The sequence below is a fragment of the Balaenoptera musculus genome, chromosome 2 (assembly GCF_009873245.2).
Source record: "Balaenoptera musculus isolate JJ_BM4_2016_0621 chromosome 2, mBalMus1.pri.v3, whole genome shotgun sequence".
Classification (NCBI taxonomy): domain Eukaryota; kingdom Metazoa; phylum Chordata; class Mammalia; order Artiodactyla; family Balaenopteridae; genus Balaenoptera; species Balaenoptera musculus.
In genome coordinates this window covers 171,117,685-171,219,284 of record NC_045786.1, presented here as the reverse complement: position 1 = coordinate 171,219,284, position 101,600 = coordinate 171,117,685, and the positions used below count along the sequence as shown (strand labels likewise).

The following is a 101,600-nucleotide window of genomic DNA, read 5'->3' as shown; positions in this document are numbered from 1 at the left end:
ACCTGTCAGACCCCACGCTGGGGGCTTCACACGCGTGGCCTCACCACGCCTCTTACAGATGAAGAGACAGAAGCTCAGAGAGGCTCCCTAGCCTGCCCTCAGTTACCGAGTCAGCTGTGTCCTCAGCCACAGTCCCCCAGGCTCCATCCAGCCTCTCCCCACCCCTGCGGTCCCGGGACCCCGTCACCCCGCCCCACTCACGCGGACAAGGCCGGAGGCGAATCCCGAGAGCGTGATGTCGGTCTTGGCGGGCTTGGCGTCGGCGCTGCCATACCGGAACCGGCAGATGTGCGTGAGGCAGTGGCGATAGGTGCCGAAAGACACGGACGAGACCAGGGACACAGTGCACACGGGCAGCGAGAGGCCCCTGTAGAAGCCCCACACCTGGCGGCAGGTGGAGGGGACCTGAGGGCTTGAGTCAGGCCAGAGGCCCAGCTGGGAGGAGTGGCTGCCCGAGGGGGTCCTGAGCCCCTGCCCCGCCCTCCCTCAGGCAAGTCACGTAGGCTGCCTCGGGCCTCAGTTTCCTCGGCTGTAAAATGGGGATTGTAACCCCCGACTCGTGAGGTTGTGCTGAGGGATTGAAGGGCCGGGGGCCAGGCCTGACCTAGGGCAGCTGTTTGATGACGATGATGTTGAACTAGCAGCTTGGTCGTTGCTGTTTCTCTTTTGCTCACCCCTGGTCGGCACTGATTCCCAAGTTCACTTTAGTAAGTGTCCCTGAGACCCTCCTCTGGACGGGGCTCCCAGCTGGACCCTGGGACCCCTGATGACTCCACCCAGCGTTCTTTCAAGGGGTGCCCAGGCTGGAGGGGACAGAAATGCAAACAGGTTCCTCCCCAGACCTTCCAAGTCCCCAGATGTCCCCTCTAGACCCTCTTCTGGAGGCAGGACCTCATTCTGAGCACCTCCTGTGTGCCACACACCCCGGCTCTTGTTCTCAGAGGAATCCAGGAGGTTGGTACAGCTTTTCCCATTTGGAAGGTGAGCGAACAGGCTCAGAGAGAAGCTCAGTATTGCCAGGCTGGTTGGTGAGTGGCAGCCCTGGGGTCCGAGGCCCCAACATCCCGCTGCCCGTGACCCTCTCCCCAGGCCTACCCGCTCTCGGCGATACGTGTCCCGGATGCAGTGCCAGATGCCTGTGTACTTGGGCTCTGTCTGGATCCTGACCTGTGGGAGAAGTGGGCTTCAGGAAGGGGTGGCTCCAGGCCAGGGGCAAGGTCGGCAGGCCCTGGGGGAGGGAGAGCCAACACCTGATTGTCGCAGCCTTGCTGACTGTGGGCAGAGCAGGACAGTGAGCCCCTTCTAAGATGAGAAATTTGAGGCACGGAGGGAGAAAGGGGCACTACGGTCCCGAGGACCATGGGGCGACTGGCTCTGAATAGCAGGCTAGAAAGGTCTTCTGGCCATGAATGGGGGGCTGAAGCCCAGGCAGGGGCCTTGGGGTGGGTGGCAGGGGCCTGGTGATGACCGCACCTTCACCGTGTCCAGGGGGTAGCCCACAGCAACACCGCAGATGCCTGGAAGGAAACCAGAGGAACCGGTGAGAAGAGCAGGAGCCTGCGCCGTCTCGGGGAGAGGTGGAGGGTGGACCCTGATGGTGCTCCCGCTGAGAAAGAGCACACCTGGCTCTTCTCTTCCACACCGTGTCTCATAGTGAGGGAGAGTGACCCCCATTTTACAGATGAGGAAACTGAGGCTCAGAGAGGTAAAGTGACGTCTGCCAGGCTGCTAGTGCTTTCTCCTTCCCGAGTCTTAGCCCACTGGATCCTCATTCTGAAAGCCAAGGACACTCCTTGGCCTTCCCTCTGGTGTCATGTTTTGGGAGACTTGGTCCAAAATTTGCTGGGCCCTGTCTCCAAGCCAGGCCGAGCTCGCCCTCAAGCCTCAGTCTGTAAAGGGTTTGTCTGCAAGCCAGGAGGCAGCTGCACCTCACAGCTCTGGGGGTGATGGCGGGGAGACACAGCCCAAGCAGAGGCTAGGGGCTGGGAAAGCCCGGGTCACCCCAGGCCTCCGTGAGGGACAGCCTGGAAGCACAAGTTTGCATGGGACAGAGTAGGACTCAAGGCTTCCTGGACCAGGGCCCTCTGCCTCCTGAAAAGAGGGCCAGGTGCCACCCGCCTGTCTCTTTCTCCTTTCCTGACACCAGGGTCTCAACGTCCAAGCCCCCAGCACTGCCGTGAGAAAGACAGAGAGCGAGTGGGCAGGTCCCTGGGATTTCATCCCTGGGGGGTGGGGGGCCATTTGAGGACAATAAGGCATGTGGGGGCTGTGCCCTATTTACTGTGTATCCCAGGACTCGCTAAATATGCATGAATGAAAGAATAAAGTGAATGAATGAATGAGTGAAGGAACAAAGAGAGTGAAGCAAAAGACTGACTGACTTGCGTAGAATTACCCCTCCTTGACCCTTACATATACCTCACCGAACTCCTACTTATCCATCAAAGCCCTGCCATAGCATCACCTCCTCTCAGGAGCCCTCCCTGACCCCTATACTCTGGGGCTGCCTCTGTGCCAGAAAACACGTTAGTCACAGCCCCTGTCATATGGCTTTGCTGCTGTCCCACCGCCTGCCATCTCTGACTCCAGAACTAGAGTTTCTCAAGGAAAAGGCCCAGGTCTGATCCCCGTGACCCTGAGCCAGGCACAGAGCAGGAGCCCTTGCCACCCAGGCCTTCCCTGGGCTCTGGAGAAAAGATGCAGGACTCGGGAGCCCTTCCTGCCGTGTGATCTTGGGCAAGTCAAGCCCCTTCTCTGAGCCTCCTCCTCAGGGGCCTAATGTCCAGGGAAGCAGCTGGCCTCAGGCCCGGCCCACAGTGGGACCTCAGGAAACCCACTGATGAGGCCAGAGCCCTGGTCCTTCCTGGCTCGGCACTGCCCTCCCCTCCTGAAGAGAACCCCACACCATTCCCAGCAGTACTGACGGGCAGCCGCTGCTGTTTCACAAGAGGAGCAAGGCCAAGGGTGCCTCACCCAAAATAGCCTGTGTGCGTGATCGATGCTGGGAGGGGCCCGTCCCCGGTGGGCCGGCTCTCTCTGGGTCGGGCTTTCACAATAGCCCTTTCCCCAAAAGTGAAAACAGCCTGGGGGTCAGCAAGGCCGGGATTGGCCGTGTGTGTGCACACAGCCAGCGGAGGGGGGTGCCGGGCTCGGCTGGGACCCTCCCTTTCCGCGCCCACCCTTGCAGTCAGTGTGGCAGGACCCAGGCCCCGTCTGTCCTCACTCTCCACCCTCTCCTGGAGCCCCCCCTCCCCTCCCATGACTCGGCCACCCCGCTCCATGCTTACAGCTCCCAGGCTCCCCCTGGCCAGGCAGAGACCACCCTCTGCTCCCACCCAGCAGCCCCTCGGCCTCCCAGGCTGAGCCCCCCAGGCCAGTGCAGACTCCCCCCACCCCTGGCCCCCCAAAATCTCCTCCTGGGCCCTGTGTCACCTGGCCCGAGCCTCCGGGAAAACTGCTCTCTCCTCCCAGCACCTGTGGCCCACACCAGGTGCCGGCCACTTCCGGGGGGGCTTCAAACCCCACTGCTGCCCGGGCAGAGCACCCCGTCCAGCCCCTCCTGCTGGCCCCAGGAGCAGCGGTCACCCCCGAGACCCCTCTGTCCCCACTGTCACCTCCGATGGCTCCAGCAGCAAACTCCATGGACGGCGTGGCTGGTGGGGAAGGCCCTGGGGTCAGCGTGCCTGAGAGAGGTCCGGTGCCACCACCAGGGTGGCCTCAACAGCTCCCGCTGGCTCCTCTTAGACCTTAAATACCTGCGGTGCGGGGCGGAGCCTGCTGACCAGTGGCCCCGAAGGCAGAGGCCGTGCTGGGCAGCAGGCGGGTCAGTGCCCACCTGGACTCCCTCCCGCCCTACCCCAAAGGACCCGTGTTCCAGTGTGCTCAGGACCCAGGTGTCGGGAAGTGTGTGAGAGGCCACGGGAGGCGTCAAGCTCAGGAAGCAGGATCACTGCCTGCACCGCCTGCAGGCCTGGCCCCAGGCCACGTCCAGACAGCTCCTGGGGAGGCCCCCATCCCTTCCAGCCCAAGCTCAGACTCCATCCGCGTCCTGGGGCCTCCTCGACTCCCCTGGAATTGCTCCTGCCCGGGGAACCCTCAAAGCTCCCTCGCTGATTCATTCAACAAACACTATCTGAGTTGAGGCTGCACCGAGGCAAATAAGACCCCGGCCGTGTCCCCAAGGATCTCCAGTTAGCAGGGAGGGAGTTGGGGGCGACAGGCCACTGATGACTAAGCGTCCAGGAGGCTGGCCAGAGCCCTTCTGTGAGCAGCCCCAACAGAGGTCACGGGCGGCCCACCCTCTGCTCCACGCCCTTCACACCACCCTGGGCCCACACTCCCCCCGCCGCTTCCACACCTCTCTCCCTGCACCCAGGGCCCCTGCCAGGTCTACCTCTGTTCTGAGTCCCCAGCGCCCAACACAGACCCAGCTCTGAGCAGGGCTCACTGAACCAAAGGACGGGGGCAGGGGCTGCTGATTTGGCCTCTAACCAAACCGGGGCACTCCTGGAGGGGAAGCCGCTCCAATAAGAGGCCACAGAAGTGGCCTGCTGGGCACTGGAAACCACTGTAAAGAACAGTGACCCCCATCCCCGGCAGTTACATCCCGCTTTAGTTAACCAAGCACTCCTCCTTCACCAGCTCAGGGGGTCCTCGTCACAGCCCCGGGAGGGAGGCAGGGCTGATGGTCCCATTTTACAGATGGAGCCACTGAGGCCCGGAAAAGGGACTTGTCCAGGGCCATGCAAGCAGCAAGGCCAGAGTTGATTGCTGGATACTTGCACAACCAGCCCCTCTCTGATGCCGAGGGCCAGGCCCTGATGCCCGTGAGCCCTGCGCTCATGGCCATCAACCCAGTGGTGTGCTCAACACGCCCCCATGTGACCCCACACAGCCCTTTGAGGACACTGAGTCTCAGGGAGGCTGTGCACTTGCCAAGGGTCACAGCCGGTGGGGAGAGGTGTTGACATGGCAGTGTCTGTCCAGGCGGCCCTGGGGCAGGGGCCATGTGTCCGCCCATTTCCTGTCCTCTGACAGAAGGACCTGCAGGCTGGCCTTGAACTGACTGGTGCTGACAGAGGGGGAGCCCCGCCTCCACCTGCCCAGCTGTTTGTGGAGCAAGGGGGGGGGACACAGGTTGGCAGTGGCCGCTGCCACGACAGAGGACAAAGGGCAAAAGGCAGCCTTTCCAAGGCCAGTCCTGATGTCCATCCTGGCCTTTAGAGAGGCGCAGGTTAGCATCTGGCTAGGAGCCAGGCTGTCTGCCTTCAAATCCCAGCTCTGAGACCTTGGGCAAGCCCTTGACCTCTCTGTACCTCCGCTTCTGCATCCATGAAATGAGGACAGTACCTGCCTCTCGTCTGTGAGCACTCAGGGCAAACCCCGGGTGTGTCTCTGTGGGAGTGGCCAGCCAAACGCTAAGGCTGCATTAGTAGGAGCATAGGTTCTAGAAGGAGGGAGGTGACGACAGGACCGTTCTGAGCAGGGCAAATCCAGTTGGGACATGGGTTCAACTGCAGATGTTACACTTGAGAGGCCAGTACCTTGGATGATGAGGGAGCTTGAGGCATGTTGTCTAACTGAAAGAACAGGGAACTGTCTAGTCTCATGTTTCCTGCAGCGCCTAATGTAGTAAGTGCCACCCAGCCCCAGGCACCTGAGCCAGAGCCCAGGAATTGCCCTGGCCACCTTTCCCCCTGCACCCCACATCCTGTGAGGCACCCAGTCCTGAGGTCAACCCTCTGAAGTTCACGTTCGGATCCACTCCCGCTACCCATGTGCACAGCCCCCAGCTGCATGGTCTCCCCCCGGACAACAGCCCACCCCGCCCATGCCCCCCACCCGGGCAACAAACACTGCATGCCTACTACATGCCACATTCTAGGCACTGGGCCACTGCAATCAACACAGGCAAAGGTCCTTTCCTGGATCTTATGTTCCAGGGGAGGAGACAGAAAACCAACACAATAAATAACCAAAATAAAGAGTCTGCCAGAGGGCGTTAAGTGCCAGTGAGAGTCAGAGTAGGGAGGGGACAGGGGGTGTTGGGGGGGGCGGGGACAGTGTTAGAAAGGGCAACCCAAGAGGTGGCATTTGAGACAGGCGTGTTTTCTTGGTTACTGCAGCCAAGTTTCACCTGCCCTTTGTCTCCTGAACAAACATGCCCAACCTTTAGCCTTCTCCACAGCAGAAACAGAAAACATGCCACCTCACTGTTTAGGCTGCTTTGTGCAGGTCTAAACGTTTCCCCAGCCAGCTGTGAGCTTCTGGCAGGCAGGGTCATACTGGATTTGTCCCTGAGCCCACAGCGCCCAGCCCAGGGTGAGCACCCTGGGGAGACTGGATGAGTGAATGCGTGAAAAAAATGAGTCAGTGAATGGATGGGTGGATAGATGGATAGATGGATGGATGGATAGACGGAAGAAGAGAAGGACTGATAGATGGAAGGACAGACAGAGAGATGGAAAGGTGGGTGATGGGTAGATAGATGAGGGATGGTTGGATGGATGGATAGTGGATGGACAGATGGATGAACCCAGGGCAGGGTCATGTGCTCACCCCCGACACAGGAGATGGCAAAGAGGCCGTCTGGTGGCAGGGTGGGCAGAGGTTTTGGCTCAGGAGAACCCCACATGGTTTGGGGGAGACCTCAGCCTAGACTCGGCTCCTGGCTCCACCTCTCCCAGCTGTGTGAACTCGGACAGTGGTGTGACCTCTCTGAGTCTTGCATGGATGGCAGGAGACAGAGCCCATGGGCAGCTGCTGAGGCCACGCCTCCCAGTGGGAAGGGTTACCATTACTAGCAGCAAGGTCGGCTGTAGGCCTCCTCCACCAACTGCAGAGCCCCACCACGTGCGGCCCTACAAAGCCCGAGTGAGGAGTTCCGAGCCACCCTCTAGGGGGAGACAGACATGGCACAAACAACCGTGGCCCCGCCAACGCAAAGGGCTCGGGGAAAGGGGGAGGCGCAGACCCCCCTGGGCATGGCGGGGCTGTTTGCTGGCCGAGGCGCCATGGAGGAGCTTGACACATCCTAAAATGCATTCTTACACTTCATAACGAAAGGAATGACTACAAGTTATTAACAAAAAATCCAAAGAGATGCAGCCAGCACAGAAGTGAAAGCCCCGCCACCCAGGCGTGGGTCCCGCCTCCCAGCAGGATGCAGGCAAATACAACTTCTTTTTTACTATCGTTTTGCGACTTGCTTCCTTTCCTTATCAGTACACCTGGGACGCCTTGCCACCGTGGCACCTGGGGACTCACTTCCTTCTCCTGCATGAACACAGTGCCCGTGGGGTGGCCGCGGGGACTGGGTGAACGGGAGGCCGAGCCAGGCTGCCCGGGCGTGGCCTTCACCCTGCACTTCTCACTGTGTGATCCGCGGGGGCCTCAGTGTCTTTGTAACAGAGCAGTTCTGTTGCTTCCCACCGTATGGCTCTGAGAGGGCTAAAGCGTCAGCAGCCAAAGGCTCCTGGAGCCATGCCTTCAGCCAGTAGATGCTCTAAATATCACCCTTATGATTCAACTTGCTAGTGATGTCCTTTGAGCTAGTGATGTCCTTTGGATTGTACTTGGACAGACAAGTGTAATACTCCGGTCTATTGCAGAAAGTGCTCCAATAATCACGCTTCGGAGTCTTTGGTGTTTCAGTGGGCACGTTCTCAGAGGGGAGTTTGTCGGGTCAAGGATACCTGAACTATTTTTATCTATCACGTACGTTGCCATTTTGGCAGGATTTAGAGGGGCGGGGGTGAGGGGGACAGTGGGATTTCCAGGCAATGAGTCCAGAATGGGCACTGGAGGACTGGGCTGGCTCCAGAGATTGGCATTTCCAGAAAATGGGGCTCCTTGGCAAGACTGGACGAGGTCAGGAGAGCCCGGGTGCTCTCCTGGCTCACTCTGTGACTCTCCGAGCCTCAGTTTCTTCATCTGTAAAATGGGACAGAAGACAAGTCTGTACACTCTGGCTTGGCCCCTGCCGTGCTCTGCCCAGATTGCACAATGCCCAGCTGGGTGCTGCAGACCACACAGCCACGGGCAGGAGGCGAGGCTGCACCCACCTTTGGTGTGTGTGTGGGGTATCTCTAGGGTGTGACTGGTTCGGGGGGAAGGGGGTGGAAGAGTCCCCCACCTCAGTTCTCCCAGACACCCTAGCCCCCCTCTGACATCCTGAGGGGTTAGGGCACTGGCTGCCAGGGCTGCAAAGCATATGACAGGACGTCCCCTGCTGTCTCCCGTGCCCCCACCTCCACCCTGGCAACGGGGTGAAGCGGAAGGGCTGCCCCCAGCTCCCACTCCTCCTAGCGGAGGTGCCAGATGATGCTGCCTTTGTCTGAGCTCAGCTCAGAGCTCCAGGCCCCCTGGAGCCACCCCTGTGTTACAGATAAGGACACCGTGGGCCAGGGAGAAACCACCAGTGACAATTAGGGGAAGACCTGGAATTTGAGCCCCGCTCTGCCACCGGTGACACCGATGAACTTGACCCCGTGACTCAGTTTCCCTATCTGCGAACAGGGACGACAGCTACCTGGGGCAGGGTTAATGCAGATAAGGACTTTTTAAATTCTTTTTATTTTTTTGGCCTCGCCACACGGCATGTAGGATCTTAGCTCCCCGACCAGGGGTCGAACCCGCACCCCCTGCAGTGGAAGGGCAGAGTCTTAACCACTGGACGGCCAGGGAAGTCCCAATGCAGGTAAGGACTTTGAAGGCTCCAGGCACCGGTTGTCAGACGGAGCAGAAGAGACCCTCGAAGGGCCAGCCAGCAGCCTCAGGCCCGGCTCCGCTGCTGGCTCGCTCCTGGGCCAGCGGTCAGGCTCCTCCCGTCCTGCCCGGCCTCCACCCACACGCCGGCCTTGTCTCTTCAGTTCCCCGGCACCCAGGCCACAGCCAAAACCCTCCGGTCACTTCTCGCAGCATCTCCTGTTTCCAGTCCCCTGTGACCCCTTCACGACCTGCACAGGAGGCGTCTTCAACCCTGGGGTCCACTGGCTGGAAGGGCTGAGAGGATCATACCCTCTGGGCCTCAGGCTTCTCGCCTGAACAAGATGACCTCTGACACCACCCAGATCTAAGACCCAGGGGGTTGGATTGAGGAATGAGGCTCTGTCCCAAGCAGGGCCTGAGGCCTATCATATCTGATGATGTGGGGAGAGCAAGCTATTGACGTCTGTCGATCATTCATTCATTCCAGCGCACACCTTCTTGTGCAGGCCTCACGTTGGGTGCTGGGATTCAAAAATGACTCAGGTGCTACCTGGCAGCCCCGGCCTGGCTGGGAAGTGTATTCATTATCTATTACTGCATGAGAAATTATCTCCAAATTCCTCAGAAGCTTGATACCAAAACTTTATTATCTCACAATTTCTGAGGATCAGGGATCTGGTAATAGCTTAGTTTCGTGGCTCTGGCTCACGGTCTCTCACGAGGCTGCAGTCAAGCTGTGAGCCAGGGATGTGCCATCTGACCCCTGCCGGGGGCCGGAGGACCCCGTTCCGGGCTGACTCGCTCACACGGCTGTCGGCTGGGGGCCTCAGTTCCTGGCCAAATGGACCTGTCCACAGGACCGCCTGAGCACGCTCAAAGCACGGTGCCTAGCTTCCCACACAGCCGGGGTCCGGCCACAATGCCTTTATGCAGTCGTGGCCCTCTTGAAGGGGGTGGGAACCCACGCACAGGCAACAACAGGGGGACCTGCCTGGTGGTCCAGCGGTTAAGATTCCACACTTCCACTGCAGGGTGCTTGGGTTTGATGCCCGGCCGGGGAAGTTCCGCAGGCCACGCGGTGCAGCCAAAAAAAAACAGACAGATTGCTCACAGGCAGCAATAGGAGCGCTTGCCTGGATGGGTGTCCTCAGCACGGATGAGACCTGGACGAGACCGGCAGGGAGCGCTGGGGGAAGGCTGAAGGCGGGCCAGGACTGGGAGGGGCTTGGACCACCCTGGCTGAAGCGTGTGGACACATCTCATTGGTTGTGGGCATGGCACATCCAGGGGAAGTGGCGGGCCTGGGGGGACGGTGGCCAGTGAAGGAGGGGAGGCTGGGACAAAGTGCCAGGGAGGAGGAGACGTCTGAGCCAGCTGGGAAGGAGAAAGGCACACTTTGACAGGAAGCCCCTGAGGGCAGGCTCACCTGGACCCGCTGGCACAACAGATGCTCAAAGGCGGATGACAGAAGCCGGCCTGCCACCCTCCATTTGGACAGCAAGGCCCCGAGAGGGGTTCACCTGGGAGGTGAGCCTGCCCCTGGCCGAGTGGCACAGGAGCCAAGCGTCAGGCACCCAAGGGGCCCAAGGACGGGCCTGTGGCAGGGGCTCCAGAGGGCAGAGCCCAAAGCAGCGGGGCAGGTGGCAGAGGGGGGATTCTGGCTCGGGCAGAGGGGACCGTTCTCCCTGCTCGGTTGCCCCAGTCGGGCGCTGGCTCATGTCTGGCTGGGTGACTGCCCCAGGCTGGGCAGGCAGGACAGAGGAAGCCACAGGAGGGAGGAGGGACACAGAGCTGACAAAGGCCCCTCCCACCCAGACAGGTTCTGGAAAAGGGGGGCTTGGACCCTGGGTCCAACAACCACAGCAGGGCTCCTGGGTTCCAGGGTGCCGAGGCCTTTCTCTCAGCCCCTTTCTCCGTGGTCTCCGGCGCTCGTGAGGAGCCCGCCTGCCACCCTGCCACCCGAACACGCCCCTGGGCTCAGTACCCAGTACCCCTGCCCGGGGCTCCACCCTGCCCACTCCTGCCCCACCCTCCCACCGACTCCACCTGGGTGGGGTCACACGGCCCTCCTCTGGCCACTGCGCTGGGTGCCTGCTCACACCTCCCGTCAGCCGGGGATGGTCCGCTCACCCAGCCATCCCCCACCATGACAGTGGAGCCCCCAGAGGGCACCGATCAGGCCTGGCCCCAGGAGGCCCGTGGGCAGCAAGCACACGCCGTGTCCACGCTTGGCCGCGCTCCCCCCAGCCCAGCCCCTCTGTCCTGACCAGTTAGCCCAACCCAAGCCGGGGTCCACCCCTTTGGTCTTCCGGGTCGGGGCGCCCCAGGCAGATCCCCTTAGCTCTATTTTTACACCAGAAGCACTTGCCGTGTCTATTTATATCACTCCCCAGCTTGAGTTTCTGGTCATCTCATAATCTGGCCAGAGCCTCCCTCGATCCTGCCTCTAGGTCCACTCGCTCCAAGGCCAAGTGGGTGCGGAGCATAGCGGAGGCCACAGCTCACTTGGAGAGGTAGCCCTGCGGAAAACTGTGACTGTTTGCAGCCGAAGGAAGATGCAAGAAACCCACACACACAGCGCGGTGGCTTTGGGGATGACTAAATTCAACTGAGAGATGTGAAGTCCGCAAAATCTACCCAACAGGAGAACTCTGGGCGCCGTGGACTCGGGAGGGGCCACCAGGACACTGGCTGACTGTCCCTAAGGGGTCCCAGGCCCCCCACCCTTTGAGGCCCAGAGCAGACACCCTCACTGGGGTGGCTGAGTCACTCCCAGTGCAGACGGGACCAGAGACCAGAGGGACACGCAGACGGCAGACGTTTATCCACCAGGAGAAAGACACCCCGTGGGCAGAGCCCGTTCATCGGCACCAAGTGCTGGGTCTCCAGGCCCCCAGCACAAAGCCACCCCGCCTGTTCACTGCAGCATCTTCAGCAGCCATTAGAGGGCCTTCCTGAGCCAGGGCCTGGAGCCCAGCCGTGGGGTCAGGGTTTAAGAAGACCTTAGGAAAAAAAAAAAAAAGAAGCCCTTAGGAAACCCTTCAGTACCTCAGCTGATTAATTAAATTAATTCTGATCTTCCATGTTTCCTGCAAAGCTGTCAATGGATAAAGGCAGAGAGCCGGGCATTTTGCTCTGGAGGAACGACAGCAAGGCCGGGTCTGCCACTGCTCTGTGCCCACTCTGCGTGAGCTCCTTCACTTGCTCTGGCCCCTAGAATCCTCCTGAACCCATCTCACAGATGACGAACCTGAGGCAAAGATGGCTCACAGGGCCACACAGCCAGGAGGGGGCCAAGCTGAGCCAGAAAAGCAAAAACTGAGCCAGAGCTTCCTGAACCTGTCCTTGGAGACGGTCTCAACCCCTGAAGAGGTCAGTTTCAATGCAGGTTTTGCCCCTGCCTGCTCCGAGGGCCCAGGTGGGGCCCTAGAATCTGCATTTTAGCTGTCTCTCTGGGAGACTCCGATCCCAGAGGTCTGGGGTGGGAGACCCGTGGCCACAGGGCAGGACAGCCCAGAGCCCAGACTCAGTCACCCAGGGCAGGCTCCTCAGCTGCCTGCTCACCCCCTGCTGCGTGCCAGGCCCCGTTTGGTGTTAGTAAAGAGGGGCAAAGTCCCGGCCCTGGTGGAGCTAACATGCCAGAGGAAGGGAGGTGATAAACACATAGAGGAACATACAATGTCACTCTAGGAACTGGGCGAAAGCAGGGCATGGGGATCGGGTGGGGGGCTCCCCAGCCAAGCCCCTTTTGAGGAGCTGAGAGTTGAGCAGGGACCTGGGTTCTGGAGATGACCTGTGCCAGGCTGGGAGGAGGAGCTCCCACCCGGCGGAAGCAGTCAGTGCAAAGGCCCTGAGGTGGGAATGAACTTGGAGTTGTGAGGGTGCAGCCAGGTCCCCTTGGGCTCTGAGGCACTGAGCTTGGGTTTTATTCCAAGTGAGAGGGGGGCCATTGACAGCCCTGTCCTCCCCACCAGTCTTTGCCCAGGAGCTTTGGAACCTGTTCCGGTGCTTCCGTCCTAGAACCACACCTGCCCTGGCCCCCAGCCTCGCCCCGCGCACCCTCCGGCACGGCCTAACACTCCAGAAGGTCTACACAGCAGGTGCCTCGGCCCACCCTCACCTCACTCACCCTGTGACACCGTGAGCTCCAGCCTTGCTCCCCACCCCACCTGGGGTCCAAATAGCCTCCCATCACTGAATTCATCAGATTCCAGGGTGAGAACATTTACGACCCTTTTTTTTTTTACCTGCTGGTGTTTCTAAATTTTCCAAACCCAACCTGTCTTGTGTAAGAACTTATAAAAGCTGTGCAAAATAAAAACTCTACCATGCACTTGCAGTAACCTGGCTTAATCACTGGTCCCCGGTCCCCTGTGGCACTTCTCCCCTCCTAGTTGGGCCCCTCCCACCTCTTAAAGGCTGGGGTCTGAGCCCGGCAAGGTGGCCTCCCCTGGGAGGGGGAATGGTCCTGGGGCCCCGTGGAACGTGAGAAGTTTGAAAAAGCACATTCTGTGCTGTAATTTTATCCTCAGGAAGTGAAGAAGAACAGACATGGACCCCAGTGGCTGATGTAATAATGCAGGCCTGTCAGTACGTACTCATTTACTTGGCCATGACTTCTTCGCTTCTGGGTCTCTCCCCAGCTGCCGTGGAAGGCCCGGGAGGTCAGGAAGGGTCTGCCCTGTCCCCGCTCCAGGCCCAGAGCACCACCCGAGGGAGTGATTCCCGGGCAGCAGGGACATGCATGATTCTCAGGGAGAGATGGCTTTCAGGAGCAATGTGGTCTTAGAGTTTAGTAAGCCAGCAGCACACCCGAGTGACCCCAGCCCCGCGCAGTGCTTGCTTTTACCCCTTCCTCACCACCTTGAAAATGCTGTTTCAAGCACACCCTGGGATGAATGGGACAGACCCTGGACTTGCCCTTGGGGTGCTCCCGGTTGGAGGTCACTGCCCAGCACCCGCAGCCTAGGCCTCTCTAACAGGCCACTGCGGGCAAACCTGCCCCAGAGCCCACCCCTCTACTGCTCACCTCATACTGGACCTTTGTCCCCAAACCCAACAAGCCTCAGCCTGAACACTGGCTCCCCCCCAGTCCAGCCCCACTTCCAAGCCCTCCCTGCAGGATGCACAGCTAGAGGCCTCACACCTCACACCTCCTCCCTGGCCTGCCGGATCCCACCCTACAGCTACCAGCTCTCCCACCTGGATCCCAGTAGGGTCGGCCCGAACAGGTCTTCCCTCCAAGGAGCTTTCTGAAGCTCAAGTATTGAGTGCCTACTGTGCACCAGGCTGCTGGGCCCCTTCCCAAGGACCCCCCCCCCCCAAGGAGTCAGGGCTCATGCCACCTGCCCCAGGCATGACATTAACTTAAAGGCACTTGTGTTCTCTTAAAAACAAAACAAAGCGGGTCCTTTTTGTCTCCTTATTAATTGGTCCATAATAATTTTCTGACTTACTGCCCTGTTAAGGCACTTGACTCTCCTCTCAAACCTCCAGAAACAGGGATGGATGCTGCAGGCATTTGTGCTTTACCTCCTGAGGCCTCAGTCACCCAGGGACCCCCTGTTCCTAGAGGTGAGTCACCTGGATGTAGGTTGTCCAGTTTAATCGCCATGGCGTCAGAGGCCTCCAGCCAACTCCTGCCCCTGTTTTGAGTCTGGGCTGCTCCTGGGGCCCACATGCTTTTCTGGCTCATGGGCCTTGTTGAGGCCTGAGCTGGGTCAGAGGCTGGCGATATTCAAACCCAGGCCTCCAGACCCCTAGCTCAGGGCCCACCAGCCATCACAAGCACTGGACTAGGAGTCAGCAGACCTGGGTTTGGGTCTCTGCTTACGGAATGTTCTATTTAGATTCTAAGAAGAATAAAAGGAAACCGCACATAATCGTTGGATTCCTAGTGGCCTCTGTATCACCAGGGCTCACTACTCATTGTACATACTCCTGACATATACCCCCTAGTACCAAGTATATATAATCTTTAAAACCTGTCCCTGAGATACATATCCATGGTAACCCCCGTGTCGATTTCAGAAACAGTAAAATGCAAATAAAAGAACTGTGTGATCTGCCACACCGCAAGGTGTGGTCCTGACCACAGGAGCACGAAGAAGGAAGTTGGCGCAGGCCTGAAAGCCTGAAGGTGTCATCTGACTCCCATTGTGAGGGAGAAAGCGTCCAGCCAAGCCCAGTCACAACCGGCCAATCAGGACTTCGTGAGGCGCTGGGGAAGGAGGGCAGGGGCAAGTCTCTGACCCGGACCCTCCCCAGGGAGCAGGGAGGAGGTCCCCTGCCACTGCCAATCTCGGGGACTGGGGGGGAGGGGCGGGGAGCGGCGTCGGATTCGGCTCCTACTTAACCCCCCCGACCCCCCGCCGCCCAGCCACCCGCGTAGACCGGAGCCCAGCGCCCTCCCACTTCGCCTTCGCACCCTCCCTCCCCTCCGCCTGGCTCTCCAGGCCCGCAGGCCTCCCAGAGCCGCGGCTCGAGGACCGTCCCCTCCGGCCACACAGCGCCTGGCCGCCGATATGGACGCGCCGCGATCTGGCCTCTCCCGCCTCGCGGCTCTCGGACCGGTCCAGGAACCTCCCCCGCCTCACAACCTTCCGCGGCTCCCGCAGCTCGCGCTCAGGTGCGGGCCCGCGAGGGCCTGACCGCGCCCCTTGCCCCTCCCGAGGGGAGCCAGGCGGCCGGAAGCCCCAGGCCCTCCGCCAGGGGGGCGCACAGACGGGAGGGGCGAACACTCCCCGAGGGGGTGTTTCGCCGCTCGAGGAGTGTGACAATTAGTGTCCGAGCCTGCAGGCCTTGGAGGGTCCTGACGCTTCCACGTTCGTTACCGCGGCGTGTCCCCATTACACAGGCGAGGACCCTGAGGCTGGGCGGCGGAGTCGGGATCTAAACCCAGGCCCCAGGATCCCAGGCCCAGTCCGGAGCGAGCGCACGCCACCTCCCGCCCCGCTGACCCGCATCGCGCACGCCGGGAAGCTCCCGGGCCACGCAGGCCGTTAGCTCCCCGGCCGGGCCGGGCCCCACCTTCCCGCAGCAGCACACACCCGGCTTCCTCTCCCGCCCGGGGCGGCGCGGGCGGGCGCACGAAGCACATTCTTTGTCTGCAGCGCCTCCGCACCTCCCCCGCCCGCCCGCCTGCGTGTTACGTGCCTCCCGCCCCGCCCGCCCCAGGTCCGCCCAGCCAATGAAGCGCGGCGGCGGCGCGCAGGGCCCGGGGTGTTGTCCGCGCCTCGCCCGCCCGTTGGCTGAGCTCTGCGCCCCGCCCGAGCCCGGCCGGCAGGTCCGAGGGGCGGGACACGCCGCCCGAGGTGAGGGACCACGGGCGGTGCGCGGACGACAGCAAGGGCGTGCGCCCGGCGAGGAGTCGCGCGCTGAGCCGCCGCCGCCGCCGCCGCCGCCGCCAGACCCCAGCCTGCGCGGTGCTCCGTGCCAGGAGGCGGCGGCCAGGCCGAGTCCCGGCCAAGCAGGGCAGGGGGAGCCCTCGACGGCGACCAGCCCGGCGAGGGGCCAGAGAAAGAGGACAAGGAGGAAGGGCGGCCTCACCGAGGACCCGGCAATGGCGCTCGACTTTCTGGCTGGATGCGCTGGGGGTAAGGAGGCGGGCGGGTCCTGCCTGGGCGCGTGCGGGAGCCGGGAACGCCGGGCCGCCGGGGCGACGCGTCCGGGCTGGGAGGCCAGCGCACCTGCGAGCTCTCGGCCCAGTGGCTTACCCTGGGGCTGGGGATTCCTCGTCTGTAAAATGCGTTAGCAGTGCTCTTGTCTCACGGGATTCTCGTGGGCGTGAATTGACGACAAGCCGGGAGGGCGCCTAGCGCGCTGTCCGCGAGGGCAGGTGTCTTTTAAGTCCTTCAGGGCACGTTCGGACGAGAGGTCTGGCGCTCCGGGACAGTACCGTGGCTGCCAGGGGACCGCCAGAAGGATGCCCCACCGCCCTCCTCGCCCGAGGCCAGCAGACGGCGAGGCCCCGAGCCCATTTCCCTCTCCCCCTCCCCCAGCCCGCGCCCACCTGGAGCAGGGTCCCCTCCCTCGACCCAGAAAGTTTGAAGCTGGCTCCACCCCCTCTCCCGTAGCCGTGTGGGTGGGGCCGGGGCCACTGGACGACGCCCTAGAGAGATGGCCTGAAAGGCGCCGGCACGACCCCAGGCACCGAGTCGCGCTTTGGCGCCCCGCCCCCTTCCTACGTGGTTCTGTTGGGGGTGAGACTCCACCCGGCTGGCAGAGTGGGCCTGACACGCCGCGCGAGCGAGGCCTTGGTCTCACGCGTGCGTGTCACCGGCGTGGGGCACCGTCACCGAAGCCGGGGCGCGGCGCTGGGGTCCTGTGTCCCCGGGAGGACCTGAGTCGATGTGCCGTACGGGCTCTGCTGTGGCCTGACCGTTGGGCGTCGGACTCTGCACTTGCCTCTTTGGCCTTTAGTTTCTCTGCTTTTACTTGTAGAGTTAATGTATTCAACAGGTATTCACTGGGAGTCAGGTTTAGCCCTCAGGAATTCAGCAGAGTGGACAGAAGTGGCAGGGCTCTGCCTCACGGGGAGAGGGCTGGCTGGGTGTCCCCAGGCCCCGTCCAGTCTCTGACATCAGGTGCTTCTCTTCTCCAGCACCTGCCCCTGTTGGCTTTAATAGAGCTCTCAGCTACCTGCCAGCCGTGGGCACCCTGGAGGAAGAGGAGCGTCTAGTATTTAAACCAGTGTGGTGCTAGCTTCCTGTGCTGCACGAGAGGAGGCTGGTGGAGAAGGGGGTGTGCCCAGGAAGTGTCCCAGACGGTTACCCAATCAGGCCTCCAGGCCCCAGAGCCTTCAGTAATTTGGGGAGCATTTCTCCCAAGCCCAGGGTGCCAGAGGAGACAGGAGGGGTTGGCCTCTGTGGACCCAGCTCTCAATTCCCCCCATCCCCATTCCACTCTCTGCTCTTCCCATCCCCCTCGAGGGACCTCCCCTAGTGTCCTGCCACCAGGCCGCCGGCTCCTCCTGGGACCCAGACCCTTCTCTACCCACCCCCAATGGTGGCTCAGTCCCAGGGCCAACACCGCTTTCCAGCCCCTTTCCGCTGGGCGGAGTGTGTGTTCTTTCCCCAGACGGGCAGGATTCCTTCTGTATTCACGCAGGCGTTCTGGGATCCACGGGGATTGGGGTGGGAACACTCATCCTAAGGCCAGGCCCATCCCCCCAGACACACTTGTTAAGTCACTCTGGGCTCTTGCTCACCCAGGACCCTGCCTGGAATGCCTTCTGCCCATCCTCACCACGCCCACCTGGGAGAGATCCTGTCCAGGCCCCAGGGTTGGGGCAAGGCCCGGGCCCAGCACCCTGGAGAGCTGTAGGTACTCCACGGCCCCCGAACCGACTGCCCTACCTGGATCCAGGTGGAAGCCTGGGGCTGGTGGTGCCCACCTACTCCCGGACTGTGTGAGCGGAGACGGGAGAGGGTAGAAGAGACCCTCTCCTGGTATACGTGACCCAGGAGAAACCTAGGCCCTCAGAAGTGGAGAGAGGCTGCCATGCTCCTCCCTTCCCCCAGCCTCACGGGCGCTAGGGGCCGGCCCACAGGACAGTGACCTGACTGTGTCCCAGGCCTGCCTTCCGGGCCCCTGGCACGGCCTGGCCGGAGCAGAGGGGCCGCCCAGGAACTTTGCGCAGGCGGCGCCCCTACCTCGGGGCCTGGCCCCCAGAGGTTGCCTGGCTCCCTGGGGTTTGAGCTCCTCAAGGCCTGGAGGTTCAGGGCAGATGAAGGCTGCCTTTCCGCAGCTGGGGTGCCTCTTGACTCAGATTCCCCGGAGGAAGGACAGTACATCATCTCTGATTGGCTGGGTGTGGGCCATGTGTTCAACTTCGCCTTCCGGGAGGTGCGGGTGGGACCTTGATTGACAGCTTCCCCGAAGTCTCCCGGGGTGGAAGGGTCCCAATGCCCACCTGCACTCCTCCACCGCGGGTCAGTTCCTGGTCTGACCTTGGGCTCTGAATGGGGGTCCCCTTGCCCCAGGCATGGATGGGAGGAGAGAAATTCAACCATAGGCAGTGGGACCCTGCATATGGGGGACAGGTCAGTCATCCTGTTGTCCCTTCCCACCACTTCTTCTGCCAGGCGCCTCCAGGACAGTGGTCCCGCCTCCTGCCCTTGAGGGTCATGGGATGGGGGTTGCCCCTAAAAGGCCAGCTTAACGTAAGGCAGTAGGCACCGGCTTTGGAGTTGGGAGGCACGGTCCACTTTGGCTGCTGTGATGTAGGCCCCTCTCAGGGAGATGGCCCTCAGGCTTCCTGGCTCTCAGGGTGACTGGGAGGTTAAAAGGATAAGGATTTGGGGGACTGGGGGCCCTGAGGGAGGCAGGCCCATAGCCAACTCTTGTTCCTGTGGACGGAGATGTTTGGGGTGAGGGGGGCCAGCCCCTCGCCTGAGGGCACTCAAATCAAGGGAGAAAATGGGAATGCAGCTGCCTGCTCTCGGAGCCCTTGGTGGGATGAGGGGCGCCTCTCCCACCCCAGAGGCTGAGGAAGGCTGTTGCTGGCACCTGGGCAAGTCTGGGACCAGAGGCGGCGGCATCCGCCCACAGGAAGGGGACCCCCCGCCCCAGCTGGGCCTGGCTGCAGGGGGCACGGCTGGAGAGAGAAGGAAGGCCAGGCAACACACCTCAGGTGGTGTTAGGTTTCCAGAGCCCGAGGAGATCCAGTTACAGCCCACGAAAGGAGGTTCTAGAACTAGGATTTTCAAATTCAGAAAATTCAAAACATGAAATGAAAAAGAAGGTAGATCTCAAGTGATAAAAACAAAGTGTGTCTCGAAGACCAGAAACACAGAGGTGGAAGTCTCGAGGGGAAAGACAGGCTTGGGGTGTCTTTTCACCCACCTGTGAATGTTAGGGGTCCCAGAGGGAGAAAAAGGTCTGGAGATGATGAATATGATGAATAGATAATAGTGGAAATTTTCTCTGATCAGGAAAAGGCTGGTCTGCGCTGGGGGAGCTCTAGGCTGGGTTCCTTTAAAGAAAAAAGACACACCCTTGGTGTCTCCTGGTGACATTCCCAAAATCTACAGATAAAAATCTCAGTGGCTTCTTCATAGAATAAATAAATTATTGACAAAGGAGAACAGACAAGCTGGCTTCTTCATAGAAGAAATAAATTATTGACAAAGGAGAACAGACACGCTGACAACAGATTTCTCATCTGCAGCACTGGAAACCAGAAGATTCTGGGACATTGCCGCCCTTAATGGCCTGGGCCCGGAATCCTCACCGGAGCACAGGACTGTTTTGCCCTAATGGCGTTAAAGAAACAGATTTTGCAGATGAGCAGGAGTTCAGAGGGCATGTCTCCCGTGTGTTACAACTGAGGGCCATAGTCAAGAAAGGCTCCAGCGATCGGAGTAGAGACCCAAGATGGCGGGAGAGGTGACGAGAAGGAATAGCCCTGAGTCTCGTGGGGTTTGTAGGTGAAAATCAGTGGAAGCTGGCAGGGTGGGAACCCTCTTGGGGGTAGGGTGGGGCAGTAGAGGGCAGAGAGAGCCTCCTACACTCACCCCATGGCGGGGACGGTTCTTACCCTGTTTCTACATAAGCGTTATGAGTGTTCAAAAGCAGAAGTAACTCTTAGCTGAACTTACAAATTAAGAAGCAGAAAGGGGATAAATAGTAGTTTGCCTGAACCAGCAAAAATGTGGAAAGGAAAGGAAGTACTTAGATCATGCCCATAAAATAAGACGGAATCATGTCAGATCTCTTGTCTTGGCAAAATCTGAGACTGCTGCAGGCCGGAGTAGAAACCAAAACCCAGCTGTAAATTGTTTGTGGAACAACTAAAACAAAGCAGTAAGACAAGGTTGAAAATTAGGAACTGGACAAAACTATACCAGACACACCTGACCAAAAACAAAGCAGGATTGGCGAAGCTAACATCAAACAAAGTGGATTTTAAGGTCCGAAGCATTAAACAAGATGAGGACATTATACAAGGATTAAAAATACAATTTATGGGGGAATTCCCTGGCAGTCCAGTGGTTAAGACTCCATGCTTCCGGTGCAGGGAGCACGGGTTCGATCCCTGGTCGGGGAACTAAGATCCCACATGCTGTGCGGTGCGGCCAAAAAGTAATAATAATAATAGTAATAAATAAATTTTTTAAAAAATACAATTTATGAAGAAGCGTAATAACTCCCGTTGATTTCTGGGCATCCACGAACATGGTAACCAGCTCTGACAGGGAGCTCTGAGTTATTAAGGAGGGCGGCTCCAGGGCCAGAAGGTTTGGGTCCAGATCTCGGCTCCACCACTTACCTAGCTGTGTGGCATGGACATATTACTTTTCTATGCCTCAGTTTCTTCATCTGTAAAACGGGCTAATGGTCCTTTCTTTACATATATAAGAAAGAGAGTTGGTACGCGGACAAAACTAAGAACGGTAACCAGAAGGTAGAAACGTTACTGTTTGTTACTCAACAAATGTTAGCCTGTTTAATTGCTATATTTAATTATACATTTAAATATAGCCAAAAAAAAGAAGAACTGTAAGATGTACACACGTGAAATTCTAGGGAGGAAAGCATGGGAGTCAGTGCAGCAGTTACCCGACTTCACTGAGCCTCACTTCTTCCATGAAGCAGAGTAACAAGACTGCCCGATTCACAGGGATGTTTGTAACCCACACAGCACGCAGGACTCTCTCAGGTGCTTGGGGGCCATTTGGAGGGGGAGCCTTTGTCCTCTGAGGGGGGCTGGATTCGGACAGGTCCTGGACTGGTACATAACCAAGCATGAACGCCTCAGGTCCTGGGTCAGCACTTCGGGGGCCAGGGGCGGCCCTGGGGCGGTTGGTCCTCACACCTGTACAGGCGAGGAGAGTGATTCCCAGACACCGAGTTCTTTGTGAGCTCGACCAGCTGGTGTAAATGGCAGAGGGAAAATTCACGTCTGGGCGAGGGGCCGGCCCCAAGTTCAGAGCCCCTGGAGCCCCCAACCGTGCCAGGTATTTGCAGTGATGTGAGCATCTTAGAAATGGCACGTGCAGCCTCCCAAGGGGGAACTTCTTTTGTCACCTGCGGTGAGCAGCAGGGCGGAGGGAGAGTCACCAGCTTTGAGCTGGACAGGTCCTGGCCTGACCTTGAGGCGGTCACCCTCACTTACCCTCACGCGGAGGATTAAGGGGCTCCTGGGATGTGCCAGGCACGTCCTTGCCAGAACCGTGCCCCACGCTGCGGTTTCCGAGGCACCTGGGTCACACGTCCTCCTTTCTCCCTCCAGGTGTGGCAGGTGTGCTGGTGGGACACCCCTTTGACACGGTCAAGGTGAGTCTCTCGTTGAGGTTTTATTCTGAGGCCCTCGTGGAGGCTCAGACATTGGAGGGAGGCCTGCAGCGTCCTGGTGGCTGGACCCCCCTTTCCGGGCACCACCTCAGGAGCCCTTCCAAGGTCCTCCCGCAGGTTCTAGAATGAAGGTAGAGTCAGGATTCTTCTCCCCGCTGCCCAGGTGAGAGGCACTTGTCCACCGGGCCGAGTCGGCCTTTCCTCCCAGGTTTGTCCCTACAGTCTCCCAGCTGGGGCTGAACTTGGAGGTCCATCCTGGGGCTTGGCCAGCTGGGACCGAGGGGCCAAAGGACAGGTTTCCTCCCACCCAGAGCAAGGGACACCCACCCTGTCTTTACGCAGAACTCCTCCAGACAGCTTCCTGAAAAAGTTCAGAGAGAAAATACAGAAATACAGAAAAATCAAACCTTGTCAGCCTTTCCCCGTGACCGTGATCTTCACAGAGCGGTGGTGATCAGGGCTGAGAAACTGAGCAGTCGTTTCCCGAGGGCTGGTGTGCACCTGTAGGGTGCTGGTGGCTCCAGAGCATGGCCCCGGGGCTGGCGCCCAGTTCCCCCTCCGCCAGCCCGCACCTTGGCACACCGTCGGGCCCCAGGTTCTCCGACGCCTCAGCGGAGACCAAGGAAGTCCGCATACCCAGTTGGAAATTCCCAAATAAGATTTCCCCCGTTTCTGGGGTTTCTTGGTCCTTCAGCTATAGGCGAGTCAGGACCCTTCCTTGCCGGCTTCGCCTGGGAGCCCGGTGAGCTGCCAGCAGCAGGCACTAGGCCCGACCTGGTGTCCCGCTGTGAACACTGAACCTGGCGTCTCTTCCCAGGGGGGCGAGGGCAGAGCACAGGCAAGGACGGCATCCCTAGGTGGGTTTGAGAGGACTCTCGGTCTCCTCTTTTTTCGGGAACCCAGGTGTTCCTGGGCTGAGAACAGGTCTTGTGAACTAGGGCAGGGATCTTCTCCAGCACAGGCGTGAGGGCCCTGCCTCATGCACTGGCTCTGACTTTAAAAAGGTCTGTCCCGGAAATTCCCTGGTGGTCCAGTGGTTAGGACTCCCCGCTTTCACTGCTGAGGGCCCAGGTTCAATCCCTGGTCGGGGAACTCAGATCCCGCAAGCCACTCAGCAAAGTCCCCCCCCCCCCTGCAAAAAAAAAATGTCTGTCCCTGGGCCTTGTGCAGCTCCGGGCCCTCTGCCGGCTGATCTGCCATGGGACTGTGGGCCAGTCACTTTACCTCTGGGCCAGCTGTTCTGACCTGCACAGTGAGGGGTTGGCAAGATTACTGAGGCCTTTGGGCCCGGTGCTCAACAGTGTAGTTTGTGCTGGATGAAATGCTAGTTCCGAAGGGCATGGAATTCCTTCCAAGCCACTCTGAGCGAATCTGGGGAGGAGTTAGAAAGGCCAGGCTTTCTGGCCACTCAGCAGCCCCTGAGCCCTCATACGGGCCTGTGGAGAGTGAGGCGCTGGGGGAGCCTGCCCAGCTGCCCCCCCCGCCCGGAGCCTGCCCACGGGCCAGAGCAGCCCAGGACAGCTAGGCGGGGTGCACGTCATGCTGTGTTTCTGTCGCGTGTTCATGTGTCGTGAATGCCTGTCAGAGCTGCATCCAGCCAGGAAGTGTCTCCGATTCACTTCTTCAGCCCAGCTTTGCAGAGGCCTCTTTGAGCTAGGACTCAGCCAGGCCTGGCCAGGCCTTCTGCAGCTCCCCGCCCCCGGCCCCTCAGTCAGGCCCCCCAGGCTGGGGGGCACTTTGCTCTGGCGTCTCGAGCTCCCTCGGATCTCCTAAGCCATGACCAGCTCCCCCGGCAGTAATTTGAGCACGGGAACCTCTGCCCCACTGGGTTCCTGCCCCCGGGACATCCCTGTCCCCCCACCTTACCTGGCACCAGGAGGGTGGGCTTTGAGGAGATCCATTTGGAACTGTGTTTTTGCCACCGTGGCCCAGCGGCATCACATCTGGGCAAAGCTGTCTTTAAAAAGCCAAGCTTTTGGTGTGTGGGATAGTGTGGCCTTTGTGAGCTTCCACCATGGCGTACCAGGGCCAGGGACAGAAGGTGCAGAAGGTGATGGTGCAGCCCATCGATCTCATCTTCAGATGCTTGCAAAATAGATCTCGGATTCAGGTGTGACTTTATGAGCAAGTGAATATGCGGATAGAGGGCTGTATCATCGGTTTTGATGAGTATATGAACCTCGTATTAGATGATGCAGAAGAGATTCGTTCTAAAACAAAGTCAAGAAAACAACTGAGTCGGATCACGCTAAAAGGAGATAACATTACTGTGCTTGAAAGTGTCTCCAACCAGAAATGATCAATGAAGTGAGAAATTGTAGAGAAGGCAATGCAGTTTTTTTAGGTGTCCTTTGTTAGAAGTGTAGTTCTAAAGCATTTATTCATATTGTTTTGCTCACCTTTATGTTACTACCAGATGACAATAAATGCTGTGGGATTGTTTTTATTAAAATATTTACATTGTTTCCTTCTAAAAAAAAAAAAAAGCCAAGCTTTTTATTCTGAAGGGGGAGAAAACCCACCCCCAGCAATCACCACTGACACTCTTGTCCCATCCATGGGCTCAGATACTATTAAATTGTGCTGATTCTAGAGACACTCATTTGGTTTGATTTAATGCTATATCACCAATGGCCTTTTTTTTTTTTTTTTTACTGACTGTTTTCCATTATAAAAGTTTAAGCATTCTCAGTCAAAGAAAATTGGGAAATGTGATTTTTTTTTTAATGTCTTTTAATCATCGGCTACATACACATTTTTTTGGTCGGCTTTCTATTACAAAAGTAATGTAGGTCATAAAAAATGTTCACCATAACAGAGATATATAAACTAAAAAGAAAACAAAAACAAAAACAAAAAACAACAGTCCTTAATGTAACCTTTCCCCCAAACCTTGTTAATGATTTCTACCAAAAAACAGACACGTACCCAGGCCCATATGTATTGCTTGCTTTTGGCAAAGGTGGGATTTACTTCATAGCTCTGCGGTGGTTATTTTAATTGCAGTTTCACACACGGAGAAATGTGCACACGCGCTCCGTGTACGAATCTATGAATCACCGTGAAGCACACACCTGGGAGAAGAAACGAGGCCGGTCCCCCCGAAGCCCCCCTCCTCTCCTAACACCTCCGCCCTCCCCTTTTCCAGGCGGCCACCATCCTAACTTCTCATCCGTGGTCTGTTTTACCTCTTCTTGAACCTCATGAACTTGGACCTGGGCTCCGGAACGCGTGCAGGGACGCCCGTGTTCCATGTCCGTCCACGCTGTCTTATGGCCGCGACATTGGCAGTTTGTGCCTCCAGGTCTTTGGATCTGAAATCTGAGTCCAAAGTTTGGTTTTCCTCTGTTGCACCCAGAACCGCAGCCGCTGTCCACAGACACACCACCTTCACACACGTTTCTGTGGGAAGGCCATTTTCTGTCCTGTGTCACTGGGTGTGACACTGACCAGGGACACCATGTCCGAGCCCTCTTTCACCAGGGAACAGCCGGCCCGGGCAGGGGAGGGGGTGGGGAGGCTGGGGGCTGGCCTCGGGGGTCCCTGCCTGGATGTGATGTTGAAATTTTGTGTTGCTTTAACCGCCTTTACTTTCTGAGCTAGGGGCTGTCTCCATCCATAGCAAAATGTAACTTTGTTGTAGATGAGCGTAAGCCTCACCCCGGAGAGCGCTAGTAAGTACAGACCAGGTGAACCCAACGCTTCTCTTCTCTGTCGTCCCCCCTCGCCCCCCCCCCCCAATCAGACCCTGGGCCTGGACACCCCACCCCACCACACCCCTCCCCACCCCCCATCCCCCAGAGTTCCCTCCCCAGCTAGGGACAGGGAGGGTGTGAGGTGAGCTTGGGCCCAGCCCAGATCCTGGGGTGGGAGCCCTGGGGGCTGGCTGAGAAAAATCAGGCCCCTCTGGATCAGGGAGTCTTCATGTGGGGTCTCCCAGCCCTGTCGGGGAGCTGGGAGCCTCTGGGGCTTGTGTGCGAATGACCACTTTTCCCGGGGTGGGCCCGTCAGTCCTCAAATGAGATCCTGTCAAGACTTAAAAGACTCCGCCGGGGTGTCTGAAAGTCCAACCCACGGAGGGAACAGCTCCGTTTCACATCATGTCTGCTGACACAGCCCTCTTGGTGCCAGTGTCGGGGGACCACAGGAGGAAGAGACAGTCCCCCAGAGACCCCAGAACATTGAAGGGAAAATGAAGAGCCTCCCATCACAGAAACAACTTGAGACAGAGCTCGTGGTGTTAATATGTTCTCCAAGTTTATCGAGTGGTTGTGCTTTTCTCCTCTGAGCTGGCAGCCAGGGCAGGGAGGGGTGCTGGGGTGAACGTCGCAGGGTGCCCTCGGTGGTCAGCTGCCTCTCAGAGCAGTGGCTGCCAGCTGTTGGTTGAGGTCCTCGTGTGCCGAGATGGTATTCTTTTTTTCCTTACAAAACATGTCCTGTAAGTGCATTCGCCAGCACCCCTACCCCACCCTGGCCCCGACCAACACAGCCACTCATGTCCCTGGAGTGGACAGCCTTGACCGAGTTGCAAAACATCTCTGAGCCTCAGTCTTCCCACCTTTGAAATGGGAGTGACCAAACCCACTTGGGCCAGTGATTATGCCTGTAATGGTGATAATCTCTGAGTCGGAGCTGGAGACCGGCTCCCGGAATGGGACCTAACCTAGCTCACCCCGACCCGCGTGACACGGATTGGGAGTTCAGGAAATGTGCTCCTGCTCCGCACTGTGGGGCCCGCGTATCAAGGACAGAGATAAGCTCTCGGTCAACAAAGAACGCTTTCACAGTGAGGTTCTGGCCCGCTGGGCTCCCAAGGGCAGCACAGCCTGATCCCCCAGGCCCCAGAGTTGCTGACACGGTTCCCAAGGAGGCTGTCAGCTGCTCTCCTGCCACCGCTTTACTAACTCATGACCACTGCCCTCACCGGGGGACACTGGCAGAAACCAAGCAGAAGGCCCACGAGGCCCGAGGCTCCTCACTTTTAGTGCCCGTTGCGCGCTGCCAGCCCCTGATGAAGGGAGCGTGTGGTGGGATGTTAGATCCTGAGCCCCTTTGGCATCGGCCATGATTTGCTACCGGGAGGGTGGGGAGGTCTCGAGAGATGTCTCCTGCCCCACTGTCAGTACATGGTGCAGAGATGGTGAAGCAGGGGTCTTGAGGACCCCTGCCCCTCTGCAGCTGGCTGTCTCCGTGACTGCCCACTTGATAGCCTTCCCTGAAGAGGCACAGACGCCCAGCCCTGCCCCACCCTGGAACTCCTAAAGCCACAGAAAGCTCCTTGGCTCCCTGCCTTCTGGGTCTGGCCTTGGGCCTCCTGGAGAGAGCCTCCCCGGGTGTCCTGAGTGCTGGCCCCGGGGAGCTGGGTGATCTGGCTCCACTAGCCCGCCTTTCACTGGGCCCCTCCTTCCAGGTGCGGCTCCAGGTCCAGAGCATGGAGAAGCCCCAGTACCGAGGGACCTTGCACTGCTTCCAGGCCATCATCAAGCAGGAAAGCGTGAGTGGCCTGGGGCCGGTGGGGGTGTGGCGGGGAACCAGCCTCTGGGATGCTGCCGTCCCCAGACCACAGAGCTGGAAAAAGAGGCTTCGGGGCAACTCTTGGGCAAATCCAGGCTTTGCGAATGGCAGGGTGCAAGTGCCCAGGCCTCTCAGATTGAGGGCTTCGGTTCTACTAAAATTCTGCTTGATCCTCGTGTACCGCTAGAGTGGGCCGGGGCAGCCGCCAGCTGCATGGAGGGTCCCTGGAGAGGTGGGCTTGGGCAACCCCGGACTCCAAGCGGGAGCGCCCCTGACGCGTCTCTGTGCGCCCCGCAGGTGCTGGGCCTGTACCGCGGCCTGGGCTCGCCCCTCCTGGGGCTCACCTTCATCAACGCGCTGGTGTTCGGCGTGCAGGGCAACACCCTCCGGGCCCTGGGCCGGGACTCGCCGCTGAACCAGTTCCTGGCGGGCGCGGCGGCGGGCGCCATCCAGTGCGTCATCTGCTGCCCCATGGAGCTGGCCAAGACGCGGCTGCAGCTGCAGGAGGCGGGGCCGGCCCGCACGTACCGTGGCCCCGTGGACTGCCTGGCGCAGGTCTACCGGCGGGAGGGCCTGCGCGGCGTCAACCGGGGCATGGTGTCCACGCTGCTGCGCGAGACCCCCAGCTTCGGCGTCTACTTCCTCACCTACGACGTGCTGACGCGCGCGCTGGGCTGCGAGCCGGGCGACCGCCTGCTGGTGCCCAAGCTGCTGCTGGCGGGCGGCACGTCGGGCATCGCGTCCTGGCTCTCCACCTACCCCTTGGACGTGGTCAAGTCGCGGCTGCAGGCTGACGGGCTGCGGGGCGCCCCACGCTACCGGGGCATCGTCGACTGCGTGCGCCAGAGCTACCGCGCCGAGGGCTGGCGCGTCTTCACGCGCGGGCTGGCCTCCACGCTGCTGCGCGCCTTCCCCGTCAACGCCGCCACCTTCGCCACCGTCACCGTGGTGCTCAGCTACGCGCGCGGCGAGGAGGCCCGGCCCGAGGGCGACGCCGTGCCCGCCGCTCCGGCGGGGCCCGCCTTGGCCCAGCCCTCCAGCCTGTGACGCCCGGGCCCCCGGCACCCGAGGGCCCGAGCTCTCCCGGGGCCGCTTTTCCAAAACGCAGCCTAGACATAAATTGGGCCACCGGCGCCGACCACCCTGCATCGGACGCCCAGACCCCGTGGGCTGTGACTCCATCAGACCTGGGTTGAATTCCACGCCTCAGCTGGGTGACCCTGGCCACAAATTTGACATCCTCGGCTTTCTCCTCTGTGAAATGGGGATCCTCATACCCGCGTTGTACAGTCCGGAAGCTCAGAAATGATGCCCCCGCGGCGCCCAGCCTGGCACTGTTACTTGGAGTCTTCCAGAAACCCAGCCAACACTCCAGCCCTTTCCTGGGATCCCAGCCACACCTCCATGGGGTCTCTGATGACCCACCCGTGAGCTTGCCAGCGACTCGCTAACGCTGCAAATCCTCCACCTGGCAGAGCTCTCGGGACACTTCTTCACCTGTCCAGTCTGTGTTAGGGACAGAGAGGCAGCTCAGGGGCTTCTGGTGTCATAGAACTGAATCCTCTGCAAGGCTGGGAATACTCCTACTCCTGACGCTCCCCCTGGAGGGTAATCTGGGGGACCACTAAGAAGCCATGAGACCTTCTGGAAGCTCCGTGTTGGCCTAGGGGCTGGGGTGGGGGAGCGGGCACAGGTCAGTGGGAGGGGCGATCTCAACAGTTAAATACAGCCATGGCAAGGAGAAGTCTTTGCACCCTCTGGGCTTCAGGCTGCCCATCTGTAAAATGGGGACGTGGGTCAGCGGATGTCTGGGGCTCTGGCCCACTACCAACGGCCAGGAACCAACACCAGGGTTCCCCAGGAAATGGTGTCTTTCCCAGGCAATCTCAATGCTTCGTGTCCCTGTGAATCCTCGCAGGGCCTGTGAGTGGCACAGGTACCGCCAGCTTGGGCCCCTCCAGGCCGAAGGGCATCTGAGCCCGCGCTCCCGGGGCTGTCACTAGAAGCAGGGCTGTGGTGTGAGCTCAGGGCAGCCGGGCGCATCCGGTACATCATGGCCGTGAGAATGGGCGGGGAGGAGGATTCTTTTGCACAAGCTGGAGGTGACTGTGGCCTCCTTTGCCCCGAGTGGCGCTCAGCCTCTTGGGCAAAGTGATCAGCTCTCCCAGGAGGCAGGCTGTGCTCAAGGAAGGACAGGACTCCCACCTTGTACACGTGGCATCATTGTACAGAAACCGCCAAGGGAATAAAGTGTTCTGTGTTTTTTTAAGACGATGGGGCTTTGTGTATCATAGAGGAAGAGGTCTCAGTCCCACCCCGACACTGGAGTCAGAGGGGCCAGCATGGTGGTGGTCTGCATGACCTGGGCCAGCTATGGGGTACCTCCAGACCCTCGGTTTCCTCATCTACAAAATGGGGCTAATGGAGGCGTGAGGATTAAGGGAGTATAGCTCACAAACATGCTGAGCACGGTCTCAGCCAGGAAGCAAGCGCTTCTCCGTGTCTCTTGTGACCCGGTGATGGGAGGCCTGGTCCCCGCCCATCCTCCAGCTGGGCAGGGCAGGCGACGTGTGCTAGGAGCTCTCTGGAAGTACTGAGGTGGGCGGGCTCAGGGGACACTAGGGGAGGTCTGAGTGGAGCTCTGAAGGGCGAATGGACCTGTCCCTCTGAGGTTAGACCTAGCCCAACCTAAGTGGTCCGAGAGGGCTTCCTGGAGGAAGCCTTGCTTGCCAAAGGAGTGTCTTCATGTCTGCCCACCCCCACTTCTGCCCAGCCTCCTGCAGTCAATCCTGGACACGCTGAGTCTCCACAGCTACCAGCCTGGACTCTCCTTCCAACTGCTGAGCCAGAAGCCCCCGCCCGCCTGCAGAGGAGGGCAGGAGAGAGGGCCCAGCTTCCGCTGCAGGAGGGGCTCAGCTCTCCTGTGCCTTCACACCCCGTTGAATCCCCAGCATCAGCCTGTGACGTCAGGCTTGTCTGCAGCTTCCGGGGACAGGAGGGTGGGAAGGGGCTGGCTGGTGACCCCGGGCAGGGTGTCCTCAGACACGTCACAGGCTCTGTTAACCCAGCGGTGTTCCCCCTGACCCCCAGGTCCCAGGCAGCAGCTCCTTCCCCAGTGAGGTTCCTCTGGCCTCTCTCTCACTTCTCTTTCCTCTGAAAGAAACCAGGCAATTGCTAAAGCCTAGGGTCCCCCACTCCTGCCCATGCTGCGTTGGTTAAACGTTACCAAAAACTCAGGCGGGAGGAGGGGTTGGGAGAGGTGTAGGGTTTGTATGGATTTTTTGACGTTTTATTTTCTCTCTGATTTGAATTTTTACTTGTTTTATTTGCAATGAATACTATATTAACATGGTACAAAGTAAAAAATGCAAACGGAACCCAGGCTATGCTGCGAAGAGAAAAACCGGGTCCCCGCCTCCTGGCAGCCGTGCACCCCTCCCGGCTCCTGGAGGACCTCCCGGCGCGTCCCAGGCGAGTCCCAGCACGCGGGAACATCCACACTCCCGCAAAGCACGGCCCAGGTACTGACCGTTCTGTTCTTTGCTTTTTTCAGTTGACAATTATCTTGGAGATTGTAGCAGTTTCCCAGGGCTGCCATAACAACGGCCCACAGATTGTGTGGCTAAAACAACAGACATTTATTCTCTTAAGTTCTGGAGGCCAGAAGTGTGAAATTCAGGTGTCAACAGTGTTGCTTCCTTCTGGAGGTTCTGAGGGAGAGTCTTTCCTGGCCTCTTCCAGCACCTGGTGGCTAGCAATCCTTGGCTTGTAAGCACATTGCTCCAGTGTCTGCCTCCACCTTCGTGTGCCCTTTTCCCCTGTGGGTCTCCGTCTTCTCTCCCCAGCCCCACCCCGGAACCGCGCAGCTTGCAGGATCTTAATTCCCCAACCAGGGATTGAATGCGGGCCCCCGGCAGTGAAAGCGGGCATCCTAACCACTGGACGGCCAGGGAATTCCCTGTCTTCTCTTTTTATAAGGACACCAGGCGTTGGCTTAAGGGCCCACCTAACTCCTGGATGACCTAACTAATAACACCTGCAAAGACCGTTTCCAAATAAGGTCACATTCACAGGCACCTGGGGTGAGGACCTCAACATGTCTGTTCAGGGGACTCAATTCAACGTTCCTTACTTTATTCTTTCAGCTACGCTTGGAACAGTAACTAGGCAGAGACAGCTGAACAGTCGGAGGAGGGGCAACAGCTGACCAGGCCACAGAGGGACAGTGGGGCTGGAGCTGCGGGGGCAGATTTGGCCAAGGCCTGGGAGGGTGGACGGGAAGGAAGGGCGGCATGGCAGACGCGGCCACGTGCCTAGAATCCCAGTTTGTTCTGTGCTTCAGTGTGTCCTGTCCAGAAAAAAACCACCTTTCCAGACTCCCTTGCAGCTAGAGGTGGCCATGGGTCCCAGATCCTGCCAGTGAGATGAAAGCTGTGGCTGGGGCTTCTGAGAAAGCTTTGTGAAAGGGACACACGCGGCTGTGACACATCCCTTGCCCTCTGACCCTGCCCCCTTTTACTGATGAAATGGGGACAGGATGCCTGCAGGTGCAGTGGGGATAGAGCTGGCCCCGTGGCCTTGGTGGGCCACCGAGCCAGCCTGGCCTGGGGAAGGCCAGTCACACACTCTTCCTTGGTTTCTCTGTCATTTGTAGCCAAATGCATCACGACCCGGTAAGGAGCTGGCAGGTTTTGCCTGGGGTGGGGGGTGATCTGGGTCATGCCTTAAAGACCCCCCAGGAGGCTGTGAGGTGAGTGGGCTACACTGGGCAAGAGGAGGCAAGCCTGGGTGGGGGCATCTGAGCCAAAGGGCAGTTCCAGGCTGGGAAGGGAGGGTGCCAGCGGCAGGTGGGCGGGGCCACAGGGGAATGAAGGGAGACAGGTGAAGCCCCCATGCAGTTTGAGGGAAACCCCAGGTCAACCCACCAAACCGTCTTCCCCGATTTCTGCAGCACGGGAGGCCAGCTGTGGGGAAGTGCAACCTCCTCCCCGTGCCCCCTCAACGCCGCTCTCCTTTTCCTTTTTTATCCCTTTGGGCCCCAGGCACAGGGAGTGGACAAAGCATGCCCCTCCTCCTGACATTGTCCTCACTGGCCTGACCTGGCCCGCCTTCGCTTATTTAATCATTTCTCCTGGTCAAAAGCCCCTCGCCCCACACAGAGCTGGGGCCTTCATGGCTCCCCCATGGGGGGCGGGTTCTTGTGACTGCAGGAACAACAGATCAGCCCTTTGCACACACACCCCCCCCCTTTAATGCTCCCAAGAGCCCAACAGAGGACACCAGCGGAGGGGGGTGGCCCTGTCCAGGGTCACAAGGCCAGAGCCGCAGGTCCTATGGGCCCACAGCCCTCACGGCAACCGGCCGTCCTCCACCCACCGGCGGGAGCTTCACAAGAGCCAGGATCGGCCTGGGCTCCCGCCCTACCCGCCCCACCGACTCCTGGTGGCCGACTCGTCAAGTTCTGCGGTTGGAGTGGCAGTTCAAGTAGCAGAGGAGCCTGGGACAGGCCAGCACCCACTCTGTGTGAGCCTTGGTCTCAACTCCCTTGCTGCGTTGGTGCCCAGACCCTGACCTCGTGGCACCCGCCCGGGCTCCCTGGGGGAGGCAGCGTCCACCGTGACCAGGGCACACTAGCTAAGGCTGCTGGGAGCTGAGCCTATGCAGACGGAGGGAAGGCAAGGACGCAGGAGAGAGTGAAGCCGGGACACGGGGTTGAGTGGCCGAATGGCGACAGCTGATCTGCTGGCAGCCTGCGGGCTGAGAGGCAGGAGTGGCAATCAGAGAGCAGGACGCCCAGGGACGGCCTGGAGGGGGCGGGTGTCAGTGAAGACAAGGCAATTTGGGGGCGGCCATGGCAGTGGCATTCAGGGGCGGGGTCATCAGGAGGAAGAAGCCAAGGAACAGACAGGCCAGACGGGGGTGGACCATCCTAGGACAGATGCTGAGGTCACCAGGGGTGGTGGGGAGCAGGTGACCTGGCACTAGAATGGGGTGACTGCAGCAGAGCGGGGCTCAGAGTCGGGGGGGGGAAAGGGACGATGAGGAGCCCAGCCCCCTGGCCCACGGAAGGAGGGTGAGGGAGACAAAGCAGCGCTGGTCTGGGGGGCTCCCACGCCCCCCTCACTGAAGCCTCAGCGTCTCCTGCCCTCCCGATACAGGTCCTGACTTCAGCCAAGGTGGCCAGGCCTCCTGGGGCCGCTGGTCCCCCTGCCCCACCCTCCACGGGCAGGCACCACCCTCTCCCTGGTCTGGGTGTGTGCCAGGAGCCCTCCCAGCCCCAAGCCTTGCTCAGATGACCCCCCAACGCCCCCCCCCGCCCTCCCGGCCTCTCCTGGGGGCCAGCCCAGCGCCCACTCCCCTCCTCCCTTTGGTCCCTGGTGGGCAGGCGCCTCCTCCTCCTGGACTCTCCGAGGCTGGCCCCTGGTCCCCCTGCCGCCCCCCTCACGGTGGAGCAGGCCTCCCATCTTCCGTCGAGGAAGACGAAGCTCCCGAGGCCCAAGGTCAACAGGCCCAAGGTCATGTGCCCTTCGTGTTGGTCGAATGCCAAGGCCTTTCCAACCACCGTGTCCCCTCCCCCTGGCCTGGGTTGGGGTCCACCTGCAGGCTGCACCGAGGGGGCGCTGGAGGGTGAGTGAGCCCCCTCACCCCCGGCAGGGTGTCCGCGGCGGGCACGGGGGGCCGTGGGGTGCCGAGGCGGAGGGCCCCTAAGCTCCTCACGGCGCTCGGGCTCCCGAAACAGCCAGGCATCTCCAGGGGAGCTGGCTTTCGGGGTCCTGGCACCTCGACGCCGCGCACGTGCGCACCTGTCCCCACCAGCCCAGACGCGACCCCCGCCCCACCCGCGGGGGTGGCCAGAGCCCGGGGCCCGGCCCCCCCACGGCTGGGCTGCTCCAAAGCCGGAGGCGCGAGCCAGCGTGGGACCTGGAACCAGAGCCTGAACTCGCCATGGCAGAGCCTGGGGTGCGGGGGAGTGGTGGGCAGAGCTGGAGAGGGGCTCTGGCCACCAGCTCCGGGGACACTCGGGGGATCCGGTACATAAGCAACACGTTGCAGAAGGCGATGGAAGGCGGCTTGGACCAGGTCGCTTGCGGCCAGGCAGGCACACCCTTCCTCGGGGGCCTCCTGCCCTGAGGCTGCCCTCCCTCCCCAGCCCCTTCCTCTCTTTTCTTTCACAGCACTCCCCATACTTATCTTTTATCATCTCCTGCCATCTCCTCTACTAGATGTAATCCTAGTGCGGTTCCGTCAGCACCTGAAACAGGGCGTGACACATCATTGGTGCTCAGCTGAGTGAATAAACCTGGCAATTCAAGGACAGGGAAGCTTTGGAAATGAGAAACTCCAAGAGGGAGGCGAGAGGCTGGAAAAGTAGGTCGGGGCTGGGGCTTAGGGTTTTACCGGGTACAAGCAGGGAGTCACTGGAGGTTCCGGTGCGGTGGCAACTCCCACGCTGGAGCCTGGCACGGCAGTGATGGCAGGCCGGAGAGGAGCAGCTGGGGCCAGATCTAGGAGCTGAAAAACTGCTGGCAGTGGGAGTGCCCGGAGAGCCGGATCCAAGACCAGGAGATGCTCTCTTCTAAGAGCCAGAGAGGCTGCCGAGCTGGGAGCCCAGAGGCCACGGCGTCCGCCACAGACAGGGACCAGGGCTTCTTTGAAAGGGGGTTGGAGATGAACTCAGGCTGAGGGTTCTGGGGCAAACAGAGTGCCGCTGGGAGCCAGGTAGCCTGGGTTTTGACTTGCGGCTGCCCGAACCTTCACCAGTGCCCCTCATCCATGGCATGGGGTGATCTGTGGAATTCCTCCAAGGGCAGTCTGGAGGAATAACTGAAATGGTGTTCACAATGCCAGGCACGGTCCTGGCCACAGCTCTCAACAAATGGTATTTTCGCCGGGTGGAGGTACGGGCACGTGCAAAGGAGGGACGCTGGTCTCACTGTTATCTGGGGGTGCCCACAGAAAGCAACGCCAAAGCCCTCAACAATCCGAGGTCCTTCCCATCTCAAATCTGAAGACGCGCGCACAGTTTTTCACCACGGCTGCTCCCCGGCTCAGCTCGACCTTGGCCCTTCACTCGGCAGTCTGGGCCTCACGCGGGCCTGGACGTGCCCCCTCAGCCACATTCTGTCAGCAGCCCTTCCATCATTAACAAGAGGAGGTAAAGTCACATGAATTAAGGGGTAATGATCAACCTCGATCTGCAGTACATCAGTCACAGGAGCCTAGCTGGGTGAGGGTGGGGAGTATTTCGTTCCCCAGCCCCTAAATCCTATCTAGCTCTCAATATATTTACCAAGTGTTAAAGAGTCTACCCCAGTTTTAGTAAGCTTTTCTTTTTGGCACAGAAGCTTCCAGAACTAACACTGAGTGAGGGTCATGGACCCAAGTGCATGAGAATTTCATTTGGCTGTGCTTTCTAAAAAGTGGGTGAAGGGACTTCCCTGGCGGTCCAGTGGTTAAGACTCCACACTTCCACTGCAGGGGGCACAGGTTCGATCCCTGGTCTGGGAACTAGGATCCCACATGCCACATGGCCCAAAAAAACCCAAAAAAAGAAAAACGACAAATTATAATAATGTTGCTGTTTACTAAGGCCTGAAACCATGCTCTGGGTCTTAAAGGTTCTGAATTCTTAAAAAAAAAAAAAAAAAAGAAAGTGGGTGAGGTTCTCATTTAAACTCCTTCTGGCCCATTAGTCCATCTTGGAGCTGAGGTTATGTTATGAAAGCATTTCTTAACACAAGAAAGATTGAATCCTAGGAGATCCCATTCCTGTGCCGGAGGAAACCCACAAGGATCTGCCCTGGGCAGCTGAGGCAGCCAGCAGACCCAGCGGGAGCTCACGGCCGGTTGTGCTGTGTAATGAAACTCAGGAAAAGAGGCGGCTTAGAGACTGAGGAACAAACAAGAACCACAGGCATTACAAAGCTTAACAATATTATGCGTTTATTATATTTTATAGAGCCATGTTACACATGCTTGGTGCTTCAAACTGAGTTATTGTTAAATGTTTTTCTGGATGCAAAGCCATTTGATGCTTGATGCGGATGCCTTAAATACTATAATATTTCTGCATCTATGACCTATGAGCTAAGGAAAAACCAAGGACAATTCCAGAAATGGCAAAGAACATTTAAGAAAAAGATGTACATGAGACGCAATGCTAACTCCTTGAACCAGGGCCTACAGAAGTTACCAGAAAGTGAATAAAAACAGAATTGTTCTATGAAAATAGTTTAACCAATCACCATCTGTAGATAACAGAGCCTCATACCAGTTTTGGATGTTGTAGAAAAAAGGTTATTGTTTGGTACTGATGCCCTTTCCCCCTCCATACTGTATGCAGACATCGTGCAGCGCCCAGATAAAGCAGCAAACAGAATACAGCACAGCAACTGGCCCCCTCCCTATGACATCCCAAGGCTGTTTCTTACGGCGTCTGAGCGCCTTTAACGAAAAGCAGTCAATTTGATCAAACCTGCCACTTTGTGGAAAACCAATCATCGCGCTTTAGATGAATGTGATGCCACCACACTCACCTTCCTCTGCAGACTCCCCGAATGCTGGCTGAAGACCTGGGGGCCCGGGTGACCAACCTGTGGGAATTTTGATTTGCCTGCTGACCTAACGCCAACGTTCTATTTCAACATTCCCTTCCGGTTTTTCTAATGGGAGCGCACGAAGTGTGCCAACCGCACGCCGCACGCCCCTCCCATCAGGTCTCCGTCCAGCCCCAGCTCCAGCAAACATCCTCTCCGGCCCTCCGGAGACCACTCGGGCACGAGCACAGACACCGGAAGCCCTTCGCAGGACACGCCCACTCGTGGAGGGCCCGCCCCTCCTGCCTGAGGCCGCGGCTCTGAAGGGCGCTTACAGGCCTTCAAGCAACCGGGGAACCCGAGCACAGTCCGCACAGTCCAGGCAGTGACAGTCAAGGCCCATAAAGGTCAGGAAGCTGGGGTGCAGGAGACCTGGCCAGCCACGCAGTCAAGTGCTTCTGCGCAGGCGCGAGGGACCCCGAGGGCACCCTCTGTAAAGTGGAAGAGCGGACTGTGGAGCGCGTGCCCTCGGCTGCAAGGGAGCACAGCTCGGGGGGCCGCGCCTCCTCCTCAACCTCTTGGGGTCAAAGTTAGGGTGGAACACACCTGCCTGGACCTGCCGCGTCTGAGCTCTGACGAGGTGCTGCGCTTGCACCGATGCCAACGGGAGCCAGGACAAGGGGCTCTGCAGTCAGACAGGTGCCCGGGAGGCCAGGGTCTAGGCCATCCAGTGGCAGGCACGGGGCAGCGGGGGGCAGGGGGAGGAAGCCTCGCGGCGCGGCCCCGGCGTCCCGCGGACGCCCACGAACCGCTTCAGCTCTCGCCACTGCTGACCTCTGGGGTCCTTGCTTTTGCTGGTGGTCAGATGTCAAGAATATAGAAGGAACTGAGTATTAATAACGTGGCCTTACTAAGCATGCTGATCCCAAATCAGAGGAATCAGACACAAGAAGTGATCCATGTTTTCTGCCTGTAGTTGTGCGGGTGGATTATCAGGGTTCCAACTCAAAAACGTAGAGAGGCCAGGGCTTCCTGCGCCACAGACACCGATCCTGAGGTTAAGTACAGTAGGTTAAGTCTGGCTAAGCAGCGCCGGCAGCAGTAAACCTCCTTAAAGCGCTTCAACAGCTGCTCAGGCAGAGCCGCGGGTCTCTCTAGGCGCCCTTCTGAATGAAGGGTCTCATAGATCGTGAAGAAACAAACCAGAACTCGGCAACACCATCAGGCGTCCAGGGTACTATCCAACGGGTCTCACTTTACTCAAATTTAGCAAAATAATCGACATTTAAAAGAATGTACATGAAAACCAAATTAAAAAAAAAAACCCACAAAAACAACTTTGATTTTCCTCAAATCCGCAGGCCTTGAATCTAGGCACACAGCACACAAACACCATATGAAACCAACAGACAGCTCAATGTCACCTTGGAAAATAAATGTCACTCTGGGGTGACAGTTCTTTATACAAATATTATGCTTCCCCCTAAACCCCTACCACCAAAAAAAGGGGAAAATAATAAGAAATCCAAAAATAGAAAACAACATCTTGTTAAATGTAAACTTATCCTCTGGAGTTTTTATATTACATATGCTAGAAACATGCATTTATTTCAGCTCAGATGTAAGAAAATATGTCTATCAGTATTACTTATAAATCAGATTAATCCTCAAGACAATTGACTCACTGTGAGAACATGATTTTAAATTTTAGTAAATTACATCTTTAGCAAAATTATAAATTCTAACCACGAGCAAAATGGGTACGTTATACCCAAGGAGAACTACCTCTACTCTGTAAGCTGTCGCTCATTTATCAGTTTCCTACACTACTGGTGTAAGCTGAGAGTGCTATGTCAGTGAGTAGCTTGGGCATTAAATTTTCCTCAAATGCCCAATGAAATGCCTTTCACAAATTAACTCTGCAGATTGAGAGCAAACACGTGAACAGAGAAAAGAGTCAAGGGGAGCGATGGCTATTCCACTCAGAGACAGAAAGGGACAGAAGAGATGACCAAAGGTATCCCCCAAGGGGTCAAGGCACAGAGGAAGAGGGACCTCCCTCCAACTCAGGAGCCTGGCTTCTGTAGGTCATGACATGGCTCTCGGGGCTGCCGGGGAGACTTCCCCACAGCCTAAGTCTGTCTTGCCGTGGGCCCTTGGGCAGGAGTCCTGAGGACGGTGCCAGGACCAGGCTCCAGTGTGGCACAATGCTGGGTGAGGGTGACGCAGCTCCAGACCCCTAACACAGCCACCCGGGGACCGCTCACCCGATGGCGGGGTGGGGAGGGAAGCACGGGCGCTGACACCACGGGCGGCGGTGGAGGCCTCTGCCCCAGGTCTAGTCAAAGAACCACAGGTTCGCACGGGGACGCTCAGCTTTGAAGGGGACCTCCGCCACAGGCTTACCTCTCTCCTGACTGCCAGATACAGCAAAGCCTGGCTTATCCAGAGAACAGCTGGGGTCTTCTGATTAACTCAGTTCCATCAAACTACTCAATGGATAACAGATTCTGAACAAATAGAAAAAAGTGTCTCAAGTTAAATTTTTCATCTATGATTCAGAAGGCACTTCAAAATTCCGGAGGGCCACAGGGTCACTGTCATTGGGTCACCAATCCTCCTGTATAGGACCAATGGAGAAGCTGTAAGAGACAGGGCTATGTTTTTGACCTGATGATGTCCTGGACGTCTTGTACCTGAATCTCTGGTATTAGCTAGTCCGTCAATTACTTTGCAGAGTCAAGCATACAGCACAAAGACACACAGTATGTTTGCATTTTGAATAAATGGGATTTTGCTGTATCATGGCAGTTTATAAAATAGTCTCATGAGTCTGATATTTGACTCTAAGTAAAATCCAAAAATTATAATCGTACATTTAAGAGGTCACAATGTGAGAGGTAAAGTACTCATTGAGTACAGTTTTCTTAATAACCGAATCACCTTGCCAATCTGCACTCAGTATCCATTTAGAAGCACAAAAGTAAGCTACTGGCGCTCAACTGCTACAATGTGCTAGCGTTTAAAGATTCCACTAGATGGAGGAACCAAGGCTCTCAAACCAAACAGCCAATAACCATAAGCGTTTCCTGTTAGACAAGCCAGGACCTGCGGGAGTTGCCCTGAAGGCGGCCTGAGCAATGGAAATGCCTGGTCTCCCCTCTGCTCGCGCCCCCTGCCAGGTAACACCTTACCTTGAGAACACACACAGGCCAGGGCACACACTGCTTCGGTCACACGTTTGCTGGGGGAGCTAAAACCAAAATCCTATTACCAACGGGCCTGGTGTGGGGTACTCTGAGGTAGTTCCTTAACTCGGGATGCCTGTTACCTACTCTCTCTTTCAGAATTCAGTACACATGGGAAGTATTAAAATATCCATGCATTGCTTTAATCACAAGTCACTGTAATTGAGTGCAAAATAAAGGAAACTTGAGTTGCTTTATTTAACTTCCAATTTCTGGGAGGCTCAAGAATTATAATTATTCTGGACAACAAAAGGAAATAAGACTGTGCTTACAGATCTTTTTCTGCCATATTCTTTCTGTAGGATTGCTATTTTATTGTTGCCCTTTCTGTTACACGGGATGTACACATCAGGTGTTAAAAGGTACAATACATTCTACGACTGAGCACCACTTTCTGTAACTGAACAGGCAAAGAAATTACACTGAACATCAGCATCTGGCAGTATTTTTCGGAAAAAAAAAGTGACTAAAATGGGTTTAAATTGATTAACACTATTAAATCACATCTAATATTTTGATACTACATGATTCAATACAGCTATACGATACAATTATACAAAATGTGTTAACATCAAAGAATACAACCAAAATTAAGATAGCAAACAAAACCTATATAACTTTTTTTTTTACAGGAAAATACTTTTGAAGTATGCATGTAACTGCCCATTCTTTTAAAGAAAATCTACTGCAAGCAAAGTTATCAACCTCCAGAAAAATCACACATAGCATTACTAAGCATATCCCCAAAAAGTGTACAATATGCACACTTGGAAAATACAAAATTAAAAAAATTGTAAGCAACAGGTGAGCTTCATATTTATAAGAGTGTGAAAAGAAGTCCCATTTTTAGCACTGTTGTATAAAGAATTGTCTTTTGATGCGAAGTTCATGAATTGTCCTCCTGTTGGGACCACACTTTACAAAAACACCGTGTTTTTGAAACGAGATTACAGAGCAAGATAGAGCATCTTAGCAATGTCATCTTATTAAAGTTTTTTTTTTTTAATTTTTACTACTTTATCAAAACATGTCCCTTGGGTATGTAGGATTCATTTTTAAAATTCTTTTCTAGAAACAATATACAAAGGAGAGGCATATTTATTCCCAATCACACTCCTGGAAGATGCTTCCCGAGGCTGAGAAGGGTCTTCTCTCTCTTCTTCTCACTGGTTGTTTTTGGCCTTAGCATGTGTTAAGATGTGAGATTTCAGGTTAGTCGACTGAGCAAACTTCTTATTACAACCGTCGAAGGGGCACACATAGGGCCTGTCTCCGGTATGGATTCGCACATGTGTGCGCAAATTGAAGTCCAGTGAAAAGCGTTTCCCGCAGCCTTCGAACGTGCACTGTCGAGGAGAGACCAGAGACAACCCACTCAGACTCCAACCAGGCCCGGGAGGGGGCAGCGCACTGCTGGGGGGAGAGCAGCCTACCTCTTCTACCTCACTCGGCTCCTCCCTGCCCCTCCTTGCCCCTCCCTGCCCTGGGGGGAAGCTTTTGAGATACAGTCTAAATTAGGGGGCAGGGAGCTGTAACTCTGCCCGGACAACTCCTAGGACCCATGCATAGCCCTCATGAATTTTTTAAACACAAAGTAAGAGAAACATTCAGCAAAACAGCAAGGATCTTCCTAAATCTCATGTTAGGGTCCTAACATTTGTGTAAATATTTCAAATAATAAGAGACAAATGGTTAGGAAGGTTTCTGGTGTCAAGTATCAAAAAGAACCATGTTAGATTTACCAGCTGCCCTGCTAATTCGTTCACTTGTTCATGGGCTTCTAAAAACAAGGCAAAATACTATTTTCACAGTTACTCTCCTACAGCAAAAATTTTAGAAGTTCCCTGTCAATTAGCAGTTCAATATACTATAAAAAATAAGTTAAGCACAGCAAGTAAACTGCTTTAATCCCACAGTGAACGCATGAGAACTTCTGTTTTAGGCTTGCTCTCGAGCAATCCCGTGTTTCTCCTGACGTCAAGTACACTCCAGGAACACCTCGACACATCCCGTCTCTGGTACCACACAGATCACACACGGCGGAGTCGAGAGCTGGGGCAGCCCCCCGAGTGAGTCACCAGGACCCCACTGTGGCCTCTCTGGGCGGCGTCTCTCCAGCACTGCTGCCGCCCTGCCTACACCTGCGGGGACAGTGGAGGGAGGAGGGGCTGGCTCTACCTGAAAGGGCTTCTCTCCAGTATGAACCAGTTGGTGTCGTTTTAGTTTTGAGCTCTCAACAAAAGCTTTGCCACACTCTGCACAGACGTGGACTCTGGGGCCGTGGGTGTGCAGATGTTTCCTCATGGCAGAGTTATCCCTGAACATCTTTGTGCAGCCCTTCGAACAGAGAGAGAAGCTTAGTGGTTCACACTGCAAACTGTTACAAACGATTCTACCGCTTAACAGCCTTCACTGACACAATAAAACGACCCTCCCAACCTCCCCACATACATTTTACTTCATGTTACAGTAGAAATATTGAATTATTTACGACAAAAAAAACCCCAAAAACAAAAAAACAGCTGAAAAAGGCCTTAACATGTAATGCAAACTTCTGTTTTACAGTGAGGAAACTGAGGCTTAGAGATGTCTTTAAGTAGACTTGCCCAAGGTCACGCTACTAGTAGGAGCCAGGCTGGGAGTAGAACCCGACACCCTGGCTGCCGGCTACGCCCCCAGATGAAGTAACAGAAGCCCTGAGAGAAACGGAGTTAAGATGACGGCCGTCCACCACTACCTTTGGTGGGCCCCGTATTCTGTGCTGCAAGAATGGGCTGTCATTCTCCATCGCCTACTGTTCCCTCTTCTCTCTTTGCCTCTTTCCCCTTCTTGACAGAGAAAGAAGCAAGAGGGTCTCCAAGGAATGGCAACTACAGAAGAAATTTATTTTGTGAGACACTAGGAAAAGAAGCAGGTAAACTGATACCAGAGCAGGGGGGGGAAGGCAGATGGGTAGGCAGTGCTCGGGAGAAGCATGTCCTGCACCATTTCTTCTGCAGTTGTTGCCCAATAATGGAGTGAATGGGGAAATGACCAGACAGCAGGACAGAAGGACAGCACGAGTCAACACTGCACAGCTTCACAGGCAAGGGGGGCGGGGGGGGGGGGGAAGGGGACGGGGCGCCACAGTTTTTTCACCTTGACCCCTAGGCTGAGTTTCCATTCAGAAAATGGAATTGGAAAAAAAAAAAAATCTTATTGGAAAAGAAGTACAGAGAGAAGCTAGAGAGAAGATGAGCACTTAAGGCCTAACTGTTTTCAAATGCTTATTAGTATTTGGCCTCAACAGAAATGCTTTTACATATCAAAATTTCCAGAGCAAGAACATTAAAAAAAGAGACAGAAAGAATTTGTGGGTGCACAGTCATCAGAGGTGAGACCACGAAAGTAAATTTATCCTTCTCCAACTGTTGTTGTTGTTTTTTTAAATTTTTTATTCCATTCAAAATCTCTCCCCTCCTGTTTTTCTGTACCACCTACTTGATACTTTATTTTCACCTCCAATTAAGTTTAAAACAGACCCAATCAATATCTCAAAGTACTTTTTAGGCTATCATTAAAGACTAATAAATAGCCACATTTGAAAACAATTAAGTACTCCCTAGGAACACACAATTAACAGGGTAAATTAAAATTGTGAAGGAAATGATGAAGTCTTATTAGGGTCACTTCAGCAACATCCCAAATGATTTCCAAATTTCCATAAGGAGCCCACAGTCCCATAAAAGTCCATGGGTGAGACACAACCCAATGCCTTAAGATTGACTTGTTAACAATCCAAAAAGAATAAAATCCTAACAGAGTATATTCAGTACACAGTGATAATAAAAACACTGGCACCCTACAGTAACCCCATTTAATAGTATTTAAATTTAAGTGGCCTTTATGGAACAACAAAACTTACATCACAAAATACAGTCTCTTGAATTTAGAAACCAGATTATAGCTCCTCACTGAATCTCAATTATGAAGATGGAAATAAAAAGTGCGATTTCTTATAAGCTCTCTAAAACTTCCTTCACAGTAATGAACACTTTCCCCCTAGCATTACTTACTTTATGAGGGCAAGCTATTGTTCTTGGAGCATCATCTTCTTTAATTTTTCTTGGCTTCATTCTTACCAAACGGGGGGGAAAAAAAGAGAGAGAGATTTGTAGGAATGGGTAGACTCATCTGGCATAAATCATATAGTCCCTAAAATGCTTTCCCTATAGGTACAAAAACTAAGATTACGACATGCTTCCGTGAAGGGGAAGGGATGAGAAAACTCACATTCTCCGAGGACCTGCGACTGCGAAGAAGCACTCTTCCACCTACAGGTACGTATGCTCAAGCACAAGCACGACCGAGTAGCTGCCTACGGCCTCGCAGCTAATAAGCTGGTGCAGCTTAGGATGGCACTGTGAGCTGTGTGATTTAAGTATCTGCTCTTTTTCCCAAACTCTTTAAAAAATAAAAAAGACCAACAGCCCCAAAATCATAGATGAAACTCCTAGTGGGAACAAAGTGAGGTAAGCAAAGTGAGGTATCCAAAAGCAGCTGCTGTGATAATAAGGGTGCTTTAGAAAAGGAAGATATGGGAGGGTCTTAAAACTATACATCCTATACAACTGCTTAAAAAAGGGGGGGTTGTCCATCTTATACTGACAGAAATGATCTTTAAAATAGACTATTTTTTAAAAAGGGTACAGAAAAGTCCTTTTAAAAAGAGAATTATTTATATACATATACGTATAATAGCTCAAGGAAACACAGCAAACTGTGAGCATTGGTTACTCTTGGGAGGAGCCCCTAGGGACTGGCGGGAACACCCCCCCAAACCTTTTCACACTGTTTAATTTTTATCATACTATTAGTTTTGGTGTTGGTGGTGATGGGAGGGAGATTATAGTTTGGACCACTTGGGCGGTCAGGGAGAGCCCTGCTTGTGGAGTTACTACCCAGAGCTTGCTTATTTGGTAACTTACCTACCTGCTATTTTCACTGAACCAACCTTTGGTCTTTTGTCAAAACTTTCTCTCCAAAACTACCTAAAGATCTGTGTGTGGTAGAGGGTGAGAAATTAAGAGTTCCTAGAAAAACTAGAAAAAAAGATTTAAAATCTCTGAAACCGATGTCCTTGTCCCTAGTTTTGCCATCTCACTCTCCTGTATGAGGACGCATATTTAATACACAACTAAGCCGATGCTCCCTGAGAGTAGGCTAATTCACCACCACTCTTTTACTGTGAAAGATCGCTGCTGTCATCTTTAAGGGAGCCAAGGCCCTAACAGTATCATCCTTCTTCACTCTTGGTCTGAGAAAAGGATTCCCTGACGCTCCTTACTTTATAAAACCTGAACTCATGAAATCACCTCCTTAAACTTTCCACGCCCTGGATGAGCAGACGTGAAACAATTCATCTGGTAGCTATAACTTATCTCTAAGGAGTTTGTTCAAGACAGTAGAAATTTCCTACTTGGAATTCTAAGAGAACGTTTTCAGTCTGGTATCCTCCCCAGTCCAACCCGGTAGATACTTGTTCTTTCTTGTACTTGGAAGATTACCACATCAGTTAGCAAACATTTTCTAAGTGCCTGCTGTGTACAGGGCTCTGAACTAGCCTATGTTACCTTAAATACAGTTTGGGTCTGAGTTCACAAAACCAGGTACAACAAAAATTTGGTGCCACTGCGCCACCTGGAGGTTATAATAACAGAGTCTGAAAAATAATAGTGATTCATACGACAGGGTTCTACTCCAATCAAATGTTAATAATAAGAACTGTATATTAAGAACCAAGCTTCAATCTTCCCAATTAAGATGTTTACTCTTTGATGATTCCACTCAAATGCTGTCTTGGCTGTGAAGATAACTACATGATTGTCTTTGTCCAAATTCATAGAATGGTACTAACCTAAAAGAGGGTGAATTTTACTGTATGCAAATTATCTCAAAAACAAAAAACTCTGACTTTAAAAACACATTCACTGGGTTGACAAATACGTCATACTGACAACCTTTCCCCTTTTCCACCCACCTTAGGGCTCGAACATGGGGACAATGGCAGTGAAATGCCTATGCCCGTAGGATAGGTGTGGCCCAGTTACCTACGAGGGTCCCCAGACCTCACAAATTTTCTTAAATTCATTCCTAGGAACTTAAATTTTTTTTATCATGGAAAATTTCAAATATACACAAAAGTAAAGAGAACAGTCCTATGTGCCATTCACCCAACTCTTGATTTATTTTTTGAATGTTATTAAGTGGTATTTCTTCTTAAAATGTCGTTTTTAAAATGTGTGCTAATATTTAGCAATATAATTAATTTTAGAATGAGAGTTTAAAACGCATCTGGGCAAACACCCTTGGACTCAAGGAGGAAGTGGAGGTATTTAATTGCAGCCACTCTTAAGCTCCTGAGCAAATCACTCTTCTTCACTTCAGAGTGGCAAGTGAGGCAGTATATGCAGGTACCTTTTACATTATATTCGAATGCAAACACTAAAAAGGTCATTTTCCAAACAAGCGTGCCTAGATTGAAAGTGTTCTGTTTTGTGAGTAAAGACTAAAAATCTTTGTGGCAACAATTGGTACATAAACCTACAAAATAAAAAATATATATATATTTGAAATCCTAAAAAAGAGAGTAATTTTTTAAAAAGACTAAAATTATATCCTACTACTTAGAATACCTTCTTGACCCACCCAAACTAGTCAGTCACAAGTAACCAAGATATGTTTCTCACTGACGGAGAAACGTACAAAGCTCCTGGACCTGGAGACGGTGACAAACAAGAGCATTAGCATCATGAACGAGGCGGAGTGGGATGTGTGACTGGGTGCTGGCTTCAACCAGCTGCACGACCTTGAGCAAATCACTTAACTTCTCAGCCTCAGTTTCTTATTCTGTAAAAAGGTATTAATGCTACCTATTTAGAGCTGTGAAAATTAAGAGATGATGTGCGTTAAGCTCTTGAGAAATGACGGCTATTATTACCGCCAACCTGTGCTAAATGCGCCTAGGCAAAAACTGAGTTCATTCCTTACAAAAATGCCAGTTGTATTTAACAACCCAGAAGGTACTGGTGGCTCCAAACCACCACTGTCAACTAAAGGACTGAGAGACTGAGAAAGAACAGCACAGGTAAAGTGGAAAGGCCCCCTCCATGTATTAGAAATTATATGGAGGGGCCAGGTAGGCAACAAAAGTTTCCTGTTCAATTAAAAATAGAGACTATGTGCCCTGTGACGTGACTGCTGATTTTACACTCTGCCATTCTGCATACATTGTAAAGGCTGGACACCAGTACCACAAGCTGCAGGAATTTCCTGGACAATTTTCAGCAGGGCATTATGTAAACCAGAAGTTCTGACTAAGTTAAATCTGTAAATGTCCCAGAAGCCAAGATGAAACATTTCTGAAGAAGTGATTCTTGAATGAAAATAAGCAGCTTAGCTGACTCCAGACTGGAACCAGCTGTGCTGACGGGACAGAAGGCCCTGTGTAACAGCGCTACCGTCTGCAAGCACCGTTCACCTCCCTTCTTTGTGTCGCCTAAGACAAACGCAAACGAGCCCAAGTTTGTTCAACGGGTTCTCTCTTAGTGTACGTTCACGTGGTGTTGAGGGGTTTTACGGCATTTCAGCTCCACCATCACACTTCATCTTTATATCAAACCAGTGAAAAAGTCTCAGGGTGGGTAGTGAACCACAACAAACCACCACCAACTTGGGACTGACCTAACCACTTGTTATTCTCATCTTCCTGCACAGAAGGTTTCCAAAGGGCTAAGTTTAGTTAATGAAAAATGCACACAATTTAATCAGGGAACAGAATTCTCCAGGTCCCACCCACTGACCAATTTTTGAAGTATTTACTAAAAAGACATTTCAAGAAAGAACAAAATCACCATAGTCCCACCTCCGCAATACCGTGACTTTCAAATAAGTCATCATTTCTTATACTTGTTCACACACACTAAGTGATTTACTAAGTGGTCTAGGCTCAGTACAGCAGGAACCTGAACATTCTTTGGTCAGTTCCAAGTCCAGTCCAGAATCCTACCACCCCAGTATATGGAGGGGCGGGGAAAGCAACTAACATGCCACCTTAAGCCGAGAACTGAGTCACAGGGTGGGGATGGATGAAAAGAGGAGGCCAGGAGAACAAGTTCTGTGCATTATTATAAGCCAAGAAGATAAGATATGGCCCCCAACAGTTTGAAACTTGGCGCTTCTTTGTCAACAGCTTTGAGACCCAGTCACCATTCTGGGGTCTCTGGAAAGTCCTATTCACAGCTGTTACATTGTCAGAATGTGAAGCCCTAACAGAATAGGGCATTCCGGGCTCAACTATTTCTCACCACCACTGCCCAATTAGAGAGATTTATTTGGTTTTACATCATCTTTTCAAGAGATACTATGGAAAATGGGGACGAGAATGAGCCCAACCTCACAACTGCCCAAATCCTGTACCTTTACTTTGTACATGTTGTCAAGGGGAGCAAGATTACATTCTATTCTGTATACAAAATGAAATCTTTAACAGGCTGATTATAAAAGAAAATAACACACACTATATTCAGGTAATTACATAAGTAATGCTTACTAAAGAATTTGACTGTGTGCTAGGATCATATTTCATGCTCTCCAAGTCCAATACAGTAGAGCTTCAGTTACCAAGGAGAGAATTTTCCTAGAGTCAAGTCAAATGAGTGTTCTCTCTTTAAATATTGTTAAAATTATGCCCCATTTTTAGGCCATGGTTTTCTTAACCCTGCCACCCTTGTCACGGAGTTTCTGACTATCTTCTCTTCTTTAGAAGACTCTTTCCCATACTACCAAGATCTTCTAGCTTCTTGCTCATTCTATCCACTACTGAATGAAATGGACTTTTCTTGAAGAAATTCTTACAACCCACTGACTTCCTATTCTAAACTGAACAAGTTTTCCAGCCTGTTGCACAGCAGTCTTCTTGATTTTCTGTTCACTGTATTCTTTAGGAAGTCTTCCCTTTGATGTTCATCCTCATTGTACTGGAGCACACCCTCAAGTAACCTCTTCAGAAAGGAGGCATGCAACATAAAATGAATCCTTAGGTGTCTAAAATTGCCATTGTTTTGCCCTTGTGTTGGACTGATAGCTTTGCTGGATCAAGAATTCTATGTTTACAATAATTTTCCTCAGAAATCTCAGAACATTGCTCCTTTGTCTTCTAACTATCTATTGCTGTTGAAGAAAATTCTCATTCAGGTTTAATTATCATCCTTTTGTAGACCTATCTTTTCTCTCCGGAAGCTTTTAGCAACATGTGCCTGAGTTTAGAGCTGAAACATCCTGGAGTTTCTGTTCAGAGAACTGGGGACAAGCTTTAAGATTGCTGACCCAATTCTCCAGCAAGGGGAACCACGCTAAGGGCCACCAACACCTCATCACTTCTACTGCCCACTACCCATGGGCCCCACCTCTCGGCAAAACCTTGCCTCAGCCCTCTGCTCCTCCACCAGAATTACTTCACAATATATTATTTAGAGAAATACTTATTCTTCCCTCTCTTGGCCCTTCTGGAAACTCTACTGGCTCTTGGAATGCTGTACTTACCTTTTTCTTTTCTCTTCTTTTCCTTTTTCGCCGCACCCCACGGCATGTGGGATCTTATTAGCTCCCTAACCAGGGAGGTGCAGTGGAACCCGTGCCCCCTGCGGTGCAAGCACGGAGTCTTAACCACTACACTGCCAGGGGAAGTCCCCTGTACTTACTTTCTTGAGTCTTCTACCTGTCTGAATGATCCTTTGGCTCTGTCACTGGTTCTGAATACAAGGGCCTTCCCAAGACTTTACTCTTTTCTCTCCAAAACCTCCTACTGCCCCCGCCAAGAGCTTATTTACAGAACACTCTCACGCTCTTAGCCACTCCCCATCAGATGGCTCTGGCCCTAACTTACTTCCTGAATCCACCTCAAGTCCAGCACGGATGTCTCTTCAGCATCTAAAACCAAACACTGCATACTCTGAACCCCAAACCAGCACCCTCTCCCAATTTCCCTGTCACCTATGGAGCAAAGCTTTTAATGTGCCTTTAAAAAAAATTAATGTGCATTTGCCCCTCCCTGTAGACATACAGCCAACCTGTCTCTGTCTTCCACTGTCTCCTGTCATCTCTGTCACATTTACTCACATTTACATAGTCTGACCGCCACCCGCCACAATTCTGGCTCAGGCCTTCATGAGCTCTTGTTCAACTGGTTTCTCCCACTTCCTGGGTGTCCCTGCACCCATCCAGCCTGGATACAGCTGAAAAGTAATTCTCTCAAATTAAATCTCTGATCATACAACCCCTTCTCTACTGCTCAAAAAAACCTTCACCAGCTGTCTACTACATACTAAAGAGCTCGTATCTTGGCCCAGTATTCACAGGCTCTAATGATCTGGTTTACGTTTACCTAAACCCAGTCATTTCCTTGTAAGCACCCTAATTCACAGCCAAACTTGACTACTTCTGTTTTCTGAATATATACTGGATAGTGAGTATGTATTCTGTGTTCATGTTGTTCTGGCATGGAGGCCCCACCATGAAAACCCCATCCACCGTCAGAACTCCATGTTCTTCAAGGCCCAAATCAAACGCTGCCCCCACCACAAAGCTCTCCTTGATTCCCGTGTTCCACCTCTCTATCCCTGGAATAGCAGCCCATACCCCAATACATCTGAGTACCATAAGGAAGATGTGACTAACTTTAGGAACACATGACAACATTAATAAACACAGGTATATTTGGCTCAATCTGTCCAAAAACTCTTGACCTCACTGCTAACTATGTATCCTACAGATTCCATTTTTATTTGTACTTTTGGTGGGGAGGGGAGCAGGGCAGTTAATATTTAATTCACATATCTGTATTTAAAATACAAACAGCAATAAAAGCTGGAACACGGTGTCATTAACAAAAGGATAGGGCCTTCAGTTTTTTAAAGCCATGATAAATCAGAAATAAATTAATGTTTATATTCCCTATAACTACAGTTTCACTGGAAAGGAGAAAAGGGTACAGATCCTTTTATCGAAGCACAATGGTATTCTTATACCCACATGACATGTGGAGAAACTGAGGTTCCAAATGGCCAGAGGCCGCCCAGCTTGTTTTTGGCGGGCTGGGAGAAACCAGGACACCCCAGGGTCTCCAGCTCTTCCCTACTCTGCTCTCAAGAGACGGGGTGGGGGGTGGGGGTGGGTGGGAAAGGTGCTCCACTCTGTCAGACAGGACAGGAGAGCACAAAGATTTCTTTCTTACTGATTCTGTCTTTGCCTCCATTTCCTGGGCTGTTCCAGGTTCCATTCAACCTCAAGTAGGGAAAAGGAGTATACTTCCTACTCTAGATTTTATTAGTTCATTTCATTTTATTTAAAATTTTACATCTGTGTGGGTTTTCTCACGTCCTTATAAAAACTGCCAAACTATACTAGAAAATAATGTAAAAAGGGGCCAAGGTTTCTATAGGAATCTGGCTGGTTTCAGGCAAAACAAATAAACAACCACTGGGTTCAGACCTTCCTTCCTGCTCCTCACCTTGGATAGTCGGGCACAGGGTCCTGGCCCTAAATATTTGATCTCTTCCTGTCATGCCAGCTTAAATCAACAAAACACCGGGAGCCTAACTGATGACATGCTGAAATCGGAACTGATGAAGCCCTTTCCAGCGGTCAGCTGTACAAATCCAGTACAGACCCAGGCCTCCAGCAGCTTCAGACCAGGACAATACACGCAAATTTAAAATGTATACAAAGAGGCCAGGAGGCAGTGTAAAGATCCATTTCCAAACAAATTATGTGCAATTTTATTTATTCACAGCAACATCAATTACAGAATGAAAGAGTAGGTATTTGCTTCATCTTATTCAAATCTAAAATGTTGCCACTTACATTCATAGCATAGTTACTACTGAAAATAAAAACCAACTGCTTTTGTTTTCAGAAGCTTCCCTAGAGCAAGAATACAAACCACTATTGTAACTTAGGCACCAAAAAACACAGCTGGCAACACTCAAGTACTTTCTTTAACTAAAAGAAAGGAAAAGTTCTTATAACTTACCTAGCAAATTCTGCTAGTTGTTTGGGATCTGAGAGATCAATGCCAGGTATCCCTCCAGGAGGAAGTTTCTTTCCTGTCATATACTCTGAATAATCGGGAGGTGAGTTCTCTCCAATGATCTGTTCTTCAACCACCGTCTCATGGTCAATATCTTTTTTTTCATCTGAAAAACATCATAAGATGGATCGTCTTAGCTGAGTAAAGAAGTATATGTAAGCAAACACATTTTTAAAACTATAAAAAACGCTTTCGGGCTTCCCTGGTGGCGCAGTGGTTGAGAATCTGCCTGCCAATGCAGGGGACACGGGTTCGAGCCCTGGTCTGGGAAGATCCCACATGCCACAGAGCAACTGGGCCCGTGTGAGCCACAATTACTGAGCCTGCACGTCTGGAGCCTGTGCTCCGCAACAGAGAGGCCGCGATGGTGAGAGGCCCGTGCACCGCGATGAAGAGTGGTCCCCACTTGCCGCAACTAGAGAAAGCCCTCGCACAGAAACGAAGACTCAACACGGTCATAAATAAATAAATAAATAAATAAAAGAACGTGAATTTCTTTAAAAAAAAAAAAAACGCTTTCCTTAGCAGCTTCTTAAACGGGGGATTTACAGCCGTTACCTCTTACCCAACCAGTCTTTCTCCTCAATCTCTTAAAACCCTGTTTCTGCTTGAAGGTCACCAAAATCCTCAATGCCAAAGTCAACAACCTTTCCCTCAGTGTTCCTTCTTAGCCTAGTGAGAAGCGTTGGCCATTACTGTCCTCAGCACCCACTTTTCCGGGTTCTACGCCCACTTCTCTAACCGGCGGCTTATCTTCGGCTTCCTTGCTTCTCCTCCTACCACTTCTCAGAGTTCTGCTTTCTGTCCGCCACACACACTTCCTGTTAACCACCAACTCTGCAACGCTGACTCAGGTCTGATTTTCTAGCCTTCACCTCTTAGCTAGCCTCTTGCCTACCGCTCCAGCCTCCTCATTCTTCACTCTTCTCCCCTCACTCTTAGCTCCAGCTATATTGGCCTTTTAAGTTCCTCCAATGTACCATGGCCCATCCACCCTAACCTCATGGCCTTTACCTGTGCAATTTTTATTGACTACAATGTGTACTCATAGCTGTGTGATTTCTGTCACCCACTCCCACTAGACTGTAAACTCCACGAGGACAGGGATATTTGTCCGTTTTCATCCCCATGTATCCCTAGAGCCTTGCTCTGAGCCGGCATGTAGGTTGGTCCTCAATAAATATGGGTTCAGGGACTTCCCTGGTGGTCCAGTGGTAAAGAATCCACTTTCCAATGCAGGGGACATGGGTTCAATCCCTGGTTGGGGAACTAAGATCCCACATGCCTCGGGGCAACTGAGCCCACGGACCTCTCAACTACTGACCTTGTGTGCCTCAATGAGAGAGCCCGTGTGCCACAACTAGAGAGAGAAAATCCGCACGCCACAACTAGAGAAGCCCCCGCGTGGCGGCAGAAGATCCCACATGCCTCAACAAAGACCCCGCGTGCCACAACTGAGACCCGACGCAGCCAAAGAAATAAAGAAAAATACATAAATAAATAAATTAAAAATGTATTCAAAGAATGTAGGAGAGCTCTACTTATATGTTCTAATACCATCACAAATCCAACAGGTTAAAAAAAAAAAAAAAAGAAAAAAAAAGGAATACTGACCCCCACAATGAGTCCCCTATATTCTAGACACCAAATCCTACTGACCATTCTGGGTCCTAATGCTGTCTGGTCTCATTTTACCATATCTAGTATTTTATTTCTCCTTTGTACATGCCCTCTATATTCCAACCAGCCTGTTTTTCACACAGGTTAATTCAGAAGTGCTTGGCAGGAAATATTCAGTAAGAATAAGGAGTTTCTCCCTTTCCTCTTTCTCATCACCTCTCTCCAAACCCAGCCTACCCTCTGGAGTCTAGCTCAAATTCTCTAAGGGCTGGCTGATTTCATCGCTCCAACCTCAGATTCTTACCTTTGAATTCCTGGATTATTTCTGAATAATAACATTGATGAACTCTAAATCATGCTGTTTTGAACTTCTGTTGGCCTTGTCTCTCAAACTAGAGTGAAGCGCCCAGAGACCAAAACCAACCAGTCTTCTACTACTTTGGTGACTAAAGCAGAAAATAGAATGCTTCAAAACTCTCAATAGAATGCTTCAAAACTCTCAATGCTAACTGAAAATTTCTGCTTCTCCATCAAATTGCTTCACAATGCAAAGCACAGACTACAACAGTTTTAAACTTTAAATGCTTCTCCTTTCCCACCGCTCTTCACTTTAGGGAACATTATAGGTCATTACAAGGAACCACAGAATATAATAGCAGCTGACATGTTATATTGAATGTTTCTGGGAAGGCACTATTTTAATCACTGCACATATTACCCTATGAAGTGGGCAAATTAGCAAGTTCATTTTACAGAAGAGAAAGCAGAGACACAGAGAGGTTAAGTAACTTGCTCAGGGTTAACCAGTTAGTGAGTAACAGGGGTGAACTCTAAGACCTGCGCGCTTTACTGTTAGGCTCAGCGGCCTCTTGTTTGGAACTAGAAAGAACCTGATAATATAACCCAGGTTACCCATTTACATATGAAGAAGCCTAAGAAAACCCAGCTGGATGCATTACTAAAAAAGAACAGGAAATGTGGTTATCGATCACAAGTTACAAAGCTGGGACTCCGCACTGTGACCAGGTTCTCTCATTTCTTTTCTCAGGGCTGTGATAATTCCTTTACCCTCTGATCGCTCCAGCCTAGGCACAACTACTACCACATCAACTTTCTAGTGGTATCGAAATAAACTGGTGGGTAGGGGGGCTATTTTTCTTCACTGAAACGATTTTTCTTCTCACAGTGAAGAGACATTCTTGTTTGTATCTTTCTAATAAATACAAGAATGATGGCAAGGTTGAGAATCACTGCTGCTCTGAGCAAGCCACTGATAAGGATGATGTCTCAAGTGTGCTGGGGCAGAAAGGAAGCTGAACTCTTGGCATAAAGGAATCACAGGCTCAACCATTCCTTGTATTAGTTCAACACGTAATACTGAGGGCCTCCTGTGAGCCTGGCACTGTTCTAGGCAGCAGAAACAAAACCAGGTCTCTGCCCTCATGGGACTTACATTCTGGCGAGGGAAGCTGTCTCAGTCGGTTCCGGCTGCTATAGCAAAAATACTCTAGACTGGGTGGCCTAAACAGAAATGGATTCCTTACAGTTCGGGAGATCAAGGTGCCAGCCCGTTGAATCCCTTCTTCCTGGCTCCCAGACATCAGATGTCTTCTTGTTGTATCCTTACATACACACCATTTCTCATCACATTACATAATTTCTGTCTCTTATTATAAGAGCACTAACCCCATCCATGAGGGCTTTATAACCTAATAACTTTCCAAAGGCCCCACCCTCCAAATACCATTGCATCAGGGATTAGGGCTTCAACATATGAATTTTGGGGTGACACAAACTGAAGTCGAATGAGGAAATACTTCTTGAGGATCAGTTCTTAGTTCCAACATTCAAGAATATAAAGTACCGGGCTTCCCTGGTGGCGCAGTGGTTAGGAATCCGCCTGCCAATGCAGGGGACACCGGTTCGAGCCCTGGTCTGGGAAGATCCCACATGCCGTGGAGCAACTAGGCCCGTGAGCCACAACTACTGAGCCTGCGCGTCTGGAGCCTGTGCTCCGCAACAGGAGAGACCGCGACAGTGAGAGGCCTGCGCACCGTGATGAAGAGTGGCCCCCGCTCGCCGCAACTAGAGAAAGCCCTCGCACAGAAACGAAGACCCAACACAGCCAAAAATAAATAAATAAATAAATAAATTTATATATATACAAAAAAAGAATATAAAGTACCCAGAAAACAATCAAATGATTAAGAATTAGAATACATGGGACTTCCCTGGTGGCACAGTGGTTAAGAACCCGCCTGCCAATGCAGGGGACAAGGGTTCAAAGCCCTGGTCCGGGAAGATCCCACATGCCATGGAGCAAATAAGCCCACGTGCCACAACTACAGAAGCCCGCGCGCCTAGAGCCCGTGCTCCGCAACAAGAGAAGCCACCGCAATAAGAAGCCCGTGCACCGCACTGAAGAGCAGCCCCCGCTCGCTGTAACTAGAGAAAGCCCACGTGCAGCAATGAATACCCAACGCAGCCAAGAATAAATAAATAAAATAAATAAATTTATTTAAAAAACAAAACAAAACAAAACAGGTTAGATTCAAGTTTTATTGTGGAGGAGGAATGAACATGGCTCGGTGATGAATCAGACCGGTGGGGGTGTGGAAGAGGGATGTCAAGTATGCCATCTCAGTTTCTTGTTTGTGTTTCGTGGAGGACAGTGGTGTCATTAGCTAAGATGGAAAATGGGGGAAGAGACAATCTGCAGGAGAGGATCTGGAATCCCACTTTGGTTTGGTTCCACTAGCTAACTGTGCGACACCTAGTGGGCAGACCTCAAGGAGGTAAAAAATAGCTACGTACTGGGGATAAGAAGAAATTAGCTTGGAGAGAAATATAATGGGAATCACTGGCATACAAACTGCATTTAAAGCTGCAGAAATATATCTTATCTATAAAAAAAATATAGAAAGAGAAAAGGCTCAGAACCAAAAGCTGTGTAATTCCAATATTGAGAATGAGGACTTTGCAAAGGAGACTGAAGAGATATGTTCAGATGGAGAGAGAAAACCACCTTTGTCTAATGAGAATCTTAATCAGTGACACACCAAGTGAAAGTGGCACACAGTGAAAGCAATCTGTCCTGAAGTACACACAGTAAGTGCATGATCTGTACATCGTTTTAAAAACCGTAATTAAACTGATTAAACGTCAGTCTGCTTTTGATTATCACTATATACTTGCACTTCAAAAACAATGTCAATGATATTCTTTCCTTAAAAAAAAAACAAAACAAAAAAAACTTCTGTTGGTCTAAGTTCTAAATAATTGCTGTGGTTACTGTATGCTTTCATAATATATACTTAAAACTTCATATTATCATCACATTTCTTACTTATTCCTTAACAAACACTGTATTTCATGGAAGTTAATTTGGAGAACTCCTTGAAGACCAGTGCACAGAAACTGTAAAACAGAGGGTTGTTAACTATTCAACAGCAAAATTTAAGAAAATAAACTATTTATATATATAGGGGAAAAAAATCACATTTCAAAGAAGACTACTAGAGAAATGACAAAAGATGCTAGGATCTATTGCCAGAAGAAATCAAAGATGTCTGCCTCATTTCCACCAAGAACTGGACACATATTAAAGCAACAGATCAAATTATGTCACTGTTTATAATTTGGCCATTTTATCTGATTTTTGCAAAGAAAATCTTCAGAAGTTTTTGCCAAATAGAAATTTATGATGCACTAAAAGACAAATACTGCATTTACAGACCATATGTACATAAGCTTCCCTCTTTGCTCAAAAAATGTAAGTGAGAAGTATTAATTCATTTTTTCTTTTTGTACAATTTTATTTTAAAATGTTTTACTATTATAATATGTATTCAAATACAGATTTTCACTGCCCGCGGCGGCCATTATTACGTCCCTTCCATTTCAGAACTGCTACTGAGATAGACTTCGCTGTATGGAGGAGGACGAAGGTGTTAACTGATCAGCTCTGATTACCAATCTTCTTATATGTGTTACTGAGTTCTAGTGACTGGCAATGGAGTAATTATCAAATACACATCAAGGGACTTCCCTGGTGGCGCAGTGGTTAAGAATCCGCCTGCCAACGCAGGGGACACGGGTTCGAGCCCTGGTCTGGGAAGATCCCACATGCTGCGTAGCAACTAAGCTCGTGCGCCACAACTACTGAGCCTGCGCTCTAGAGCCCTCGAGCCACAACTACTGAAGCCCGAGCGCCTAGAGCCCATGTTCCACAACAAAAGAAGCCACGGCAATGAGAAGCCCGCGCATGGCAACAAAGAGTAGCCCCCCGCTCACCGCAACTAGACAAAGCCCGCGGGCAGCAACGAAGACCCCAACGCAGCCAAAAATAAATAAAATAAAATAAATTAAAAACAAACAAACAAATACACATCAAAGTAAAGCATGTTCATGAAACAAAGTATCTAAATTTGCTTTAAAATCTGTTTTGTATATTCTCCTCTGGAGTTTTCCTTGAGGGTAGGACTTAATTATCTCATTGTTTCAAGGGGACAGGGTTAATCCACATTAGAAGTGTCACCAAAATCAGTTTCTATAGACCTGAAACTAACATAACATAGTAAATCCACTAAACTCCAAAACAAACAAAAAAATCGGTTTCTATAATCAACGTGACTTAAACTTATAATTGTGATTATACAACGCAACTGGGCAGAGCAAATGAAAATGAAATCTCAGAATTCCTGTTTGGAAAAAGCTGAGAAAACAAGTCATTGATTCAAAGAAGTAGGGTGGTAGGAAAAATGTAATATTGAGAAAACTTCTAGTCAAAAGTGTGGATTAGATGATTCCCATGCTCACTAACACTACGGCTAGAGGCAAATGACCTACAACAACCAGGCCTAAGATGGAAGGTGTTGGAAAAACAAACTCTAGCCAATATCATCCAGGAATGGGGTGGCACACTTTGAATTGTTTCCGCAGGGCAATCTATTCATTCACATTTTAAAAACATTCTTTTTTCTGTACATGGACCTATTCAAAAGGTTAAAAAGGTACATAAATAAGTTCCTGTCTCTTAGCTATTCAGTTTCTAAGTTACCAAAGCTATAGCCACTCTCAGTCGTTTGAGAGGCAAAGCAAAGAGACTCAAACCATTTACAGTCAAAAAGAAATGACTAAGGAACTAAATGTAAAGGCTGGGCGCACTCTACAGGCCTAGAAAACAGGTTCAAAAGTGGAGCTTCACGTGCCCTCCATGCTCCCACCAAACTGGTTTGCTTGCAGTGTTATTCAATGTCTGATAAAAGGTATGTGAACAAACACAACGCTCCTTCCCTTCTTGCCCACCTCTCATCCCCCATCTGGGCTTTCCAAAGCCCAGATCAAGATCTCTTTCCTTCAAGAGGCCTCTCATTGCTATCACTGAGCCTTCTTTGGTTTCCTTATTTATTAAAGGGTAGACCACCTATCATATATAAGGCTGAAACAAGGTAACACATTAAATGGGAACCATGGTGTCTGGAAAAGAGGTGTGCAAAAACACCTTTATTCCAAAAAACAAACAAACGAAAAACCTTTATTCCACTTTGCCCTCCCTCCTGGGCCTAAGGGGAAGAGTAGGTCCTATGCTTATGGTTTTTAAAGAATGTTAAACTTTTAAAAACTATAGTAAGCAAGTAAAGAATCACCTTCAATTAGGTTACATTTAAGTCTTTTGGCTGCTCCGAGACACTACATGAAATCTGACACTATACTAGCTGGAATCTGTGCATTGCTATCACTCAGTGGGCCCCTTCATATAGAAAACAGTTTATTTCAGAATTCAGTCCTAAGAAAAGTTTGATTCCCTCAGAAGTTTTTCTATCTTAGAATCAGCTAACAGTAGTATAGTTTCCTTATTTATCTTGATTGCCAGGAAGCTCATTAGGGTTGACCCTAATGCTTCCTTTTTTTCTGTGATCCTGATTTTCACCAATTTACATATTACTTTACCTACTTCCCTATTTATTTATTTATTTATTTGTGGGTTGGCTAGATTTTGTTTCTCCACACCTTCCATCTTAGGCCATTAACTTTGGTCTGACCATTCTAGGTAACTTTTGACCAAAATGACATTATCTACTCACCACCGCCATCAAGCCAAACCTTCACCGAAATGGGGGAGAGCTAATACTTGAGATTCATTGCTAAGCAACAAAAAATCAGACATAGGCTGTTTCCACTTTTCCCCACTAGCAGAGACCTTAGGCAGGGATACTATCATTTACTGAGTACCTGTTTCATGCCAGCAACTGTCACATTCCTCAATTCAAACAAAACCTTTATGGTATTAACCTCAAGTTTTTGGTTGAAGAAATCAAGCCTCAGAAATGCCAAGTAGTGGGACTTCCCTGGTGGTCCAGTGGTTAAGACTCCGCGCTTCCACTGCAGGGGGTGCGGGTTCGACCTCTGGTGGGGAAATAAGATCCCACATGCTGCATGGCGTGGCCGGGGCGGGGGAGAAATGCCAAGTAGTGTATCTAAAGAGGCACAGTAAGTGGTAGATCCAGGACTTGAATCTAGAACTGACTAAAGTCCATGCTTTTTCTAAAAAAGGAATGCTTCTCTACCCTCTCCTCACACTTACTACTCCTTTTCTGAAAGGAGTAATAGGTAAGAGTGGTATTTTGGACTCTAGGCTAGGATCTGCCTTATAGCACAATTCCATGTACTCATTCACTCAGTTATTTACTGAGAATCTTCTATGTGCCTTGTACCACCGTTAAGGCTGCAGGGTTACAGCCCAGGACTTACACTCTAGAGGAAGTAGACAAGCAGCAAGTTAAAAGATAAAAGCAAGACAATTTCAGGCGGTGCTACAAAGAAAATAAAACAGGGTTGAGAGAGAATGATGGCAAGGGGGGTGCTAATTTGAAAGGATGAAAGGGTAGGCCTCTGAGAGCTGAGACTTGAAAAACAGATGGCACTAAGAAGGTGAACATCTGGGGTCAGAGCACTGGAAGCAGAGGTAAGAGTAAGTGCAAAGCAACAAGTTCAAGAAACTGAAAGAAGGCTGGGAAGGTTGGAGCATAATGGGAGCATAGGGACAAGGAAGGAAGTCAGGAAGGAAAGCAGGGGCCAAATCATGTGTGGCCTGGCAGGTTACGAGAAGTTTGGATTTTACTGAATGCAATAGTATGTCTCTGGGATGATGATGATGGTGATGTGTGTGTGGAGATATAAAACATAAAATGTACCATTCTAATAACCATTTTTAAATTTACAGTTCAGTGGTTATCAAGTATATCCACACTGTTGTGCTTGAGGGATTTTTAGGCAAGGGAGTGAATTCACATAATTTAAGCCTTAGACTCTAATTCAGAAAGGAATAGTGTGTGTGTGATCCAGTCAGATCCCCAGAAGTAAAATCCAGCAGTCTGTATTCAGTCCTTGTCAAGAATCTATAAAAACGTAGTTAGTATAATAACCATATGTATTACTACAAATTACAAGTGAGTTATCAACAAAATAAAAAATTAAAAACCAACTCTCAATTTGGAGTCATGGCAGCAGCTTCTATTTTTTTTGGGTGCTTAAAATCTAGAAGACAAAAAGGGGAAAGAAGGGAGCAGAGTTGAGAACTGGAAAAGGAGAAAGACACTTCGGAGTGTTTTTAAGAGTGTGATACTCTGAGACGCTAGAAATTCTACCTGAAGTTTACGGCTCTCCTAGGAGAGGAGACAGGGTCCGGACACCACAGAACAGCCCCTAGCACAACAGTGCCTCTTTCCCTGCCCCTCAGCTCTTATATTTGAGGGGAATAACTTACGCAAGAAAGAAAAGAGCCCATCACAACCATTTACATTAGTTTAATGTTTATTCATATCTGAAACCACACTGTAAGATTAAAGTAACTGAATAGTTACTATGAATTTTACTCAAGAGAGTTCCTATTATCTCACCAGATCATGTTAAAATTGGGTAGTTTTCTTTAAGAAATTGAGTGTACTGCTTCCTTTTGTCACATAAGAATTCAGAAAGGAGTAGAATTTCTTTGCTGTAAAGGAAATGAAAAATGCCTTTTGGGGTCCCCCTACTCCAACAAGTCATTTTACAAAGATCCCAAGGTCAGAAGTTAAGATATGCCAAGGTCAGATCTCTGGTCAGTGCCCTCTAAAGGGAAATTTGATGCTGCTACTAATAAGATTCCCAGAAACCACTGGGCTTGCTGTTACTGATAATTAATCACAAAGCTAAACAGAATGGGAGCTACTAACACAAGACACCTAGGACTAGGAAATGGCTCCTCTCCTGACCTGTGAAGTCCACCATAAATAGGAAGGCACAACCTTACACAACAGAGTCAACTAACTTCCAAGAGCTGCCCACATCTTCCTAAGAGTCTGCTAACAGTAATGACATGAATGTTTTCTTCAACATCCAGGTAGTGTTTCTGATGCCACATTTTGAAAATACAATGTTTGTGTGTTTATCCAATAATACGATAGGACACAACTCACTGGTAAATGTTCAGATTTAAAAACTGTAAAAAGTTTTCACTTTTGTTCACTCTTCCCATGGGAAGTAGTGAGAGCAGTTTATAAATTGGTCACCTAGAAATAGAAGGTCATGAGATGACAAAAGAACGTAGATCTTAGGAAATGTTCGTTCTTGATAATTGTTTTTGCTACTAACCTGTTGTGGGCCCTGAATTTCCCAGCCTTAAAACAAACTGATCAGACTTCCCTGGTGGCGCAGTGGTTTACAATCCGCCTGCCAATGCAGGGGACACAGGTTCAATCCCTGGTCAGGGAAGATCCCACATGCCGCGGAGCAACTAGGCCCGTGCGCCACAACTACTGAGCCTGCGTACCACAACTACTGAAGCCCGAGCGTCTAGAGCCCATGCTCCGCAACAAGAAAAGCCACCGCGATGAGAAGCCCGCGCTCACTGCAACTAGAGAAAGCCCGCGCGCAGCAATGAAGACCCAACGCAGCCAAAATAATTTTTTAAATAAATAAAACTGATCTTACTAAAGCAGGCATCAAAACAAATAGAAAGGCTTTTTGTAAATATCAACCCAGGAGTCTGGCATACTTTAAAAAATTATTATTCATTCTCTTCCAAAAGCCTAAAATGCTAGTTGTAGGTAGGTCAGGAGCCGTGGCCTCTTCTGACACGGATTTTTCTTTTCCTACTGGGGGAGACAGCTGTTGACTGGAGGTGGTGGGGAGGGAGGGTTAATAATCGGGAGACGCAACCTGACAGCACCGAGGCTTATCAGTAAGCCAGGCTTCCAGAGCTACCAGGTTAGGCATTGGGCTCTATGACTTAGGCTGCCCTTTGTAGGTCATGGGGTTGACATGATTACTTTGGAGGGTTTCTTGGGCTTGGCTCCATGGGAATTTACATTTATGGCATCTCTCCTTAGTGATAAAGAGCATGGTAAAAAAGGCAAAATAGCGAATGGAATGGTTAGGATTAGTAATTTTTGGCAAACCTGAACTTTCTGAATATATAAAAGTGACAAAAAATTTAATACTTTGTGACTTTCTTTCAATTTGCTGATTCTAATGTCAATGGTTTTCTGCTCTGAGATGTTTTACTCGATCTAGCACAAAGCACTTCTATATTTGGTCTAACCGAAGATAGTTAAAATACCAACAGCCTCGAGTGAAGGTCACAAATTCTAACTACCTGAAACCTCAAGATTTGAAAGCCTTCTTAGGTTTCTCTCAAAACTAAATGTTTTAAATACTCAGCTCTTATTGTTAGCTTTCCTACTCGACCCAGTGATTTAGTTAAGTGGTTTAGTTTTTAATAAGTTCTACAAATGAGGATGTCGCTCCCAAATTATAGTGATGAACATCTAGGGAAAAAAAAAATACATAATACTATGCCCTATATCTGGCAACAATGAAATGTTCATTAATTACATGCCAGGGAAAAAAAGCAAAAACAAACATGGGCCTTAAAGCAAAGGATTAAAACTATTCAAAACACAGTTAAACCGTGATTAAATATTAAAACATATTCAGCCTTAACTAGACCTTACTTTTCTCATCTGCAAAAATAAGCAGCTCCTGCTGTTTTAGCTCTACAATGGCATATTACTCAGCCGTAAAAAGGAAAGAAGCACATTCTACAACTTGGATGAAATCTTGAAAACAGACTAAGCCAGACACAAAAGGCAACATATTATATGATTCCATGCAAACAAAATGTCCAGAACAGGCAAATCCAGGGAAAAAGTAAGATTAGTGGTTGCCAAGGGCTTGGGGGGGTGGGGGTGGGGAATAACAGTTATGGGGTTTCTTTCTGGGATGATAAAAATGTTCTGGCATTAGATAGTGGTGATGATTGCACCAACTGCTGAATACAGTAAAAACAACCGAACTGTGCACGTGGGAATGATGTCAATAAAAAGAAAAGAAAAAAAGCAGATCTCTAGGGACTCTTTCAGATCTGTAACTACTCTACTACAGAACTACTAGATTCCCTTTCTGCTGTTCCATTCAAAAGATACCAACCATACATGCCAGACAAGTAACTCTTTAAAGAAATGGACATTAAAATACCCCTAAACTGTACAACCCTGTAGCAACCACTTGCAGAGAGAAAATAATGACTTTTAAGCTAACCTGATATGTACCACTTCAAGTAAAGCCTACATCACCAAGTTTTCTGAGTATGGAGAAGTGGGTTAACAATTTGGTAAGCTCAAATGCAGAATATATAAAATACCCTGGTTTTCTTAATTACTATAAAGCCAACATGACCATACCGTGAGAAAAAGTAAATATAGCTTTATGTGGTTAATGTATCTTTACCCAAGTATCTAATTTCAAACGATATCCCGAATTCAGCAAACTCATCAATAACCAACACCCCTCCCTTATTCCATTCCGATTAATAATGGGAAAACATGGCTTTTAGTTCCAACACGATCACTGTGCAATCACTCTGCGCTACCAGAATGCATACAGAAGGGATCTTTTGATAACCTTTTAAGTACTCAAGTATATGTTTCATTGAAACCTATAGCCCCTGCTAAACTCAAAGTACTGGCAGTTCTACCAGGCCCTCCGAAATCCAGAACAGCAGCGCTGTTAGCACTTGCTATTACATTTTGACAGAACCTCCGCTCCTTCGCTCAGTCCTGAGTCACAGATCCATCCAGCTTTAGTTACCTCCGCCTGGGGCTTTCGGTCGATACGATACAACCAGACCAGCTTCTCAGTCCAGACTTTTCGCCTATTTCATTCGTTCCTGAGAATGTTAACAACGCTTCAATACTCAACGTTCACCACATTTTGAGGCCCCATCCAATTGTGAGAATTTATTAGACAGCGCTGGAGTAACTATGGCGTAAAGTATTCTACCACTTAAATCTAATTATCACAGCTACTAGGTTAACTAGTTACCGCAGGATTATTCTCAGTCTATTTACTATTCCAACAATTTAACAAGATAGCCTGTGGATAAGATAATAGGATAACGACTTGAAAACACCAGTTACGAAGTAAAAACAGAAAGATTTACATATGCAGATAAGGCTCTTCTGCCCCAGATATTTTTTCTGGCCCTCGTTCAAAGCAGTACTAAAACAGTAGAAAGACCCTTTCCAGAATCCTTCTTTTCACGGGAAAAATAAGGAGTTTTCTATCAAGTAAAAAGCATCTGGCAACTTTACTTGATCAATTTAGTGGCGAACGTTCCTAGCTGTGTAACTAACCAGCCTTCCTGGAAAAAGCCAAATACTTAAGAAAGGAAAGAAAACTCCCCCAAACGCCCAGGACTGAGAGCAATCTGCAAAAACCCGCGGCCCCTCTCACTAGGCGCCGCGGGGGGAGCAGAGGCGAGGCCCTCGCCGCAGCGCGGTGACAGGCCCCGCCGACGCCGAGCCCGCACACACGCGAGCTCGACGTGCCGCCCAAGTCCCGCCCCGCCGAGGCGAGGCGAGGCGAGGCGAGCGCGGGGAGCGCGGCCGCGGGCAGGATCCGGCCTGCGCGCGGGGCGGGCGAAAGGAGGGCCGGGCGGGCGCCCCCGCCCCCCTCGGAAGGCGCCTCCCGGGAGTAGTTGAGGCTCCGGGAAGGGGCGGGGGCGGAGCCGGGGCAGCGACGCCCCCCAGAGGAAGGCCGGGGAAAGACGGCGGCCAGGGCGCGAGGTCCAGGCCGCGCAGCCCCGCCAACGCCCTCCCGCGCCCCCGGGCCTCGCGGGGAGACGGCCTCGAGGCCGGCCGGCCGGATTCCGCGGACAACGGGCCCCGGGCCGACTGTTGGCCGAGCACGCCCCGCCCCTCCCCGCCCCGCCCGAGGAAACTACGCCATTGCGGCCTAGCGGGCGGCGCCGCGCCTCCGCCGCCATCTTCGCCGCGCCGCCGCCCGCCGCCCCCGCCGCGGCCCGCCATCTTTTGGGGCCGCCATACTTGCCCCGCGAAGAAGATGGCGGCGCCCATCACACACATAAAACATGGCTTCCCTTCAAAACAAAAACATTCTGGGGGCCGGCGCGCGCCGGCGCTCACCTGAGGACCACATGGTGACCGAGAACTCGCCCTCCAGGGTCTTGATCTGCACCTGCTTCTGCTCCCACTTCTTGTTGCCCGCGTCCGCGCCGCCCGCCGCCCCGGCCCCGCCGCCGAGGTAGCCCTTCTTGCCGCTCTTCTTGCCGCCGCCCTTCTTGACGCGGCCGCCGCCCGACGACGACGAGCCGCCGCCGCCGCTCTTGCCCGCCGCCGCCACGGTGACCAGCGTCTGCTCAATGTAATCGTCGTCGCCGCCGGCCGGCGCGGGCACAGGGATGAGGATCTGGTCCTCGAAGCCGTCCTCGGCGCGCAGCCCGTCCGAGTCGTCGCCGCCCACCACCTCCTCGCGCGTCTGCACCAGGATCACCTCCTGGTGGTGGTGCACCTGGGTCGGGTCGTCGGTGACGAGCGGCTGCAGCGCGATCATGGGCGGGTGGTGATGGTGGTGGTGGTGGTGGTGGTGGCTGCCCGCGTGCCCGTGGCCGCCCCCGCCGCCGTGGTCGCCGCCGCCACCGTCCTCGTCGTCGTCGTCCTCCTCCTCCTCCTCGCCCACCACCGTGGTCTCGATGGTCTCCACCGGGATGGTCTCCACCTCGATCTCGTGCAGCTCCACGATCTCGGCCGGCATCTCCGAGCCGTCCGTGGCGATGTAGAGGGTGTCGCCCGAGGCCATGACTGAGGGCTCGGCCGCCACGGCCGCGGCGGCCTCAGCTCCGGGGCTGCGGGCAGGCGGGCGAGGAGGCAGCCGGCCGTGGGGAAGGAAGGCAGAGGGAGGAAGGCGGCGGGCGGGCGGGGGGAGAGGGGGCGGGCGGCGGGGGGAAGGGGCGGGCGCGGCGGCGGCGGCGGCGGGCTTCCCCGCCTCCTCGCCTCGGTGCGCCCCGCGCTCGCTCGGCCGCTGCTCGCCCCGGCGCCCCGCCGCGCCTCGGCCGCCCGCTTTGGCCGCGCCTCCTCCCGCCCTCCGGGCCGGCGCTCCGCTTTCCCCTTCCTCCTGCGCCTCCGCCTCCTTCCACACAAATACCAACTCCTCACCCCGAGCCCAGATCTCGCCGCCGCCGCCGCCGCCACACTCCGCTCAGGCTCGGCCTCGCGAGACTTCCGTGCAGCCTCGGCCCGCCCCGCCTCGCTCCTACTTGCCTGCTCGCCCTCTCGCTCCTCCTCCTCTGCCAATCGATCTGCCCGTTCGCCGCCGCGGCCCCGCCCACTCAACCCGGGCTCCTCCCGGATTGGGGCCGCGGGGACGGCCTCCGCGCGCGCTGGCTGCCGCTGCGCGTGACGTCAGCGCGCCGCAGCCGCCGCAGCCGCCGCGAGTCGCGCGGCCCCCGCCCTTCGCGGTGCCACAGCTGCGGAGCCCGCCGCCCCGGGCCCGGGCCGCACTCGGGAGCGGGGCGTCGACGCTGCAGCCGCCGCCTTGGAGCCGGTGAGCCGTCCGCGCGGCCCCCGGCGCCGCGGGGGAGGGGGCCTGCGGGGCAGGGCGGGGCCGACCGAACGCAGGGTCCCGGCCGGTGGGCGGCCCGGGGGCCGCGAGGGGGAGCGGGCGGCGCGCGCGGGGCGGTCCCGGCGCCCCAATAAAGTCTGCTTTGACGAGAAACGCTTGTGCCTCCTTTTTCGTGTCGGGCGGCGTTCGCTCTTGACGCCTAGCTTCGGGCGGCGATGGCGGCCGAGTGAGGGAGGAGGGCCAGGCGAACAAAGGAGGGTGGGCGGGCGGGCAGCGGCGGGAAACGTCCGCCGGCGCCCGCGGGTCTGCATATATCGCCGCGAGCACCTGGTCCCCGTTCCCCGCTGGGTCCGGGACCGAGCGCAGGTGGGTTGCACGCGGGGCGGGGCGGGGCGGGCGGAAGCGGCGCGCGGAGCCCCCAGGTCCACCGTTGGGAGGATGTCCGTTATCCTTTTGTGACCCGCGGAAACCTGAGACGAAGCCGTTGGGTGCCTGCTTCCCCATAGGTCTTAGAACTGCAGGGTCCCGGCCGCTGGTCCGGTAGCTTGGCTTTTTGTGGCTTTCGAAAATTTCCTTCTGAGCTTCCCTTTCTTTGCTCTCCAGCCAATCATTGTTTCCCTCGACCACCGTCTTCACCTCTTTCCTACTTGCATAGACGCTCCTCCTAATGCCCACCAGGCTTTGCATGTGTTTCCTCGTTGAAAATTCCACAGTTTTCCCGGGCTGTTCTCCTTTATACCTGTAGCAGAGCCTATATTTTTCCTGGTACGAATTAGCGGCAATTAACCTTTCCTGAATAGTTAGCTATGTTGCAGCGAAGTGGTTTTTCCCTTATTCATTGTTTTGGTCGACCTGACTTTGAGTTTGAAGCAATAGAAATAAAAACTGGTTTTTAAGAAAGAAAATCTTGTGAAAGTGAGAAGCTGGGAAGGTGTGTCTTTGTTGTACCCGTTTGGCCAGTTTAACGGCTGAATGAATTTCTCAAACGTGTATATTCACAACGTTTAGCCTTGTCTTTTGGAACAGTGTTCTTGCAGGTGAACACCGTGATTATTCTGAACTGTAATATATACATTAATCTTAGATCCAACTTGTTAAAGCAAGCAGGTGTCTTTCTTGAGAACCTTTAGAGAAAGAGGTTTGTGTATTCTGATTAAAAAGTGATTTTGTCAATCTCATTTAGTCCCTACTTATTTTTCAACGGCACTGGACTTGATATTTGAGGACGTTGGTATAGGGGGTGAAAAATTAGATCATTGTCTCTCTGAATTTGAGTTTTAAATCCTGAGTAATTCCCATTGGAGTGCTGCACCCACACAGTTTGACAAAGTCAAGTCTGTTGAAATAAGTCATTTCTGGCTTCGTTGCTTATAAGTTCTGCATAAATATTTCACAAATGAAAACGAGTTGTGGGAGAATTTTTATGTGGCTTAATTAATTTCACTTTCCCCACTCTCTAGTAATTGATGGGAGGTTGTCTTTGCAAGTAGTTGATACTTCCCCATAGAGACAAGAGAAATGGGGGAAGTACCCAGTTAGGCAGCCTAGCTTCTGAGTCATAGGTCTACAGACTTCACAGTCAAGTGGAGAAAGCTGAAAAGGGTTTTTCTGTCAGGAAGGGTGGTAGGTGGGAGAAAGCACTGAGACGTTCCAGCTGTTCACCTGCTGCATGAAGAGCTTTTAAAAATTGCCCCAGAGCAGGTGACCTGCTAGATAGGTCTTGAGTCTTCCATGGTGGGAGAGATTCTTGTGTTCTGTTCTTTAGCTATGGAGTACCTTATGAATAGGCATGCAAAGACACGATGCTGTATTTGCTCTTGCTTGCTTGCATTTGCTGCTAAAGGTGAAAATCCATTTAAAAGGACAGGTTAAAGTGCAGTTCCAGAGCCCTGGGCCTCTAAAGGTAGGGATAATTTCACTGCTTTTATCTTGTTCTGTTTGGGCAGAGTAAACTGGGCCAATGAACCTTCCCTCTGAACTTCTAGAGTCCTTTTGTCTTGGCAGCAAGAAAATTGACTGACCCCACTTAATTAAACTGGGTATTTTTGCCATGTTTGCGTGCTTTTACCCTTCCAACGGTGAGGGCAAAGACCACGGCTGGGTCCGTCTACAGCTTAATGCCTTGTACATGGAATGATTGTTTGTTGGTTCATCAAAAAATGAAGGCACCGTGACAGAGAGGACTTCTGTGAAAGTGCTCGGCCATTTTAGGTGTCTCAAAAGCTCCAACAAGACTTTCAGTCCACCGTGGAAATGAATGTCAACAACTACAGAAGAAAGTAGAAGATTGGAAGAATCCTAAGAGTTGTGTAAAGTTTCTAGAATCTTTGAGAAGTCAGAGCTCACTAATGGCTGAGGAGATGTGACACGTATCCTGCAAGGAGTGTGTCCCTTGACAGGACAGCACAGGACAAAGGTGTGGACTGTTAGGCACAGCTCTTTGGATGGCTTCTCTCCTCCCTCATTCCTAATGGTTCCGTTCCGGAAACCTCCATTAGATTTCCAACTCAGCTTTAAGACCATGTGGTTTAGGAAGGGGGACATGTGTGGAGAGGAGGGGAGAGGGTGGGAGTGGGTGGAAGAATGAGGGATGTGAATTGAGAGGCACCTAGTATCTCTTTCTCTCCTTTTTTCAGAGTATCTTATTTATTAATTATAGGGAGGCTAGCGATGAAATCTGATTCTACCTTATTTTTATTTCTAACAGATCGGAAACGATTCAGGCAGCAAACTCATGCTAAGTAATTTCCCTTACCGCAAACTAGTTTGGCTGTCTCATGAAATTGCTTTTTGGTTAGTTCTAATGTCTAGTTCTTTTGGAGTTACTTCTAGCAGGTAGTTGGTGCTGTGCATCGGTTACTGTATGGAGAGTATTAGCCCAGTCTCTGTTTTGCAGTTAAGGAAACCAGCTGAGAGGGGAGCTGTTGAAGGTCACGTTGCAGCGTAGTGATGGGGCTGCAGCTAGAGCTTTGCCTTTTGTTAGGCTAAGAACCTTTTTACGTTTGCTGGTCGGACCCTGTTCCAGATCCATGCTGAGTTTCCAATAGAACATGTAGAAAAATCAGGATGAAAATTTGTGTTTCTGCATCTAAATTAGTTACCCCTAGTTTGGATCAATACAAGTTAATTGAAAAACCATAGGTGTGTACACATTTTCCTAATCATCTAAACTATAGTGTGTTCTTGATTGTGGAATTCTTGAAACCTGGGCTAGTCAGGGAATACTCCTCCCTTCCCCCAAAATCAATACATACATTAGATTTGGAGCTTAAACTGTGGTGAAATACCTTAACCATACAGGTCTATAAAGCTAACACCATTTCTGCAACGTTTTACGTCCTTCGCTTTTATAGGGTCTTAGTCAAACTCTTTTTCTGAGGCTAAGTGGTTTAGTACAGTAGATAAATCTGGTTATTGCCCATAAATCTAAGGAAAGTTGAGCTCTCTAGTGATAAATTCGCCTTGTTTTTCTCTACTTTGCTCGTTGTGTGCCCCTCCAAAGTAGAAGCTAAATCAACTTCTTTGTACTGCAGTTGCTCCTGCCACCTGCCCATCCAAATGAATGTCACCTGTGTGATTGAACAGAATGAATGGAAAGTTCTGTCTCAATCCGCGGTACCTTGTTTCACCGCATACTTACTGCAGCGCAGAAATACAGGAAGCCGAGCCACTCCTGCATCGGTGTGTGAGGCAGGTCAGTGCCGGAACAGGAGGAGCTCTGTGAGAGTGGGCTGGACACGCAGCCTCTGTTAGGGATTTTCTCTGTTTGGTAAAGAGGAGTGACGGGCGGATTAGGTGAGCCCAGCTGTTCATCCCTGTTTGTCAAGCACCTGCTCTGCGAGGCTGGAGAATACGGCCCTGAACGAGACAATGCGCCCAGACGGGAGACAGGCCGTGACCAGAGAGCTCAGAGATACCGGTCTCACTTCCACTCCGCGGTCCTGACAAGAAGTGGAGAGTCTGGGGACAAGTGGACCTAGACCAAGCTAGTCAGATAAAGCCCTTCCTGAGGAGGGGACATTTCACCTGGGACTTGAGAGTTAAATAAACCACCAAGTGCCAAGGCCAGTGCTTGGCTGCAAACCAGCTTTTTTTTTTTTTTCTGAAATGTTAATTTCTATGTGAAAAGGAAGTAGATAAAATAAATTGATACATTTGTAAATATTTGCTATAAGCCCATAACACTCAGTGCAAAAGGGCTATTTTTGCCTCAGAAACTCATCAAATTAGCAAATTAATCCACCAAAACTGCTATTGAGATGCCTGAGGTTGTCTCAGTACTTGGTTACTGACATCATGTCCTATTTTTTTTTTTTCTTCTTTTTCGTTTTTTATGAGCCATTCCTTGTTCAAAGTTCCCACTTGAACTTGGGGATTAATAATGGGAATGGTCTTGGAGTTACAGGCCTTGGAAGGTAGACCAGCTACAGAGGTACTTAGGGAGGCAAAACTGATGAGTGACAGGAGCAGACCAGTGTCATCCAAACAGGTCAGGGCCTGGCTGTGCCCTTTGTCATCCAGGTGACATCCACAAGGTCCTGTAGCCTCTCAGCTCTTCATTTCCTCGGCTTTAAAACAGGCCTAACGGTGCCAGTCTTCAGGCTTATAGGAATCAGCTGTGGTGGTAAGTAAACCGTGTGAAGGGTTGACGCTCCGCAGGACTGATTATATTTCCTTCTTACCATCTCGTTCCAGGTGAGCTAGCCTCTGCCACTCACCTCTCAGTTTCTGTGCTGGTTTTAGGGCTCATCCATATAGGCCGGACCCAGTGCTTACTTGGTTTCTTAGAGCAGATAAGAATGCATTTGCTAGCCAGACTTTTCTTAAAGAGATTTGTCATATCAGTGATAAGTTTTGAATCTCCCCGAGCTAGGTGGATTACTGTCTACCAAAAGTAGGATAAACAACTGCTTTTGTGTTTTCTGTGTCAATCAGAACTCAGCTTCTCAACACTGGAGCTCTTTTTGGAAGTGGGTCGACATTGGGCTCCAGCTGCTCGTGTCTTACTGGTCACTTTTCCCCTTGTGACACAGGGGTGCTTTGGCCGGAAAGGGTAGACCCAGGAAGACTTGGCAAGGGTGTCATCGTCACGGTGGGGTCAACAGCTGCCACTCAGGGAAACAGCAGCCCAGAGGTGGCAGACAGAAGAGGGTGAGCATTGGTCTCCTGTCTCCACGTCCCAGTACAGGGTTGCCAGCAAACTTCCTTAGCGCTCGTGTACAGTTTTAATTTGGGGATTTAAAGGGTGGGTGCAAAGGAAGAACTATCATATTCTAAACCGAGCCATCCTCTTATTCCCCGAGGGATGGATTGGGAGTGTCCTTGCACTGTTTTGCGTAAACAGTGGTGCCATTGCAGCAAGAATGCGATCGTGGATCGCCTGGATCTTCTCCTAGTGACTGTCTGACCAAATCATACCAAAGGCAGAGCTGACTGACATGGTTGGAGGCTAAAGCCATCACCCCACAATGCCCCTCTCTACCATCTCCTCACTGTCTCCCGTGCTCATCGAAGACCTGGCGCTTAAGCTTACGTAATGTCTTTCTCTCAGACCTAAGCCATACCAGCCCCTGAGTCACCGCAGCCTCTTTATATTTGGCTTCGGAAACTCCAGCTACCTTCATTCCCACCTCTTCGGCCGCCATATCCTGGTCCTTGTCATTCCTAGGAGCAGTGCCACATTTGGAATCTTTATTGTTTGTTTGTTTTTGGCTGTGCTGTGCAACATGCGGGATCTTAGTTCCCTAACCAGGGATCGAACCCACGCCCCCTGCATTGGGAGCACAGAGTCTTAGCCACTGGACCGCCAGGGAAGTCCCACGTTTGGAACATTAAACTCCCAATCTCCTATCCTTTCCAACTCTCACACCGTCTTTCCTGTTATCCCTTTATTTCAGCCTCAAACCTTCAATTTTCTAATCCCTCTTTGCTTCCCAGACCAGAACTCCACAATTGATTACCAGCATCCTCAGCTTCCCGTACTGCTTATGGCTGATAAAACGTCACCCTTGGGTTGACTCACTTTTGTCCGTATACTTCTGAGATCCTGGGATCTACCGGAAGAAACGCCACTTGTGTATGTAGATTGCTGCAGTGACTTACGGTCCCCGGCATCACCTGAGTGATGTCACTTGACCTTTCTTTTTACTCGTCCCGACTCAGCCCCCCTCCACCACTTTGCTCAGCAGATTCTTTAAATTACTTGCCTCAAAGTTCATAATCTGCTTGTGTCCTTCTCCCCATCCCCACTGCAGTAGCCCAATTCCAATGCCTCCTACTTCAAGAAAGTTGGAGGGGTCAGAATTCATCCCCTTAGACACCAGCTGTCCCTTTGTGGCCGCTCCCGGATGAGCCTGTGTCCTGCCTCTACCTGTGTTCCCTCCTCCCCTTCCTCTCGGGCTCTGTGCCATCACTTGTCATCTCTCATCTGTCCCTGGCTCTTTTCTTGTCCCTGGCTCTTCTGCCGTTTGTCCCTGGCTCTTTTTCTTTGGATTAAGTCTCTCCTGGTCTTTATTTTTTATCATTATTATTTTTTAAATATATTTATTTTTGGCTGTGTCGGGTCTTCGTTGCTGCGCGCGGGCTTTCTCTAGTTGCAGCGAGCGGGGGCTACTCTTCATTGCGGTGCACGGGCTTCTCATTGCGGTGGCTTCTCTTGTTGCAGAGCGCAGACTCTAGGTGCTCGGGCTTCAGTAGTTGTGGCACGTGGGCTCAGTAGTTGTGGCTGGCGGGCTCTAGAGCACAGGCTCAATAGTTGTGGCACACAGGCTTAGTTTGCTCCACGGCATGTGGGATCCTCCCGGACCAGGGCTCATTCTTAACCACTGCGCCACCAGGGAAGTCCCTCTCCTGGTCTTCAGAAACAAGGCTCTCTCTTGACCCTGTGTCTCCTTGTAGCCATTGCCCATCTCCTTCCATTCCCAGCTAAGCCTCCTGAGACCAGGTCTGTGTTGAGAGTCTCTGCTCCATCTGTTAAGCCGCAGGTACCGTGTCCTCACCTGCTGTGGTGCCCTGCCCAGGTGAGGCTTTTCTGACCTCGTTTTCTCGTCCTCTCTTGCACTTGATGTGGCCGGCTGCTCGGTCCCCGGATCCCTTCCTTAGCTCTGCTGTCCATCTTCTCGCTTCTGACTCTTCCTCCTCTTGCCCCTCTTCTGCATGCTGTCCTGCGTCACCTGATCCATCCCTGTGGCCTTAACAGCCACCCACCTGCGTGCTGAGCAGTCTTAGCTTCTGTCTCTAGTCTGGATTCTCCACAGAGCTCTAGACCCACATCCACTGCCCCTACTCAGTGTCCCACGGGGTCTCCCTAACAACCTCCTCGCCCTCTCCCTCTCACCAGTCACACCCAGTTGTCCGGGGCCGAAATCTGGAAATCATCTTTAATAATCCCCTGTGTGTAGCCACCAAGTCCTCCTAAATATTTTTCAAACCAAGTTTTCTCCATTCCTGCTATTACTGTCTTGGTGCACGCCTCGGCTCTCTCTCACCCAAACCTTTGGCAACCAGCTGCTCTACCTGCCTCCAGCCCTATCTGTTCCCAAGGCTCTCCTGAGTTTTTCTAACATGCAGATGGGACCACATTACTCCAGTTCAAACTCAGGATGGAGCTGCTCCTCAGCCAGGCATTCCTAAACCTGCCGGCCTTGTTTTCTGTCCTTCCCGCTACTCCCGGATACATGCACCACAATAGTTCACACCTTTGTTTTCAGACTGTTTTCCTCTGCCTAGGAGATCCTTTCTCACCTCCTTCAACCTTATTCCTCTTCCAAAACAGCTCAGCTGACCTCTCTAGGAAGCCTTCCTTGGAAGGGAATTTGCATAGCATTCTGCCCAAATTGCTGGCATTGTCCTCACATTATAATGAAAATGGCTGTTAATGTTCCTGCTCTTCCACAGAACTGCACATGCTTTGAGGGCAGGGAGTTTCTCCTCTGCCCAATGCGGGGCATGTGACCCGCCCTATCAGAGCAGAAGTACCCGGTGATGCTTCTCCCTGTGTCCTCCACCCCTGCTGCTTGTGGAATAAAGTCCCGAATCCTTGGCTGGGCTTTAAGGAAGCATGGCATAGCAGAAAAAAAATAGTTTTTATCAGACAGACCCGGTTTTGAATATTTGCTCCACTATTTATCAGCTAAGTGATCTCAGGTGAGTTTGTTGACCTCTTTGGACCAGTTTCTTTCTATTTTTTGGTTTTTCAAATAAACAAGTCTTCCTTGTTTATTTGAAATTCAGATTTAACTGGCTGTCCTGTGTTTTGCCTGGCAACCTCACCTTGGAATAATGCCCCAATTTTCAGTCCTCTTCTTTTGCCTCCCTCTACTCACATTTCTTTCTCTCTTTTTTTTTTTTTGGCCAGGCCACGTGGCTGGTGGGATCTCAGTTCCCCGACCAGGGACTGAACCTGGGCCCCGGCAGTGAAAGCCTGGAATCCTAACCACTAGGCCACCAGGAAACCCACTCTGGGCCAGTTTCTTGATCTATAAAATCAGAATATTACTATTCAAGATTGTTGTAACGTTTGATCGAAATAACACGTACCATGCTCCTGGCATGTAATTGGTACGAAATAAATTCCCTCACCTCTTCCTGGTTTTCACTCTCCCTCCTGCTCCTTCCCGGCACCACCCCACCCCCGCAGTTCCGCCTCACAGAAGCGTCATTGTTGGTGAATCTGCCCCTTCATTTTCCGCCTTTGTTCATACTCCGTTCTTTAAGGAATGCCTTCCTCACGTGTACCAGCCTCCCTGCTCAGTTCCAAGCCCGCCTCAAGGCATCCCAGACCCTCCAGTTGCAAATAACGCCCTCCCTGGTCTTCCGTAAAATTCCGAACTTGCTAAGCAGTTAGCTGTCTTTTACTTTAATTACTTGTAGATAGTTCCTGAGTTGGAAGCTTCTGGAAGGTAGGGATGTTTCTTCTGCTTTCTCGTAGCTGTTCATGCACCTGAGTTACTCAGGGCCTGGAACACCCTAAGTGTTAAATAAATGGTGGTGTACTTTGATGGGGGTTGGTGGGGACAGGAAAATGCTGCTTCATGGGCTAAGCAGCGTGGCAGAGTCTTAAAGTAATCAGACTCTGGGAACCCTGAATTTAGCTTACTTGTCCTTAAGATTTTTTGAGTAGTATGAATTTCCACGTGTGCGAGCAAATAAACAAGTGTCTGGAAATTAGACATAATTCTTGGAAATTCAAACAGTGAAAACTGGTTTATAATGTGAAACAAGTAAAGAATATTGCTTGTCCCAAACTACATGAAAGTGTATATTTCTAATTATTTCTCAAAAGCGTCTTCAAAAATGAAACCCTTTAAGGAGACTGTGCTTTGGAAAAACGGTCTTATTTTGACCTGCACAAAGCCCACACAGTCTTTCCTCCAGCCCTCTCAAAGCAAACGTTTTACTACAAGCAAACCCCCAGTGCAACTGCCACAACAAAGAGGGAGTCCACGTAGAAAGACCATTTCCTGTCGAAGTAAATGCCTTATTGATTCATGTATTAATCCGGTGGTAAGCAGGTAACAATGCTGCATGTGTTACAGGCAGGTAGAGGTGTTTTATAGATCTGCTCACACACATCTCTCCAGCCGTGAAGTGGTAGTTTCCCTTGGACGCTTACTCGTCCCCCTTTTTTTTTTTTTTTTTTCCCAAACCATTGAATTCTAGATGCAAAGCCCACTCGATGAAAGACTACAGTCTGTCCGCTTCCGGCTTCCACCTGTAGCGGGCCTGGCCATGTTCAGCTGTGACTTCATGGTGTCAAGGTGCACTAGAACTCATCCCTTTCAGTGTTCAGAGCTGCAAACCAGACACTGCTTGCTTTCACATGTATGTAGCTTTTAAATCGCCTTTCCCCATCCTCTATTCAAACCGTTGCTTTTTTTAGGATCCAAATTTAGTGACTTACCTGTTACCTACCAAATGTAATATGTGCATCTTCATCTTACTGGCTGTGTCTGTCATAAGAGCCTATGGAGATGGGAGGCGTCTTGACTGTCGTCCATCACGTTATTCCACCAGCTCGATGTTAGCTGCTGACTCTCACATAGCCTTTATGTAAGCTGGGGTTGTACATCAGAAATCCCTTCTAGAAACAGCCTCGAGGAGTGGTTGAACACGTTACTGTATGTCACGCGGATGTACGTGTGTGCATTTGTTTAGCAGAATACATCAGGTCCCTGTGGCGTCCACTCTGGTGTCTGGCCAGCGACCACTCTTCTCCCAGCACCCAGCGCTCCCTCCTTACAGAGCCCCAGTTTTTTCTTCGGGTAGCAGGTAGAAATCTGCTCCTTCGGGAAGAGGGTGGAACTATCTTAGCTCAGGGGATTAATCATGATTGGCTAAACAGCGAAGGCAGTCCTTTTTAAAAATTTTTTTTCTTTTTATTTATTTATTTTTGGGCCACGCCACATGGCTTGCGGGATCTGCGTTCCCCGACCAGGGATCAAACCCAGGTCCCCAGCAGTGGAAGCGTAGTGTCCTAACTGCTGGACCACCAGGAAGTCCCTTTTTTTTTCCCCCCCAAGGCAGTCTTACTTCCTTTAGCCAGTGATGGATGTGAAAAGGAGTTGGGAAGAATGTGACCCAGTTCTGGCCAGTGAAATATTAAGGAAAACATGTTACTATAAAGGCTTCCCTTCCCTAATAAAAAGGTAAAGCCCCAAGAGAAGACAGCCCCTCTTCTTCGTTCCTGCCCAGAAACCGGCGTGATGACGAGGACTGTGGCGTTATCTCGTGACTGGGTGGAAAAGGCGAAGGGAATTGCGGAGTCAGGGGTCAGGCCCCGTGGAGCCATGAACCCGCTGCTCCCACTGGGCTTCTCGTGTAAACCCTTGTCCTGGGGTGCGAGGAACTTGCAGGGGCCCATTCTTGACCTACTGCCACAGGGGAGACTGTAAGTTGTTCCCTTGGGGAACGGGATGGAGGGGAAGGGACATTGAAGGGGGTGTTACCGTTCCGTGTGTCTGAAGTGTTGTCTCGGTAATTTTTTTTTTTTTTTGTCTCGGTAATTTTATGGTCCATCCATATGGAATCCATGGGATAGATTTTATATGTAAACGTTTTTAATATGAAAAAATGCTACGATACAATAATAAGTGAAAATGTAGCACATTTATGTGTATATTATAATCCCAACTCTTTTGAGGGAAAGGTATAGGAGAAGTGGAAAGTAAACGTCAAAACAGTGTCGTTTGCTTCCGGGAACTAGGATTTTGAGCAGTTGGGGTTTTTGTGGTGGTTTTGTGTTTGTTTGTTTGTTTATATTTGTGTGCAGTTATCACACATGTATTTTTACTTTTAGATTTTTTTATTGTGGTAAAAGACATAAAATTTACCATCATAATCATGTTTAAGTGTGCAGTAAGTATGTTTGTATTGTTGTACATCCATCACCACCGTCCATCCCCAGAACTCTTTTCATCTTGTCAAACTGAAACTCTGTTCCTGTTGGATCGTAATTCCCCACTTGCCACTCCCTGCAGCCTCTGCACCCCCCGTTCACTTTCTGTCTCTGTGAACTTGACTGTTCTAGGTACCTCACTCGCATAAGTAAATCATGCAGTGTTTGTCCTTTTATGTCTGGCTTATTTCACTTAACAAAATATCCTCAATAGTCATCCATGTCATAAGGTATGTCAGAATTTCCTTCCTTGTTAAGGCCAAATAATGGTCCTTCGTATGTATATATCACATTTTGCTAATCCACTCATCCCTCAGTGGACACTTGGATTGTTTCCACATTTTAGGTGTTGTGAATAATGCTGCTGTGAACATGGGTGTACAAATAAACAAGTATTTTATAATCTTTTTTTTTTTTTAAGTAGCAAATGAAGAAAAGCTTGTGGAAGCCAAATTATCTATATTAAACTTGTGCTTTTTTCCCATCATTTCCCATTTTGTATCAGATCTTTTGGATACTTTGGCCAACTGTACCATTTCCCTATCAGAAGGAAGAATGGTGGCTGAGAGCCTTCTCCCCATTTAAAAACCTGAGAGTAGTGAAGCGGTTAACCATTTTCAAGCGTTCTGCCCACCTGCCCCCTTCCCTCGCAGTTAAAGAGCAGGTTATGTGACTTCTTACCCCCTGAGAACGCTCCCCTAGTGCCTGTCGGCCCCCCACCTCTGAGACCGTCCCTGGAGAGCCGCTCACTGTGCCCACAGCCCGGGGTGTTCCTCCAGCACTCCGAGGGTGTAGTGGCGTCATCAGGTTCCCCAGCGAACTACACAGAAAGCGAGAGAGCAGCGAGGTCAAGTCACTAGATCAGGTGCTCCCACGTGGCAGCCACCCCGCTAGGCACCCAGGGGTCAGCGAAGAACAGGCCCACCGGGTACCAGACGGCCTTCAGGGAACCTGTCGCTTCAGGTGGAAGAGGCAGTGTTAGAATCCTCTAACTTGGTGGGCGTCGTGGAATTTGAGACCAGAGGGGAGTTCCCTGGTGGCCTAGTGGTTAGGATTTGATGTTTTTCACTGCCGTGGCCTGGGTTCAGTCCCTGGTTGGGGAACTGAGATCCTGCAAGCTGCGCGGCATGCCCGAATTTGAGTCCAGAGCCCCTAGACCTGATTTCGTCCAGCCACGTGAGACACTTAGGCGAGGCATTCAGGCGGTAGGTTGAGCTGAAAGGGCCTTTCCCGCGCTCATCCCGGCTGACGGCCATCGTCTGTGAGCTCTGATCATCCAGGCAGACCCAAGTCAGCTCTTTGGCCCTAACCTCCTCTTACAAGCCTCCTGTCAGCCCCGCTCCTTCCTCCTTTGCAAGATGTCACTCTGCAGTCACACTGGGTGTGCCTTGTCCCTCCCTGCCTTTCCTTCCTTGTGGAAGGTCTTCCTCCCCAGGCTCCACCTCTGCCCGCTGGATCCTTCAACTTCCGCCTCAAAGGCCACCTCCTCAGCATTCCAGCCGGACAGGACGGAAGCCCTCCCTGTTTGAGCAACCTCTGTTCTCTGATCCGTGCGCCGTTTCTGTTCCGTGTGGCAGCAGGCTTGGGGCTGTGCGTGTGTGTATATGTTGGCGGCTCTTCTCTCCCCTCCGTCCCCATCCTCTCCCCCCCCGCCCCCACAGATATAGATATACAGATCATCTTTATGTTATACGAGCATGAAGAAAGGAACGGGAATGTACCCACTCTTTAGTTAGTAATGGTCACCTTAGGCGAGGCAAAGGAGAATGTAAAGAACTGAAAACAAGCTTATCTACTGAACTCTGAGCAAGTGCGGGGAATGCGCCGGAAGGAGCCGGGCAGCGCACGTCTGGGTCACCGGGGAGCAGGTTGAGGACGCATCAAGGCTCCTCCCGCTGGTCGTGGGTTACGCCAGCGACTCGGAGCGGAGGAGCTGGAGCCCGCTTCCAGAGGCGTGGCATATTTTTATATTCCTGGGGAACTAAATAGAGCTCTTATTTATGGGAGAGCAGGCACGGTCGCCCTCTCGTCGCCCGGGCCTCTCGCTGCCTGGGTGGGGCTGCGGCCCTGTCGCCCGCCGCTTCCCCCTCTGCACCCAGCTCTCCCTCCTCTTGATTCTCTCCTTTCTGCACCTTGTGTCGCTGGCTCCTTCCCGGGCTCTCCTCTCCTCCTCTGTTGTCTTCCCTTTTCCTGTCCCCATACGTCATCCTTCCCTCCCTGGCTTCACTGGCTCCTCCCTTTTCAGTATAAAGTTAATGTATACGCTTCACGCTTGTTCTATTTATTGGCTGTGGCTTCGTGAGTTATTAATAGAGCAGTAGATGAGTTATGGTTTGGAGCTTCTTTTCCCCTAGAAAAATTCCAGCCCAAGTTACTTTTTCAGTCAGTGGGTTTTAATTGATTTTTCTCCCTCGATCAATGATCTTCTACAGAAAAGCTTCCCACTGCCCTGTGAAATACAGGCCTGGGAAGGAGGCCCAGAGACTCAGCTCTGTGGGAGCTGAACTCTGGCCCTCTCCGGCCCCCCAGCTCCACGCTTCCCCCGCCGCCCACCCACTGCACCGACCAAAAGCTGGGAACAGGCCTCCTCCCTCCCCATCCAGCCCCTGGACCAGCAGCGTCGGGTCTGTGGGGAGATTTTTCTCCCTCTGCCTCCTGGGAAGGAGGATGGGCTGGGCACCTTCTTCCCTGCTCTGCTTCCCAGACTCCCTGGGGTTCTGGGTGAAAATTGTGTTTCTTCGATCAGATGCTCAATTTTGGAAGGCTGAAATAAAGTGTCAGCTTTGCTGTGTACAGGCATATGCAGTGTGTAAATGACAGACTGAATTTAAAGCAGGAGGTGGCAGTGCAGTTAGTTCATTCGTTCATTCATTCACTTGTTCATTCGTTCTACCCCCTCCCTGACGCTGAGGGCTGTTTTGCGTTGGGAAGTGGAAAGACAGAGGCTCTGGAGGGAAATCACTTCCAGTCCAGTTCCCATATTAAGCACCCCTCCGTGCCAGGCTTCCCAGTACTTGGTTTTCTGGTGAGAAAGATCACAGAGACACCAGCGCATCCACGGCTGTACCTCCAGCCGTCACCCTGCTTTCTGATCCCTGGGTCAACTCCCTGCTGCACACCTTTGAACTCGGCAATCCCGGTGGTGGCCTTCCTGGTCTGGGCCCTTGTTCGTGGTTCAGCCATTCCTGGATCTCTGGCCCATTGTTTTCAGCCCATCCAGTGATTTTGTAAATTAATTCCGTGTTAACCCGTCGGTTTAAAATATAACCAATGCAGGGGTTCCCTGGTGGTGCAGTGGTTAAGAATCCGCCTGCCGATGCGGGGGACACAAGTTCGAGCCCTGGTCTGGGAAGATCCCACATGCCATGGAGCAACTAAGCCTGTGCGCCACAACTACTGAGCCTGCGCTCTAGAGTCCACGAGCCACAACTACTGAAGCCCGCGCTCCTAGAGCCCGTGCTCTGCAACAAGAGAAACCCCCGCACTGCAATGAAGAGTAGCCCCCGCTCACCGTAACTAGAGAAAGCCCTCATGCAACAACAAAGACCCAATGCAGCCATAAATAAATAAATAAATAAATACATTTTAAAAATAAATAAAATAAGAAATATAACCACTGCAGAGAGAGAGCCTGCTAAGGACTAAATGTTTCCCCGAGCAAAAGTCATGTGTTGAAATCCAGTCTCCAATGTGATGGTATTAATTAAGAGGTGGGACTTCTGGGAGGTGATTAGGTCATGAGGGTGGAGCCCTTGTGGATGGGATTAGTGCCCTAATGGACCCCAGAGAGCTCCTCTGCTCCTTCTGCCCTGTGAGGACACAGTGAGAAAACGGGCATCTGCAGCCAGGAAGAGACCTCTCACCAGGACCCAACCATGCTGGCACCCTGACCTCAGGCTTCCAGCCTCCAGAACTGTGGGAAATAAATATCTTGTTTATAAGCCACCCAGCCAATGGTACTGTGTTACAGCGGCCTGGCCAAGACAGAGCCATCTCTCACCATCTGCACTGGGCAGCAACCCCTCCCCATTATTCCTTCTCCCTTCTGCAGCATCGTGGCGTGTAGTTCTGTACTGCCTTGGGTACCTGTTGTTTCTCTCTCCTCCTTCCATTGTTAGCAAGGGGCTAGTTTCCCAGGCCTTGCACAGAGAGGTGCTTAATATGGGATCTGGACTAAAGTGACTTCCTTCCCGGAGCCTCTGTCTTTCTAATTCCCCATGCAAAACGGGTCAGGGAAGGGGTAGAACTAACTAGCTGTCACTTCCTGCTTTAAACTCAGCCTATCATTTACACACTGCATATACCTGGGGGTGGTTTAACACCTGGCCGCCCTCCCCCCCCACCCCTTAAACCTAGTTGCTGGTTGGTTTTAACAAAGCTCTGATCCCGAAGCCCATCAAGGAATTCTAGCAGGACCTGGGTCATGGGTGTGGCTCTGTCCTCAGGGCAGGTTCTGGCCTACCTCAGGGACAAAGAAACTCCTCTGCCTTAAAATGAGGCTGGAATCTGTATCAGCTCAAAAGTTGTAAAACAAATACGGGCTATTTCTGGAGTGGAACAACTGCCTCGGGATCCAGGTGAGGTGAGGAAGCCGCCTGGATTTGCAGGAGAGGCAAGTGGGGCACACAGGACGGAGGCGCCTTCCTGGAGCTACAGTAGGCCGACCAGCCCTTCCAGTGGGAATCTGTACTGCCGTGCTTCCAAACGACCTTAAAGCTTTCCTTCGAGGCACAGGAGTTAACTGGGACAAAAGGGTGTGAAGGCAAGGGGAGAGGAGGCCGAGCAGCCCGTGCTTGTGTGGGCTCGTGGGTTCGAGTGGCTTTGGACCCTGCGACGGGAGCCCGACCCCGCCTTACCTTATAGGTGTGGAGGGAAACGCTGCAGGAGCCACTAAGTGCGAGCCGTGGGAAGCCCCGCATCTGCTGTGCTTTTTTTTTTTTTTAAATTGAACTAAAAAATAATCTCTCTGTACAGTATAAACTTTTTCTTCTTTTTTTTTTTTTTTTTGCCTGCGCCTTGCAGCTGGCGGGATCTTAGTTCCCCGACCAGGGATCAAACCCGGGCCCAATATAAACTATTAATAGATACCTAAATACAATATGGTTTTTCAAATGAAATCATGTGTATAGTGTTGTATTCATAAAGTACACTAATGAAAAGCTATACAGCATTAACAGCAAATCCAAATACAAATGGAGATATTCCTCTGAATTCCACATTTCATCGAGCGTCAGAAACTACCAGTCTTTTAGTCCTTTCCTTGTGTATTATTCTGTATTTGCATTCTCTGCATCGGATTGGATCCCTGGATTTTATTTCATTTTCTGTGGGACATTCTCCACAGATACGTATCATCAGCTGCCGCTTTGGGGGTTGCACATCCTTCTGGGTATCCATTGTTGTCCCCACATAGCACGGAGAGACTTGTCTACGCCTCCAAACAGATTCCCGCTCACTGCCGTGTCCTGCTGGGCTTTGCCCGTGGATGAGCTGGACTTCTCCAGTGCCTGCCTGCTCCAGCTTGACAATTCTTTGCTTCTGTGGCTGCGTCCTAAATGCGACCCAGGCTGGACACTGACTAGGAAGAACAGGGCCACCCTTGCTTCTTTACTCTCTACTAGCTGTGTGACCTTGGACAGGTGACCTAACCTCTCTGAGCCCCAGTGGGGAAACAGGCCTGGCTTTCAGGGCAGTTGTAAGAATGAGGTGAGGTTCTGTATGTAAAGCACCTTAGCTTGGCGCCAGGGGGAGGAGGGGGTTAGCCCACAATCAGAGACCTGGATTCTATTTATCTCTGCTAACTCCATGTGACCTTGGGTAAGTCGGTCCCCTCTGGGTTGAAATGGACTTATTTTGTGATATCTGTGAAAAATACCCCCAAAAAGTCACAACGTGGCCCATTTCGCTAGTTTCTACATGGCCTTTTATCTGTAACTTGTAGTAGCATCCAGGGGCTCAGGACCCAGGGTGGGGAGACTGCAGACCAAGGAGCACTCCTCAGCAGGACCAGGGCGGGGCCTCCTAGATGGGGCCTCTGTGGTGGGCTCAGCTGGTTGTGGAGGCCATCCTCATGGAAGACAGCCACCAGCCTGGAGGCTTGTGGTTAACTTACCCAGGAGCTCATGAGCCCAGAGGCCAGGGGCCACCCCTCTTTCGCCCTGTGCCTTGCCAAGTCAGCCAGAGCACAGGAAAGGCAGGAAATGGCAGTTGATCCAGACAGACGGGAGTGACGGTGGGCAGGCGGGCAGCTGCGCTGAAGCCGGGTCTAGCCCAGGGCCGGCAGGTGTGTGAGCAGGTGCTGTGCTGTAGCCAGGTGCTGCTGTCCACTCTGGTGAGCTGCAGCAGCTGGCCCTGGCCGGGGCCCCTCTGGAGGGGGTGTGGAGATGGGTGCTTGGGAAGCTGAAGCGGCTGGTAGAACAGCACTGGGGTGCAGGAAGCGGGGGTGGTCGGGAAGCGCTGAGCAGAGCAGAATGGTGGGGTTTTGCAGCCAAGGGGACGTTGTCTCCAGTGCACCTGGGCTGGTAGCCGAGCCCAGCTGGCTGCGTCAACCTCAGGAGAGTCGTCCCCCGGAAGCATGGGGCATGCTTACTCCAGAAAGGCTTCAGGGGGCTGTTGGCTGGGTGCCAGGTGCCTTGCAGTCACTCGGAGGGCTGGGCACCATTCCCTGCATTCCACACAGGAGGAAACGAACCCAGAGAAGAGGGGGCTTTCCTGACGTCAAGCAGCTAGTAGGTGGCCAGAATTCAAGCCACGTTGCTGGATATTGAGGGGCTTTTTCCTCCCAGTTTTCAGTATTAAAAATAACATTGGCGAGGAATAAATCACTTTTTTTTTTTTCTTTTGGATTATTCTCAAGAGAGCAATGACAGGGTCAAAGCATTCCAGCATTTTCATAGATCTTGATATATATAATTAACAAATTTTGCCCCCAAAGGGATGCATCAGTTTACAAGGCCAACAGCAATGGACCAGTTTCACCTGAAAATGTTCCCCCCCCATAAAACACTGCTGAACCCCAGAGACTGTGCCCTGTCCTGACCATGATCCTCCCTTCTCCCTGCAGGTAAGCCCAGTGCAGAGCTTTGTGATACAGCCCATTGGGGTTTTACCTGGGATCGCATTGAACTTATGTATCACGTGGGGAGAGTGGATCTCTCTATAATATTAAGTCTTCCAATCCATGGACATGGTATATCTCAGCATTTACTGAGGCCTCTTTATCTCATTATCAAGTCTTATGATTTTCTCCAAGGAGGTCTTGTACATGTTTTAAGAGGCTTATATTTGATGTTATTGTAAATGGTTGTTCTTACTTCATTTTCTAATTGTTTTAGCTAGAATTTTTTAATGTAGGTGGGTTGGGGGGGCGGGGTTTGCACATTGATTTTTATATCCAGCAACCTTGCTAAAACCTTTGTGTCCTAGTAACTTATCTGTTGGTTCTGTGACTTTTCTATCCTCTAAATAAGGACAATTTTGCTTCTTCCTTTTGAATCTTTATACCCTTTTTCTCCTTGCCTTACTGCTCTAGCCAGGACCTTCAGGACAGTTTGAACCATACTGGAAGTGGTAACAATGGACATCTTTGTCGTGTTTTCAGTCTCACAGGGAAAGCTTTCAGTGCTTCAGCACTGTATGTGATGCTTGTTATAGGGTTTTGTAGCTACCCTTTATCAGGGCAGGGAAGTCCCTTCCATTCCTAGTTTGCTAACAGTTTTTCTCATGAATGGATCTTGAATTTCATCTGCAACCATAGAGAGGATGGTATGACTTCTCTTTTTTTTTCTGTTAAAGCAATAGATTATGCTGAGTTTACCAATGTTGAACCAATCTGCTTGCACTCTTGGGATTAACCCACCTTGGCTGTGTTGTTATCCTTTTCATGTATTGCTGGATTCAGTTTGTTACTCATGTTGAATTTTTGCATCTATTTCATGAATGAGATTGCCCTGTACTTTTTCTTTTTCCCATTTCCCTTATCACGTTTTGGTGTCAAGGCTATGACTGCCTCACAGAAGGAGTGGGGCATTTCCCTCTTTTTCTACATTCTGAGTTTGTGTAAGAGTGGAACTCTTTGTTCCTTAAATGCATGTGAGAGTCACAGGTGAAGCCATCTGGGCTGGCCATTTGCTCTGTGGGAAGTTCGACTCCTGATCAACTTTCTCAGAAATGTCATCCCTTTCTTCCCCTCCTCCCAGACCAGACCACCTCACAGCTGGACCATTGTGGCACCCTAAGGGGTACTGCCCTGGGCCTCCCCAGCTAGTCTTCCCGAAACTCCATCTCCATCCTAGCTCTCTCCTGCTCCAGAGCATGCATGGGTCCCCACTGCCCCCAGGCAAAATCCAGATTTATAGCAAGATGCTCCTGGCCCTCAACTGTGGCTGGACCACCTGTCCACCTTTCCCTAATGCTGTGCCCTGCTGAGCTTGTGGCACACCTAGCTTCTGTCCATGCGGACACACTACAAAAGGCTGTCACGTCCTTACCCCTTGTGCCACTAACATCAGCTCTTCCAGGAAGCCTGCCCCTTCCCTTTAGCTGCGGGTCCCCTCCCTCCTGTGGCTCTCTATTTCTTTTCTTTTCTTTTTCTGTGCTGCTCTCATTTTTTAAAAATTTATTTTATGTAAGTATAGTTGATTTACAATGTTGTGTTAATTTCTACTGTACAACAAAGTGATTCAGTTATACATATATATACATTGTTTTTCATATTCTTTCTCTATTTCTGCATATTATCAAAATTGCTTTGGGTAGAATTATTCTTCACTCAAATGAGTGTTCCAAGAGGACGGGCACTGTTGTTAATGGTTTACTTATTCAGTCAACAAACATGTCCAGTGCACCAGGCACCATGCTCAGTGCCGGGATACATCAGTAACTAAGACAGACAGGTTCCAAGCATTTCGAAACTTTCCAGTGAGCAGGAAATAAAACAGCTTGCACTGTACAGGTATGAGTATAAATAAAGCAAAATTAAATCACCCCAAATCTCACTGTTAACTATTGGTGCATTTCTTCCCAGCTTTAGAAATGCATTAATAACCTACCTGAATAGGTACGTCTATTACAGATAAGGAAACTGAGGCACAGAGCTCTTAAATCAAAGGTCACAGGGAAGACGGAGGCCTGGGTTTTAACTCAGGCAGCCTGGCTCTGAGACCCCACCCCACACCACCGGCCCTTTAAAAAATATAATGGGTCAAACTGTGTGTCCCTGTTTGGGGGCCCAAATTTTTCACTTCTCTTACAACACACATCTTACCTTGGGAACACCGAAATGTGCACCTGGCCCCTACCTTAGTATCACACCTCATGGGCTCTACCTGCTGCCTTCTCAGACTGTCGTGGGGAGAGGCCCCGCCCGGGGAGTTCAGGGGCCTGGGTTCTTCTCGCCCTGCCACCAACTCACCGTGTGACCTCGAGCTAGTCACGCAGCGTCTCTAAGCCTCAGTTTCTCCACCTGTGGAAAAGGAGCTGGGATTGTGTCGCACTACAGGCCGGCCTTGAGGGGCCCTCTCTGTTGAGCGGGTGGCAGTCCCGGGATCTCTGCCGAGTGCTGGGCTGTCCAAGGCTGCGCACCGCGGCGCATCTGGGCCCGCGGGGCCCACCTCCCCCCACCGGCATGGCCGGTGCGCCCCGTCGCGTCCGGGTCCGACGGCCCATGGCAGCAGCTGAGAAAGTCGCCCCGCCAGGCCAGGGGGAATCGGCACCAGCAAGCGTCCCACGAGGGCGATGGCTCCGGACGCTGTGCCCCCTCACCCCGTGGCACCTGCGCTCAGGGTGGGCAGGACAGGCGTGCAGGGTCCGGAGGCTGCGCTGGCGGAGCGTGGGGGTGACTTGCGGCGTCAGGGGACCACAGGCTGCCCTGGGGACCTCCGCCTCGCCTTCCCTGCCGGTGTCATCGGAAGGTGCGAAAGGAACACGGGATGTGCTTGGAGCTCCTGGCACGTTGCAGGCTGTCAAATGCGGCAGCCTTGGCCATCCTCACAAGTCGGGCTTTGGGGTCCGGTTAGATTAACCGGGTTAGGGGCCGGAGTGGCTTCCTCCCTCCCCACAAGGACCAGCCCCGTCTCCGCCCTCCGTAGGCCGGGTGGCAGGTCCTTTACGGGCTCTCCCCACGGTCCGGGCCCTGGCCGTGTGCCCCTGCTCCTCCCCTGGGGCCTCCACTGCCACCCCTGAGAACTTTCCTCTTTCTCGACCAGGCACCTTTGAACTTTGCATGCCACGGACCCCTGAGGCAGTCTGGGGGAAGCCTATGGACTTCTCTAAACAGTATTTTTAAATGAGTAGATGGAGGAAACCAATTATACAGAAAAGCAATTAATAAAAAAATTTTAAACACGTGTGCAATGTAGTAGTGTATTTTATTTATTAGCACATTAAATAAAAAGACCAAAGCTGCAAGTCTAAAATTCATCATTTTAGGACTTCCCTGGTGGCGCAGTGGTTAAGAATCCGCCTGCCAATGCAGGAGACATGGGTTCGAGCCCTGGTCCGGGAAGATCCCACATGCCGCGGAGCAACTAAGCCCGTGGGCCACAACTACTGAAGCCCGTGCGCCTAGAGCCCGTGCTCTGCAACAAGAGAAGCCACCACAATGAGAAGCCCGCACACCTCAACAAAGAGCAGCCCCCGCTCGCTGCAACTAGAGGAAGCCCTAGCGCAGCAACAAAGACCCAACGCAACCAAAAATAAATAAATAAAAATAAAATTTAAATTAAATTTCATCATTTTAAAGTAGCAGTGAGTGTAAATGATATTTAAAGATTTTTCTTCAGTTGAAATGTGATTTGAAAATATCTGGGTTTCTGTTGGTGACAAAGTCACAGGTGCAGCTGACACCACTGAAGTTTGTTGCCCCCATTCCTAACTGATGAGAAAGTAAATATCAGTCAGAGGTGTGTGGAAATGAGGCTGTAAAATTTGTTTGTCCAATTTCAGAAACCCCTGGCTTCTCTATCCTCTGGTCTCCCCCTCCCTACGGTTCTCTCTGTGAATGCCTGGTTAAGAAACCCGCTCTGGTAATAGGCTTGTGTAAGAGGGACTAGGAGAGGAGTGGGGGAGGGTGTGTGCAGAGAGAGGCAAGCCTTCCTGATTGGGTGGGTCTGCTTGAAAGGCAAGCATAGGGCCAATTTTTATGCCTCTGGGCCTTTGCACATGCTGTTCCCGCTGCTAGGCCTTTCCATCCCATGCCCTTGCCCCATCTGCCTCCCCCACCCAACTCCTTGGAAAGCCTCCACCTGCCTCAGCCCCAGCACAAGGTCCCCCTCACTCTAGCTTCCTGCTGTTACCATCTCTCCTCAGATCATCTGCATTGATCTCAAGTGTTTGTTTTCAGGCCAGGCTATCCTGCTGGACTGACCCAGGCAAGGTCTCGGCCAGGGCTGCTCCACCTCTGGGTCTCCAGGGCCCAACTCAACATTGGGCTCAGCGGGTGTTTGTTGAATGAATAAATGAAAGAGTGAATGAATGAATGACAAAGTTGCGCACTGCCACGATCTCTAAGCTTCTTGCAGGGCTCACATTTCAGAGAAGACTGCCTGCAATGATGTGTGTTACTTTCCTAATATGCGTGTTTTCTTTTTTAAGTTGTTATTTTTTAAAGCAGGTTAAAAACAATGTTTAACTACAGTGGAATATTATATGGCCATAAAAAGGAATGAAGTACTGACACATGCTACAATATGGATGAATCTTGAAAATATTATGCTAAGTGAAAGAAGCCAGCCACAAAAGGCCACATATTGTAAGATCTAATTTATATGGAATGTCCAGAACTGGCAAATCCAAAGAGACAGAAAGTAGATTAGTTGGGGCTGGGGAATGGGGCACGACTGCTACTGAGTACAGGGTTTCTTGTTGGGGTGTTGAAAATGCTCTAAAATTACATAGTGGTGATGGTTGCACAACTCTGTGAATATACTGAAAACCGCTTAATTTAAATGGGTGAATTTTAGGCCATGAGAATTGTATCTCAATAAATGTGTTATTAAAAAGTGTGTAGGCAAATACCTACATTTCTGTCAATTTCCACACGTTCCTGCAATGTGGTCCCTGCACAGAGCTGGGCAGTGAGATTATTGTGTGAGATAAACACACACAATAAACTTGTGTTACATTTGTAATCGGTAGTTTTAAAAAGTTTACTTAAGAGCACTTGATTCTTGGGACTTCCCTGGTGGTCCAGTGGTTAAGAATCCGCCTTCCAATGCAGGGTACGTGGGTTCGATCCCTGGTCGGGGAACTAAGATCCCACATGCTGCAGGGCGACTAAGCCCACGTGCCGCAATTACTGAGCCTGCGCGCCACAACTAGAGAGCCCACGCACTCTGTAGCCTCTGCCACAACTAGAGAGAAGCCCACACACCACAACTAGAGATAAGCCTGCGCACTGCAACGAAGAGCCCATGTGTCGCAACGAAAGATCCTGCGTGCCACAACTAAGACCCAATGCAGCCATAAATAAATAAATAAATAAATAAATATTTTTTAAAGAAACAAAACAAAAAAATGAAAAAAACACTTGATTCTTGGACTTCCCTGGCGATCCGCAATGAAAGATCCTGCGTGCCACAACTAAGACCCAACGCAGCCACAAATAAATAAATAAATAAATAAATAAATAAATAAATAAATAATTTTTTTTAAAAAAAAATGAGAGAACACTTGATTCTTGGACTTCCCTGGCGGTCCAGTGGTTAAGACTCCATGCTTCCACTGCAGGGGGCACGGGTTCAATCCCTGGTCAGGGAACTAGGATCACGCATGCTGCATGGCCAAAAAGAGAATAAATAAATAAATGAAAAGGTATTTTTAAAAAAAACACTTGATTCTTGTATATATTATGTCATCATCTATCTAAAACGGTTAGGGGGACACAAATAGCTACATTTTTATTTATGTTAGAAAGAAATGATGGGAGGAAAACCCATAATATAAAGTGGTTGCCCTTAGGCTCGTGGGTTGACGTAGTTGTAGCTGGTGATGGGTCCTTGGAGGTTCATCAGACTGTTAAATTCTCTCCACTTTTATGTGTGTTTGAAACTGTTTATAATAAAAAATTTAAAATATACCTGAACCAATCAGCAGATATTTATCACTGAATAGCTGCATTTATTGAGTGCCTGCTGTGTGCCAAGCATTGTGTGAAGTGTTCCTAGGATCCAGGAGGTCATTTTATCCTCACACCAGGCCTGAAGAGCCAGCACCTGTTACAGATGAGAGAGACCTAGAGGCGTGTGGTCACGTTGGGAGGACAGGGCGGGGGACAAGTGTGGAGGTACCAGGGTTTAACAGAGCTAAATCCTCAGCTTTCAGCAGCAGGCAGCCATTGGATCGTATCTACAAATGAGAAATCAGGGACTTCCCCGGCGGTCCAGTGGTTAAGACTCCACGATTCCACTGCAGGGGGTGCGGGTTCGATCCCTGGTTGGGGAACTAAGATCCCACATCCTGTGCTGTGCGGCCAAAAAAAAAAAGTGAGAAATCAGTAATTGTCAGTATAAACCTGTCACTTACACATATAAAAGTGAAAGCCAGAAGAAACATCTAGAAGAGCACAAATGGCTGCCTCTGAGGGAAGGACTCGGGGTGGGGCTGAGGGAGGGGGGAGGGTCGGGAAACTGCCATTTTTTCATTATAAACCTTGTAGTTCTATTTGTCCTTTAAAGATGTGTACCTGTTACTAATTTTATTGAAAATAAAAGAGTAAAAAAAGAAGCGAGAAAGAAAACAGAGGATCAGAGAGGTGAAGGAACTTGCCCAAGGTCACACAGGATTCAGAGCTGAGCCGGAGTTCAGACTTGAGACGGAGGTGGGCCCTACAGCCCCGCTGGACCTGATGCTGGAGGTGCACAGAAGGCCATCTGGCCAGAGGGACCAGACTCATGTTGAGGACAGGTTATTTTCACTATCAGATGTTGCTGAAGTTAGAACCTGAGAGTTAATGTTAAAAAGCTGTTTATGAACCTGAAAGGCCCTTTCCACACGTCTGACCTTGCAGGCTGCGCTGTGGAGGTTCAATGTCCACCAAGCCCCTGCTCAGTGACGGCAAATCAGCAGAGTTCTCCCTAAGTAGGCTGCACTGTTTTGCAAGGACACCGATGAGCCATTCTCCCAGGGCGGCCACAGATGTGTCAGGCAGAGGGCTGGGTTTGAACTCAAGTCTCTGCAACTGCGGGTCCTCAGGGAACTGGTGGGGCCAGAGCAGAGCCACTGGGCTCTGGAAAGTAGGGACTGTTCTTGACCACGTGATGGGGGCGGGGTTGGGTGAACCCCGGAGGCGCGGCGCAAAGTCCCGGGGGCCTTGATCTGGGAGTTTGGCACGGGTCAGCGTAACTGGAGAATGGGGGGAGGGAGGCTGCAGTTGAGGAGAGATGGGGGCTGGGGGGGGGGGCGGGGACGTGGGGGGAAGGGCTGACTATGCACGGGGCACAGGTTGGGTAAAAGCCCGGGGCAGGAGGGAGCTGTGGCTGGAGCTGAGGAGCCGACGGGAAAGACGAGGCCCGAGGGGAGGCTGAGAGGCCGCAGGGCTCCGATCCGCAGGGCCTCGCGGCCGAGCAAGGATTTGTGTCTTTATCCCAAAAAAGCCACTTCGGGGTTTGAAAACCTTGCTCCGCCACTAAGTGGGGAAGGGAGCCAGTGGGGAAGGGAGGCGGGAGCTACAGCTCCCGGGCGCCGGGTCCTGAAGTCCCAGGGGACCGGGAGGGGCGCACCCAGTCCCCCGCCGGGCGCTCGGGGCGGAGCGAACAGCCCCGCCGTCCCGCCCACAGCCCCGCCCGGCAGGAGACACAACGGTGAGACTCCGCCTCCCTCTCTGGTTGGCCCGGGGCGGGGGCACCTGACCCAGAGCGGCCAATCCTCGCGCTGGCAGGGCCCCGGGCCCCGAGCTCTGCCGCGCCGCGAGGCGCGGACAGACCAGCTGGCGGGGGGCGGCAAAGGGTGGCTCGGGTTTCCGGGGCTCACGAATGGGGGCCGGCAGCAGGTTGAAGATTAGCAATTCCCCGGACGTCCACTTGGCCAAAAGACCAATTTCTGTGAACTGACGATGACGTGTGTGTTGGCCGAGGTCGTCCGGCGTCCGCTGGGCAGTGATCATTTCTCGTTGTCCCTGTCCCACCCTGCTCTGCTGAGCCAGAGTTCCAAGCCTCTGAGGGCGGGAGTGAGGGGGTCTGTGGGGGCCGTAGAGTTACAAGTCTGCTCTCCTCCCCCCAACACTCACCTTCCCCCTTTGTCAGGTCCCGACTTCTAAGTCTCAGCGTGTACGCCGCCTCCTCCAAGAAGCCTTCCCTGGAGGCCCCGGCGGCTGGACTCCCTGGGGCTTCCCAGGGCTCTGAGCTTCCCTCTCCATCCGGAAGCATCGTTATTTGGGGATGTTTCTCCCGGAGGGCAGGGGCCCGCTCCCCAGCCAGGGCCCCAGGCTCGTTGGGGGTCCATCAAGGCAAAGTAAAAGGCTGAATGAAGTTGGTCCACCCGCAACTGACGGGGAGGAGATGCAGACAGGGAGGCTTCTTCCACCAAGGCCGGTGGTGACTTGTGAGGGCTGGGAAGCCGGAAGTGTCCTCTGGCCGCGGAACCCCCACCTGTACCGGTCCAGATGGGAACCGATGACTGGCCTCGACCCCTCAGACGGCCCGAGGGTAAGGGAGATGCGCCTTAGAAAGCATCCAAGGAAGGACCCTTTGCACCCAGTATTCAAGCTGTGAAAACAGCGTGTAACTGCATCAAAACTATGGGAAGCGGGCTTCCCTGGTGGCGCAGTGGTTGAGAGTCCGCCTGCCAATGCAGGGGGACACGAGTTAGAGCCCTGGTCCGGGAAGATCCCACATGCTGCAGAGCAACTGGGCCCCGTGCGCTACAACTACTGGGCCTGTGCTCTAGAGCCCGCGAGCCACAACTACTGAGCCCACGTGCTGCAGCTAGTGAGGCCCGCGTGCCTAGAGCCCGTGCTCCACGACGAGAGAGGCCACCACAGTAAGAGGCCCGCGCACCGCAACAAAGAGTAGCCCCCGCTCTCGGCAACTAGAGAAACCCCATGCGCAGCAACAAAGACCCAACACAGCCAAAAATAAATAAATAAAATAAGTATATTAAAAAAAAAAACACGGAAAGCGCAGGGCAAAGCTTCGGGTAAACAGGCTCTCCTAGTGGGCAGCAGGTCCTGCTGCAGAGGCCACTCACCCCCGTGGGAGCAAGGACTTTGCCAAAACACAAAACACGAAATTGAACCTTACTGATTTATCTTGCTATGGCCTCTCTCCCTGCAAAAGGTAAGCTCTAAAGGCATCAAAGGATGTGCAGTGGAAAAATTACCACCATTGTCGTCTTTAGTGTATTTGTATTTTATTCCTTTCTTTCCTTGACTAGATCAACTACTGATTTAGCTGTTTTCAATCTTCTTTTTTTTAGCCGCACTGTAGGGCATGTGGGATCTTAGTTCTCCCACTAGAGACTGAACCCAAGTCCTGGGCAGTGAGAGCCAAGTCCTAACCACTGGACTGCCAGGGAATTCCTGCTATTTTCAATTTTTAAAAAATTATTTCTGCTGGATTTATTTTATTTGAATTAGTTCTACTGTTTTTTCTCTTCTAAATCATTTTACACTTTTATCTTTAATTTCTATCCTTCTGTTTCTATTGGGTTTTTGTTGGTAGTGGTGTTTTTTAACCTCTAGCTTGAGTTTGATACTTAGTTCATTAATTTCTTTTTTTTTTTTTTTTTTAATTTTTATTTATTATTTATGGCTGTGTTGGGTCTTCGGTTCTGTGCGAGGGCTTTCTCTAGTTGTGGCAAGCGGCGGCCACCCCTCATCGCGGTGCGCGGACCTCTCACTATCGCGGCCCCTCCTGTTGCGGAGCACAGGCTCCAGACGCGCAGGCCCAGCAATTGCGGCTCACGGGCCCAGCCGCTCCGCGGCATGTGGGATCTTCCCAGCCCAGGGCACGAACCCGTGTCCCCTGCATTGGCAGGCAGATTCTCAACCACTGCGCTACCAGGGAAGCCCAGTTCATTAATTTCTACTCATCCTTATTAATAGAAGTATTTAAAGCTATGAATTTCCCTCTGAATACTGATGTAGCTGTTTACCTTAGGTTCTGATATGCAGTGTTTCAATTATGATTGTTTTCTAGATATTCTGAAATTTCAACTTGATTTCTGTTCTAACCGAAGAGCAATTTTGAGAGTTTTAAAATTTACAGGTAGTAACATCTTTTTGTTTTGTAGTTTGGTTATTAATTTCTAGTTCAATTTACATTGTGATTGGAGAATATTGTCTGTTCTATATTTACTTTTTGGGATGTATTGGTTTTTTTTTTTTTAATGGTTTAATATGTGGTTAATCTTTGTGAATGTTCAGCTGTCCATCTGCAAAGGAGCAGTCTGTTTTTAGGGTAGAGTTTGATATAAATTAATTAAATCCGGACTTCCCTGGTGGTCCAGCGGGTAAGACTCCACACTCCCAATGCAGGGGGCCCAGGTTTGATCCCTGGTCAGGGAACTAGATCCCACATGCATGCCGCAGTTAAGGAGGAAATGTGCTACAACTAAGACCTGGTGCAAACAAAATAAATAAATAAAATAAAATAAAAAATAATACTAAGAAAGGCTAACTTTAAAAAAATAAATTAAAAAAAAAAGATCTTTAAAAAATTAATTAAATCTATGTCAATAATTATATTACTGTCTTCTCTAATCTTAATTTTTTGTACACATATCTCTGAGAGATGAATTAAAATTTCCTACTACTGATGTGCTTTTTAATCTTTCTCCTTGTATTTCTTTCATTGTATGAATGTGGATACTGTGTTATTTGATGCAGGGTTGGCACCAAAGAGCAAATGAATGCAATTTGGTGCATACTAGATATGTGATACTTTCACTGTGACTTGCACTCATTCTCATTATAAAGTGCACCTCTTGGCCCCACCTAATGTTTTGCCTTGAACTTGACCCCTGCTTTCTGTTTGTTTGCATTTGTCTGTTATCCCTTGCACCATGCTTTTATTTTCATTCTTTCTGAGTCTTCCGGATTGGGGAGTGTCTTTTGCCTCCAGCTGAAAGTTGAATGTGAACCATCTGACGGGCATGTCCCTTTACAGATGAGTTTGCTTATATCGATGTGGCAAATCTATCTTAGACTCAATGAAGTCATCTTATTTTATGCTTTCTATTTTTGTAGTTTATAAAATATTGGCTTAATTTAGGTGCAAGATTTCTTCTGATATTTTGGAAATTTTGTAGCTGTGTACTTGTGGTTACCTCTGTAAGTTTATATAACACACTTAGTCCTTTATTTATCTACTGACTCCCAGCTACGAGTAATGATGACACTGTTATGTCTTTCCTTTCTCCTTCCTTTTCTCCACCATCCTTTTCACAATATAATTTTAAATGAAAAATACATCAGGTTAAATATATCCATTTATATCATATATATATAAAATATGTCCTTGTGTCTAAGATGTCATTGATTTTAAGATGCTCCACTGACGTAGTAACAGCTTCTTGAACAAAAACAAAACTCCTTCCCATCCCACAGTCCCTGCAGAGGGCTAACAGTGGTCATGCCCGAGATGGAATTCAAGGGCCTCTTGATCTTCTTCTCTCTGAACCCTGTGTCCCTGATTGGGCTGCCAACAAAGCTCCTGTCCTCCTTAGGGCCATTTGTGGGAGGTGTCCAGTGTCCTTGCCAGTGATCACAGCTGTGAGTGTCTCAGCAGGAGCCACCTGGGTGGAGAGGCTCTGGTTGTGTCACCCTGGATTCCAGGCACACAAAGCTCTGTGTCGGGCGGGGGGATGGGGTAGGGGTGCGGTGATGTCAGATCCGCCCTGCCTTGTTGCTCCTCTTTCTCCAGCCTCTTTTGTGAATCTGGGCGTGGCTGACACTAGCTCAAATACAACTCCTGTTTTTGTTTTTATTTTTGTTTTTGGCCACATTGTACGGCATGTGGGATCTTAGTTCCCCGACCAGGGATCAAACTCGTGCCCCCTGCATTGTGATTGCAGAATCTTAACCACTGGACCGCCAGGGAAGTCCCCCAAACAACTCCTGTTTGATAACATCTTTTTTTTTTTTAATTAATTAATTTATTTATTTTTGGGTGTGTTGGGTCTTCGTTTCTGTGCGAGGGCTTTCTCCAGTTGCGGAGAGCGGGGGCCACTCTTCATCGCGGTGCGTGGGCCTCTCACTGTCGCGGCCTCTCCCGTTGCGGAGCACAGGCTCCAGACGCGCAGGCTCAGTAGTGGTGGCTCACAGGCTTAGTTGCTCCGCGGCAGGTGGGGTCTTCCCAGACCAGGGCTCGAACCCGTGTCGCCTGCATTGGCAGGCAGATTCTTAACCACTGCGCCACCAGGGAAGCCCCTGATAACATCTTATTAAAGCCTTCTGGAAGTTTCTCAGGACCCCAGAGTTCTCAGCAGAACCCAGCATTGCCTGGTGCCAACCCATGGCTGTGCCAGTCACACCTGCTCCGCTGAGCCTCCTCTAGCTCCTGTGTGCCAGCCTGACCAGGGCACCCTATCCCGCCCACACCTTGTACTTGCCTCCCTCCAGGCCTTTGCTTCTGCTGTTTCTTCCACCTGGGCTGCCGTCCTCCCTCCAGTTTTTGCTGGTTTAAACCTCACCCACTGATCTAAACCCTCAGCCTGAACATCACCTCCTGCTGGAAGCATTAGACCCTCCCTCTTCTGGCCCCTCACAGCCTGGCCGGGGGTAGCTGGCCACCGGGCCGCTGGAAGCCCGGGTTCCATCCTCGGACTCACGTCTCTGCCTTCATTCCCAGAGCTGCGGTGGCCACAGAACTTCCTGGGAAAGGCACTGGAGTCAGACAAGACCCACTTCCACCAAACTGCAGTTTCCATGGTTGTAAAAGTTGTGAGGTTGAATAGAGAGAGTTGCGGCCAAGTGGCTGCCCTGTGCGTGGCAGTGAGGACACGGCGGTGAAGACAGCCCTACCTGCCAGCGGGGCTCAAAAATGGGGGGACAATCATTAGTATTTTGGTATATTATTATTATATTAGCTTTACTTGTTTATTTACATTAAAGTGTGAAATCTTATGCGGGCAGCCAGATGAATTCTTCCACATGTCTACACTGTGACTCCATGCGGATCATGTTAAAGCACATTTCAGGGACTTCCCTGGTGGCACAGTGGTTAAGAATCGGCCTTCCAATGCAGGGGACGCGGGGTGGATCCCTGGTGGGGGAACTAAGATCCCACATGCCGTGGGGCAACTAAGCCCACGCACCGCAACTACTGAGCCCATTCACTTAGCAACTAGAGAAGCCCATGCGCCACAAGGAAGACCCAGCGCAGACAAAAAACAAAACAAAACAAAACGCATTTCAGCCCCCAAAGTTCCCCACCAAGGGCAACTACTACCTTGACTTTAACCACCATAGATTAATTTTGCCTGATTTTTGTACTTTATGTCAATGGAATCATACAGTATGTGCTCTCTTGGGTCTGGCTTCTTTCACTCAACATTATTATGTTATCCGTCTATATGTTATTATACAAATAACAACAATAATAATAATTGTATCCCCCTCCCCCTGGGGCCTGGCACATGGCAAGTGATTAGTTAATAGTTGAGTCTTGGTTGAGGGAACTTGACCCTTTCAGCTTTTTTTTTTTTTTTTTTTTTTTTATGAGAACGTGACCTGAGTCGACTCCATTGTTGAAAACTGTTCTGAAGGTGGAAATCAGGGCAGCAGAGAACGCCAGGGAGTTCACTTTACTGGTCGTTGGTATCTGTGGTTTGGCTTAGCTGTTTATAAATGCCCTGGCAGCGTCCTGAGGTTACCTCAAGCTGGTGGCTTCTGTCATCCCTTGGGGTCACTGGGCCCTACCCCTCCACCCTGCCCTGGTCTACCCAGGTCAAGTGCCTGCTTCTTGTCTAGCCTTGGTGTCTAGGACTCTGCTCTCCTCCTCTGTGTGTAGATACCCAGGAGGTGAGACATGCAAGGCACCCCTGGCCTTGGTCTGGAGGGGAGAAAACATTCCCTCATCCTGCTCCAGAGCCCCCAGGTTGAAATCTCTGGACTGGTGCCTTAGTCCATGGGCTCCTAGGGGCTGGGTTTTCATTGGTCCTGAAGTCACTCCCGGAGGGACAGGCCATGTCTGCTCTTCCTAGCTTCCCTTCCACAGGTGGGAAACTGAAGCTCCAAGTGCAGGCTGAGTCTTTATTCCGGGAGTGGATGAGCACTCAGCCAGCACCTATTAGGCAACTACTGTGTACCCTGAGTAGGCACTGAGGACCCAGAGATAAGCCAAGCTGTCCAGACCAAGGAGAGCCGTGCTCCAGGGAGGGGTCTGGGGAAGCTTCACCAAGCGGTTGGCCTTTGAAGGCTCAGGGACTTTGGCCAGGCCTAAGTGAGGGTATTCCAGGCAGAGGGAACCGCTGGAACAAAGGCTTAGCAGTGGGAGAGTGATCTGGGGCCAGTGATGGGCTGCTGGCTGAGAGAAGCGTTCAGGAGAGAGGCTTGTTTTTTTGTTTTGTTTTTTATTTCCTTTTTTTTTTTTTTTTTTTTCCCCCTGCACCGAGACTTGTGGGACCTCAGTTCCCTGACCAGGGATCGAACCCAGCCCCCCTGCAGTGGAAGCACAGAGTCCTAACCACTGGACCGCCAGGGAATTCCCCAGGAGAAAGGCTTGTTGAAGCTGGTCCAAGACCCTCCTTGGGGTGGTGCTGGTGAACCCTGGAGACTCCCTTTGGAGCAGGTGCAAGACCTGAGCTTTAGGCTTTCCTTCCACCCTCTGTGTGACCCTCTGTTGGCCCCTGGGTAAATCTCTCCAAATCTCTCCCTGTGGCAGATAGATGAATGGAGGGTGGGGTGTAGTGAATCAGTGAATGGGGGTTGAAAGCTGCAGTCTATGCCAGGGAGGCAGGTAGGGTTGAATGAGCCAGGGCCCTAGGCCCACAGGTGATTAAATCAGCACAAGGATTAGTCTTGGTTCTGTTAGGCATGCTCTCTACTCTCACTCCTGGAGCAGGCCATTCCTGCACTCCACCGATGGGGTGGCAAACTCAGCTTCTCTGGCAGGGTCAACAGGAGGCTTGGCCACCTCCCCTGGTTCAGCCACTGACCGACTTGCTGGTTGCATTTGTCTCCTTGAAGGTCTCAGGTACAGTCCCCTTTGCTCTTTGCAGAAGTGGAGGTGTCCCTGATCCAGCCCCCATGGAGGTGGCCCCAGGAGCAGGGGCCCAAGAAGAAATGCTGAAGGAGGATTCACTCTTTCTTTCCGTTC

General features: G+C 51.6%; 4 protein-coding genes, 1 long non-coding RNA gene and 1 pseudogene across 13 annotated transcripts in view; 3 read left to right on the top strand and 3 right to left on the bottom strand.

The window, feature by feature from the left end:
- Nucleotides 1-3,737, bottom strand: part of SLC25A47 (solute carrier family 25 member 47) — a 5,685-nt gene extending 1,948 nt beyond the window's left edge. For 2 of the 5 annotated variants that reach the window (XM_036844660.1, XM_036844663.1), the window contains exons 1-3: nt 1,251-1,447; nt 1,096-1,167; nt 202-405 (exon numbers count right to left, since the gene is read on the bottom strand). In XM_036844660.1, coding sequence (XP_036700555.1) covers nt 202-405; nt 1,096-1,167; nt 1,251-1,361 — 387 coding nt within the window. In that variant the 5' untranslated portion in view covers nt 1,362-1,447. Of the gene's footprint in view, nt 1-201; nt 406-1,095; nt 1,168-1,250; nt 1,448-1,473; nt 1,518-3,614 lie in introns of those variants that run through there. The other 3 variants (XM_036844664.1, XM_036844665.1, XM_036844661.1) reach the window with 3 other exon arrangements.
- Nucleotides 3,738-10,147: 6,410 nt separating this feature from the next.
- LOC118889199 lies at nt 10,148-13,034 on the top strand. Its single transcript, XR_005018436.1, has 3 exons — nt 10,148-10,236; nt 11,103-12,081; nt 12,684-13,034. It is a non-coding gene; the product is annotated as an uncharacterized LOC118889199 (long non-coding RNA).
- A 2,891-nt stretch (nt 13,035-15,925) lies between these two features.
- Nucleotides 15,926-29,788, top strand: SLC25A29 (solute carrier family 25 member 29). Of its 5 annotated transcripts, XM_036842788.1 has the most exons (6): nt 15,926-16,304; nt 21,944-21,987; nt 25,012-25,182; nt 25,649-25,679; nt 27,416-27,499; nt 27,817-29,788. In XM_036842788.1, exons 5-6 carry the CDS (start codon nt 27,437-27,439, stop codon nt 28,564-28,566), a joined length of 813 nt encoding a protein of 270 aa, XP_036698683.1. In that variant the 5' UTR covers nt 15,926-16,304; nt 21,944-21,987; nt 25,012-25,182; nt 25,649-25,679; nt 27,416-27,436; the 3' UTR covers nt 28,567-29,788. The 5 variants fall into 5 exon arrangements, with proteins under 5 accessions (XP_036698683.1, XP_036698685.1, XP_036698680.1 ...); XM_036842790.1 differs by lacking the exon at nt 25,012-25,182; XM_036842786.1 differs by lacking the exon at nt 25,012-25,182 and having other exon boundaries at nt 16,260-16,304; nt 25,609-25,679.
- Nucleotides 24,004-24,326, top strand: LOC118890245 (annotated as a pseudogene).
- Nucleotides 29,789-40,424: 10,636 nt separating the features above from the next.
- On the bottom strand, nt 40,425-67,793 carry YY1 (YY1 transcription factor). Its single transcript, XM_036841522.1, has 5 exons — nt 66,518-67,793; nt 52,374-52,536; nt 44,359-44,419; nt 42,482-42,640; nt 40,425-41,649 (listed from the first exon to the last, which is right to left on the bottom strand). The coding sequence occupies exons 1-5, from the start codon at nt 67,188-67,190 to the stop codon at nt 41,467-41,469; spliced, it is 1,239 nt and encodes a 412-aa protein (XP_036697417.1). The 5' UTR covers nt 67,191-67,793; the 3' UTR covers nt 40,425-41,466.
- A 16,774-nt stretch (nt 67,794-84,567) lies between these two features.
- On the bottom strand, nt 84,568-85,066 carry LOC118891084 (DNA-directed RNA polymerases I, II, and III subunit RPABC4-like). Its single transcript, XM_036844697.1, has one exon. The coding sequence runs from the start codon at nt 84,742-84,744 to the stop codon at nt 84,568-84,570; it is 177 nt and encodes a 58-aa protein (XP_036700592.1). The 5' UTR covers nt 84,745-85,066.
- Between the last annotated feature and the right edge of the window lie 16,534 nt (nt 85,067-101,600).

Bases quoted from the DNA above. Each gene is read 5' to 3' on its own strand.
- LOC118891084 (XM_036844697.1), bottom strand. From the start codon at position 84,744: ATGGATACCCAGAAGGATGTGCAACCCCCAAAGCGGCAGCTGATGATA.
- YY1 (XM_036841522.1), bottom strand. From the start codon at position 67,190: ATGGCCTCGGGCGACACCCTCTACATCGCCACGGACGGCTCGGAGATG. The intron at 44,420-52,373 runs GTAAGTTATAAG...CCGTTTGGTAAG, and splicing joins CAACTAGCAGAATTTGCTAG to AATGAAGCCAAGAAAAATTA. The intron at 41,650-42,481 runs GTAGAGCCAGCC...TCTCCTCGACAG, and splicing joins CTGGAGAGAAGCCCTTTCAG to TGCACGTTCGAAGGCTGCGG.
- SLC25A29 (XM_036842785.1), top strand. From the start codon at position 16,271: ATGGCGCTCGACTTTCTGGCTGGATGCGCTGGGG. The intron at 16,305-21,943 runs GTAAGGAGGCGG...TTCTCCCTCCAG, and splicing joins TCTGGCTGGATGCGCTGGGG to GTGTGGCAGGTGTGCTGGTG. The intron at 21,988-27,415 runs GTGAGTCTCTCG...CCCTCCTTCCAG, and splicing joins ACCCCTTTGACACGGTCAAG to GTGCGGCTCCAGGTCCAGAG.